Source organism: Ornithorhynchus anatinus, chromosome 21, assembly GCF_004115215.2.
Source record: "Ornithorhynchus anatinus isolate Pmale09 chromosome 21, mOrnAna1.pri.v4, whole genome shotgun sequence".
In the NCBI taxonomy this organism is placed as follows: Eukaryota; Metazoa; Chordata; class Mammalia; order Monotremata; family Ornithorhynchidae; genus Ornithorhynchus; species Ornithorhynchus anatinus.
Genome location: NC_041748.1, coordinates 21,363,472 through 21,504,179, shown reverse-complemented (window position 1 = coordinate 21,504,179; position 140,708 = coordinate 21,363,472). Strand labels below are relative to the sequence as shown.

At 52.6% G+C, this 140,708-nt stretch overlaps 4 protein-coding genes and 1 non-coding gene across 8 annotated transcripts in view; 3 read left to right on the top strand and 2 right to left on the bottom strand.

Moving 5' to 3' along the window:
• Positions 1-7,358: 7,358 nt before the first annotated feature.
• On the top strand, positions 7,359-22,301 carry FAM222A (family with sequence similarity 222 member A). The gene is made up of 2 exons (XM_029049112.2): positions 7,359-7,826; positions 19,369-22,301. The coding sequence occupies exons 1-2, from the start codon at positions 7,745-7,747 to the stop codon at positions 20,592-20,594; spliced, it is 1,308 nt and encodes a 435-aa protein (XP_028904945.1). The 5' UTR covers positions 7,359-7,744; the 3' UTR covers positions 20,595-22,301.
• Positions 22,302-32,641: 10,340 nt separating this feature from the next.
• TRPV4 (transient receptor potential cation channel subfamily V member 4) lies at positions 32,642-64,198 on the bottom strand. Of its 2 annotated transcripts, XM_029048643.2 has the most exons (16): positions 63,885-64,198; positions 52,535-52,957; positions 48,158-48,330; positions 47,651-47,803; positions 45,794-45,934; positions 45,214-45,512; positions 41,966-42,145; positions 41,590-41,748; positions 40,896-40,988; positions 40,636-40,709; positions 39,997-40,162; positions 38,836-38,902; positions 36,736-37,052; positions 35,878-36,005; positions 34,639-34,760; positions 32,642-33,261 (listed from the first exon to the last, which is right to left on the bottom strand). In XM_029048643.2, the coding sequence occupies exons 2-16, from the start codon at positions 52,909-52,911 to the stop codon at positions 33,101-33,103; spliced, it is 2,610 nt and encodes an 869-aa protein (XP_028904476.1). In that variant the 5' UTR covers positions 52,912-52,957; positions 63,885-64,198; the 3' UTR covers positions 32,642-33,100. The 2 variants fall into 2 exon arrangements, with proteins under 2 accessions (XP_028904476.1, XP_028904478.1); XM_029048645.2 differs by lacking the exon at positions 40,896-40,988.
• Positions 64,199-81,314: 17,116 nt separating this feature from the next.
• On the bottom strand, positions 81,315-106,911 carry LOC100093438 (glycolipid transfer protein). Its single transcript, XM_003430011.3, has 5 exons — positions 106,736-106,911; positions 90,477-90,535; positions 88,232-88,365; positions 86,651-86,801; positions 81,315-83,139 (listed from the first exon to the last, which is right to left on the bottom strand). Exons 1-5 carry the CDS (start codon positions 106,836-106,838, stop codon positions 82,957-82,959), a joined length of 630 nt encoding a protein of 209 aa, XP_003430059.1. The 5' UTR covers positions 106,839-106,911; the 3' UTR covers positions 81,315-82,956.
• Positions 105,955-106,028, top strand: TRNAN-GUU. The gene has a single exon. It is a non-coding gene; the product is annotated as a tRNA-Asn (tRNA).
• Positions 106,912-115,089: 8,178 nt separating the features above from the next.
• Positions 115,090-140,708, top strand: part of LOC100091860 (trichoplein keratin filament binding) — a 25,978-nt gene continuing 359 nt past the window's right edge. The window contains exons 1-12 of one of the 3 annotated variants that reach the window (XM_029049470.2): positions 115,090-115,290; positions 125,572-125,762; positions 126,313-126,523; positions 127,294-127,350; positions 131,561-131,629; positions 133,108-133,281; positions 133,837-133,949; positions 134,447-134,513; positions 135,575-135,747; positions 136,194-136,275; positions 138,712-138,897; positions 139,317-139,460. In XM_029049470.2, coding sequence (XP_028905303.1) covers positions 125,572-125,762; positions 126,313-126,523; positions 127,294-127,350; positions 131,561-131,629; positions 133,108-133,281; positions 133,837-133,949; positions 134,447-134,513; positions 135,575-135,747; positions 136,194-136,275; positions 138,712-138,897; positions 139,317-139,460 — 1,467 coding nt within the window. In that variant the 5' untranslated portion in view covers positions 115,090-115,290. Of the gene's footprint in view, positions 115,291-121,566; positions 121,649-125,571; positions 125,763-126,312; positions 126,524-127,293; positions 127,351-131,560; positions 131,630-133,107; positions 133,282-133,836; positions 133,950-134,446; positions 134,514-135,574; positions 135,748-136,193; positions 136,276-138,711; positions 138,898-139,316; positions 139,461-140,708 lie in introns of those variants that run through there. The other 2 variants (XM_029049471.2, XM_039915093.1) reach the window with 2 other exon arrangements.

Here is a 140,708-nt window from a genome sequence, read left to right as displayed (position 1 = left end):
TACTGAGGGCAGGGCACTGTATTAGGTACTTGAGAGAGCAAACATTCCCTGCCCTTGAGGAGCTCCCAGTAACAGAGGAGAGAGGTTCTGAGAAGGGAGAGAGAAGAAGCAGCGAGGTTTAGTGACTAGAGCACAGGCCTGGGAGTCAGAAGGACCTGGGTTCTAATCCCAGCTCTGCCACTTGTCAGCTGCGTGTCCTGGGGCAGGTCACTTTACTTCTCTGGGCCTCAGTTCCCTCATCTATAACATGGGGATGAAGACTGTGAGCCCCATGTGGGACAGGGCCTGTGTCCAACCTGATTAACTCGTATCTACCCCGGCGCTTAGAACAGTGCTTGGCACAAAGTAGGCACTTAACAAGTACTATTATGGTTATTATTATTATTCTGTGGAATGTAGCCCCAGGCTTAGTCCAGTGCCTGGCACGACTGTTATCTGTTTGTCGATTTGCCCGCTTCAGTCCTCTCTTCCTGAGCTGCCAGCAGCGGGTCCAGAGGTGAAGCAGGCCCGGGTCGGGGCGAGGAGCTCCTGGGCTGGATAAACCCCCTGGGGGACCCTATTGGTCTTGGGGACCCTTTGGCCCTTAGGTCATAATATTAATAATAAAAAGAAATAGTTAATTATAATTATGATTATTAATCCCTCAGGTCATAATATTGATAATAATAATAAAGATGGTATTCATTAAGCTCTTACTATGTGCCAGGCACTGTTCTAAGCACTGGGGAAGATCCAAGCTCCTCAGGTTGGACACAGTCCTTGTCCCACATGGTGGCTCAGTGGAAAGAGCATGAGCTTGGGAGTCAGAGGTCATGGGTTCTAATCTCGGCTCTGCCACTTGTCAGCTGTGTGACTTTGGGCAAGTCACTTAACTACTCTGGGCCTCAGGTACCTCATCTGTAAAATGGGGATTAAGACTGTGAGCCCCAAGTGGGACAACCTCATTAGCTTGTATCTACCCCAGCGCTTAGAACAGTGCTTGGCACATAGTAAGCGCTTAACAAATATCATCATTGTTATTATTATTCCTCCCCATTTTACAGATGAGGGGACTGAGGCCCAGAGAAGGGAAGTGACTTGCCGAAGGTCATACAGCAGGCAAGTAGCTGAGCTGGGATTAGAACCCAGGTCCTTGTGACTCCCAGGCCCGGCTCTATCCATCAGGCAATACTGCACAATAATAATGATAATTGTGGTATTTGTTGAGCACTTAATATGTGCCAAGCTGGGGTAGTTATGGGATCATTAGACTGTGAGCCCATCAGTGGGCAGGGATTGTCTCTATCTGTTGCCGAATTGTACATTCCAAGCGCTTAATACAGTGCTCTGCACATAGTAAGCGCTCAATAAATACTATTGAATGAATCATTAGGTCCCACGGGGCAGGGAGCTTTCAGTCGAAGTAAGAGAAAGAACCGGGATTGAACCCCCATTTTGCAGAAGAGGGAACTGAAACCCAAAGAAGAGAAGTGACTCGCCCAGGGTCACCCAGCAGACAGGCGGCAGAGTGGGGATTAGAACCCAGGCCTTCCAACTCAGGCCCGGGCTCTATCCACTAGACCACGCTGCTTCTCCTCTCTCCTGAAATTCACCTCCCTTCATTGGAGCCCACCCCCGCCCCCCTGCCGGTTTGGAGACCCCCAGGCCGGGTCCCCTCCCCTGACGGCCGACCCCAGGGCGGGTGGGAGGGGAAGCCCCTCGGCCTGGCCTCGTTAGCTCCATCCACGTGGGCGCTAATTCCAATCAGCCAGATCCGACTTAGCGCAAGCAGCTCAGCATCTTTCCCGGTGGGTGTTGGGGGCCCTGGGGGTGCTGCCGAACTCCGTCCCCGTCCCCCCCGGGCTTCCCCCTGTCCCCAACCCCCACGGTGACCCGGCCTCCCGTCAGCCCCCTCCGGCCGAGGGCCAAGGACGCCTTGGTGGCCACTGTCTTGCTGTTATATTGTTCTCTTGTCGTCTCCCAAGTGCTCAGTACAGTGCTCTGCACTCAGTAAGCATCCCATAAATGCGATTGATGGATTGATCGTTAGGGCCGGTGCTCCGGGTATGGGCCGGGCAAGGGGCGGAGGGGGTGGCAGATCTGGAGTGAGCGGGTGGTCCCAGTGTGCCCGAGAGCCTCGCCTTGCCCAGTTCAGAGGTCCCGAGCTAAATCCCGAGCAGAAAATCCAGTTGGATTCCGTTGCGTCGTCCTCTCCCTAGCGCTTAGTACAGTGCTCTGCATATAGTAAGTGCTCAGTAAATCCCCCTGATTAGTTGATTGACAACTGAGACTCCTGGGGGAGAGCAGGAGGGATCAGGTGATCGGGGGCTTGGCTCTCCTCACCCCCTGTAATAATAATAATGATGATAATATTTGTGGCTTTTGTTAAGCACTTACTACGTGCCAGGCACTGTACTAAGTGCAGGGGTAGATTCAAGCCCAAGGGTTGGGCACAATCTCTGCATCCTACGTGGGGTTCTCGGTCTTAATCCCCATTATTCAGATGAGGGACCAGAAGCCCAACCACGTGACTTACCCAAGGTCACACAGACAAATGGCGGAGCTAGGGTTAGAACCCAGCTCCTTCTGACTTTTTTTTTTTAATGGTATTTGGTAAGCACTTACTATGTAAGCACTGGGTCCCAGGCCTGTCCTCTGTTCAATCAGTCGTATTTATTGAGCGCTTACTATGTGCAGAGCCCTGGACTCAGCACTTGGGCAAGTTCGATCCGACAATAAACAGTGACATTCCCTGCCCACAATGAAGTCGCAGTCTAGTTTAGTCACACTGCTTCTCACGCATCCTTGGCTTCAAAGCCGTCCATCCCCTTGCCCCCTCCTACCTTACCTCCCTTCTCTCCTTCTCCCTCCCAGCCCGCACACTCCGCTCCTCTGCTGCCGCGAACCTCCCCACTGGGCCTCGATCTCGCCTGTCCCGCCGTCCGACCCCTGGCCCGCGTCCTCCCTCTGGCCTGGATCGCCCTCCCTCCTCAAATCCCACAGACAATAACTCTTCCCCGCTTCAAAGCCTTACTGAAGGCCCTTCTCCTCCAAGAGGCCTTCCCAGACTAAGCCCCGCTTTTCCTCATCTCCCACTCCCTTCTGCCTCACCCTGACTTGCTCCCTTTGCTCTTCCCCCATTTCCCCCTACAGCATTTAGATAGATATCCATCATTTTCTTTATTTGTATTGATGTCTGTGAGAGTATGAGCCCACTTTCTCTCTCTATTGCTGTATTGTACTTTCTAAACACTTAGTACAGTGCTCCACACACAGTAAGCGCTCAATAAATAGGATCGAATGACTGAAGGAATGAATGGGACCCCCTCCCGGCGTCCTGGTCACCCATGTGCGTGTGTGTCCCGTGTCCTCAGCACCTCCGGCCGCAGTGGTTCTGTCCCAGTGGTCCCCCGGGGCCCGGAACAGCCTCACGGGCGGCTGTTGGCTTCCGGCTCTGTGGGCCAGTGGTGGTCCTTGCTGTTGTTAAAAATAAGAATCAAATAATAATAACTGTGGTATTTGTTAAGCGCTTGCTACGTGCCAGCCACTGTTCTAAGCACTGGGGTGGATACGAGCAAGTCGGGTTGGACACGGTCCCTGTCCCAAGTGGGGCTCACGGTCTCCATCCCCATTTTCCAGATGAGGGAAGTGAGGTCCAGAGAAGTGAAGCGACTTGCTCAAAGTCACACAGCGGACAAGTGGCGGGGGCGGGATTAGAACTGATGACTCTGAGGCCCGGGCTTTATCCACTAGGCCATGCCCCTCGGAGGGTGGGTCAGCCCAGGGCATCGTGAGGGGCTTGGAGCCCCTCGCCGGGGTGGGGGCAGGGGGAGGACCGGTGGGCTCTCGGCCCCGACCGGCCGCCGCTGCTCAGAGATGGGGGGGGTCGGCGGCCTGAGCCCAAGCGGCTTTGGGAGGCCGGGCGGCGGGGTGGGCGGCCAGGTGGGAGGGGGATTAGCTGGCAGGGCCTGGGGGAGGGGAACGGGGGGCGGCGGGGCAGGAAGCCGCCGGATCCCTCCCACGGGGGCGTCGAGGGCGAGCGGCCAGGCCTGGACCGTCCGACCGTCCACAGCCAGACGAGCGAGAGAGGGTGAGGGGGGCCCGGATTCGCTTCCGGCCCGGCAGCGACCCACCGCCCCCCGCCCGGCCCGGGCCCACCCGGCCTGCCGCTCGCTGGCAAGAGTGTGGACGTGAGTGGGCATCGGATGGGTGGGGGTTGAGGGGTCCCTCTGGGAGAGGCCCCTGAGGCAGGCAGCCCACCCACTAGAAGTGTGTGTGTGTGTCTACCTGTGGGCGCCAGCGGGTGCCACGCTATTAATGTCCACGCGTATGTCGTTGTGTCTTCTGTTCACGTGGGCACCAGCGTGTGTTCTCTGGGCCCTGGGCCCTCTCTCAGCCGCATCCGGGTAGGTGGGTGTGTTTGTGTAGTTGTGTGGGCACCGGTGTGTGCTGTTCATGTCCTGGGCTCTCTCAGCTGCATCTGGGTGTGGGTGTGTGTTTGTATAGGTGTGTGCGCACCCGTGTGTGCTGTCCATGTCCTGATCCCTCAGCTGCAACTGGGGGGTTGTCTGTAGAGCTGCGTATACACGTTCGTGTGCTATCCGTGCCCCGGGCCCTCTATCAGCTCCACCTGCGTGTGTGTAACTTTGTATAGTTGCGTGGGTACCTGTGTGTACTGTCCGTGCCCTGAGCCCCCTCTCAGCTGTATCTGTGTGTGTGTGATTGTGAAGTTGTCTGGGTACCGGTATGTGCTATCCATACCCTGGGCCCTTTCTCAGCTGCATTTAGATGTGTGTGTGTCTCTGTGTAGTTGCGTGGACACCGGTGTTTGAAAAGAACAAGAAATCAGAGGTGGCATCACCTTTCATGGAAGACCTCATGAGCTGAGGAGGGGGATGGGATGGGATGGGAACCCCTTCCCCCTCTCTCCCCCCCACAACTCCCCTTTTTTATGGGGGGGCGCCACACACGCGGAAGATGGTAATAAGAGAAAATTGGTTTTGAAACTGAATAAAAAGTCCCTTTCAGAAGCGATAATTTGGTTCAGGTACGCAGCTGAAAGTAAAATGGTGACTAATGAAAGGTGGTTCCGTGATTGTCTTTCATGTAGGACAGATGGAAGTTTAAACCATCCCCCAGAAATACAAGAACGCCGTAATTGCGTGGTAACAAGGAGCTTGTTGTGAAATTAGTATCTTCAGAAAGTAGTGAAAAGCCTTTTACCCATGAATACTTCATTATTAGGGGAAAGCTGTACCGTTTAGGTCTCTAGACACCTGTTTAGTATTAAATAACTCCTCTTTCTTCCCCTTCCTATCCCTTCTCCTTCCGACAAAAAAAAAGAAAAAGCCCCACAAAACAAAACGTGGATCGTGTTTACAGAGCCTCTGGGGGCCTGATTAGCTCTGGGAGATGGATATCCAGTCAATCATTCATTCGGGAGTACTTATTGAGCGCTTACCGTGTGCAGAGCAGCAGACAAGAGATACGGATTTGGGTTTGCCTGTGAAACGGAGAGGAAACCGCTCTTTGGGGTCCAGGGGAGATGGGGTTGTGGGGGGACTGGCGCGGAGAGCTTGGGGACCTGGTTGTCAGGAGCCCCGGGTTCTCGTCCCTGCTCCGCCGCCGGCCTGCTGCGTGACCTTGGGCAAGTCATGCAACCTCTCTAGGCCTCAGTTTCCTCCTCCGTCGAAAGGGGGATGAGATTGTGAGGGACGGGGGCTGTGTCCGATCTGATTATCTTGTATTTACCTCCCTGCTTAGTACCTAATAAGCGCTTAATAACTGCCAAAATAAACCCAGGAAGGGCAAAGGGAGGGATTGGGGGGCCTGAGGATGGGAGGGTCCGGAGGTTACGGACAGTCCCGACCCCCTCCGGCCGCCCAGAGCTGGGGGTGGGTGGCGAGGAAGGAATGGACTTGGACAATTCCGAGTTTCCTCCTTCAGCTGCCTGGGGCTGGATGTGAGGGGCCTGCATTTGGCCTCAGGGAAAGAGCCTGGGCATGGGAGCCAGGGGACCGGGGTTCCCATCCCAGCTCTGCCACCTGCCTGCTGTGTGACTTGGGGCTAGTCATTTCATTCCTCTGGGCCTCAGTTTCCTCATCTGCAAAATGGGAATTCACTGCCTGTTGTCCCTCCTAATTAGCCTGTGAGCCCCATCTGGAATAGGGACCCGATTATCTCATGTCCAACCTGATTATCTCATATCCACCCTGGTGCTCAATTCAGTGCTTGGCACATAATAGGTGCTTAACAAATGCCACAATTATTATTTTTATGATTTTTTAAAAAATGATATTGTAAGCGCTTGCTATATGCCAGGTGCCGTACTAAGTGCTGGGGTAGGTACAAGCTAATCAGGTTGGACACAGTGCCTATTCCCCCATGGGGCTCACGGTCTTAATCCCCATTTTTACAAGATGAGGAAACTGAGGCCCGGAGGAATGAAGCGACTTGCCCCATGTCTCACAGCAGGTAAGTGGCAGATTTAGAACACAGATCCCATGACTCCCAGTCTCTTTCCCGGGCCAGGCCTCGGGTCCAGTTCTCCCCCGCCCCTCCCACATCCACCCCCGTACCCCATATCGGGGAGACAGAAGTGTTCAGAAAGTCAGTCGTGGCCTGAGGCGTCCTGGGACAGGAAGTCTAATTTATGCTTCCATTCCCGCTCCCAAAGGAAAGACAATTAACTGGATATGTGCGAATCAGAGCGTGCGTGCATGCGTGTGTGCTTCTGTCTGTGTGTGTGTGACTTTGGCCTGACCCTGGCATCTTTCCCAGAGGGACCGGGGGCAAGGCAAGGCCGGCTGGGAGAGAAGCCCGGAGCCCATTGCTACCAGTCAAATTTAATAATAATAATAAGGTTGGTATCTGTTAAGTGCTTACTGTGTGCCGAGCACTGTTCTAAGTGCTGGGGGAGATACAGGGTCATCAGGTTGTCCCACGTGAGGCTCACAGTTAATCCCCATTTTACAGATGAGGTCACTGAGGCCCAGAGAAGCGAAGTGACTCGCCCACAGTCACACAGCTGACAAGTGGCAGAGCAGGGAGTCGAACCCATGACCTCTGACTCCAAAGCCCAAGCTCTTTCCACTGAGCCACGCTGCTTCTAGAGTGACATCATTCTCGACCCCCCTACCCCCACCCCCCACTCCCTGCCCGGAGGGGTCTTCAAGCCCTGGGCTGAAAGGGAGGGAGTCTATGCTACTGTGATTGTGATATGTGCGACCTTGGGCCAGTCACTTCACTTTTCTGGGCCTCAGTTCCCTCATCTGTAAAGTGGGGATTGAGACCGTGAGCCCCACGTGGGACAGGGACTCGATTTGCTTGTATCCCCTCCAGCTCTTAGTACAGTAACTGGCACGTAGTAAGAAATAGCACAGTTATTCTTATTCTTATATTTGTCAGGTGATTCCTCTGTACCCAGCACTGCCCTAATTGCCCAGGTAGCTCTAGGGTAATCAGGGCAGACAAGGTCCCTGCCCCACAGGAGCCCCAAGGTCTGAAGGGGAGGGAGGACAGGTGTCGAATCCCCATTTTACAGAGGCGGAAGCTGAGGCCCAGAGAGGTCCAGCGAGTCGCCCGCAGCGGGTGGATGACCTAGGGGGATTCGAAACCAGGTCTCCTGAACCCCAGGCCCCACCGCCGGAAGCCCGGTCCTCGGGCCGCGGGAATCGGGAGCCACGCCGGGGCCGGTGACCCTCCGTCCGTCTTTGCCTTGCAGCGCGCCGGCCCGTACGGCCAAGGGATCACCGCCGCTCCGACCATGCTGGCCTGCCTGCAGCGGACCCAGAACCCTCCCGCCCAGCGCCTCGCCTGCCCCAGCAAGGCCCTGGAGCCCTGCAAGGGTAAGTGACCGGCGGCCAGGGGCTGACCGACGGGGCGTCTCTCGTGATGCTCCTCTCCGGGGCCACCCCGGGCCCTGCCGGTGGACGGCGGGCCAGGGCCGGGTTTGGGGGGGGGTGGGGGTGTTGAGACCCCTCCAGACAGTCCCCAGTAGAGATTCACTCGCCATTGATCAATCAGTAGTGTGTATCAGGTACCGACTGTAGTTAGATCACTGTACTTAGCGTTTGGGAGAGTCCAGTAGAGCCGGAAGACACGATCCCTGCCCTCAAGCAGCTTCCAGGGTAGCAGGGGAGATAGACATAAATTCATTTAGAGATAGAAGGGACAAGAGAAGGAAAAGTGAGAAGCAAACATTCCTTCGTTCATATTTATTGAGTGCTTACTGTGAGCAAATCACTGTACTAAGCACTTGGGCAAGGACTATATAACAATAAACAAACACATTCCCTGCCCACAATGAGCTGCAGTGTAGAGGCAGCAAGGCCTAGTAGATAGAGGCTGGGCTTGGAAGTCAGAAGGACCTGGGTTCTAATCCCTCCTCCGCCACTTGTTTGCTGTGTCACCTTGGGCAAGGCACTCTGCTTCTCTGGGCCTCGTTTCCCTCACCTGTAAAATGGGGATTAAGACTGTGAGCCCCATGTGGGACAGGAACTGTATCTAATTAGCTTGTATTTACCCCGGTGCTTAGACCAGTGCCTGGCACATAGTGCTTAACACATTATTATTATTATCATTATTATTATTATTCTAAACCTCCAGGGAATTGGTGCCCCTGGGGCCACAGGAAGCCAATCAGGTCTCAGTTCAGGGTTCAACTGGGGCTCACAAGACCCTAATATTTGGGGTGGTTTTTTTCTGGCATCCTCCTCCCCGCCCTCCTCTGGCCGGGGCCTCTCTGCTTGGAGAGTCAGGGAGAGTGAGGAGGATGATGATGATATTTAAACGCTTACTACGTGTCAAGCACCGTTCTAAGCGCTGGGGTAGATACAAGCTACCCAAGTTGGACACAGTCCCAGTCTCACAGTGTCAATCCCCATTTTATAGGGGAGGGAACTGAGGCCCAGAGAAGCAAAGCGTCGTCCCCGAGATCACACAGCAGATGTGGCGGAGCCAGGATTAAAATCCAGATCCTTCTGACTCCCAAACCCGGGCTCTATCCACTAGGCCAAGCTGAAGAGTTGTCCGTAAATGCCAAAGGGCCGAGAGTGGGGTGAATATGGAGTGGTCAGAGAGGACGGATCCAAGCGTGAGGAAAACGTCCTTTAGCTGGAGTCCCCGTCACACAAGCCTCCCCATCCCCCCGCCGCCACCGCCAGCTTACCGAGAAGACCCGGAGCCAAAGCTGGAAGTAATATAAAAAGCCTGAGGATTATTACTGCAGGCGGGGGCATTTTCCATTTACACTAATAAAATACGGAAGAAACAAAACAATTTAAAATTCCAATAAAATTCAAAACAAATCTCTGGCTGCAGAGCAGATTTAATTATTTAGCCGTTAGCGAGGCAGCCGGGGAGAAGGGAGCGGGTAGGCCCGAACGGCCCCTTCCCATTGGCCGACGGAGGTACCCGGTGACGGCCGAGACGGGCGGCCGGGGGCACCGGCGGGCGGGCGGGAGGGGGACGGCCACAGCGGAGGGGAGCGCGACGGGGACAGATGAGGGGAGAGGAGTGGCAAACGGGTCCCCGATGAAAGGGGCCGAAGGAGGAGCGGCTAGAAGAGGAGGGGGACGGGGTGGGGCGGGGAGGCGGAAAAGCAGGGATATGTTACCTCTGGCCCCCGTCCCGACCCCCAAGTTGGGGGCAGGACCCAGGCAATCTGCCCAGTCAGTCCTATTTATGGAATGCTTATAGTAATAATAATAATTCTGGTATTTAAGCGCTTACCATGTGCCGGGCTCGTTACTAAGCGCCGGAGAAGATACAAGCAAATTGAGTTGGACACAGTATAGTGTGCGGAGCATTGTACTGAACGCCTGGGACAGTCCAGTATAATAATCATGATGCTTGTTAAGCACTTACAATGTGCCAAGCAGTGTTCTAAGTGCTGGGGTAGGTTCAAGTTCATCAGGTTGGACACAGTCCCTATCCCACATGGGGCTCACAGTCTTATCCCCATTTTACAGATGAGGGAAGTGGAGTGAAGAGGAGGAGTGAAGCGACTTGCCCAAGGCGCTACAGCAGACACGTGGTGGATCTGGGATTAGAACCCAGATCCTTCTGACTCCCAGACCTGTGCTTTTTTCCACTAAGCCACGCTGCAGTATTACATATAACACACACATTCCCTGCCCAGAACAAGCTTACAGTCTAGGGCTTGGCCAGATTCTGGAGGGAGGAGCCCCCTCCCTAATAATAGTGTTAATATTAATATTGGTATTTTTTAAGCACTTACTATGTGCCAGCTCTGTTCTAAGTGCCAGGCATGTATAAGCAATTCAGGTCGGACCCATCCGTGTCCCACATGAGGCTCACAGTCTTCATCCCCGTTGCACAGCTGAGGGAATAGAGGCAAAGAAAAGTGAAGTGACTTGCTCAAGGTCCCGCAGCAGACATGTGGCGGAACTGGAATTTGAACCTAGGTCCTTCTGACTCCCAGACCCGGGCTCTAGCCCCTAGGCCACACTGCTTCCTGGCTGCTTTGGGTATGGGAGGAGGGGATCTTCTCCAGAGAAGGCCCCCACCCCCAACGGGGAAGACAGCTGGATCTCCAGCTCACCCCCCGACCCCCAACACAAATCACATTCGTTGACCAGAGCTCACAGTTTGGCCACAGGTTAGACGGAGCTCACAGGTTAGAAGCAGTGTGGCCTATTGGAGAGAGCCCAGGCGTGGGAATCAGAAAGACCTGGGTTCGAGTTCCGGCTCTGCCGCCTGTTTGCTGTGTAACCTTGGGCAAGTCACCTCACTTCTTTGGGCTCCAGTTACCTCATCTGTAAAATGGGGCTTCCAAGAGGTAAGGCCGGGCACCTCCCGGGGCAGAACCCCCGGCCTCCACATCCAATCCCCAAGCCTCCCCACCCCTGGCACCCCTCCTGCTCTGGCTTCCTGGGACCTGGGGGGCAGGGTTGGGATGGGGTCGGGGGGGCAGACCCTCTCCACGGGCCGGGGGCTGTGCCCCTCTTTCCCTCAGCCCCGGCCCGGCCCCTCCTTGCTTGCTGTCCCAGCAGCTTACTTCGTTAGGAATTCTGCCGGTGTCACTGGCTAATTAGTGTCACATTAATTGAGGACACAGGAGAGGAGGAGGAGGAGGGGAAGGCTAGGCCAAGGGCAGCGTTTTCTAGATGAAGGGGAATGCAGATGGGGAACCGTCCTTCTTTTCCAGGGCTCTGCCTGCCACCTCCCTTCTCTTCCTCCTCCTTTCCTTTCTCCACCTCCCCACTGACCCAGCTCCTCATCTCCTTCCACACACCAGGTCTCCTAAGGGCCTCCTGGAGCTGCCCTTGGGTGCCCGGAGCTCTGGGCAGGTGGGCCAGCCAGCCTCACCAGCAAAGGGGGCGGCCCCCCGGGCACCGGTGGGGACAGAGTGGCGGCGTCAGCGACAACAGTGCCCCCCAGGCCGGACGCCCAGCACTTTGATTTGTCAGAGTCCAGGCCCTGCAGCTCCCGCAGGACCCTCTGCTGCCTCAGCCCACCTCGGCTCCCCCTCAACCCACCCTTAGCCTGCCTCAGCCCACCTCAGCTCCCCCTCAGCCCACCTCGGCCCGCCTCAGCCCACCCTCAGCCCGCCTCAGCTCCACTTCAGTCCACTTCAGCCCGCCTCGGCCCACCTCAGTCTACCTCAGTCCAACTCTGCCTTTAGCCTACTTCAGCCCACCTCAATCCACTTCAGCCCACCTTAGCCTGCTTCAGGCTACTTCAGCCCGCCTCAGACCCCTCTCAGTCCACCTCAGGCTGGCCTCAGCCTGCCTCAGCCCACCTTGAGAACCTTTCCTTAGAAACAGTCAGCCTTCAAGTCTCCTTCTATGTCCACTACACTGGCCTTGTCACCTGGTGGACACCCCTAGGGATGAGGGCCAGGGAACTTTGGGTGCTTGGGAAGGGAAGGAACCTCTCGCTGCCTCTTGAGAAGCCTCAGTGTCTATTATTTAATACCGGTTCTCCCTTCTACTTAGCCCCATGTGGGCCAGAGACCGTGTCTGACCTAATTAACTGGTATCTACCCCAGTGTTTGTTTAAACAGTGTTCGACATACAGTAAGCGCTTAACAAATCCCATAAATCTGTTGTATTGTACTCTCCCAAGCGCTTAGTACAGTGCTCTGCACTGAGAAGTAGTGTGGAGGAGTGAATGGATCCTGGGCCCGGGAGTCAGAAGAACTTGCGTTCCAATCCCGGCTCCTCTACTTGTCTGCTCTGTGGGTTTGGCCAGGTCACTTCACTTCTCTGGGCCACAGTCACCTCATCTGAAAAATGGGGATTGAGACTGAGAGGTCCACGGGTGGCACGGACTGTGTCCAGCTTGATTAGCTTGGCTCTGCCCCGGTGTTTAGTACAGTGCCTGACACAGATTAAGATTTTAACAAATGCCATAGAAGAAAACAATGAATACCATCGATGATTTTGATGATGAAAAGAAAAAAATCTGAGGCGCCGCAGCTTGGTTCCTCCCCACATCCATCCTCCAAGTTGTTCGGGAGGCTCTGGGCCTCTCAACCTCAACAAGGCCAGTAGCCGTGCCCGGCGGGGCAGACTGGCGCTGAGGCGGAACGAGCCGGGCAGTCCCGGGGGCAGGGGCAACAGTGGAGTCCTCTCTCAGCTCCTCTGGGGCTCTCGGTCCCATCGCCCCAAGCCAGGGAAGAGACAGGGTGGCATAGTGGTGAGAACAAGCATGGGATTGGGTGTCCGGAGACCCAGGCTCTCATCGTAGTCGACTCCTGGCTTTCTGCGTGACCTTGGCCAAATCATTTCACCTCTCTGGGATGCCGCTGCCTCAGCTGTCACATGAAGATAAAATCTCCAACCTCCCCTGTGTGGAGTCGGGAACTGGGTCCCATCTGATTACCTTGTATCTACCCCTGTGCATAGCACAGAGGAATCACTTCATAAACCCCATTACTAATTTTTTTTTAATGGTATCCATTAAGCGCTTACTTCGCGTCAAGCACTGTTCTAAGCGCCGGGGTAGATATGACTAATTATCATATCTAATTTGCCCACAATGTCTCTCAGACAGGGGTCATGCCAGTTGAGATCTTATGAGAGTTGAGGATTGGTTTGGGGTGGGAGGAAGCCCCCCACCTGCCCAAATTCCAGGGGTCCCACCTTACCCAGGGTAATGGGGGTGGGCGGGGTCTCTCTCTCCAGACCCCAGAGACCTCAGCCCCTTCCCCAGCCCCTCGAGGCACAGCTGGGGAGTCGGACCCCAGATCCAAACTTGTTCTCACGTGTCACCCGGTGGCTTCCTTCAATCCCGCTCAGGGGGCGGCCTGGTTTTAATTGGCTTAATGTACTCGTTAATACCGATGTCCATTTGAGACACCTGTAACGAGCCCATAACATTAACTTAATGTGAAAAGTGTCTGCAGAACTCTTCCATCCTGCCTTGGAAATTATCGGCGCGGAACTTAATGGGAACGGGGCCAGGAAGAGAGAAGCGAGAAGCTTTGGGCCCATTCTGTGGGAGGGGATGGGTGGGGGTGGTATATGGCTTTTAGAGGGGGTGCTGGGTGTGTACATCACTGCACGTGTGGTCTTACAAGTGTGTACATGGGTGTATTCATCCGTGGACACGTGTCGGGCGGGCTAGCATTTGCCTGTCCCCATTGTGAATATGTTTTTGCTTTGGGGGTAATAATAATGATAATTGTTATATTTGTTAAGCACCTACTATGTGCCGAGCACTGGGGTAGACACAAGACAATCCGGTTGAACACAGGCCCCTGTTTTACCTGGCGCTCCCAGTCTCAGTCGCCATTTTACGGATGAGGTAACTGAGACGCAGAGAATGATAATAATAATAATTGTATTAGTTAAGCCCTTACCATGTGCCAAGCACTGTGCTAATGCTGAAGTGGATACAATCAAATCGGTTTGGACACAATCCCTGTCCCATGTGGGGCTCCCAGTCTCAATCCCCATTTTACAGATGAGGTGACTGAGGCACAGAGGAGTGACGTGACTTGCCCTAGGTCACGCAGCAGGCAAGTGGCGGAGCCAGGAATAGAAGCCATGACCTGACTCCCAGCCCTGGGCCTTTTCCCCTATACCATGGCTAGGTTGGGAAAGAAGTGACTTGCCAAAGGCCACACAGCAGACAAGTGTCAGATCCAGGATTAGAACTCATGACCTTCTGATTCCCAGGCCCAGATTCTATCCACTATGCCATTCTGGGGGTGTGGGTGGGAAGACACACAAATCACCTCACAGGGCCAGACCTGTCCCCGTTCCCGATCAGGGACAGAAGCAGCACCCAGCGGAAGGAGCCTGGGGACCTGGGTTCCAGTTCTGGCTCTGTCATTTGTCTTCGGTGTGACTTTGGCCAAGTCTGTGTCCTTCTCTGTCTCTCATTTTCCTCTGCTATAAAATGGGTTTAAAATATCCGTTGTCCCCATTAGGCTGTGATTTCCATGTGGGACAGGGATTGTATCCAACCTGATTATCTTGTATCTATCCCAGTACTTAAGACGGTACCTGGAACATAGTTAGTGCTTAACAGTTATCACGGTTATTATCACTATTATCGTCATCTTCCTTCCCTCCAGTTGTTGTATAATTTATTTATTTATATTAATGTCTCCTCCTCTAGACCGCAGACTCGTTTTGGGAAGGGAACATGTCTGTTTTATTGTTCTACTGTCCTCTCCCAAGCGCTTAGTGCAGTGCTCTGCACACAATAAGTGCTCAGTAAATACAATCGACTGACTCACTGACTGATAGAAGCCGCAGGAGGATAGGGGCAGACCGGACCCTCGCACTGGGTTGTTGGGGGAAGGGCATGGGTAGGTGGAGATAACGGGGAGGGGAGGGCAGGAGAATGGAAGGAAGTGGGGACAGTTTTCCGGAAAATCCTATGATCTCTCCAAGTAAGGGCAGCCTGCCCCAAAGTGGAAGAAGGCAGGACAGGGAGACGCCTCTCTGCCGTGTCTTTCCGTGCTACTGCTCCTCCCTAGACTGAGCCCATACGGTTGTGTTCATTCATTCAATTGGACTAGCTGAGCATTTACAGTGTGAAAAGCACTGTACTAAGGGCTTGGGAGAGAACGGTAGAATAATAAACTGACACATTCCCTGCCCAAAAAGAGATTACAGTATGAAGGTGGGGGGAAAGACATTAAGAGAAAGAAACAAATGACAGATATGGACAAAAGTGCCGTGGGGCTGGGAGGGGGGACGAATAAAGGGAGCAGGTTAGGGCGTCGCAGAAGGGACTAGGAGAGGAGGAAAAGGGGGGCGTAGGGAAGACCTCTTGGAGGAGGCGGGCTTTCATTAACGCCTTAAATGGGAGGAGAGTCATTGTCTGTCGGATACGAGGGAGAGGGCGTTCCAGGCCAGAGGTGGGATGGGGGCGAGAGGTAGGTGGCCAGATAGATGAGATGGCGGTCCAGCGAGAAGGTTGGCATTAGAGGAGCCAAGTGTGTGGGCTGGGTTGGAGTAGGAGGGGAGCGCGGTGAGGTAGGAGAAGATGAGGGGATTGGGCGCTTTAAAACCGACGGTGAGGAGTTTAGGAGGGAATTGGACCCCACCCCACAGAGCAGGGAAAGAGAACTAGGCTCCCCAGGGTCTTTGGGGGCCAGAGAGAGAGAACTGAATCTTGGATTAGGCAGAATTTTTTTAGTGGCATTTGTTAAGCGCTTACTAGGTGCCAGGCACTGTATTGAGCACTGGGGTAGATACAAGCTAATTAGATTGAACCCAGGCCAGGTCCCAGTGATGGTCCCTCATCACAATCTTAATCCCCATTAGACAGATGAGGGAACGGAGGCCCAGAGAAGCGAAGCGACTTACCCAAGGTCACCCGGCGGACAAGTGGCAGAGCCGGGATTAGAACTCAGGTCCTTCCCAGGCTCTAACCGTTAGGCCGCACTGCTACCCTAAGAGATGAAGACCCAAGTCAGACCACGGCAAACCTTGCCGGCGTTCACCTGGGACGCAAGATGGAGGCAGCACCGGCTCCCGGAGAGGAGACCCCCACCCCCAACCGGGCACCCCACGGAGAGGTCACCTAAGCGTCCAGGCCCCCGCACAGCTCTTCCCCGGGATCGGCAAGGTGAAGGTCCAGAGTCACCAGCCTCGACCCTGGCGGGTGGGCACGGAGCGGGCCCAAGGGGACACTTCCCCTGTCAGGCTCCGGAGCGGGTTCTGCGGCCTTGCGTTTTTTGGGGTTTTCTTCCTTCAGGTTTCAAACACCTAATTTATTCCATCTATTAGATAGATTTTGTAGATTTAATCATTTTCACAGTCGGTGGCTCATTGGATACTCAAGATAAACTCCAAATGAAAGTATAATGGGAACGAAAAATGAGTTTTCACACCAGAACGGCAGAAACTTGCTCGGGAGTTTGCGAGGAACGAAAATATATACAGATATGATTTTTTTTTCCCTCGCTTTCCCCGGCGGTAGCTTTTGCTGACTCTAGTAGGTTACCACAGTTAATTTCACCAGTTTTGTTCATCTGTAAAATTGCATAAAAGTGACATTTTTGTGCTCATTATAGCAACTGCTGATTTATAGCTAGTAAATGGAAATCTTTCCTCTCTTTTCTGGGCCCCTCGGTGCAGCGCTAAGCACCCATGAAATTGCTTGTATAATGTAGTTTAAATCCAATCTCAGAGAAGGATTCTCCCCATTGGCCAAAGTGACATTTCCATTCTCCACACCGAGTTTATCCGGGACCACTTAGAGGGGCTTTGTCCGGGAATGGGTCGGAGCAGTTCGGGTCGGTCACCTCTCGCCCCGGCCCCCCGGATGGCCGGAAGTAGGCTCGTGGAGGCCCGGGCTGGGCCTCTCCCCATCACCCCCACCCCTCGGGGAGTCCTGGAGAGGTGGAGGCGCGAATAATAATTGTTGCATTTGTGAAGTGTTTGTGCCGGGCTGTGTCCTAAGCGCTGGGGTGGATATAAGCCAGTCGGGTTGGACACGGTCCCTGTCCCACTTGGGGCTCGCGGTCTCAGTCCCCATTTTCCAGATGAGGGAACTGAGGCCCAGAGTTGTGAAGTGACTGGCGCAAGGTCACCCGGCAGAAAAGCGGCAGAGCCAGGATTAGAACCCATGACCTTCTGACTCCAGGCCCGGGCTCTGTCCCACTACACCATGCTCCTTCTCTGTATCAGTCCTTTGGGATTTCGTGCTGAGGGCTGACGCTGTGCTAAACGCCCTCCCCCTCTAGGCCGTAAGTTCCTCGTGGGCAGGGAGTGTGTCTATTATATTGTTATATCAAACTCTTAGTACACAGCTCTACACACAGTAACTGCTCAATAAATACAGTCTAATAATAATAATAATGTTGGTATTTGTTAAGCGCTTACTATGTGCAGAGCACTGTTCTAAGCGCTGGGGCAGATACAGGGTATCAGTTTGTCCCACGTGAGGCTCACAGATAATCCCCATTTTACAGATGAGGTAACTGAAGCACAGAGAAGTTAAGTGACTTACTGACAGACTGGGAGAGAACGTCCGGAGGGAGAGGTCCGGTCTGCGGCTTTCGGTCCGACGGGGCCGCGGGGATCATGGGGCTCTGTTCTCGCCTGGCCCCGCTGGCCACCTGCCCCGCCGATCCGGGGGGCGTTCCGACCACTGTCTGGTGGTTTCCTGGGCCCGGTCGGCGGAGGCAGAGCTGGGTACCCGCCTTCCTGACTTGGGTCCGGGCCTGCATGATTCGCTTGGCGTGACCAGGGCAGAGGCTGGAAAGGAAGAAGCAGCGTGGTCTAGTGGCTAGAGCCCGGGCCTGAGAGTCAGAAGGACCTGGGTTCTAATCCCGGCTCTGCCACTTGTCTGTTGGGTGACCTTGGGCAAGTCATATCACTTTTCTGGGCCTTAATTACCTCATCTGTAAAATGGGGAGTAAGACTGTGAGCTTCATGAGGGACAGGACCTGAGTCCATCTCAATTTGCTTCTATCCATCCCAGCGCTTAGCAGAGTGCCTGGCGTGTAGTAAGCCTTTAACAAATATCACTATTACCGTTATTATTATTAGCCTATGTGGCCATGTGTTCGGGCTCGCTCAGAACACAAGCCTAAGCTAGGGAGGCCGGGTTGAGGGGCAGGATGTGGGGTTGGTCGGCGAGGATGGGCCCACAGAGCAGACCAGGGGAAGTAGCGTGGTGTAGTGGACGGAGCCCGGGCCTGGGAGTCAGAAGGTCATGAGTTCTAATTCCGGCTCCTCCACTTGTCTGCTGCGTGCCTTTGGGCAAGTCACTTCACTTCTCTGGGCCTCAGTCACCTCATCTGTAAAATGGGGATTGAGACGGTGAGCCCCATGTGGGACAGGGGACTGTGCCCAAACGGATCTGTTTGTATCCACCCCAGCGCTTAGGGCAGTGCCTGGCACATCATAAGCGCTTAACAAATGCCATTATGATTAGTGGGTGACCGCCCCTCCGGGGCCTCCGCAGAAGCTCGCCGGCGGAGGCCAGGGCTGCAGGGATCACTGGGGGCCTCTGGGCCCGTTCCGTTCCAGTTTCACCCCCATGGCTGACGGGCGGTGACCTAGCACATGGTCGGGGCGGGCGGAGGGGCTGTGGGGAAGGGACTCCTTCCAGAACCTCACACGCTGCAGTGTGATCCTAACTGCTGGTTCGCTGGCTCCACCACCTGCCCGTTGTGTGACCTCGGGCGAGTCGCTTTAGCTTCTCAGCCTCAGTTTCCTCATCTGTAAAACAGTGATTCACTCCCTATTCTCCCTCCTGTTTTAGACTATGAGCCCCAAGTGGGACAGGGATTATCTAACCCGATTATCTCGTCTTTACCCCGTGGCTTAGCACAGTGCTTGGCACACAGTGAAAGCTGAACAAATACCACCATCATACTTTTGTTGTTATGAAGAACAGATTTCCGGGATTGGAGCCGGAAATAATGTTGTTATTAATAACACTGATAATGGCAATCGTAATTGTGACATTTGTTGTGCACTTACTGAATCTGTTGCCGACTTGTTCATCCCAAGCGCTTAGTACAGTGCTCTGCACATAGTAAGCGCTCAATAAATACTATTGAATGAATGAATCCCAAACACCGTACTAAGCGCTGGGATGGTTACAAGGTACTCAAGTCCCACATGGAGTTCACGTCTAAGTAGGAGGAAGAACAGAGACCGAATGTCCATTTTCCAGATCGGGGTCCTGAGGTCCAGAGAAGTGACTCGGTCACCCAGCAGACGAGTGGTGGAGCCGGGGGGAGAACCCAGGTCCTCTGACCCCCAGGTCCAGGCGCTTTCCATTAGGCTCCCTGGGGGAGATGGGCCCGGCTAAGGACTTCCGGGGGGAAAGGTCAACCGGCGGAGGGCTTCCTTTCGGGGGACGGGGTGGGTGGGAGGGCCGGGCCGAGGGACCCGGGGTCGCGGCGGGACGGAAGGGGGGATTCACGCCGGCGCGCGTCTCCCGCAGGCGAGCCGGCGGTGTCGGCGGCGTCCATGCCGTCCCCACGCTACCCGAGCCCGGCGGAGCTGGACGCCTACGCGCAGCGAGTGGCCCGCAGCCCGCTCAGCGTCAAGATCTTCCCCAGCCACATCCGCGTGCCGCAGCACAAGCACCTGAGCCGCACCGTCAACGGCTACGACACCGCCGGCCCCCGCTACAGCCCCTACCCGCCGCCCGCCGGGGCCTACCAGGGCCTGCTGGCCGTCGTGCAGGCCGCCACCGCCGCCTCCTCCTCCGCCGCCCCCGTGGGCAGCAAGGGCGCGGGCCCCAAGGGCCTGGTGAAGAGCGTGGAGGGCAGACGGACTAAGCTGTCGCCCGGCAGCCTGGCGGCGGGCACGGCCCCCTATCCCGCGGCCAGCACTTTAGGGCCGGCGCCCGGCCCGGCCGGCCCGGCGGCCGCCCGCGGGCTGGCCCTGCCCCCGGCGGGCCTGCCCTCCGTCCACAGCATCATCTACCAGCTGAACCGGCAGTTCCAGCCGCCCGCCGGCCCCCACCCCAGCCCGGCCCCGCGGGGCTCCGGGGCCTTCCCCGGGGCGGGGGGCTACGCCGGGGCGGCGGCCGTGCTGCCCGACTGCCGCCGGGGAGCCGAGCTGGGCGCGGGGGCCGGCCCGGTCCTGACGCTGGCGCCCAAGCCCGCCGCGGGCTACCCGGACGGCGGTGCCCCCGGGACCGGCCTGGACTATCTGCTCTGGCAGCAGCAGCAGCAGCTGCGGTTGTTCAGCGGGGGCAGCAGCGGGGGCGGGGCGGCCGGGAGCCGGTCGCCCGAGGCCTGCGCCGGGGGCGGCGGGCCCGGGGCGGCCCTGGGGCGGCCAGGGGCCCCCGGCGGGGCCGGCGAGCAGGTCAGCTGCTCGCCGCTGGACTGCGCGGGCGGGCCGGGCCCCTTCCCCGGGGCCCAGTTCTTCGGCCCGGCCTGGAACAGCATCTTGGTGACCCCCGACAGCGACTGCTACCCGCCGGGGCCGGAGCCGGGGCCCCCCGGCCCCCCGGCCCCCGGCCTGCCCAGCCTGCCCAGCCGGACGGGCTGCAACGCGTCGGCGTTGAGCAGCAGCCTGCAGTCCTTGGAGTACCTCATCAACGACATCCACCCGCCCTGCATCAAGGAGCAGATGCTGGGCAAGGGCTACGAGACCGTGGCCGTGCCCCGCCTCCTGGACCACCAGCACGCCCACATCCGCCTGCCCGTCTACAGATAGGGCCCCGCCGGGAACCCCCGCCCAGGGCGCCGAAGAGGCCGGGGGTGCCGGCTCCGGTCGCCGCCGCCCCCCCCACCCGTCCTTCTCCCGCCCGGCCCCTCCAGCTGGGGTCCGGGCACGGCGGCGGAGGGCACCCGGCGGGGTCGGACCGGATGCCCGAAATCCCCGTGGGGGGCCCGGGGCGGCGACGGGAGTGAGGGCGTGGGGAGGGCGGGGGGGTGTTTCCCCCAAGCTTGGAAACCCGTGTGTGTTGCTGAGAACCTCAGCAGGGAATTGTGACCAGTTGCTGCTATCTTGCAGGGGGGAGCGTGATCACGTGTGTGTGTGTGCGGGCGTGCCTGTGTGCGTGCGTGTGTATGTGTACGTAGGGGTGCTCAGGGGCCCAACGGAGCCGGGCGCGCGAACCCCTCCCCAAACCAGGGCCCCATCCCCGGCCCGTCGGATGCCAGAGGAAGAGCGATCCCTAGCCGCGGCCCAAAATCGCCCCCCGAAACAAGAGCCCACCTACTCCCCACGCATCTCCACCCCTCCCCGGGCCGACAGGCGGATGGACGGACGGACAGACGGACGGCGGCCCCGTCCTTAAGAGAACTGGTCCCCGGGAAAGAAGAGTGAGAGAGAGCGAGAGAGAGAATAAGTGAGAGAGTGGAGGAGAAAGAGGGAGAAATAGAAACCACTTGAAAACTTGAACAGAATTTTGGGGTTTTGTTTTTTTTGTTGTCGTTGTCGTTGTTGTTATTTCTTAGTTTTCTCTCCCATCTGTCTTTGTTTTGGCTGCTACAACAACCTTCTCAGCTCCCACAACCTGCCCAGGCTAGGATTTCTCTTCAGAGGAGAGTCCCAGATTGGATTGGTTGGAAGATTTTGGGAGGTTGGGCCGGGGAGGGGGCATTTACCCTTGCTGTAAACGGGGGCCGGGGTCCCCCTCCCCCCGGCCCCTTCGTCGTCGGCTTGCTCTCCGACCCCCGGCCCCCTCGGGGCAGAGAAGGCCGGAGGGACCCCGCGCCCCTCGCCCACCCAGCCTCCAATGTGGTGGCCTCCACGCCCACCCCCTCCTAGCCGCTCTGTCTATCCAGCGCCCCCTCCCCGAGTGAACCAACCCCGGGCCTCTCCACTGGACCACCCGCCCCTACCCGCCCCTACCCCCCAGCCAGCTCCATCCATCCCTCCCCCAGGCTGGGCGGAGCGTGTGACCAGCGTGATCTTTGTTCCGGCCCAGAAGCTGCCAGCTGGGCCTGGGGACACGGTGGCTCTTCTTCAGGTGAGGGTCCGTTGGGATTTTCGGGGTGGGGAGCCCTGCACCCCAGAGTTTGGTATTTATTTTGCAGTGGGGGGAAGCTCTTACTGGTTGTGTCCAGGAGACCCTCGCCCTTCCCTGATTTTGCATCAACACCCTAAACTCTCTCCCTCCACACACACACACAAACACACAGACGTGCGCGCACACACACACACACCCCGCCTCCCTCCCCCAATGAGCTCGGAAAGTGGTACTCTTATCTCCAAGGCCTGTCGAAGCACTAAGTGCATTTACAAATCTCTGAGAATGTTTTTTTTTATACTAAAATTGACCATTATATTCTACTGTGAGAAGTGCTGTCTGCACTATATTGTTTTAAAAACGAAGAGAAAAAGAAACGAAAATGCAGATGTGTCTTCTGATGTTTTCTTCCCCCACCCCCCCAAGTAAAACCAGGCTATCGTGCACGTGGGCTGTGCCTAGTGACTGATCACAGCGTCTTCCCCCCGAAACCTCCCCGAAATGACTCCCCAGGCCTTCCGGGGTGGAAGGGCTCTGGGGGGGGGGGGGGTGGCGGGAATTTGGGGGGAAGGACAGGCACTGAAAACAAATGAGGAGGCAGATTTGGGGGACCTGCACAGGTGGAAGTTCTAATCCCAGCTAATAATATTATGGTATTTGTTAAGCGCTTACTGTGTGCAAGGCGCCTTACTTAAGCGACGGGGTGGATCCAAGCAAGGCGGGTTGGACATGGTCCCTGTCCCACGTGGGGCTCGCAATTTCCATCCCCATTTTACAGATGAGGCCCAGAGGAGTGACTTGCCTAAAGTCACACAACAGACAAGTGGCAGAGACGGGAATAGAACTCATGACCTTCTGACTCCCAGGCCCATGCTCTATCCGTTATGCCATGTGGGGGTGTTTGGTAAACAAGTGTTGTGCGCTAAGCAGTGGAGTAGGTGCGAGGAACCTGTCGGGTCGACACGAATCTGTCAGTGGGAGAACACTCTGGAGAGGCCACTTGTGGGTGAACGAGGTGCGTTTTAAGAGTTTGGGGGTCCGGGGGAGCTCTGGGACCCCCAGAGAGGACCGGGAGAAGATGGAGGTGAGGAGAAAAGGGGGGTGTGGGGGCGGAGCGTTTAAGGGGGCGGAAGGGCCTCTGCTCTAACCAATGTTGCGGTCGGCCCGAGCTGCTGGCTCGTTGTGGCCACAGGCTCGGCGTGGAACGCCCCACCCGGGTCCGGAGCCCCCCTCATTCCGGGTCGACTCCCGGTCGTGGTCCGGGAAGCAACAGAAACTTTCCTCCACCGGGCCGACTTACCGACGGAGTCCCCGTTTCACAGGTGGGAAAACCGAGCCCCACAGGGATGCTCTGCCCTTTCGACCCCCGGGGGCCCGGGGAAGCCATAATGACGATGGCATTTGTTAAGCGCTATGTGTCAAGGACCGTTTTAAGAGTAGATCCAAGGTAATCGGGTTGGACCCAATCCCTGTCCCACGTGGGATTCACACTCTTAATCCCCATTTGACAGATGAGATGACTGAGGCCCAGTGAGGTGACTTGCCCCTGGTCACCCAGCAGACGAGCGGCGGAGGCGGGATCAGAACCCAGGTCCTTCTGACTCCCGGGCCGGGGCTAGGCCGTGACCCTGGGGAGAATGCCCTCCCTGTCACCGTACCCCTCGCCCCGTCTGCCCGGCCTGGCGACCCTACCCGCTTCCGCCCGACCAGAGAGGCTGGAAGGGCAGAGAGGGGTGGTGGCCGCTGTCCGGGTGAGGGGGTCCTCCGTGGCAGCCAGAGGGGAGAGGGCTGGTGACTCTCAGGAGCTGGGGAGGGCGAGCCCCCGGCGTGGAAAGCGGGCTGTGGGGAGGTGGGTGGGGGCTGGGCCTGGGGAGGGAATGTATGTGTGTGTTGGGGGTCGGGGTGCCGGGGGGGAGGTTGAACAGCACGACGTGCAGCTATAATAACAATGTCAGGCGAGAAAATGATAGCCAGGGACAGTCTGCAAATATCTTTCTATTAAAATAATAATAATAATTTTCCATGCGCGAACCCACGGAGAGGATATTGAAGTCGGGGGCTGCCTTCGGTGGGGGCCGGGGAGGGGGAGAGGCCCCCGGGGGAGAGGCGCTGGAGCCAATTGTGCTGCCGCCGCAGGAGGGACTGGGCTGGGGGCCGGGATCGGGGGGTGCGGGGGAGAGGCAGCCATCCCATCCCTCATTTTGATTGATATCGGGCTCACAAATGAAAATTTGAATTTATCTAAAAATAAACGTGGCTCCCTCCATCTCTGGGTGCAGTTCTGATGAAAGGCACCCTCCTCCTCCTCCTCCTCCTCCTCCTCCCTTTGTTGCTCACTGCCAGGATTGGCAGCTCCTTAGGGGGGCACGGAACTGCTGTTCGCTCCAGGCTGGGGGGCAGGGGGAGCTCCTGGGGGAGTGGGCCGCTCTTGAGGGGGTGAGGGGAGGAGGCCCGGGGAGATGCAGCTAGAGAGAGTGAACCGGGCGGCCCCTGAGGAGAAGTGGTCACTCGGACGACCACAGAGCCCCATGGAAGAGGCCTCTTCCCCCACCACGGGCCCACCTGTCCCCACACTCCGGCAGGAGGGTCCACCGTGCCTCAGTTTACTCCCCCCCCCCCCCAGGAGAAGAGAGCGGAATCTCGGGTCCGTGCTCTGTAACGGACCCCCATGGTGAGTAGCTCCACCCCGCTTTGCCCCCTCACAGACTCCCTTCCCCGCAAAGCTGGGGTGAGAAAATTATTGTTCTTGTGGCATTTAAAGCAGGTCCTCCGGCACCTGGCTCCGTGCTAAATGCTACGGGTGGTACAATAGTCAGATCTCTAGACGGGAAGCTCATTACGTCCATAGCTGTAATTTATTAATTTGCATTAATGCCTGTCTTCCCCTCTAGACTTTAAGCTTGATGTGGGCAGAGAATATGTCCGTTTATTGTTATATTGTCCTCTCCCAAGCGCTTAGCTCTGTGCTCTGCATACAGTAAGCGCTCAATAAATAGGATTGACTGACTGACTGACAGGGAATGTTTCTACTAATTCTGTTGGACTGTCCTCTCCCAAGCGCTTAGAACAGTGCTCTGCACAGGGAAAGCGTTCAGTAAAAAACATCGGTCGAGTAGATAAGACACAGTCACCGCCCCACACGGGGTTCCTGTGTGGAGAGAGAACAGGTATTTCATCCCCATTTGGCAGATGAGGAAACTGAAGCGTAGAAAAATGACTTGACCAAGGTCACCCTGCTAGCCAGGTGCAGAACAGGGATGAGAACCCAGGCTTTCTGACTCCCAGGTTCAGGACCACCCTCCCCCGGCCCCCCATCCCCAACTCCTGAGAGGCAGCCAGGAAACAGACTGAGAGCAGAATGGGCTCCAGGTTTTTAAGCGGGCCCAGGCCACTGCAGTGGTTTGTCAGAGTGTTTTGATTGAGTTATTTGTTAAGCGCTTACTTCGGGCCAAGCACTGTACTAAACTCTGGGGTAGATAGAAGATAATCCAGTCAGACGCAAGGCCTCCTCCCAATCGAGTCTCAATCTAAGGAGGGCGAACCTGTTTGACAGATGAGGAAAGGGAGGCCCAGAGAAGTGAAGTGACTTCCCCAAGGTCACACCCCGCAGAAAAGCGGTGGAGCCGGGATTAGACTTCCAGGCCTGGGCGCTGCCCACTAGACCACACTGCTTCTCTATTTGTTGTTGCATTGAACGCTTTTAGTGCCTGGCTTTGTATTCTCTTTTGCCTGCTGGCACCTGCTAAGAGGGTCAAGAACGGGTGATCCCGGCTCCGATTTCAGAAGGCCGGTTGGTGACGTGCCAGCTGCCGATCATGATAACTGGGTATCTGTTAAGCGCTTACTGTGTTCCCGGCACTGTATTAAGAGCTGGGGTAGAGATGAGGTCATCAGGTCAGACACGGTCCTCCCATCAATCAATCGATGGTATTTACTGAGTGCTCACCTTGTGCAGACTACTGTGCTAAGCATTTAGGAAAGTACAGTATGGTAGTTAATAGAGGTGATCCCAAGCCAACCAAGGTTCCCAGTATAAGTAGGAAGGAGAACAAGCATTGCAACCCCATTTCTCTACTCGACTATGCCCTTATCCCTAATCGATCAGTCAGAGTTATATACTGAGTGCTTACTATGTGCAGAGCACTGTACTAGGCGCTTGGGAGAGTCCAATATACCAAGAGTTGGTAGACACGATCCCTGCCCACAAGGAGCCCTATTTTAATGCCTGTCTCCCACCGTGTGATCTATAAGTCCCTTGGAGGAGGGGAACTTGTCTACCAACTCTGTTGTCTTGGATTTAGTACAGCGCTCTGCTTTCAGTAAGCGCTCGATAAATATCAATGACTGATTTTACAGATGAGGAAACCGAGGCCCAGAGAAGCAACTTGCTCGGTCATCTGGCAGGTAAGTGAGCGTGAAGGGGAGGGGGGTGGTCCCATGTCGCTTCAACCCCACGTGCCCTCAGCAGGGTCCTGGTCTTCCTGGGGTGCTGTGGGCCTCGCTCCCACAAGGACCCCCGGCCCCTCTGAGCCGGCTGGCCGACGCGGGGGCGGGGGGGTGGGGGGCATCTACCGAGTACGGGGTCCCCCCGGCTTTGTCCGAGTCGGCCCGAGTGGGGTTGACCCCCAGACCCCAGCAGAGTCGCTGTCGCTGTCCCCCTGTTCTGCCACACTCCTTCAAGCCTCCCCTTCCTGCCTTAATGCGCCTCTGTTCAGGATTGGAGGTTCTTAGCGGGTTCGCCCAGAAGACCCTGGGACTTTTTTGAAAAAAAAAGGTGTGAATAATAATTATGGTTCTTGTTAAGCGCTTACCATGTGCCAAGCGCTGTTCTAAACACTGGGGTAGATCCAAGTTAATCAGGTTGGACACTGGCCCTCATACTTTCAATCCCCATGGGGCTCACACTCTTAATCCCTATTTTACAGATTAAGTAACTGCCCAGCAGACAAGTGGCAGAGCCGGGATTAGAACCCAGGTCCTTCTGACTCCCAGGCCCGGGCTCTAGCCACTAAGCCACGCTGCTTCTCCAGCACTTACTATGTGCCAGGCACTGTACTAAGCACTGGGGTAGATTCAAGCCAGCAGGTTGGACACAGTCCCCATCCCACATGGGGCTCACACTGTTAATCATTTTATAGATGAGGGAATTGAGGCCCAGAGAAGTGAAGGGACTTCCCCAAGATCACACACAGCAGATGCACGGCAGAACCGGGATTAGAACCCAGGTCCTTCTGACTCCCAGGTCCAGGCTCTACCCACTAGGCCCCGCCACTTCATGTCTGCTCGGGTCTTTAAACGCCCAGATGTGCTTATTGCCCGATATTTGGGAGTCCAAAAAGTACCATTTGGAAGAAAAATGAAATGAAAGAAGGGTAGGAGGAGACGACTCTCAGGCTTTTAACCTGCAGAACAAAACAACTAAAAAATGATCAGAAAAACCCTCTTATTAACTGGGAAGCCTGTACGGAATGACTGAATACGGTAGAGTGCCTGTGGGGGAGGTGAGCACGGTGCGGCTTAAAATTGCTTTTGATCAAAATCACTCGCATTCATCTAAAACAATAATAACAGGTAATAATAACAGGAGGGGGAATAATGAACTATTCATAGACATAAGAGGTAATTGTTCAATTAAGATCAGAGAGTTTCTTAGCCTGTCTCTTCTGATGGGTTGCTTTTGTTTTTTGATTTTGGTAACGCTCATTATTTCCCACTTGGGCTTTCTACTTGGGAAAAAAAATCCCTCCTGTCAAATATGACACACAACTGCTTTATCATTATTAAATACACACAAAAAAAATCAAGATATGGGTGGGATCAGAATCCAACGGAGCCAGCAGTTCTGAATGCGAGCTGTCACTCTCCTCCCCCTCTCCCCTCCCCCTCTTCGGGTGTCAAGGTGAGATAGTTTCTCTGACACTTTGGGGTCTCACCCTCTGCCTCCTAAGCCAACTCAGACAAAGCCACTCAAAGCCCCCCATCCTCCCTCTCCCTCTCCTTCCCTTCAGTCACAGAAAAATAATAATAATGTTATTTGTTAAGCGCTCACTATGTGCCAGGCGCTGGGGTGGATACAAGCAAAGCGGGTTGGACACGGTCCCGGTCCCATGTGGGGCTCACCGTCTCCATCCCCATTTTACAGATGAGGCAACTGAGGCCCGGAGAAGCAAAGCGAAGACTCAGCGAGTTAAAAGCCACGCGACCCTAAGGAAGGATCGCCGAGCGTCCGAGGATCTGGGTTCTGGTTCTGTCACTTGCCTGCTCTGTGACCCTGTGCGAGTCACGTCATTTCTCGGGGTGTGTTTCCTCCTCTGAAAAGTGGGCAAAAAAGACTCGTTCTCCCTTCTACTTCGACTGTGAGCCCGTTGTCGGACAGGGAATGAGGCCGATCCGAGGATCTTGCCTCCACACTACTCTGATCCTGGCTCAGTTGTGTGACCTTGGGCAAGTCACTTCACTTCTCTGAGCCTCAGTTCCCTCCTCTGAAAAATAGGGATGAAGACTGTGAGCCCCATGTGGGATGGGGACTGACTGTCCAAACTGACTTGTATCTACCCCAGTGCTTAGAACACTGTTTGACACATAGTAAGCACTTCACAAGTACCATAATTACTATCATCATTATTACATGGTGCTCTGCACCTAGTAAGTGCTCAATAAATGCCATTGATTGATTTGGTGCTCCAATGCTTAGCGCAGTGCTCAGAGCATAGGAAGCGCTTAATAGATACCGTAATTGTTAGGTTGTGGGACCGTAATTGTTAGGTCCCACAACCCCGGGGGTTCTAAGAAGCAGGCAGCCAGGATATAATCGGGGCAAAAAGTGAGCTGATTGTCCCGCGGGTGGCTGAGTGACCCCGAACGACCGAAACCATCTTTGCGGTTGTGATAGACACAGTGGGTTCTGGTCCCTGCTCGCAGGTTCACCCCCGACCCAGTTTACCACTCTACAGCCCCCCTGGGTAACAGCTCAAGTATTGACACCCTCCCACACCCCGACTACCACCTCTCCCCGGCTCAGTACGAGTTCGGGTGGCTACACGGCAAGTCTGATGCCAGAACACCACCGACCGGGCAGATTTTCTGACTTTGACGGGTCAGCAGGCCGGAGTTACGGTCACAGTCGGATTAATAGTAATAACAGTAATGGGTGATACTTTTATTTTTATGGTATCTGTTAAGCGCTTATTACGTGCCAGGCACTGTCCCAAGCTAATCAGGTTGGACACAGTTCCCGTCCCACTTGGGGCTCAAAGTCTTCATCCCCATTTTACAGAGGAGGTAACTGAGGCCCAGGGAAGTGAAGTGACTTGCCCAAGGTCCTACTGCAGACAAGTGGTGGAGCTGGGATCGGAACCCAGGGCTTCTGACTCCCAGGCCCATGCTTTCCACTAGGCCACGCTGCTACTTGTTAAGCACTTACTACGTGCCGGGCACCGTACTAAGCGCTGGATAGGCCCCATCCCCAGATTGTGGCCCAGACTGCAGACACTCAACTTGCCATCCTGGGGAAACTGAGGTGGCGGGGACCGGTCTCGCTCTTCGGTCCCTGGTCCACCGCACTATTTTCTTATGGCATTTGTTAAGCGCTTACTAATAAGAATGATGGTATTTGCTAAGCGCTTACTCTGTGCGCTGACCTCACCCAGTGTCAGTTACAAACTAGGCCGCTTTTTCCCCAAGGACACAGCCCAGGTGGAGAGCACCCCATTTCCCCCGACTCCTGAGCCTTACCTAGAGAAACCCCCTTCTTAAGGAGAATTGAGAAGACTGTGACGGTTGCCACCAAGGTTACCCATGTTTGGAGTGACAGAGGAGCCCGAGGAGTATTTCCAGCAGTCTCCCAAGCGCCGAGTACAGCGCTCTGCGCTTTAGTAAGCGCTCAATGAATACCCCTGATTGGTTGATTGATCGATTTAAGATCCTGTAACTGCAAAGTACTGAGGACAGCTCGGAGGGATCCGCCTCTTCCTGCTGGACTGTGCCATTTTGAGGAAACTGGGGAGGGGCTGATCGGCCTAACTCATTGGCCCCTGGCCTGCCACGCTAACACTATTTTCTTACGGCATTTGTTAAGTGTATAATACTAATAATGATGATAATACTATTTGCAAAGCGCTTAGTCAGGCACTGTACTAAGCCCTGGGATAGATGCAAGCTAGTGGGGTTGGACGCAGCCCCTGTCCCACGTGGGGTTCACAGTCTTAAATCCCCATTTTACAAACGAGGGAACTGAGGCCCAGAGAAGTGATTGGAACCCGGATCTTTCCGACTCCCAGGCCTGGGCTCAATTCACGAGGCCCCGCTGCCCCTCTCTATCACCATCAATGGTATTTATTGAGCGCATACCCTGTGCAGAGCACTTGGGAGAGTCCATTACAACAGAGCTGGCAGACATGTTTCCTGCCAACAAGGAGCTTCCAGTACAGTGGAAGTTCTTGCTTCTATCTTCCTCCCGCTGTGGGTCACCTCTCTACAAGCCTCTCGGCCGCAGACTGACCAGGAGACCTGGCTTGGCCCCAGCTTTGACCATTAGGGCCTGGTGATGGAAAGGGAGTGTGTGTGTGGGATCCTCTGGGGCTTCAGGAACTTTACATGTATTTATGTGATGTATATATATACATATATGTATTTATGTGAGACGTCCTCATGGCCTCACCTATCCACGTGTCCGGAGAGAGAAGCAGCATGGCCTAATGGAAAGGGCCCGGGCCTGGGAGTCAGAGGACCTGGTTTCTAATCCTGGCTCTGCTGATTGCTCGCTGAGGGACTTCAGGCAAGTCGCTTCACTTCACTTATGGGAAGAAGCAGCGTGGCACAGTGGAAAGAGCCTGGGCTTCGGAGTCAGAGGTCATGAGTTCGACTCCCGGCTCTGCCACTCGTCAGCTGTGTGACTGTGGGCGAGTCACTTCACTTCTCTGTGCCTCAGTTACCTCCTCTGTAAAAACGGGGATTAACTGTGAGCCTCACGTGGGACGACCTGATGACCCTGTATCTCCCCCAGCGCTTAGAACAGTGCTCTGCACATAGTAAGCGCTTAACAAATACCAACATTATTCTTTGGGCCTCAGTTACCTCATCTGTAGTATGGGGGTTAAGATTGTGAGCCTCGTGTGGGACAGAGACTGTCCAACCTGATAACCTGATTAGCATGCATCTATCTCAGCATTCAATACAGTGCTTGGCACACAGCAAGCGCTTAACAAATACCATAATGAAACGAAAAGGGCCTGAAGGCCCCATGGGCCTTATACATATATATGGGATATAGGTGTATGTGAGTGTATGTAGGAGTGAGAGGTCTCCATGGCCTCACATACCCACACATATGGAGAGGGACACTATGAGCAGGTAACCGGTATTCCAACTCGGTTACTTTGTACCCTCGCGAGCATTTAGTCCAGTGCTCTGCACGCAGTAAGTGCTCAATAAATAGAGAGAGAGAGAGAGGTGTTTGGTGGTCAGATTGGCTGCAGTCCTCAAATCCAGCTCAAGGGGTGGGGGGGAAGAGAGGGTAGGTGGGGGTGGATTCGTGTGTGGGTGTGTATGTGTGAGTGTGTAGCAAGTGGGGGAGAACCAGGCTTCTTTTCAGAGCCCGTGGCCAAGGCTGTGCAACCGTGGAGGTCACTGTCTTGTCACCTTCGTTTCCCGCCCTCCCCATCCGCCCGACGCTTCCACTCGAAAGGAGCCTCCGCTGCAACTCAAGTCTGTCAGTGGGCACGCGGCCGGTGCCGGCTGGGGCCCAGGGCACTCTGCAGCTCGCTTCTCCTGAGGCCTCCTCGTGGCAGCCGGCCGGGGCCTTGTCACGTCCGTGACTCTCCTCCTCCCGAGCTCCGGGCAGGCCCTCGGTGCCCCCCCGCCGCACCGCACAGTGCCAACGTGCGTCTCTCTGGCCCGCGGGGCCGCAGGCCCCCGGGCTCCCGGTGATGGGATTTTCCCAGGCAGATGGCACTGGGGAATGCCGGCTCACCCCCAGCCCCGTCGCTGCCGTCGACATTTGGGATTCACTTGGTGCCGGGACGCGTGGGTGACACCGTCCCGGGTTCTCCGGGCTCGCTGAGAAAGAAGGCGCAGGGCGTTGATGAGACACGCGAGAAACCGAGGCACAAGGAAGACGTGGTCACCTGCCGCAGCCAGGTCAGTCAATAAATAACGGGAGAGGCCCCTCCCCCCAACTTTCAGGTTTCTGAGGGGAGGGTGTCTCTGGGGGGAGGGTCTCCCTGGGGGACGCGACGTGGCTGATCGGATGGCTGGGGGTCAGCTGACCCGGGGTCCAGTCTGCGAGAGCTTAGTCGAGTCATTTCACCTCTCTGGGGCTCAGTTATCTCATCCGGGAAATGGGGATAAGATGCTTGTTCTTCCACCCTCTTAAGGCTGGCGAGGGAGAGGGACGGGGTCTGGTCCGATTATCTCAATTGAGCCCAGCGCTCAGCATAGTGTGCTTGACCTATAGTCAGCACTACCAAATAATAATGAGGATTGGTTGATTGATGGTATATGTTAAGCGCTTACTCTGTGCCAAGCACCGTCCTAAGCACAGGTTCATCAGGTTAGACACAAGCCCTGTCCCGCACGAAGCTCAAGGTCTAAGTAAGAGTAGGGTTGAATCCCCACTTTATAGTTGTGGTAACTGAGGCCCGGAGAAGCAAAGTGACGTGCCCACGGTCACACGGCAGACACGTGGCAGAACCAGGATTAGAACCCAGGTCCTCTGGCTCCCAGGATCATGCTCTGTGATGGACCAGCAGGTCATGGGCTGGAGTCAGGGCCACAGTCTGGATAATAATAGTGATGTTGGTACTTTTTTATGGTATCTGTTAAGCGCTTACTATGTGCCGGGCATTGTCCTAAGCGCTGCCCCACCTCAGTGGGCAGAAAGGACCCAGTTCCATCTCGGTCCATTTGGAGAGCCAGGCTGGACTCCTTCCATTTCTGACCTTCGCTAGAAGTGAGCGGGCCTGAGGCGGACGCCTCCGGACGTCTCCGCCCGCCGGTCCTCCCGGATTACCCCCCACCGGCCACCGCCCCGCTCCCAGGCGGGCCCGGGGCGGGTCCCAGATGGGGGGCGGGAGCGCCGGGGTCGCCCCCTCTGAGGACCCGGGCACCGGCGGGGGGAGGAGGCCGGACCGGGGAGGTCCGTCCAGACGGCTTCTCCGAGCGCCAGGGGAGGCCGGACTTCGGGATGCCCCCCCGACCCCAGCAACTGCCGTTTGCCCCCCTCGTCCCCCCGACTCGTCAGCGGCCCCTAGAGAGGCGCGTCCTCTGTCCTCCAGGTGGCTGGGTAAGTGCTGCGACCCGGGGCGGGGGTGCCCGAGCCCCCCAGCTGGTCCAGGGGAACCACCACGTCATCCGGGTGCGAGTTCTTGTTCAGTTCCACGACTCGGGGGAGCACCGTGGACCAGCGATCTGCAGAGGGTGGAGACGCGACGATGGGTCTGGGGTCCCAGAGCGGGGACGACCCTCCCACCCTTTCCAAGGGGGTCGTGCGGGGGGGACCCCCTTCCTGTCAAGCAACCTCCGCCCCCAACCGTCTAGTACAGTACTCTGCGGAGGAGGCTCTCAATCTACACACCTAAATTATTATAACACTTGTGGTATTCGTTAAGCGTATCCTATGTGTCAAGATCTGTACTCCGTATGGGGGGAGATACAAAAGTAATAATTATAGTTTGATAAGCAGTACTAGGTGCTAAGCACTGTAGTAACCGCTGGGGTAGATACAAGGTAACTCAGTTGGACACAGTCCCTGAGACTTACGTGGGGCGGGGACGGGATCCAATTCGATCACCTTGTATCTACCCCAGCGTATAGTACCGTGCTTGGCACGTAGTCCCACATAAGGCTCAGTCTTCATCCCCATTTGACAGATGAGGGAACTGAGGTCCAGAGAAGCCAAGTGACTTGCCCAAGGTCACACAGCGGACTGGTGGCAGAGCTGGGATTAGAACCCAGGTCCTCTGACTCTGAAGTCTGTGTTTTAACCAGTAAGCCACACTGCTTGATCTCTCTGGGCCTCAGTTGCCTCATCTGTACAACGGGGCTGAGATGCCCGTTCTCTTTTAGACTTTGAGCTCTATGTGGGACAGGGAAGGGGGCCGAGCTGACCAGTTTTCAATATCCCAGCGCTTAGGAGCCCGTAAGCTCCTTGTGGGCAGGGAACGTCTCTACCGACGCCGTTATAGGTTACCCTCCAAGTGCTTAGTGGTGACCTGCACACAGTCAGCGCTGAAAAAAAGCCATTGATGAATCGATTAGCACGGTGCTTGAGTCCCTACTCTCCAAGTGCTTAGTAGAGTGCTGTGCACACAGTATGCGAAGCAGCATGGCATAGTGGCTAGAGTCCAGGCCTGGGAGTGAGTTCTAATGCCGACTCCACCACTTGTCTGCTGTGTGACCTTGGGCAAGTCATTTCACTTCTCTGGGCCTCAGTTCCCTCATCTGTAAAACGGGGACTGAGACTCTGAGACCCACATGGGACAGGGACTGTGTTCAACCCAATTTTCTTGCATCCACTCCAATGCTTGGTACAGTGCTTGGCCCATAGTAAAAGCTTAACAAATACCATTATCATTAATAACAATAAATACAATTCTTCATGGATTAGCACAGTGCTTGGGGCTCTGTCTCCCAGTGCTTGGTACAGTGCTCTGCACACAGTAAGTGCTCAATAAATACAATTGATTGATAGATTAGCTCCAGCGCTTAAGTGGCATTTAGTGAGCACTTAAGAAATAGCGTTCAAAAAAGGCTCTCAATAAATAGGACCGATGGATGGGCACCCACCTCTCCGTAGCCGGCCCACGGTGTGGGAAAAGCCATAATACTGGTAGGTCTCGTTCTTGCCCGGATCTTCATTGATGATGCCCAGGTTCTGGTTCCAGTGCGACCAGTTGACTTCGTCGACCCTGAGGCGGGAAGGGCACAGAGCGCTGCGTGACCCCCAGTCTCCTCCTCCCTGTCCACCAGGGCCAGCCCGGAAGCCCCCAGCAGGCAGGGGCAGAGAAGGTGAAAGAGCCGGGGCGATGCGAAGGCCTTCCGCCTCTTCGGTCTCTTAGGGCCGGCCCCCGCCTGGGTCGGAACCAGAGTAACCGGGTCCGGCCTATTCCGGGGACCCGGGGCCGGGAGTTCGGAGACCAGGTGGGCGGGTGGGCAAGCTGGTTGCCCGGCCTGGTTCCCCGGGCGTCGTGGGTTACTTTGTGAGACGGGCGGAGCGAGGTGGATGGGCAGTGTGACCCGTTGGACAGAGTGAGGGATTAGAGAAGCAGCGTGGCTCAGCGGAAAGAGCCCGGGTTTGGGAGTCAGAGTTCATGGGTTCTAATCCCGGCTCCGCCGCTTGCCAGGTGTGTGACTTTGGGCAAGTCACTTCACGTCTCCTGCCTCAGTTACCTCATCTGTAAAATGGGGATTAAAACTGTGAGCCCCACAGGGGACATCCTGATCAGTTTATATCCCCCCCAGCGCTTAGAACAGTGCTTAGCACATAGTAAACGCTTAACAAATACCACCATTATTGTTATTATTATTATTATTATTATTATTATTATTATTATTGGTCACAAGGCCCAGATTCTAGCTCCAACTCCACTGCTGGTCTGCTGGGTGACCTTGGTATTCATTTTCCAGTATTCCCAGGGGGCCTGGGCCAATTGCAGTGTTGATGGTACGGCTCCAGCAAGTGGAGTCGGGATTAGAACCCGGGATCCCCGACCCCCCGGGGCCAGATTTTTTCCCTTGGCCCCACAGGAGCGTGTGACACAAAGTAAATTTTCTAACTGTGGGGGAACACGTTCCCGTCAGATGCTCCAGGCCGCCGAGTGGGAGTGAGCTGGTGTGAGCAGGCGGGTGTGAACTGGAGGGTGTGAGTAGGTAGCCGTGGTCAGGCAGGTGAGAACAGTGGGTGCGAATGGGTGGGAATGAATTGGCAGATGTGGTGAGACAGGTGTGAATGGCTAGCTGTGGTCACACAGGTATAAGTGGGCAGGTGTGGGTGGGTGGGCGTGAGGGGGCCCGTGAGGGCATTACCTGAAGCACCAGCGGCGGTCCGGCGTGCCGTCCACGCCCTTGCCCACGGTGACCATCTCCCCGGAGCGGAAGGCCTTCCTCACAAACACGGGGAAGGAGCGCTCGATGTCCAGGATGGTGGTGGCCCACTGTCAAGAGAGGTCACCGGGGGTCAAGCCGGAAGCCCCGCCCGCCGCCCTCCCCGTCCCCCGGAGACCGGGGACAGCCGGGGCCCGGACAACCGCGAGCCACGGGCCCGTCTGCCTGAGAGGAGCCGCCGGGGGCGGAGGCAGTGGAGAGAACACGGGCCCGGGGAGTGAGGAGACTCCCCCCTCATTTTGGTCACCACCCCGCTGTGGGAGCCCGGGCAATCCACTGCATAATAATAGTAATGGTATCCGTTAAGCGCTTACTACGTGCCAGGCACTGTACTAAGCGCTGGGGTGGAGACAAGCAAATGGGGTTGGACACGGTCCCTGTCCCACGGGGGGCTCACAGTCTCCATTCCCATTTTACAGGTGAGGTCCCTGAAGCCCAGAGAAGTGAAGTGGCTTACCCAAGGCCACCCAGCAGACAAGTGGCGGAGCCGGGATTAGAACCCGTGACCTCCCGACTCCCAGGCCCGTGCTCTATCCACTACACCACGCTGCTCCTCATCGTAAACTTCCCACATAGTGAGCGCTTAACCAATACCCCAACTATTATTACAGCGAGCGCTCAGTAAACACCGCTGACAGGGAACGGTGACCGCCCATGATTACGGCAAGCGCTCGGCGAACACCGCGGACCGACAGCGGTGACCCGAGGGCACGGGGCTCGCGGTCCAGGCCCGGGCCCCGCCGCCCCGGGCCCCCCCACCCGCCGCCGTCCCAGCCCCACCTGCAGCTTCCAGATGTGCTTGCTCTGTTTGGACACCTGACCCACGGTCTCCCCCATGAGGGCGATAAGCATGTTGAGCAGGAGGACGAAGGTCAGGATGATGTAGGTGACCAGCAGGATGACGAAGACCACCGGGTATTTGGTGCTGCCCAACATCTCCAGGTCCCCCATGCCGATGGTCAGCTTGAACAGGTCCAGCAGGAAGACGCTGAAGGTCTCGCTGTCCCGGCAGGACGGGTAGGTGGGCACCGTGCAGTTGGATTGGCCCCTGGGACAGGCCTCTCTGCCCGGGCAGGGATTCAGGAGGGACACCAGGGCTGCCAGGGGGCAGAGGGGCGTGGAGAGGTGGGGTTGGACTTGGGTACCCCCCAAGGGCGCTCAGCCAACGCCACTGAGAAGCAGCGTGGCCAAGCGAAAAGAACCCAGGCCTGAGAGACAGAGGACCTGGGTTCTAATCCCGGCTCTGCCAGTTGCTTGCTGTGTGACCTTGGCCAAGTCACTTCACTTCTCTGTATTTCAGTTTCCTCAACTGTTCTCCCTCCTCTTCGAGACCCTGCCCCGTGTGGGACAGGGACCGTGTCTGACCTAATTAACTTGTACCTGCCCCAGTGCTTAGAACAGTGTTTGACACACAGTCAGTGCTTAATGAGTACCGTAAAACAAACACTGGTTGATTGATTGATTGATTGATTATTCGTCTATGACAGCAAGTAGTGGAGCATCTGAGGGTTTGGTTTGGTCACTTAACTCGTTATGGGCGGGGAACGTGGCTGCTAAGTCTTTGGCCTTATCCTCTCCCAGGCGCTTAGTACAGCACTCGGCCCATAGTAAGTACTCGATAAATGTCATTGATTGATTGAAACACAAATCCTTAGTGGGATTTTGCTCCTACTTAGCCTGGCAGCCCCAGGTGGAACAGCGACTGAGTCCGACACGATTATCTCGCATCCACCCCAGTGCTCAGAACAGTCCTTGGCACATAGTAAGCGCTTAACAGATACCGTTTAAAAAAATAGATAAATAAGCAGCATGCTCTAGTGGAAGGAGTTCAGGCCTGGGAGTAAGAGGACCTCAGTTCTAATCCCCCCTCCACCGCTTGTCCGCTGCACGACCTTGGGCAAGTCAATTCACTTCTCTGGGCCTCAGTAACCTCATCTGTAAAATGGGGATTCAGTGCCCGTTCTCCCTCCTACTTAGACTGGGAATCCCATGTGGGTCAGGGACTGTGTGCAACCTGATTAACCTGTATCGATCCCAGTGCTTAGAACAGTGCTTGACACAGAGTAAGCTCTTAACAAATATAATAATAATAAAGCGCTCGGTCCTGTACCGAGCAGTAGATCATAAGCCCCTGGAGGGCAGGGGTTTCGTCTACTAACTCTAATGTAGTCTCCCAGGTGCTCGGTACGGTGCTCTGCCCACGGTAGACTGTAAGCTCCCTGTGGGCAGGGATTTTGTCTACTAACTCTCCTAACCTCTCCCAAGTGCTCAGTACAGAGTTCTGTACACAGTAACCTCCCAGTAATTGCCGTCTATTGAGGCAGAGTTTGATGGGCAGGTGCCCGGGGAGCCCCTCCCCAGAACCCCAACATTCAACCACTCGATCAATGACATTTACAGAGTGGCATCAGACCGCTGGGCACCGCCCTGAGAAGCAATGTGGCTCAGTGGTTAGAGCACCGGTCTGGGAGTCAGAGGACTTGGGTTCTAATCCTGGCTCTGCCACATGTCTGCTTTGGGACCTTGGGCAAGTCACTTCAATTCTCTGGGCCTCAGTTCCCTCGTCTGTAAAATGGGGATGGAGACCGTGAGCCCCCCGTGGGACAGGGACTGTGTCCAACCCGATTTGCTTGTTATTCACCCCAGGGCATAGTACAGTGCTTGGCACGTACTAAGCGCTTAACAAATACTAAATCATTATTATTATCGTTATTGTATTGTAATAATGGTCATCATTATTATTACTGAGCACTTGAGAGAAGGTGAGCAAAGACCCTCTCTGGATGGAAGGAAGTGGAGAAAGAGCAAGTCTAAGGGTGAGGGTGTCGGTCTCCCCCTTAGCCTGCCGAGGACCTCCCCCGGGGAGAGGACTTCACTCACCTGAGGCGTAGCCGATCATGAATAGCAGGTAGACCAGCAGGAAACGGAAGAGGTCCTTGAACAGGATCTAGAAGTCCCCCGGAGTGAGGTCAGGAAGCGCACTTCTGCCTCCCCTCGTCCCCCTTCCCCAGCCCAGTTGCCCCTTCCTTCCCTCTTCTTCTTCTCCACAAGCCGACATCCCAACATGTTCCTTTCAGTCCCACGCTCGGCAGCCATAGAGGCAAGCTGAAATGGCCAACTCAGAGCTGGGCCGGTAGCAGCACGCACCAAGAGTGTGCAGTCCCCCCCAGGCCAAGAAGATACAGAGCAGTGTGGCTTAGGGGGTAGAGCCCGGGCCTGGGTGTCAGAAGGACGTGGGTTCTAGTCCCGGCTCCGCCACCTGTCCGCTGTGTGACCTGGGGTGAGGAGCTTCGCTTCTCTGGGCCTCAGTTCCCTCATCTGGAGAATGGGATAAAGACTGTGAGCCCCATGTGGGACAGGGACCGTGTCCAACCTGACTAGCTTATATCTACCCCAGCACTTAGACTAGTACTTGACCCATAGTAAGCGCTTAACAAATACCGTCATCATTATTATTTTTATTATTATTAGCCATACAGTGGAGCACAAATGGCCAACTCAGAGCTGTGTGTGTATCGCCACTAATCGAGAGCATACAGTTCCACGGGCCAATAATAGTAATAGTAATGGCATTTAAGTGCTTGACTATGTGCCAAGCACTATACAAAGCCTAAGGGTGGATTCAAGCAAATTGGGTTGGACACAGTCCCTGTCCCACCTTGGGTTCACAGTCTTAATCCTCATTTTTCAGATGAAGGAACTGAGGCCCAGAGAAGCGAAGTGACTTGCCCAAAGTCACACAGCGGGCAAATGCGGAGCCGGGATTAGAATCCCCGACCTTTTGACTCCCAGACCCGTACCCTGTCACTTCGTCATGCCGCTTCCATGAATGCGTAGGGCGTCCCATGCACGCGCACACCTCGAGAGCGCACGGACCCAGACCCGCGTAGTGCGGGCTCAGGCCACAGATGCATATACGAAAAGCCTGCGCGTCGGCAGCCGCGCCTGGGACCCCCGGGCCCGGGCGGCCACAGACAGCCAGAGGCCCGGCCCGACCCCGCCGCCCGCCTCCCGCCCTGGCCCGCGGTGTCCGGCGGGCACCTTCTGAATCATGATGCTGTAGGTTCCGGTCAGCTTGAGGCCGCGGGTGAAATAGAGGGCGTTCATCCAGCCCAGGACCAGCGCGAACACCATGACGGCCTCGTAGGCCTCCACCCCGCCCAGGTACAGCCCGGCCGACACCATCACCAGCACTGAGTAGATGAAGCTGCAGGTGGAGGGATGCGGGGGTCAGGCTCCCCGGAGGGGGTGGGAGGAGGGGTGGGTGGGCTGGGGTCACACTCCCTGGGGGGCAGGCCCAGAAATGGGGCGGGGGCGGGCTGGGGTCACTCCCTAGAGGACAGACCCAGGCAGGGGTGGGGAGAGGGATGTGTGGGGGGCCGCCAGCCATGTGCCCCAATGTCCACGGGGCCCGGAGGGGGTGTCCGGGGACTATTTGGCCCACTGCCCCCAACACTGAGCTCTCCAGCTCCACTGGGGTTCGGGGCCAGGCTCAGTCCTCAGTCTGCCCGCTCCCCAAAATGGAAACTGGTCGCCCCTGCTCCCCCAGCTCTCACCAGTTCTTCCGCCTACCCCGGGTTCCCCCGCCCCCACCCCCAGCTGCCCCTTCCCCAACACCGCACGGCCCAGTTCCCCACCTCCACCGGTCCACCCCGTCTCCCCCACCGCACGGACGCTTACTAGAGCAGCTGGAAAGAGCCGTCGATGAAGAGCGAGTTCACCCCAGGACATTTCTTCATGAACAGGTCCTTTATCTGCAGGGGAGGGGGGAGCAGAAGGCGTGGAGGGGAGGGAGGGAGAGAAGGAAGGATGGGGGTGAAGGAGCCACGTAGAGGGAGAGGCCAGAGCTGGGGCTGGGGTTGGGTGGGGGGAGAGCCGGGGCCGGGGAGGGGAGGAAAGGGGAAGGGAGGGGTGGGCCGGGTGGGCCCGCTCACACTCACGTTGGTGAAGAAAAAGAGGACGCCGGTGAAGACAGTCACCAGCTCTCCGGCCAGGCGCAGGTAGTCCATGGGGGTCTGATAAGGGTACGGGGGCTAGGGGCCCACAGGAGGGCTCAGGGAACCCGCTCTGGTCCCCTCGGCCGCCCCGTCCCCGACCGGGCGCTCCCCGCCCCCAGTCCGGCCGTCCCTTCGCACCCATCAGCCACCCGCGCCCTCCCGGCCCACCCCGACCCCTCCCCGCCATCCCCACGTCCCTCCCCGGGCCCAGCAGCGAGATCTTGGTGGCTTCGGCTCAGGAGGTAGGGACGATGGGCTTCAGCTCGGGATATCAAAACTTGTGTGAGGGCAGAAGAACTGGAGAAGAGGAGGACCGCCCCCCTACTCTCTGCCTCTGCCCCCCTCTCACTTTTCCCTGCCCCCTCCCGCTCTCCACCTCTACCCATCCTCGGAGGTCTCTGCCGTGTGGGGACGGGAAGAAGAACAGGAGGGAGAGGTGGACACTGGCCGGGGGCGGAAAAGACCGTCAGCTCATGCGAGGCGAGGGACCCGGTCTACGTCTACCAACTCTATGGTAGCGACTGTGCCGAGCACCTCGTGCGGTGCTCTGCCCCCAGTGAGCGCTCAGTAGGTAGGTAGGGGAAAGGCGGCCCCCTGAGAGAGGAGAAGGGCGGGGCTCTGGGGCAGCGGGACTGACCGGGCCCTGCAGGGGACGGTAGTAGGCGGTCAGGGTGAAGATGACCATGGCGCAGAGGTAGGAGACGACGCTGATGTAGAAGGACACGGCCCCGAACTTGCGCCATTTGTCTCTCAACAGCTCGTTGATGGGCTCCACGGCCAACATCTCGTGGCGGTTCTGGGGGTGGGCCGGGGGGTCGGGGGGTGGGACGGAGAGCAGGAGCAGGTCTTCAGGACCTTTTCCCCCTGCAGGACGTCCCGGCAGGAGGCCCTGCTCCTGTTATTGCCCCACCCCACCCCCTGCTGCCGACGCCGTCAGTAGGGGACGCTCCCCTCGTGCCCCTTGACCCCGGCCAGGACCACCGCCTCGTGCTCCTCGTGGCGCGGGCGCTCACCTCGATCTTGCTGTTGTACACGAGGATCTCGAGCACGGAGGCCTCCTCGCCGCAGGTGTCCAGGGAGGAGAGGTCGTACAGGGAGGAGTAGACGGGGCCATAGGCCCAGTCCTTGAACTTGCGGGACAGGTGTCGCACCTCCTCGTCCTTCACCTCCCGCCGGATGATGTGCTGGAACACCTGCGGGACACAAAGGGGCACGCTGACCGCTCGGCAGACACGGCGCGTTCGGAGAGAGGGGTAGCTGTCACCTTCGTGGGGGCCGAGGGCGGCGTGGCTTAGCGGAAAGAACACGAGCTTGGGAGACGGGGGGGTGGGGGGGTGGGGCCGTGTGCTGTAATCCCGGCTCCGCCACCTGTCTGCTTTGTGACCTTGGGAAAGCCACTTCCCTTCTCTGGGCCTCAGTTACCTCATCTGGAAAATGGGGATTAAGACTGTGAGCCCCACGTGGGACAACCTGATTACCTCATATCTATCCCAGCACTCAGAACAGAGTTTGGCACATAGGAAGTGCTTAACAAATACTATAATTAATAAATCAGAGCGGGGAGACAGACATCAGTACTTATTTTGTATCTACCCCAGCATTTAGTACCAAGCCCGGTAGAAAGTACATGCATAACAAATACCATTTAAAAAAAAGGTGTGGCAAAGCCAGGATTAGAACCCCAGTCTCATGGCTTAGTGAATGTGTATATGTCTGTGATTCTTTTTATCTTGATAGTATTGATGCCTGACTGTTTTGTTTTGTTGTCTCTCTCCCCCTTCTAGACTGTGAGCTTGTTGTTGGGCAAGGATTGTCTCTATCTGTTGCTGAATTGTCCATTCCAAGCGCTTAGTACAGTGCTCTGCCCATAGTAAGCGCTCAATAAATACGATTGAATGAATGAATTAATGAATGGAGCCGGGGCCTGGGAGCCAGAAGGTCATGGGTTCTAATCCCGGCTCCGCCACTTGTCTGCTGTGAACTTGGGTAAGTCACTTCCCTTCTCTGCGCCTCAGTTCCCTCCTCTGTAAAGCGGGGATTGAGACCGTGAGCCCCACGTGGGACGACCTGATGACCTTGTGTCTAACCCAGCGCTTAGACCAGGGCTTGGCACATAGTAGGCGCTTATCAAATACCGTCATTATTATTATGTTTTTGACCTCCAGGCCCGGTTGGAGTGGAAGTGGGCTTCTTGGAGTTTAGGCTGTTGTAAAGGCCCCCGGCCGCCACCGGGGGGCGACATTGCACTGGGTTTGGAGGCTGAAGGAGGGGCTCACCAGGCCTCCCTCCCCCAAAACACACACACCTCTAAAAAACACACACACACACACACAAAAGACCCCACACACACACACACACACATACCCACACACACACTCCACCCCCCCAGCCTCAGAGTCTTTCCCTCCCAACCCCAAGGGATTCTGGGGAATGACATCAGCTCTCCTTCCGTTGTGTCTATGCAAAACAGTCATGATGGTGGTGGCGTTTGTTAAGCACTTACTATGTGCCAAGCACTGTTTCAAGTGCTGGGGTAGATAGAAGGTCATCAGGGTGGCCCACATGGGGCTCACAGGCTTCATCCCCATTTTACAGGTGAGGGAACTGAGGCCCAGAGAAATGAAGTGACTCGCCCAAAGTCGTACGGCTGACAAGAACCCACCACCTCTGGCACCCAAGCCTCTTTCCGCTAAGCCACGCTAGCTTGGCCTGGTGACACGATCCCTTCCCTGGGGGCCTGAGGACCTGGGTTCTCATCCTGACTCCACCACTTGCCTGCTGTGTGACTCGGGGTAAGTGTCTTCACTTCTCTTTGCCTCAGTTCCCTCATCTGCAAAATGGGGATTCTATACCTGTTCTCCATCATATTTATACGGTGAGCCCCATGTGGGACCTGATCATCTTGTATCTGTCCCAGGGCTTAGTACAGGGCTTGGCACATAAGTGCTTAACAAATACTATTATTATTATTATCATTATTATTATTATTATTATTAATGTGCAATAGCCCCTGCAGACTGATGCATGATCAGTCCCCAATCTGTCGATCCATCACTGGTACGTACTGTACTCTGTACTCTCCCAAGTGTTTAGTACAGTGCTCTGCACACAGTAATCACTCAATAAATATGACTGAAGGAATGAAGGTGCCAAGGGCTGTACTGAGTGCTTGATGAGGATGATGGTATTTGTTAAGCACTTACTAAGTGCCAAGCACTGTTCTAAGCGCTGGGGTAGATACAAGGTAATCAGGTTGTTCCACATGGGGCTCACAGTCTCAATCCCCATTTTCCAGATGAGGTAACTGAGGCTCAGAGAAGTTAAGAGACTTGCCCAAGGTCATCCAGCGGACACGTGACGGATCCGGGATTAGAACCCACGACCTCTGACTCCCAAGCCCGGGCTCTTGCCACTAGGCCATGCTGCTTTCTGATAAGGAAAAGGACAGTACAATACAGTTGGTAGACATTATCCCTGCTCTCAAGGAGCTTACGATCTAGTCCCCAATGGCCCTCGACCCCCTAGGCAACCCCCAATTCTGAATCTGGGTTCTCATCCCAGTTCCAACACTTAATAATGATGGCATTTGTTAAGCGCTTACTATGTGCCAAGCACTGTTCTGAGTGCTGGGGTGGACACAAGCAAATCGAGTTGGACACAGTCCCTGCCCCGCCTGGGGCTCACAGTCTCGATCCCCATTTTACAGACGAGGTCACTGAGGCACGGAGAAGTGACGTAACTTACCCAAAGTCACACAGCTGGTAAGTGGCAGGGCCGGGATAAGAACCCTTGTCTTTCTGTCTGTCTGTCATCATTTTTCTGCTGTGTGACCTTGAGCAAGTTACCTCACTTTTCTGGGCCTCCGTTCTCTCATTCATTCATTCAATCGTATTTATTGAGAGCTTACTATGTGCAGAGCACTGTACTAAGCGCTTGGAAAGTACAATTCGGCAACAGAGGGAGACAATCCCTACCCAACAACGAGCTCAGTCTAGAAGGGGCTCCCCGTCTCATCTGTGGGAATCTACATGGGAGGCAGAACGGGGAATCGATCCCCATTTCACAGACGAGGGAGGCCCAGAGAAGAGAAGTGACTCAGCCCAGGTCACCCGGCAGATCGAGCGGCGGAGCGGGGACTCAAACCCGGGCCCTCCGACTCCCGGGCCCGTCCCTTTGCATTAAGCCGCACCGGGCGTGTCTGTGGGCCCCGGTGGAGCAGCCGGGTCCGGGTGGGTGAGGGCGGACGGGCGCCCCGACTCACCCCGATCTTCCCGGTCTTGGCGGCCATCATGAGCGGAGAGAGGCCGTCGTTGTTGAGCACGGTCTCCAGGTGGCTGTCGGGGAACAGCTTGGTGCACTGGACGAGGAGCAGGTCGTACATCTTGGTGACGAACTTGGTGTTGTCGCGGGTGTTGTCGGCGATGGCCACCAGCGCGTGCAGCACCGTGTTGCCGCGCGAGTCCTGCCGCCGCAGGTCGGCCTTCTTGTGCGGGTTCCCCGTCAGGTAGTTGACGATGTGCGGCTGGTTGGTGCAGGCCGCCAGGGACAGGGGCAGCTCGCCTGGCGGGGGGACGCGGCCGCGGGGCCGGGGGAGGGGGGCACGGAGGTCAGTCGGGGGGCTGGGGGAGCGGGGAGGTCCGTCGGGGGCCGAGGGGGTGGGGAGGTCAGCGGGGTGGTCAAGGGAGGGGGAGAATCAGCGGTCGGGCGAGAGGCCGGGGATGCGTAAATCGCCCCCACCACCCAAAGCCCCACCCCTATCACCCCGGGTCCCGTGCCACCCCTCGGTTTCTCCCCGGCCCTGTCCTCCCGCCAGACCCCTTGCCCAGCCCCCCCGGCCTTACCGAAGTAGAAGTAGCCCCCCTCGTCCTTGGGCTGGAAGAAGCGTCCGCGGGCCTGGGCGTGGACGTCGGCTCCCAGGGCCACCAGCAGCTCCACGTAATGTTTGCAGCGACGCTCGATCGCGATGTGCAGGGCCGTCTGGCCTGGGGACGCATAAAAATCCCGGCCACGGGGCAGGGGGACCGACTTACTGAGCGCTCACTGGGAGCGGAACGCTCTGCTGAGCACTTGGGAGAGGCAATTCAATAATAGTAATAATAATAATTGTGGTATCTGTTAGCTTACTCTGTGCTGGGCACTGTATTAAGCGCTGGGGTGGATGCAAGGTGATCAGGTTAGACACAGTCCCAGTCTCACATGTGGCTCACTGTCTCAATCCCCACTTTATAGACGAAGGAACTGAGGCCCAGAGAAGCGAAGTGACTTGCCAAAGTCACACAGCAGACAAGTGGCAGATCCGGGATTAGAATCCAGATCCTCTGACTCCCAGGCCCGGGCTCTTTCCACTAGACCACACTGCTTCTCAACTGTATTAAGGACTTGGGAGGATACAGGCGAATCGGGTTGGACCCAGCCGACGGGGAAATGGACATGAGTAAGTGATTCAGGAACGGAGTCTGTATCTCCAGAATCTGCCTAGTCCTCTCTATCCAAATTGCTATCACATTCATTGTTATATCTATTGAGCGCTTACTGTGTGCAGAGCACTGTACTAAACGCTTGGGAGAGGCCAACAGAACAATCAACAGACACATTCCCTGCCTACAACGAGCTGATAGTCTAGAGGGCTTGGTTGAGGAAGACCTCTCGGAGAGGGAATTTTTATAAGGCTTTGGAGGTGGGGAGAGTGGTGGTCTGTTGGATAAGGAAGGGGTGAGCTTTCCAGGCCTGAGGCAGGACGTGGGTGAGAGGTCGGCGGAGAGATAGAGGAGATGGAGATCCGGTGAGAAGGTTAGCGGAGCCAAGGATGTGGGCTGGGTTGCAGAAGGAGAGTAATGAGGTGAGTAGGAGGGGGGAGAGGTGATTGAGGGCTTTAAAGACGACGGTGAGGAGTTTCTGTTGGACGTGGAAGTGGATGGGCAGCCCCTGGAGGGTCTTGAGGAGCGGGGAAACGCGGACTGAACGTTTTTGTCGAACAATGGTCCGGGCAGCAGAGCTAAGTCTGGACTGGATTGGGGAGAGGTAGGAGGCAGGGAGGTCAGTGAGGAGAATGACACAGTCATCGAGGTGGGATAGAAGTGCTCGGATTAACGCGGTAACAGTTTGGATGGAGAGGGAAGGGCGGATTTTAGAGACGGTGGAAGGTGGAAGAGGCAGGATTTAGCGACAGATCAAGTAGGTGGGTTAAATGAGAAGAGTCGAGGATAATACCAAGGGCCCGCCGATGTCTCCCCGGCCCCCGCGACGCAAAATGGGCGAGGTCCAGGAGAGGGGGGAAAAAAGGGGGAACGCTTTGGGGACAGGGGGCCCAGCTGCCTCCATCAATCGGAACGGAAGCTTCTCGTGGGGAGGGACAGGGCCTCCTACTAGTTTCGACTCTCCCCAAACGCTCAGTACAGATCGCTGCACCCAGGAGATATCCAGTTCAGTACTCAGCGCACACTAGGCTTTCAAAACAGTGCTCTGCATGCAGTAGGCCTTCAGTCTAGTGCTCTGCAGGCAGTAGGCATTCAGAACGATGCCCTGCATACATTAGGGCGTCAGCACGGTGGTCTGCACGCAGTCGATGTTCAGTCCAGTGCTTTGTGCAGAGTGAGCACTTACTCCAGTGCTCTGAGCGCAGTGGGCGATCAGTAGAGTGATAGAGGGTTGTAAAGGGGCTGTAACCTCTCCTCCGCCCGGCCCCCGCCCCGGCCCACCTCTGTAGTAGACGTCGCGGAAGGGGGAGTTGATGAACTCGCGGGTGTTTCCGGTGCGCTCGGCGATGTCCAGCAGCAGGGGGATGGTGTCGTTGCGGCCGTTACACAGGTTCAGCAGCGCCTTGGGCAGGCAGGTCTTCCCCGTGGAGGGTTCTGGGAAGCCACGGTCAGGAGGGTGACCCCGACCCTCGACCCCTGACCACCCCCCCAGTCTCTTCCCCGTCCACTTCACGTTGCACCTCAGGCCCCACTCCGCTCTCTTCTCTCCCTCCCTGCTCCCTCTCCCCAGCTCACCCTCTGCTCCCTTGCCAGTGCTCTCCCCCAGCTTACTTCCATGCTCTCTCCCCATTGCTCTCTCCCAAGTTCACGCACAGGCTGGCCCTCTCCTCGGTGCTCATCCCCCAGGGCTCTTTCTCTACCCCTCAACCCTAAGCTCTCCTCCCCAGTACTTCTTTCTTAGTGCCCATCGCCATGCTCTCGCTCCCCCGTGCTCTCTCCCCGGCTCACCCCGAAACTCCTCGTCGGTCAGGCGTTTCTTGTGGGTCAGCAGGAAGGAGAGGAGGCCGTCCAGGTCGGCGGTGGAGCCCCGGGACACGATGTCGAAGAGGATGGGTCGGTTGAAGACTTTGAGGATGGGGGGCGGGTGGGGGGCCGGGGCCTTGACGCTGGGGGTCTCCTTCCTGGGTGGGGAGATGTGGGCGCCCTGAGCGGTGACCCCCTCTTCCCCACACCCTCTTCATCGGGGTCCCATGGACTAGCGGGGAGAGCCCGGGCCTGGGAGTCAGAAGGACCTGGGTTCTTATCCCGGATCTGCCCTTTCTCTGCTGCGCGACCTTGGGCAAGTCAGGTCCCTTCTCTGGGCTTCAGTTCCCTCATCTGTAAAATGGGGATTGAGACTATGACCCCCATGCGGGACGGGGACTGTGTCAGACCAGATTTGCTTGTATCCACCAGTGCTTAGTACAGTGACTGGCACATAATAAGCGCTTAACAAATACCACAATTATTTATTGTTATTAGCTCCTAGCGAGGGCAGACCTAGAGACCGACACCCCAAAACTCAGAGTCAGCAGCAGAGGCCTCGGGGCAGACGAGAGCATCATGACAGAGATGCAGTGGTCATGTCCGTCTCCCACTCTGAATTTTAATTTTGCTGTGGGCAGCGAATGTGTCTGTTTACTGTTCTGTTGTCCTCTCCTAGTACAGTGCCCAGCACAAAGTAAGTGCTCGATAAATGCTCTTGACTGCCTGACAATAGCCCGGGGCTGGGGGGCTGGAGACCTGGGCCCTGGCCCCAGCTCGCTGCAGGCCTGCTGAGTGACCTTGGGTAAGTCACTTAACCTTTCTGAGCCCGTCTCTTCATCTGGAAAATGGGGATAAGAGTTATATTCCCCCCGCCCGCCTTTTAGACTGCGAATCCCAAGTGGACAGGGACTGTATCCGATGGGACTATTCTGAATCTACCCCGGCGCTCAGCCTGGAGCTTTTTTTTTTAAGGTTGTTGTTACTTATGGTATTAGTTAAGCACTTACTACTAGATAGAAGCTAATCGGGTTGGACACGGTCCATGTCCCACGTGGAGCTCACGGTCTTAGTCCCCATTTTACAGCTGAAGTAACTGAGGCACAGAGGAAGTGAAGTGACTTACCCAAGGTCGCATAGCAGACAAATGGCAGAGCCAGGATTAACCCAAGTCCTTCTGACGCCCACGCAAGGGCTCTAACCACTCGGTCCAGTAAACCCATAATAAATAGCGTAATCAAAGTAGGGCTAAAGACATGGGGGGGGGGGAGAAGAGGAAGAGAGACATATAAAAGGCTAATAGCAAAGTGCTCTGTACCCATTAGGTGCTCAATAAATATTGCTGATTAATTGCTCTGCCACTAAGAGGGCTTGGGAGAGAGCAAGAAAATCGGTAGACTCGATCCCTGCCTGAGGAGATTACAAAGTTGCTAATTTACACTAACATCAATTAAAGGTAGGAGAAAATAATAGAGCATAAAGATGTGTACATAACATCTACAGGAGGTAATATAAATACCCAAAGGCTCAGGTGATAAAAAAACATTCTAATTGCAAGCGCCTTGGAGACAGGGATAATGTCTACCGATTGTATTGTCTTCTACTGAGCACTTAGTCAGTTAATCGTATTTATTGAGTGCTTACTGTGTGCAGGCCACTGTACGGAAGCACCCGGGAGAGGACAATGTAGCCATAAACGTACACATTCCCTTCCCACCACAAACTCAGTCACCCATCTGTTGTGTGACCTTGGACAAGCCATTTCACCTCTCCGTGCAGTGCTTTGCATACAGTAAGCGTTCAATAAGTACAACTGATAGAGTGATATAGAGTGGGGAGAGGAGTGGAAGGCTTGTTGTGAGCAGGGAATGTGACTGCTAATTCGGTTGTATTGTGCTCTCCCAAGCGCTTACTACAGTGTTCTGCATATAGTAAGCACTCGATAAATACAATCGATTGGTTGGAGTTCCAAGCCAGAGGGAAACATGTGAGCAAGGGGTTGGGGGTGAGAGAGACGAGATCGAGGTACAGGTAGGATGGTGTTAAGGGAGTGAGATCGGTGGGCTGAGTTGTAGTTGAGAAGCAAGGTGAGGTAGGAGGAGGGGTGAGGTGATTACGGGCCTTAAAGATGATGCTTAAGAGAAGCAGGGTGGCCTAATGGGTAGAGCATAGGCCTGGGAGTCAGAAGGACCTGGATTCAAATTCTTGCCCTGCCACTCGTCTGCTGTGTGAAAGTGGGCAAGTCACTTCACTTCTCTTTGCCTGATTTACCTCATCAGTAAAATGGCTTTGAAAACTGTGAGCCCCATGTGGGACAGGGACTGTGCCAATCTGATTAGTCTGTATCTAGCTCTGTGCTTAGTAGAGTGTGTGACACAGAGTAAGCACTATCATTAAAACAAAATGCTGAGGAGTTTCTGCTTGATACGGGAGGGGAATGAGGAATCACTGGAAGTTTGTATTTAACCCCCATTTTACAGATGAGGAAACCAAGGCACAGAGAAGTGAAGTGACTTGCCCAAGGTCACGCAGCAGGCACACGGTGGATCTGGGATTAGTACCCGGTTCCTCATGTCAGACAGATAATTTCTCTCCCCCACTTCAAAACCTTATTGAAGGCCCATCTCCTCCGAGAAGTCTTCCCTGACTAAACCCTCCTCTCCTCCCATTCCCTTCTGCACCGCTCTGACTTGTTCCTTCATTCAACCTCCCTCCCATCCTCACAGCACATGGGTATATGTCTGTATCTATCTGTCATTTAGTTATTTATCTATTTATTTATATTAATGTCCGCCTCCCCCTCTAGACAGTGAGTTTGTTGTGGGCAGGAAAGTGTCTGTTTATTGTTCTACTGTCCTCTCCCCAACGCTGAGTACAGTGCTTTGCACACAGTAAGCGCTCAACAAATACGACTGAGTGAATGAAGGAAGGAATGAATGACAGAGGGATGGTCTCGGCAGCGCTGCTCCTGGGGGAGGGGCTGGGGAAGCTGGAGGGTGGGGGGCACCTGATCCATCCACTCCAGTGCATCTCCCGCCCGGAGTGAGGGAGGGAGGGGTTGGGGGTGAAGTCCAGCCCGGAGCGGAGCCTGGAATTCTCTGCTCCTTGGCACCCGCCGTCCGACCACATCCTAGACCGGGCCGGGCTTTCCGCAGCTGGCACCGTATGCCCACCCCCGGCCCCCCGCCCCCCTCGAGGCCGGGTGCCTGCCCACGCCGGGTGCCCTGGTTGCGTCCTGGAGCCGGCTCCGGCCGACCCAGCTCCCGGCGCCCCGAGAATCCTCGAGGCCGGAGGGGGCGAGGGAGCCCGACAGGGCGGCTCCGGCCTCGCCCCCTGACCCGGGAGGTCGCTCGGGGGCCCGGTTCTGCGGCCGGAGGTCCGTGGGGGAGGTGGGGGCCCGGACCGTGTTTCGCCGTTCCTCACGAACCTTCAGGGGTTGCCCATCCAACCTTACATCCAACAGCCACTCGTCACCATCAGCTTTAAAGCCCTCAATCCCCTTGCCCCCTCGCTGCTCTCCTACTCCAACCCAGCCCGCGTGCTTCGCTCCTCTGATGCCAACTTTCTCACTGTGCCTCGATCTCCTCTATCTCGCCGCCAACCCCTTGCCCACATCCTGCCTCTGGCCTGGAACATTCTCACTCCTCATTTCTGACCACCACCCTCCGCCACTTCAAAGCCTTATTAAAGGTGTATCACCTCCAAGAGGCCTTCCCTGACTGCACCCTCCTTTCCTCTTCTCCCACTCCCTTCTACGTCACCCTGACTTGCTCCCTTCTTTCATTCCCCCTCCCGGCCCGATGCCACTTATGCCCATATCTATTATTTATTTATATTAATGTCTTTTTCCCCCTCTAGACTGTAAGCTCATTGTGGGAAGGGAATGTGTCTGTTATATTGTACTCTCCCAAGCGCTTGGCAAAAGAGAAGCAGCGTGGCTCGGTGGAAAGAGCACGGGCTTGGGAGTCAGAGGTCATGGGTTCTAATCCCCACTCCGCCCACTAGTCAGCTGTCTGACTTTGAGCAAGTCACTTTGCTTCTCTGTGCCTCAGTTACCTCATCTGTAAAATGGGGATTAAGACTGTGAGCCCCCGTGGGACGACCTGATTACCTTGTATCCCCCCAGCGCTTAGAATAGTGCTTGGCACATAGTAAGCGCTTAACAAATGCCATCATTTTGCACACAGTAAGTGCTCAATAAACACGACTGACTGACTGACCTCTGACTGGACCAGGATTTGGGAGCCGCCCCCAGGAGAGGACGGGAGCGCAAGCCCGGGATCGGATTCCCATTCTCCGTGGGGAGAATCCCGGCTGGCAGAGGGTCAGTGTTTGGGTGGTCCCGGGGTGAGGGGCACTCACTCCACCAGCTTCTTCCGCCGCCTCCGGTTGTCGCTGGGGTGGTGGCGGTAGGTGCCGTAGTCGAAGAGCGAGTCCATGGGCGCCTTCTTGGGGCAGGGCACCACGGAGGACTCGTAGATGGTGGCCTCCAGCAGGTCCATGGGGCTGGACACGCCCTTGCGGAAGGCCCCGTGGAGCTTCATGCGCAGGTTCTGCTTGGTGTCTCCCGGGGCGGGCGGGGGCGGCCCCGCTCCGGGCTGGACGGGGGTCCCGCCGTCCTCCCCCTCGAACAGGTTGGCCAGCGAGGACAGGGGGAAGGCCTCCCCCGGGGGGCTGGCCTCGTCCCCCAGGGGCTCGCCGGTGTCCCCCGTCCTGGGGGGTTCGTCGGGCTCCGCCATGCCTGTGCGCCGGACCCGCCGGACTCCCTGGGACCCCTGGAAGAGACTGGGAGGAAGGGGAGCGGTGACAGAGGGGGCCGAGGGGGAGGGGGGCGTGACGGCCACCTGCCCCAGAGCTCCCAGAGTGTAGGCCGGTCACCCCACCCCCACCCACCACCGGCCCCCTCCGGAGCATCCCGGGAGCCGGGAGGAGCCGGGCGGGCCGGCGGGCGAGGGGCGGACCGGGATCTCGCCTTCCAAAGAGCCGTTGTAATTAGGGAGGGGGCCCTGGGCCGGCGGGTGGGAGGGCGGGCGGCCGGCCTCTCCCAGATGTGGTCGGCCTGGGCAGGGTCCGCACAGAGCCCCGAACAGGCTCCTCTTTCATGGCCGTTTCCATTCGGAGCCGACCACAGGATCCCGGGCCGTGACCCAGCGCCTTCGACGGGGAAGTTGGAGGGCCCAGAACGTGGGGAGGGGCCGGGGGCCGGTAAAGGGCTCCGGGCCCGAGGACTCCTCCCCGACGCCTCCCCCGGACTCCCCGGTAGCCCCAGGCCCCGGCTTGGACTGCAAAGAGGAGGCAGTGAGGGGCTGACGGGGCTTCGGGCCTGTGTCCACTCAACCTGGTCTGTGGGTACTGGGAGGGGCCCTCTTTGGCACCTCCATGGCCTTGGCATAGCCCGGACCCGAGCAGGGCCGTGGCTGGGCAGGCAAAACGTTGCCCAGCCTGGGGCACGATTCAAGAACAGGGGGCCGGCTGTCTTTCCGCCCCCGCCCCGCCGAAGCCCCAACCTCTGCCAGGGTCAAGGGTCACTTTATGCCCCCCACATGTGAGATCAACAGAACCCATTAGTACTCCCTCCCTCAGCGGTGCCCAGACCAGCTGACCGCCTCTCAATTAACTAACGGTGAATCCCGGAATGGATTGTGCACGTACTCCGAGCCAAGCACTGGGCTAAGCCCTGGGGTAGGTAAAAGATAATCAGAGAAGCATCGTGGCGTAGCGGAAAGAACCTGGGCCTGGGAGTCAGAAGATCATGGGTTCTAATCTCGGCTCTACCACTTGTCTGCGGTGGGACCTTGGGCAAGTCACTTCACTTCTCTGGGCCTCAGTGACCTCATCTGGAAAATGGGGATGGAGACTGTGAGCCCCATGTGAGAAGGGGCCTCTGTCCAACCCCACTTAGTACGGTGCCTGGCACATAGTAAGCGCTTAACAAATACCATAATTACCAGATCCCAATCTTCACAGAGCTCACAGTCTCATAGGGAGAACGGGAATTTAATCCCCATTATATCGATGAGGTCTGGGTAAGGAACGCGTCTGTTCATTTTGCTGTATTATACTCTCCCTTTCTTCATCCCTCCCTTCGTCCCACAGCGCTAATGCCCAGAACCACCCTTGCTTTATATTAATGTCCACCTCCTCCTCTGGATTGTCAGCTCCTTGCGTGCAGGGGTCGTGTTTTATCGTACTCTCCCAAATGCTTAGTACAGTACCCTGTGCACGGTAAGCGCTCGATAAATTTGACAGACCGTGAGCCTCGTGTGGGACTGGGTTCAGCCTGATTATTTTGTATCTAGCACAGTGCTTGGCACATCGTGAGGACCTAAGGAAGGCCATTGCTGCTCTTGGAGCGGGATCCTTTGGCAGACAGAGGATGCTCTGGGGAAGGGTCACAAACCAGGAGGTCCTCTGGGGTGAAACTGAACTGCTGGAGATATTAGAAGGTAAGCGCTCTCAGGGCAGGGAATGGGCCTCTGCTTTCCCAGGGACCCAATACAGTGGTCCAGCTTCCTAAATGCTCAGCACATAGCACCGGCCAATTGCCAACCGGCTTGTCGACCGGCTAAATTCCAGAATGCAATGGGATCTCCTCGTTCTCGGTCCCGAAGGGAGGCCTCCCGGCGTCGACGAGCCGTCCCCGCCCCCATGGCCGTTCAGCCCCTTTCCATCTCCTGGGCTATCCCCTCCCCGCCCCGGGTGAGGGACCCCAGGGTCCCTGCCTCCCTGGAGTCTTCCGACAGCAGGCAGCAACCTGGTCCTGAAGGGTTAAAATGTCCCAAGCTCTGAGGCGGGGAACTGCCCTTCCCCCCAACCCATCTGCCTCTTTAGCCTCCCACCGAGAGACACAGACACACACACACACAACCACACCCTCTCTCCCAAAGCCCCAATTTGGTTGCCGCTCAGATGATAAAATGACACGTTCACGGGGCTGATGGGGACAAAGGGCCAGTTTGTCCCTCACCACAATGTCCAGGGTAATTGCCCGAAGGCCTGAAAAGCCACTGTTCTGACCCATCCATTGCAGCCCCGTCTGGCCCGAGGGGGCTGATTTTTGCCTGTGTGTCACGTGTGTGAAGAAGCGGCGGGGTGACCTAGTGGAAAGAGGAGTGCAGGCAGGGAGTCAGGGGACCTGGGTTCATAATAATAATAATAACTGGTATTTGTTAAGCTCTTACAATGTGCCAGGCACTGTACTAACCGCTGGGGTGGGTACAAGCGAAACAGTCCCACAGAAGGCTCACAGCCTTTATCCTCATTTTACAGATGAGGGATCTGAGGCCTAGAACAGTGAAGTCCAGGGTCACACCGCCACTCCCGAGATCAGGGGAACCCTGGGAGAGCCCCAGGAGAAGCTGGAGGGAAGCGAGCGAGTTGTTGATTTTCCATTTCTTCAACAGCGAGCCGGCGGAAGGAGAAGAGTGGTCAGCTCCTTGAAGGCAGGGCTTGTGTCTACTTCCTCTACTGTACTATCCCAAGTGCTTAGCATAGTGTTCTGCGTATGACAGACTGGCATCTCCTGGAGGGCAGGGATCGGGTCAACTGACCCTACTGTTCTCTGTCAAGTGCTTATGCCGTGCTCAGCACACAGAAGGGGCTCAACAAATCCTAGTGGTCGATGAGGGCTGGAAAGTGCGATGTAGTGCTGGGTAGTCTTTCAAGGTCAGTTGGTAATGCAGTAAGATGATTTTGATCATTTATGTAAAAGTTTAGAATGAGGAAAATTAAAAGGATAGCAATATCCGTAGTGCCCACCGGGAACACAATAGAGTTTGTGATTGTGTGTATTTGTGTTTATTTGGGTTTGTGTTTTAGTGAGTTTGTTGTCGGCTTTCTCGTTCTAAATCATGAGGCCCGTTTGGGACATGGACGGTGTCCGGTCCGATTACCTTGTATAATAATAACTGTGGTATTTGTCAAGTGCTTACTACGTGCCGGGCACTGTACTAAGCGTTGGAGTGGATAAAAGCAAATCAGACTGGACACGGTCCCTGTCCCGTGTGGGACTCACAGTCTCAATCCCCATTTTCCAGATGAGGGAACTGAGGCCCGGAGAACTGAAGTGACTCCCCCAAGGTCGCATGGCAGGCAAATGGCGGAGCTGGGATTAGAATCCACGACCTTAGAACCCAGGGGAGGTGGGGGAGGGGGCAGCTGGGATGCATATTTGCTCTCAAGACTCCAGGATGGAATAAAGCTCTTTAGCCCCAGCAGGGGACAAGGCCAGAGCAAGTTTCAACTCGCAGGCGGGGAGGGGGCCTCGGGAGCTACAGGCCAACTGACCTCTCCCTCCCTTCATTCCAGCCTTGCCCAGCGGACCCCTGCCCTGCAGGCCCCCCTTCGCACCCACTCACCCACCAACCATCTGACCCATCCACAGCACGATACGATACAGGGAAGCAGCATGGTAGAGTGGCTAGAGCCCGGGCTTGCGAGTCAGAAGGTCATGGGTTCTAATCCCCGCTCTACCACTTGGCGGCTGTGTGGTCTTGGGCAAGTCACTTCCTTCTCTGGGCCTCAGTTCCCTCATCTGGAAAATGGGGATGGAGACTGTGGGCCCCGCATGGGACAGGGACTGCATCCAACTCGATTTGCTTAGATCCACCCCGGCGCTCAGGATAGTCGTGGGCACATAGTAAGTGCTTAACAAATACCATAATTATTATTATTATGGTGTCTGCGGGAGGGGCGGTCTAGTGGAGGGAGAATGGGGTGATGGAAGCTTGGAGACTCCAATTCTAGTCCCAGTTCCTGTCACTTGCCTGCTGGGTGACCTTGGTCTAGTAGTTTAACCTGTCTGGGCCTCAGTTTCCTTATCTGAAAAATGGGGATAAGGCACCTCCTCTCCCCTATCCCCAACCAACCTGTGAGCCTCGGGTGGAAAGGAACAGTTTCTGATCTGATCACCCTGTATATGCCCCGGCGCTCAGCACTCAGCACAGGGTAAAAGAGGAATAAACATTACAGTGATCCCCTGAGAGATGGAGACCGGGGGGTTTGGGATCCCAGGGTTCTCTCCCCAAGTCCCTCATGCCACAGCAAAAGACTGTGAGCCCCATGCGGGACAGGGACTGTGTCCAACCTGATTTCCTTGTATCCACCCCAGCGCTTAGTACAGTGCCTGGCACACAGTAAGCGCTTAACAAATGCCACAATTATTATTTTTATTACCAGGGGACCTGCCAGGTGGACTTTGGAGGGAGTTGGGGCAGAGGCTATAGCAGGAGGAGGGAAGCAGAGAGAGAGGAGAGAGAGACAGATGCTGACCACACAGCTCCTCTGGTTCTATGTCAGCCTCAGGGGCGGAGAGGGGGCAGCAAATTTGCTAACAGTTCAAGGCCCCCGCCTAGGATGCCCTCACCCCCATCCTGGAAGGACCCTCCCCATCCTCCCATCTCCCCTCTCCCCACCCCCCTCCCCAGGCCTGGGGCTTTGGGTCCAAGGACACGGCCTCCAGCCCGGAGAACACAAATCTTGCAGGTCAGCTGCCCACAGGTCCCAAACCGCCACTCACAGGCCCAAGAAGGCCACCCCAGGCTAGTGGTCCCATCTGCCCCGGGCACCCCCACCCTTCAGGAGGCCACCAGACTGAAGGATAGCTGACCCCCCCGCCCCCAAATCCATGGCACTGATTCCCAGACTCTTCCCAGACAGAGGGAGACTCTCAGCAGAGACGGTGGGCTTGAGTTCCAATCCTACCTCCGCCACTTGCCTGCTGTGAGATCTTGAGCAAGTCACTTAACTTCTCCATACCTGATCTGTAAAATGGGGATTCAGTATACGTTCTCCCTCCTGCTCAGTGCCATCCTCTGCACACAATAAACGCTCAATAAATTCCATTGACAATGATGGTACTTAGATTGTGAGCTCCACGTGGGACAGGGACTGTGTCAGACAATTACTCTCCCCCTGTTTCAAAGCCTTGCCGAAGGTGCAACTCCTCCAAGAGGCCTTCCCTGACTAGGCCCTCCTTTCCTCTTCTCCCATTCCCTTTTTGCATCTTTACTCATTCCCCCGTCCCAGCCCCACAGCAACTTGTGTCCATATCTGTAACTTATTTATCTTAATATCTGCCTCTCCCTCTAGACCGTAAGCTCAGTGTGGGCAGGGAATGTGTCTGCTTATTATTCTATTGCACTCTCCCAAGTGCTTAATACAGTACTCTGCACACGATAAGCACTTAATAAAAACGATCGACTGATTTGTATCTATCCTAGCGCTTAGAATAGGACTTCATTCAATCGAATTTATTGGGTGCTTAATGTACGTAAAGCACTGTACTAAGCGCTTGGGAGAAGACAATTTAACAACCGACACATTCCTGCCCACAATGAGCTCACAGTCTAGAGGGGGAGACAGACATTAATATAAATAAGTAGATACATAAATAAATGACAGATACAGATATATACATATGTGCCGTGGGGATGGGAGGAAGGATGAAGGAATGAAGGAGCAAGTACGAAGCGGGTGGGAGAAGAGGTGAGGAGGGCTTAGTCAGGGCTCGTCACATAGAAAGCACTTAAATACCATAAGAATCATTTTAAAAAAGATAATGTCCAGAGATTTAGAGAGAGTGAGATGGAGAGGGCAGGCAGGAGCAGAAACGGGATGGGAGAGAGATCTCTAGGCGCAGTCTGGCCATCAGTGCATGAGGGGATCTGGGAGGTGGGGGAAGGAGAATAATAATAATCATAATGATGGTATTTGTTAAGCACTTACTATGTGCCAAGCACTGTTCTGTGCGCTGGGGTAGGAAGAAGGTAATCAGGCTGTCCCGTGCGGGGCTCAGGGTCTTCATCCCCATTTTACAGCCGAGATAACGGACAGGCAGAGAAATTAAGCGGCTTACCCAAAGTCACACAGCAGACAAGTGGCGGAGCCGGGATTAGAACCCACATCCTCTGACTCCCAAACCCGTGTTCTTTTCACTAAGCCACGTGCTCTTTTCACTAAGCCAAGCTGCAAGAAGCGGGGGGCTCCCTGACCTTTGCCCCCAGGGGCTCCAGACTGGCGGATGGGCGGATCCAAGCCCCTGAGCAGGCGACCCCCCCAGAGACCAGCTGGGCGCCCCTCCTTCAAACCTTATTTACCTAAAGAGTGTCAGGTTTTCTCCCCGCCCCACCCTGGCCGGCTTCCTGTTTGCTCTCACACAAGCCACTGCTTGTGCTCCCTCACCTCCTCCTGGCTCTGGACGGGGAAAAACCCACCCGCCTCCCGCCCGGCCTCCGCAACCCGGCCTCCACGCACAGAGCCTCCGTGTGTCCTGGCTGGCCCCCCGGGACCCGGTCCTCCCCCCACGGGCCGCCCGGCCCTCTCTGAGGCCAGCCCGCTATTCTGGGCCAATGCGTCAGCCACGGCGGCTATCCGGTCATTCATTCGACCGTGTTTATCCAGCGCTTAATGTGTGCAGAGCACTGTACTAAGCGCTCGGGAGAGGACAGTAGAACAATACAAAGACGGAAGCAGGTCAACCCCGGGGTTGGCCGAGCGGGAAGCAGGGTGGGATCTGCCCGGGCCTGGCCACGGGATAGAGTCTGTTCTCAACCAGGACCCCAGAGCAGGGGCTGGCGGGGGGGTAAAGCAAGGCGGCACTGGGAGATCGACAGCTCCGAGCCAAGGTCCCCTCCCCGGCGAGCCCTCATTTCACCAGACGGGGTTCAGGGGTTGTTCGTGGAGCAGCCGGGTGGCCTTACGGACTTGGTAGAGCTGGCCTGTTGTATAACGTTGACTTTGCTTCTCTGGGCCTCGGTTTCCTCCTCTGTTAAAAGGGGTCAAATACCTGTTCATTCATTCAGTCGTCTTTAATGAGCGCTTACTGTGTGCAGAGTACTGTATCAAGCCCTTGGGAGAGGACAATATGACAACAGACAGACACATTCCTGCCCACAGCGAGCTCGCAGTCTAGAGATGAGCTCACTGTCCTCTGTCCCCCTTAGACTGTGAGTCCCGGGGCTGGGGGGCGGTGGGGATCAGAGGCTCCGTTGGACCTGTCCATCTGGTACGCGCCCTAGGACTCAGCACATTGCTTGACACAGAGTAAGCACTTTACGTGGCCATTAACATCAGTCATTTACCCTCTCAGAGGGGCCGGCGCCCGCCAGGATATCAATCAGTCTGTCAAAATAGGGGCTCTCCAGGGGCCAGAGAAGAGGGGTCCTCAGAGGGGCTGGCGCCTGGATGTGAAAATCAGTCAGATGTGGAAGGGGCGGGAAGCCTGGGGGGTTAACCCTTCACAGCCCTTGCCCCGGCAGCCGGAGTCGGGGCAGCAGGACGGGTGCCCTGAGGAAGTTCTTCCCCTCTAACTTTCGGGATGCTCTCCCCGCTCTCTCCGCACCCAACCCCACCCCGGCTCTGCCTGCGGCCTCCTCAGACCGGGCAGGGGTGGGAAGCGGCCCCGCCATTCCTGACGGTGCCGTGCCCTGGCCTGAGGTGACCCAGGCTGCGGAGGACCGGGGGAGCCCCCAGACCTCCCGGCCCGGCCCCAGGCACCTTCCACGAGGCCACTTGGGGTCCCGGCACTGCCCAGGTGGCTGTCCTTCTCATCTGGGCTCCGGGGTGGACCAGAGTTCTAGTGACTTTGGGCCAGTCATTTCACTTCCCTGAATCTCAGTTTATTCATCTGTTCAGTGGGGATTCACTATCTGTTCTCTTTCCCCCAAGACCTCGAGTCCCATGTGGAACAGGGATGACGTCCAACTTATCTCCTGTTTACCCCACTGTTTAGCACAGTGCTTGGTGCATAGTAAACGTTTAACAAGTGTCACAATTATTATTATCATTGCTAATGTTATTAATTATTCCCCCCCGCCCGACACCTCTGCGGTTCATCAGACATCGACATCGAGAAGCGGCCGTGGCCTAGTGGATAGGCCCTGCGTTCTAATCCCAGCTCTGCCACTTCCCTGCTGTGTGATCTTGGGTAAGTCACTTTACTTCCTGATGCTTCAGTTCCCTCTTCTGTAAAATGGGAATTAAGACTGTGAGCCCCATGTGGGGCAGGGACTCGGTGTCTAACCTTGTATCTACCCCAGCACTTAGTACAGTGCCTGGGACATGGTAAGCGCTTAACAAATACCAGAAAAGTCTCCCTGGAGTCTAGACTGTAAACTCATTGTGGATGGGAAATGTGTCTGTTCATTGTTGTAATGACCCCTCCCAAGCGCTTAGTTCAGTGCTCTGCCCAACAGCGAAGCAGCACAGTGTAGTGGATAGAGCCCAGGCCTGAGAGTCAGATGGTCATGGGGTCTAACCCCGGCTCTGCCACTTGACTGGTGTGTGGCCTTGGGCACGTCATTTCACTTCTCTGGGCCTCATCCCTCATCTGTCAAATGGGGATGAAGACTGAGAGCCCCAAGTGGGACAGGGACTGTGTCCAACCTGATTACCTTGAATCTCCCCCATTGCTTAGAACATAGTGAGTGCTTAACAAATACCATCGGTATTTATCATTATTATTATTACTACAACTAATAATAATAATAATAACAGCAAGTGCTCAATAAATATGACCGAATGAATGAATGACACGGGGCGGCCTGTCCGGGAAGGAGGGATCGAGGTCGTGACTCAGCCCTGTTGGCCTCAAAGAACCAGACAGATGAGTAAAGGAGCGGGCCAGTGTCCAAGCTCCGCAAGAGGGAGGCTGACGGAACGGGAACTGACCCTCTGGCCCGCCCGGCCTGCCAACTCCATTCAAGCTGCTCCGACCTTGCCTGGACTGGGCACAGAACTCATTTCCTCTCAGGGAATCCTCCTGCCTGGCTTCCTGGCCCTGCCCTACAAATCACAGGGAAGCAGTGTGACTTAGTGGAGAGAGCCCGCATCTGGGAGTCAGAGGGACCTGGGTTCTAATCCCCCCTCTGCCACTTGTCTCCAGGGTGACTTGGGCAAATCACTTCACTTCCCTGGGCCTCGTCCGGAAAATGGGGATTAAAGGTGTGAGCCCCAGTGTGGGACAGGGACTACGTCCAACCAAGCTCCCCACGAATTCAGTTGTTGTTAGGAATGCCGTTTCTGGGATTTGCCATGGGGCGGCTGTCTGCCCTCACTTTGCCTGGCTAGAAACCCAGACAGCTCCTTGGTCCTTTCCCTTCCTCCTTCTTTCCTTCCCTCCCCCCCCACGACAGGGCCGGAGCAGGGAGGGCCCTCTCCCTCTGCCTTTCCCCCTCCCTCTCCCTCTCCTCTCCCTCTTTCTCTCCCTTTCTTTGCCTCTTTGTCTCCCTGTCCTTTTCCCTGCTTCTCCCTCTCCCTCTTTCTATCTCTGTCCCTCCCCAGTCCCCTCTTTCTCTGTCCCTCTCCCTTTCCACCACCCTTTCTCTCTGTCTTTTCCTCTCCCTCTGACTTTCCCTCTCCCTTTTCCTCTCCCTCTGCCTCTTCTTCTCCCTCTGCCTCTCCCTGTCCCTGTGCCTCTTCCACTCCCTTTTCCTCTTTCTCTCTCTCCTTCACCCTTTTCCCCACCCTTTCCCTCTTCCTCTCCCTCTGCCTCTTCCTCTGATGCTCTCTGACCCTCTCCCTCTCTCCCTTCCTCCATCTCTCCTTGACCCTTTCCCTCTTCCTCCCTCTCCCTGTCCCTCTTCTTCCTCTCCCTCTGCTTTTTCCTTTCCCTCTGCCTCTTCATCTCCCTCTCTCTTCCCCTCTCCATCTCCCTCTCCCCCCTCCTTCTCCCTCTCCCTTTCCCTCTGCCTCCGCCTCAGCCTCAGCGGGCAGGACAGGCCTAGGGCCTAGACAGATTTGTCCTGGAAAGGCAGGACGAGGGCAAAGTCTCCCTTCGAGAGCAGCCTGACTCTGTGGCTCGGCAAGCACGAGCCTGAGTCTGGCCCGGCCTCCTTCCCAAAGACCCAAATCTCTTCTCCACCCCCCAGCCTCCGACCAGCCCCAGGAACCCCGACCAGCCGAGATCCCGGAAGGCAACCCCTGGCCTGTTTTTACCCTCTGCCGAGGCCGGCCTCCACCGAGCCTCAGCCGGCCCCCACTGGCCCCGGTCGACCTCCACCAGCCTCCGCCTCAGTCCCGAACCCAGCCGGCCTCCACCGGGCCTCAGCCAGCCCCCCACCGGCCCCGGCAGACCTCCATCAGCCTCTGCCTCTGATCCTCCTGGTCCAGCAGCCAGGAGTCCCTCAGGGAGCACTGACTTCCGCCGGGCACCCCTGAGAACTGACTCCCCCTCCGGCTCTGTGTCTGTCCATTCATCCTCTTTCTCCTCCACTGTACCCCGTCTCTCCGCTTCCTCCCCACCCCACACCTCCAGTTCCCTGTCCCTGGAGCGGAAGGGACAAAGTGCTGAGGAGCTCTCAGAGTCCTTGGTTTGGATGATGTCTTTGGGGGGCTCCAGCGGGATCCCCCGGGAGGAGGATCCCAAAGACACGGTGAGCGGGACATGGGATGCTCCACTGCCCCCACCACCTCCCACTGACCCTAAAGTTAGAAAAACAATGTGACAGTGGCTAGAGCGCGGGCCTGGGAGTCAGAAGGACCTGGGTTCAAATCCCGGCTGTGCCACCTGTCTGCTGGGTGACCTTAGGTACGTCACTTCACTTCTCTGCATCTCAGTTCCCTCATGTGTAAATCGGAGAGTAAGACCGAGAGCCCCATGGGGGGCGGGGACTGTATGCAACCTGATTAGCCGGTACCCACCCCAACGCTCAGTACGGTGCCTGGCACGTAGTAAGCGCTTAACAAATACCATTAAAAAGAAAGAAAGGCTCACCTTGGCTGCAGAAAGCAGGGTGATCTTAAGATCTTTCTGGGCCCCGGGTTCCAGGAGGGGTGAGGAGCTGGAGGGGGAAGGAGCCAGGCTGGGGCAGAACGGAGAGCTGGCTGAGGAGCGGACTGTGACCAGCCCCCAGACTGACCCCCCGAGCGGTGCCCCTGGGCCGGCGGCGGCCGTGGCGGCTACCCCGACGTGCCCGGACGACGGTCCATTCTCCCGTTAATCCACCGGCAGCCGGAGGGCTGGGGGCGGGGCCCCGATACGGCTAATCCGGCTCCCTGGACCGGCGCCAACGGCCTGCACCCGGGGACCAGAGCCAGTGGTCCCCGCCGGGAACCCCCCGAGAGGCACCCCGGGCCCGGGACCTCATCCCAAATCCAATTAATTTTTAACGGGTCGGAAGACGGGAGTTGGCGGAGCGCAACATTCCAAGGTCATAACAGTATCAGGCCTCCTCCCGCCTCCCCCAACCCGATGATGAAGGCCTTCGATAAGCGCGTATTATGTGCCAAGCATTGTGCTAAGCGCTGGGGCGGGCACAAGTTAATCCAGAGGACACAGTCCTTAGGCTCGCAGCCTAAGAGGGAAGGTGGGTGCTTTAGTCCCATTTTTCTGAGGAGGAAACCGAGGCGCGGAGAAGCGAAGTGACTTGCCCAAGGTCACACGACAGGGAAGTGGCAGGGCTGGGACTAGAACCCAGGTCTCCTGACTCCCAGACCTGTATGAAAGCACCTCTCCGCCCACAGCCGGCCCTCCCAGTTTAACAACAGCCACGTGGGCGTGGAGCGGTGACCCAGGCGACATCAGCCTTCACAGCAGGTTACCTTTATCCATCGGTCAATCGATAGTATTTACTGAGCACTTACTATGTGCAGAACACTGCATTAAGCGCTTGAGAGAGCACATTACAATGGAATTAGCAGACCCATTCCCTACCGGTAACTCAATCAATAAATAATATGTCCTGAACACCTGTTTGCAGAGCACTGTACTGAGCACATGGGAGATGATGACAGCGTACACGATCCCGGCCCTCAAGGAGCTGACAGGCCAGAGGGGGAGACAGATGCTGAAATAAATTCCAGGTAGGGAGAAGAAAGAGAGCAATAATAATGATTGTGGTATTTGTTAAGCACTTACTATGTGCCATAAGGAGAAGAAAATAATAACAATAATAATTATGGTATTGGTTAAGCGCTTACTATGCCAGGTGGTGTATTAAACACTGGGATGGGTACAAGCAAATCGGGTTGGACACACCCAATGGGGAGGTGGACATGAGCTGGTGCTTCAGTAACGGAGGCGGAATTTCCAGAATCCGCCCTTTCCTCTCCATCACCACTTGACTTATTCTGTCTCTGCAACAGCCTCCTCGCTGACCTCCCTGCCTCCAAGCCTCTCCCCTCTCCAGTCCTTACTCGCTCGGCCGTCCGGATCATTTTCCTGAAAAAAGTTCATTCCACGTCTCCCCACTTCTCAAAACCCTCCAGTGGTGGCTCATCCCTCTCCACATCAAGCGGAAACTCCAGACCTCTGGCTTTATTCATTCATTTAATCATATTTATTGAGAGCATTCTGTGTGCAGGGCGCTCTACTAAGAGCTTGGAAAGTACAATACGGCAACAAATAGAAGCAATCTCTTGAAAGCTCGCAGTCGGCTCTCTGCCCACTACTTCTTCCTCTCTCACTAAACATCCACTGGCACACTAAACGCCTCTCAGGCCAAACTATTCACTGTCCCCCGCTCTCATTTCCAGCCGCTGGCCTCTTGCTTTTGCAGTTCTTCTAGACTGTAAGCTCACTGTGGATGGGGATTGTGCTCGATTGTTATATTGTACTCTCCCAAGCGCTTACTACAGTATTGTGCATACAATAAGCACACAATATATACAGCCGACTGACTCCCTCCCGTCTGGTATTCCCTCTCTCTTTGATTCAATCAGTATTATTTACTGAGTGCTTACTGTGTGCAGATCACTGTATTAAGTGCTTGGGAGAGTACAGTTCGATCGATTAATCAATCTGCGGTATTTATCCAGTGCTTGCCGTGTGCAAAGCACTGTACTAAATGCTTGAAAGAACACAAGGGAGTTGGTAGTCACATCCCCTGCCCACAGAGAGCTTCCGGGCTCGAGCCTAGAGTAATATTCAACATAGGGCCCCTCTCTCCATCTTCTAAGCTCTTCTGAAAGCCCACCTCCTCCAGGAAGTCTTCCCTTCTGAACCTTTCATTGTGCTTTTTGGGTGTGGGCATCAGAGAAAGAATAATAATAATAATTGACTATGTGTCAAGCACTGTTCTAAGCGCTGGGATAGATCTAAGCTAATCAGGTTGGACATATACTCCCTGTCCCCATTTTACTACATTTTACAGATCTTAGTCTCTGTTTTACGGAGGACGGTCTTGAGGCACCGAAAAGTGAAATGACTTGCCCAAGGTCACACAGGCCAACCCTCGAGACCTAGGGGGAGGATCATGGGACTGGAGATCTGAAGATCCAGGGATTAATCCCAGTTCTGACAGCTGCCTGCAGTGCGACTTTGGGCAAGTCATTTAACCTCTCTGGGCCTCGTTGTCCTCATCTGTAGAATGGGGATAATGCAGGCCACACTCAGCCCCATAGGGGTGTTGAGAGGACAAAAAGAAATAAATAATGGAAAAATGATGATTACTGTGGTATTTATTAAGTATTTACTATGTGTCATCACTGTTCTAAGGGCTGGGTAAGAATATAAATCACGCCCCATATGGGGCTCACAATCTGAGTAGGAGAGAGAACAAGTATTGACTCCCCATTTTACAGATGAGGAAACTGGGGCACAGAAAAGTAAAGTGACTTACCCAAGGATGCACACAGAGAAGAGGCAGAGCCAGGATTAGAACACAGCTCCTTCTGACTCCCAGGACCGTGCTCTATCCACTAGATCACGCTGCTTTGAAAAAGACCTCTATAGAAATTCAAGACATTGTGACCTCTGAGATCAATGGTGACCTTGGGCAAATCATGAAACCGTTCTGGGCCTCAGTTTCCTCAACTGCAAAATGGGCATAAAATACAGTTCTCTTTCTCTTAGGATTGTGAACCCTTTGTGGGACCTGGGACTCTATCCAATCTGCTCACCTCCTCTATTCCCCAGCGCTTGGACCATAGTATGCACTGAATCAATGACATTTAAAAACTCACCAAACTAAATATTAAATATTTTTAATGGTATTTGTTAAACACTTACTACGGAACTGGTGCTTTACTAAAGGCTAGGGTAGATACAAGCTAATCAGGTTGGACACAAACCCTGTCTCACATGGGGCTCACAATCTTAATCTCCATTTTGCACAGGCAATGTGTCTATTACACTGTTCTACTATACTCTCCCAAGCGTTTAGTACAGTGCTCTGCACACAGGAAGCTCTCAAAAGTAATAATAACAACAATAATTATTCTTGCTAAGTGCTTACAATGAGCCAAGCACTAATCTAAGCACTGGGGTAGATGCAAATTAATCAGGTTGGACACAGTCCCTGTCCGACATGGGGCTCACACTAGCAGCGTGGCTCAGTGGAAAGAGCACAGGCTTGGGAGTCCGAGGTCATGGGTTCGAATCTCGCCTCTGCCACTGGTCAGCTGTGTGACTGTGGGCAAGTCACTTAACTTCTCTGTGCCTCAGTTACCTCATCTGTAAAACGGGCATTTAGAGTGTGAGCCTCACGTGGGACAACCTGATGACCCTGTATCTACCCCAGCGCTTAGAACAGTGCTCTGTACATAATAAGCGCTTAACAAATACCAACATTGTTGTTGTTGTTAATCTCCATTTTACAGATGAGGGAACTAAGACCCAGAGAAGTTAAGAGACTTGCCCAAGCAGACAAGTAACAGAGGGGGCAGTAGAACCCAGGCCCTTCTGAATAAATGCGATTGATCGATTGATTTTACAGTACAGGCAACAGGCCCGGAGAAGTGAAGTGATTTGCCCAAGGCTACACAGCAGGCAAGTGGTGTAGCCGGGATTAGAATCCAGGCCCTCTGACTCCGGGATGTTTTCCCCTAGGCCGCAGCTTCTCAAGTGTCAATTTTCATGGGTCGATAACACTGCCCCTCAGGCTAACAAGGGCTTTCCCACGGCTCCTCTCCCTCTCCTTTCATGACCTCCCTGCCCCTTTTTCACTGCTATAGAGGAGCTGGGCCTGGGGAGACCTCTGGATAATAATAATAATAATAATGATGGCATTTCTTAAGTGCTTACTATGTGCAAAGCTCTGTTTTAAGCGCTGGGGAGGATACAAGGTGATCAGGGGTTCACAGTCTTCATCCCCATTTTACAGATGAGGTAACTGAGGCCCAGAGAAGTGAAGTGACTTACCCAAGATCACACAACAGACACATGGCGGAGCCGGGATTAGAACCCAGGTCCTTCTGACTCCCAGGCCCGGGCTCTAGCCACTGAGCCACGCTTTACCCCAGCACTTTTGACACAGAGTGAGTGTTTCTGCACCCAGTAAGCGCTTAATAAATACGACTGAGTGAAATACCATCATTATACTTTCCAAGCGCTTAGGACAGTGTTCCGCATACAGTAAGTGCTCAGTAAATAAGATTAAATGAATTCTAATTATTATCTCCAGCCGCAAGAGACATAGTCGTGTTCTCTTTCAGGAGAACGGCTCTGGGGGGTGTTGGGGGTGAGATGGGGGTGACCATCGTCCCCAGGAGTCCCAGGGTAAGGTGATGAACCAGTCTCGGGGCTTGGTGACCAAGGGGACCTCAGGAGAGGGTAGGCAGGCTGTGTTCTGCAGAAGGTCACTCCCACTGCGATTTTCTTCCCTCCCCCATTGGCCATTTCGTGGCACAGCCCGCTCTGAAGCGGGCCAAGCCCTGTTCTAAGTGCTGGAGTACCTGGCTGGACCCCACCCAGGTGGGCCCTGGTGACCCAGGGTGGCCAGGGCTGAGAAGGGGCACCCCAGCGCTGACAGAGAGAGAAGCAGCACGGTTTAGTAGATAGATCATGGCCCTGGGAGTCGGAAGGTCATGGGTTCTAATCCCGGATCCTACACGTGTCTGCTGGGTGACCTTAGGCAAGTCACTTTCATTCATTCATTCTTTCAATTGTATTTATTAAAAGCTTACTGTGTGCAGAGCACGGCACTGAGCACTTGGGAAAGTGCAATACAATAATAAAGGTCGAGAAGCAGTGTGGCTTAGTGGAAAGAGCCTGGGCTTGGGAGTCAGAGGATGTGGGTTCTAATCCCGGCTCCGCCGCCTGTCATCTGTTTGACTTTGGACAAGTCACTTAACCTCTCTGTGCCTCAGTTACCTTATCTGTAAAATGGAGATTAAGACTGTGAGCCCCACGTGGGACAACCTGATAACCTTGTATCCTCCCCAGTGCTTAGAATAGTGCTTGGCACATAGTAAGCGCTTAACAAATACCATTATTATTATTATTCTAAAACAGTGACATTCCCTGACAACAGTGAGCTCACAGTCTAGAGGGGGGAAGTCAGACATCAATACAAATAAAGAAAAAGACAGATATATACATAAGTCACTTCTCTGGGCCTCAGTTACCTCATCTGTAAACCGGAGATGAAGACTGTGAGCCCCACGTGGGACAGGGACTGCATCCAACTTATTTGAGTTGTATCCACCCCAGCGTTTAGTACAGTGCCCGGCACACAGTAAGCTCTTAACTAATACCATCATCATCATTATTACTATTTTTAGAGGGTTGTTCCAACCTTTTCCCCTGGCCTTCCCAGGAGATGCAGCGACAGGCGGCTGGATGGGTTGACCGCGGGGGTCCCTGCAGGCCTGGGGCAGGCCAGAGCAGAGCTCCTCCATTCTTGGGGGGACCAGGGAGGCAGTGATGGGGATGAGGGGCACAAGGGGGTCTCATCTCAGGCACCCCCACCCCCGGGGGGTGGATGGAGGGACAAAGAGGAGGAAGGCTCCTTATGGGCAGACAGTGTGCTTGCTAATTCTGTTAAATTGGACACTCCCAAGCGCCTAGTACAGTGCTTTGCAAGCAGTAAGTGCCCAATAAATATCATGGATTGGTTGAGAAGGGGGGAAGAGGAGGGGAGGGCTTGGTTGTGGGTGGGGAGGAGGAGGAGGAGGAGGAGGAGGAAGGGCTCCAGGCACCGCTATACCACACTTAAAGAATAATTGTGGGGATGGTATTTAAGTGCTTACTATGTGCCAAACACTGCACTAAGAGCTGCACTAAGAGTTGGACCCAGTCCCTGTCCCGCACGGGGCTTCCAGCTCCAATCCTCATTTTCCAGGTGAGATAACTGAGGCCCCAGAGAAGTGCGGTGAGTTGCCCGAGGTCACCCAGCCGCAGCCATGTGGCGGAGCTGGTGGGGCGGGGGTGGCGGGCGCCAGGGCAAACTTTGGGGCCCGGTCCGGCCTGACCCCTGACCCCCCGCACTCCCCCTGGTCTGGGCCAGACCCAAGAGTCCGGACGCCCTGATCTCTCCTCCGAGACTCACCGGCCAGGGGCGCCGCCGCCTCCTCCTCCTCTTCTTCTTCCTCTTCCTCCTCCTCTCTCTGTCTCTCTCCTCTGTGTGTGTGTGTCTCTGTCTCTCCTCTCCCTCTCTCTGTGTCTCTGTCTCTCCTCCCTCTGTGTCTCTCTGTGCCTCCTCTGTGTGTCTTTCTCCTCTCTCTCTGTTTCTCTCCCCCTCTGCGTCTCTCTGTGTCTCTCCCCTCTCTCTATGTCTCTCTCTGTGTTTCTCTCTCCTCTTTCTCTGTGTCGCTCTGTCTCCTCTCTGTCTCTCCTCTCCCTCTCTCTGTGTGTCTCTCTGTCTCTCTCCTCCCTCTGCCTCTGTGTCTGTCCCTCTCCTCTCTTTCTGTGTGTCTCCTCTCTGTATGTGTGTCTCTCCCCTCTGTCTCTTCTCTCTGTCTCTGTGTATCTCTCCTCTCTCTCTTTAACTCTGTGTCTCTTTCCTCTGTGTGTGTCTCTTTCTGTCTGTCTCTCCTCTCTCTGTCTGCCTCTCTTTCTGTTTCCCCAATGCCCCCGGCTCCTCTTTCCCTGCTCCTTCCTTCCTCCCTCCTCTCTCCTCCTCCCTCCAAACCCGCTTCCCGCCCCGCCCCTCCCGCCCAGCCCTCGGGATGGGGATGGGAATGGGGGTGGGGATGGAGAAGGGGCCAAGAGTTGGGGAGTTCGGCCTCTCCCCCTCCCCCATTCCCTCCATCCCCTCCATCCCCCCCTAACATTTCCCTGGCAGGCCGCCAGAGAAAGCCCGGCTCCCAAAAGTCAGGCGACCTCGTCCGATTCAGCCCCCAACGAAGACTGTGTACTGAGCGCCTCCCGGGAAGCCTGCCGCTGGACTGAACAGTCGGTAAGCCTTCGATGGAAGTACTCATCCCCATTTTAGGCTGGCAGCCCCCCGAGGGACGGGGACTGTGTTCACCCTGATGATCTTGCCCCATCCGGTGCTTCGCACATAGTTGTGGCATTCCTTAAGTGCTTACTATGTGCCGCTGGGGGAAATAAATAAATATTCATGGTATTTCATTCATCCACTCATGTGGATTTATTGAGTGCTTACTTTGTGCAGAAGCGCTTGGGAAAGTACAGTACAGCAATAAAGAGTGACATTCCCTGCCCTCAACAAGCGCACAGTCTAGAAGGGGTGAGACAGATATCAATACAAATAAATCAAATGACAGCTATGGACCTGTGTGGTGTGGGAAAGGATAGGGGGATGAATAAAGGGAGCGAGTCAGGGGGATGCAGAGGGGAGTGGGAGATGAGGAAAAGAGGGGCTTAGTCTGGGAAGGCCTCTTGGAGGAGATGGGCCTTCAGTAAGGCTTTGAAGGTGGGGGGAGTAATTGGTGGATTTGTTAAGCGCTTACTACATACCAGGCACTGTACTGAGCCCTGGGGTGGATACAACCAAATTGGATTGGACACAGTCGCCGCCCCACTTGGGGCTCACAGTTTCAATCCCCATTTTACAGATGAGGGAACTGAGGCTGGGAGAAGTGAAGTGACTTGCGCAAGGTCGCGTACAAGACGAATGGAAGAGCCAGGATTAGAACTCAGGACTTTCTGACTCCCAGGCCCGGGCTCTATCGACTATGCCATGCGGCTTCTCTAGGTAGAAGAACAACAGGTCTGGCCTTCCACCTGCCCCCTTCCCCCCCGCAACCCCCGCATCCCCCATGGGCTCCAGGTCTAGGGGGAAGGGACAGTTTCTATTTTAATCCCCATTTTACAAATGAGGAAATTGTCGAAGAATTTAACGGACTTGCCCAGGGGCATACAGCAGGCAAGTGGCCAAACCGGATTAGAACCCAGGGTCCCTGACTGCCAAACCCATTCTCTTTAAGTTGCTTCCCCCCTAGTTAGAGCTGAATAAATACCACAAGTATGATTTTGATTATTAGATGCAAAAAACATTCTCTGCCCCAAAGGAGTTTACCCTTTGACAAGGGAGGTGTTTAGTAATCAAACCATCAATAGCATTTATTAATAATTCTAATAATAAGTATGGTATTATGCATTTACTATGTGCCAAGCACAGTTCTAAACACTAGTACAGGTACAAGTTAGGTTGGACACAGTCCCTGTCCCACATGGGGCTCACACTCTTAATCCCCATTTTAGAGATGAGGGAACCGAGTCCAGAGAAGCTAACTGACTTGCCCAAGGTTGCACAGCAGATCTGTGCGTTTGTGATTTTGGGGTACTGGGGAGCAATTGGAGAGTTTTGAGAAGAATGACATTTGATTTTAAGATATTTCTCTGCTAGAGAAGCAGGCTGGTATAGCGGCTGACGTGGGCTTGGGAGTCAGAAGGTCATGGGTTCTAATCCCAGTTCTGCCACTTGTCTGCTGTGTGACTTTGGGCAAGTCACTTCACTTCTCTGGGTCTCAGTGACCTCAACTGTAAAATGGGGATTGACTGAGCCCCACGTGGGACAGGGCCTATATCCAACTGGATTTGTTTATATCCACCCCAGCATTTAATGCAGTGCCTGGCACACAGTAAGTGCTTAACAAATACCTTTATTATTATTATTACTATTCTCTGGCCCTCAGTAACCTCATCCATAACATGGAGATTGAGACTGTAAGATCCTTGTGGGACAGAGACTGTGTCCAACCAGATTTGCTTGTATCCACCCCAGTGCTTAGCACAGTTCCTGGCACACCATAAGTGCTTAACAAATACCATAATTATTTTAGTATTATTATTATTATTATTACGTGGCTTAGCCGGGAATAGAGCCCAGGTCCTTCTGACTCCCAAGACCGTGTCCTATCTACTAAGCCCCACTGCCTTTATTTATTGAACTCTTACTCAGTGAACTGTACTAAACACTGGGGTGAAAGACTGTAGCGTAAATAGTCAGGATCCCTGCCCTCTGGGAGCATACAGTTTGGGCTGCTTGCTTTTATGAAAGTTTTCAAGGGTTGTTTCAGGAAAATGATCCATGTAGCAGCATGAAATCTAGCCTGGAGCGGGGAGAAACTGGGAGACCAGCAAGCGGGCTGATGCAATAGTCTAGCTCGGGCAAGACCAGAGCTTGTGCCAGAGGGTTAGCAAAAAAATATTTACAAATTGTAAATAGACACTGGGAGGTCCCCCCACTCTTTCAGCAGCGCTCCTGGATGAAATCATTGGATTTCTCTAAACGTATGGAGACAGACCAAGTCTTAACGCTTGGTACAGTTCAGAGGAAGGGCTCAGTAAATACCACTGATTGTTAGGGATTGTGGGTTGAGCCAGAGAAGGGAGTCAAGGAATATGCCAAGGTGAGACAGGAAGGATGGTGGTGCTGTCTACAGTGATGGAAAGTCAGGGGAAGGACAGGGTTTGGGTGGGAGGATAACGACTTGAGTTTTGGACATGTTAAGTTTGTGGTGAGGGGAAGACATCCAAGTAGAGATGTCTTGAAGACAGGAGGAAATGCAGACTGCAGAGAAGGAGAGAGCTCGGGCCTGGAGAAGGAGATTTGGAAGTCAATTTTGTTCTAGCCCCGGCTCTGCCACTTGTCTGCTGCGTGACCTCCACAAGTCACTTCACTTCTTTGTGCCTTAGTTTCCTCATCTGTAAAATGGGAATTTTGACATCTTGGTCTCCTTCCTACTTAGACTGTGAGCCCCACGTGAGACAGGGTCTGTGTCCAACATATCTTATATTTACCCCAGTGCTTAGTACAGTGGCTGGCACATAGTATGCGCTTAACAAATGCCATTAAAAAAACCAAAACCTCCTCGTGAGCAGATAACATGCCCTCCGACTGTTATATTGTTCTCTCCCAGGTACTCAGTACAGTGCTCACATACAGTATGCGCTCAAAAAATGATGATAATTGTGGTATTTGTGAAGCACTTACTATGTGCCAGGCAGTGTACTATACCCTGTGACGGATAAAGCAAATCGGGTTGAACACGGTCCCTGTCCCACCTGGGCTTCCCAGTTTCAATCTCCATTTTCCAGAGGAGATAACTGAGGCCCAGAGAAGTGAAGTGACTTGTCCAAGGTCACACAGCAGACAAGTGGCAGGACACTGGACTAAGCACTGGGGAGAATATGGGAGTAGCAAGAAGCACACCCCCGCCCTCCTGGAGTTTGTGATCTAATCTTTCATCCCACGAAGCATTCCAGGCCAGAAGTTAATGTTCCGGGTTGTTCCGCCAGCCAATTCTTTGGGTTAGTCATTAAGTCAATATCAACCCAACAGTCTCCTTAGCTGTCAAGATGGAACAGCAGCCGGGTTGTGTGACCCAATGGGAAGCGCACGAGACTAGGAGTAAAAGGAGACCTGTGTTCTAATCCTGGCTCCGTCACCTCCCTCTTATGTGACATTGGGCAAGTCGCTTAACTTCTCTAGGCCCCAGTTTCCTCCACTGTAAAATGGGGGTTAAATCAATCAATCAATCAATCAACCGTATTTATTGAGCACTTACCATGTGCAGGGCACTGTACTAAGCGCTTGGGAGAGAACAACACAGACAGATTTTTCTGCCTACAGCAAAGTGCGTGGATTAGCATGGTAGCAGTTTGGATGGAGAGGAAAGGACAGATTTTAGAGATGTTGTGAGGGTTTATTTATATATGAATTATATTATACCTACAACTCATTAGCTCCTTGTTTAGTTATTTAGTTATTTAATAATACCATTAGCAGCTTACTATCTCTTGGATTAACGTGGTAGCAGTTTGGATGGAGAGGAAAGGACAGATTTTAGAGAGGTTGCGAGGGTTGAAAGGGCAGGATTTAGTGATAGAATGAATATGTGGGTTGAATGAGAGAGAGGAGTCAAGAATAATGCCAAGATGACAGATTTCTGAGACAGGAAGGATGGTGTCTACAGTAATGGGAAAGTCAGGAGGAGGACAGGGTTTGGGTGGGAAGATATGGAGTTCTGTTTTAGACATGTTAAACTAGAGGTGACGGGAGGACATCCAAGCAGAGATGTCTTGAAACCAAGAGGAAAGGCGAGAATGCAGAGAGGAAGAGAGATCGGAGCTGGAGATGTAGATTTGGGAATCATCTGCCTAGAGGTGGTAGTTGAAGCCATGGGAGTGAATTGAGTTCTCAGAGGGAGGGAGTGTAGATGGAGAATAAATGGGGATCTGACACTGAACCTTGGGGGACCCCCACAAGTTAGGGGATGGGAAGCAGAGGAGGAGCCCGCGAGAGAGACTGAGAAAGAAAGGCGAGAGAGGTAAGAGGAGAACCAGGAGAGGACAGTAGCAGTGAAGTGGAGGTTGGGTAATGTTTCCAGGAGAAGGGGGTGGGCCACGGTGTCGAAGGCAGCTGAGAGGTCGAGGAGGATTAGGATGGAGGGGTGGCCGTTGGATTTGGTAAGAAACAGATCCCTGGTCACCTTTGAGAGGGCCGTTTCAGTCGGAGTGAAGGGGACAGAAGCCAGATTGCAGATTGGAGAAGAGGAACTTGAGTCAGCGGGTGTAGACAATTCACTCAAGAAGTTTGGAGAGGAAGGATAAGAGGGAGATGGGGCGATAACTGGAGGGGACTGTGGGGTCAAGGGAAGGGTTTTTTTTAAGATAGGGGAGACATGGGCTTGTTTGAAAGTAGTGGAGAAGCCACTGGAGAGCGAATGGTTGAAGATGTCAGGGAGGGAAGGATGGAGAGGGCAAGTGTTTTGATAAGGTGCAGGTGGAAGGGGTGGATTTTGAGCGAAGGCAGGAAGGAGATCTCCTCTCGAGATACTGCTGGGAAGGGTTGAAGAAGGGGTGGGAGAGGGGAAGGACTGCAGAGGAACAGGAGAGATTTTAGGGAGATCACGCCTGAGGGTTTCCATTTTTTCAATAGATAGCCAGGTCGTTAAGGGCAAAGGGTGAAAGAACTATTCTCCTTTCCTGTTAGACTTTGAGCCCTTGTGGATCAGGCAGCGGTTATATCCATTATATATTGAATTATATTGTATATGAATTATGTATGTTAAGAAGTTAAGAAGTCGCTTAACTTCTCTAGGCCACAGTTTCCTCCACTGGAAAATGGGGGTTAAATCAATCAATCAATCAACCCCATTTATTGAGCACTTACCTTGTGCAGGGCACTGTACTAAGCACTTGGGAGAGAACAACACAGACAGATTTTTCTGCCCACAGCAAAGTGCGTGGATTAACGTGGTAGCAGTTTGGATGGAGAGGAAAGGACAGATTTTAGAGATGATGTGAGGGTTCATTTATATATGAATTATATTATACCTACAACTCATTAGCTCCTTGTTTAGTTATTTAGTTATTTAATAATACCATTAGCAGTTTACTCTCTCTTCCTCTAACCTGAAAACTCCCTTGTGGGCAGGGGTCACAACTATCAACTCTATTGTCTTGGACTCTCCCAAGTGCTTAGTACAGTGTTCTGCACCCAGTCAGCGCTCAAAAATGCCATCAACTGATCTTCTTGGGTGTGAAGGCAGCCAGGGATTAAGTTCAAACTCTATATCATGCAGGTGATCAAGTCCACTTTAGCCCTGGGGGGGAAGTAGAGAGAATCCTGTTTGCAGGTCGGTGGTGTTACTCAACATATTTTTCCTAGCAGCTTCTCCATTCCTCTTCTGCCCTCCGCCTGCCCTCCCAGTGAGACCCTTCCCAGATAATAATAATAATATAATAATAATAATAACAGCAACATATTGAAAGCAGCTTGGCCTAATGGAAAGAGAGTCAAAAGAGCCTGGGAGTCAAAAGGCCTAGTTCTAATTCCAGCTCAGCCACTTGTCTGCTGCGTGACCTTGGGCAAGTCACTTAACTTCCTTGGGCCTCATTTACCTCACCTGTAAAATGTGGATTACAACTGGGAGCCCCATGTGGGACAGGGACTGTGTATGACCTGATCACCTTGTATCTACCCAAATGTTTAGAACAGTGCTTGGCACATAGTAAATACTTAACATATACTATTATTATTATTGTTATACTTAACCCAGCACTTAGTACAGTCCCTGGTAAGTGCTGAACCAAAACCACAATTATTAAGCTATGTGCCAAGCAGTTGTGGTAAGCACTGGGGAAGATAGAAGATAATTTGGCATGGCTTAGTAGATAGAGCACGGGCCTGGGAGTCAGAAGGTCATGGGTTTTAATCCCATCTCTCCCACTTGTCTTCTGGGTGACCTTGGGTAAATCACTTCACTTCTCTGGGCCTTAGTTACCTCATCTGTAAAATGGGGAGTAATACTGCAAGCCACACTTGGGACAGGGACTATGTCCAACCCAATTTGCTTGTATCCAGCCCAGCACTTACTACAGTGCCTGGCACATAGTTAGCGCTTAACAAGTACCACAATTATTATTAGTATTAGATACAGTCCCTGTCCCCCATGAGGCTCATTCTTTAATTTGGAAGGAGAACAGATATTGAATAACCATTTTACAGATGAGGAAATTGAGGCATGGAGAATGAAGGCCTGGGGTTGGGCTCCTGGGGTATTTTTGTGTGGGGGCTCTTTTTCCTTCTTCTTTTTTTAATGGTATTCTTGTTCAGAGGGGTGGGAAGAGCAGTTTCCCTCAGTCAACTGGAAATTCTCATCCAACCGAAACCTTAGCTCTTGCCCTGCCCTGCCCTGCCCTGCACTTTGCGAAGAGTCTGTATCCAGGGAAACCATTGCTCCTGGGGCTCTGATAAGGTTTCCTTGTTTGACCTGGAATCTGGAGCTGATGAGGCTGGTGGCAGAGTTAGTTCCTAGCTTGCGGGGCAAGAAGAGCTAGCTTAAGGCTGAGGGCTTTGTGCTTTAGCTCGACGGGGGTTGGTTTGATTGAAAAATTTCACTTTTCAAACCAGAGAGAGGCCCATTTTCTGATGAAATGTGGTATTTTTTAAGCACTTACTGTGTGCCAGGTACTGTTTTAAGCACTGGAGTAGATACAAAGTCACCAGGGTGGACACAGTCCTTGTCCCGTGTGGGGCTCACGGTCTTAATGCCCATTTTACAGATGAGGGAACTGTGGCTCAGAGAAGGTAAGTGACCAAGCTCATGCAGCAGACAAGTGGCAGAGCAGGGATAAGAACCCACATCCTTCCGACTCCCAGGTCTGGTGCTCTGTTAGCCACTCAGTCTTGAGTCCTTACTGCAGGCGAGACACTGAGCTAAACATGTGGGCGAGGACAAGAGAGGTCAAAGACCTGATCCCTGTCATCAAGGAGCTTATAGTCCAGCAGGGGAGAGGGGAAGACAAAATTGATATCAAGGAGAAAGAAGGGTTCCAGGAATAGAGTAAAACGAAGCAGCCTGGCCTAGTGGCGAGAGCTGGGCCTGGGAGTCAGAAGGACCTGGGTTCTAATCCTTTCTCCTCTACTTGTCTGCTGTCTGGCCTTGGGCAGGTCATTTGACTTTTCTGGGCCTCTGTTACCTCGTCTATAAAATACCATTATTATTATTATTATTTCCCAAATCATAATGGGCAGCAGCAAATGCAAAAGCAGTCAGCCAGCTGGGAGTAAATAGATGCTATGATTTCTCACTTTGGTTTTTTTTTAAAGTAATCAACCTGAGCTGTAAGTGTAAGGTTCTTGCGTCTGAAGCAGATCCTAACCTGAAAACCATCAGGGGTTGGTTTCTTTTTCCCTTGCTGGATTCAAATTGGTCCAGAGCTGCTGGTGAGGTCAGCCTTCTTTTCTTCTAAATGGCATTTGTTAAGTGTTTACTCTGTGTCAGACACCGTACTAAATGCTGGGGTAGGTACAACATATAGAAGGTAATCAGGTGGGACACAGTCCATTCCCACTAGACCGTAAACTCACTTTGGGAAGGGATTGTGTCTGTTTATTCTTGTATTGTTCTCTCCCAAGTGCTTAGTACAGTCCTCTGCACACAGTAAGTGCTCAATAAATGAAATGAATGCCACATGGGGCTCACAGTCTTAATCCCCATTTTACAGATGAGAAAACTGAGGCCCAGAGAAGTGAAGTGACTTGCCCGAGGCCCCACAGCAAACAAGTGGCAGAACCAGGATTAGAACCCAACATGAGAAGTAGCTAGTGGAGAGAGCCCAGGCCCAGAGTCAGAAGGACTTTGATTCCAGTCCCCGCTGCCCGGCTTTTACTGCTCTGTGACCACAGGCAAATCACTTCATTTTGCCTCAGTTCCCTCATCTATAAAACGGGAATTAAGACTGTGAGCCCCATGTGGGACAGGGACTGCGTCCAATCTGGTTGCCTTGTATCTACCCCAGTACTTAGCACAGTGCCTGGCACAGAGTAAGTACTTAACAAATACTAATTAAAAAAAAAATTCCATAGAAAGCCCTGATGTGAAGGAGACGGTGGCCGTCTCTGTGGTCCATCTTCACTTCACCACAGGCCGGAATCCAGCTGGCAGAGACTGGATGGTCAACGGCAGAGGGCGTCAGTCAGTCTGTCGTATTTATTGAGCGCTCACTCTGTGCAGAGCACTGGGGAGAGAACAACAGAACAATAAATGGACATATTCCCTGCCCACCACGAGCAGCGAGCAGAGCAGCCTGAGGTCATAACCGTACAAATGGGAGGCAGTGTAGCTTGGTGGTGAAGGCAGAGGAGCGGGAGTCAGGAGGCCGACTAATCTGTAAACTCTTTGAGAGCAGGGATCGTGCCGACTTGATTGCACCCTCCCAAGTGTTTAGTACAGTGCTCTGCACACAGTAGATTGTAAGATCCTTAAGTGCAGGAACCGTGTCTATTAACCCTGTTGAATTCTCTGAAGTGCTTAGTACAGTGCTCTGCACAGAGTAGATTTTATTCTCCTTGAGGGCAGGCGTCGTGTCTACTAACTTTATTGGACTGTGTCTAGGGTTTAGTACAGGGCTCAGCACGTGGTTGGTAATCCAAACATACTATCAACTGGGACCTAAATTCTAATCCCAGCTCTGCCACTGGATTGCTGTAAGATCTCAGATGAGGAGCTTAACTTCTCTGTACCTCAGCTTCCCCATCTGTAAAATGGGGATAAAATACCTGCTCTCCCTCCCGCTTGGACAGTGGGCCTATGGGGGACAGGGACTAGATCCAACCTATCTTGTCTCTTTCCCAACACTCGGCTCATTACTAAGCATAGTAAATACTTAAAAAATACGGTATTTTTTACTTACATGCTACCGTGTCAGTCTATCAAGGATAATACTACTAATTGTGGCACTTGTAGAGCACTTACTATGTGCCCAGCTCCGTACTAAGTGCTGGGGTAGGCACAGGGTAATCAGGTTAGGACACAGGGTCTATCCCACCTAGGGCTCACAGCCTTAATCTCCATTTTACAGATGAGGTACCTGAAGCACGGGAAATAAAGTGATTGCCCAGAGTCACACAGCAGACAAGTGGTGGAGCTGGGATTAGGTCCTTCTGATGCCCAAGCTGATGTTCTATCCACTAGGCCACACTGCTTCTCTTACTGAGTGCCCGGCTCTGTACTCAGCGCTTGGGAGAATACAATATGTTGGAGTCAGGAGACACGTTCCCTGCCCACAACAAGCCTCCAGTCTAGAGTGAGAATGAGATCCATCAGTCAATTGTATTTATTGAGCACTTGCTGTATGCAGAGCACTGTACTGAGCTCTTGGGGGAGGTCAATAAAGCAATGAGCAGATACATTCCCTGCCCACAATGTACTTTCAGTCTAGAGTCGAGGGGACAGATATTAATATAAATTGCAAATATGTTTCTAGTGGTGTGGGGCTGGGAGGGGGGGATGAATAAAGGGAGCAAGTCAGGGTGATTCAGAAGGGAGTGGGAGAAGAGGAAAGGGGGAGTTTAAAGCCTCAGGAAAAGACCATTTTCTCTGGCTCCAACTGCAGGTCCAGGGACCACAGTGAATAAGTGAACTAACTGAAAAGAGAAAAGGAAAACGAGAGATCTTTGGGCTCCAATCAGGGTTCTAACTAGGGATAAGGAATGACCCCACCCAGTCAATAAAATATTCCTTTTCCATTTCCCCATACGCCGAAATAAACAGAAAAGAGGACAGGTAGGATTCGAAAATAGAGTTTTAATGAGTTCTTTTTGCATTAAAAAATCACCAATCCATTTTCCTCACTGAGTTTAACACTTAGCAATTCATCTGAGGTTGTTTTTTCCAACAATTTGCCAGTCGGGCACCGCTAGCCAAGGTTAAGGTGGGGAAGAGAAATTCTAGGGACAGGAACTGATTCTATTCTGTCAATTAAAGATCCGTTTTCCATTCCCCATATGCGGAAAGGAACGGAATGGAGGACAGGTAGGATTCCAAAACAGAGTTTTAATAGGTTCTTTTGGAGTTAAGAAAAAAAATCACCAAACCATTTTCCTTATTGAGTTTAACACTTAGCAATTCATCTGAGCTTGTTTTTTCCGACAGTTTCCAAGCCGGGTGTCGATAGCCAATGTAAAGGTGGAGGAGAGAAATTCTAGGAACGACCCCATTCAATCAGTACAAGATTCCTTTTCCATTTCCCCATATCCCAAAATAAATAGAATAGAGGACAGGTAGGATTCCAAAATAGAGTTTTAATAAGTTCTTTTTGCATTTAAAAAAATCACCAATCCATTTTCCTTATTGATTTTAACACTTAGCAATTCATCTGAGGTTGTTTTTTCCAACAACTTCCAAATCGGGCACCGTTAGCCTATGTTAAGGCGGGGGAGAGAAATTCTAGGGATAGGGACTGATTCCATTCAGTCAATAAAAGATCCATTTTCCATTTCCCCATATGCGGAAAGAAACAGAACAGAGGATAGATAGGATTCCAAAATAGAGTTATAATAAGTTCTCTGTGCATTAAGAAAAAATCACCAATCCATTTTCCTTATTAACACTTAGCAATTCATCCGAGGCTGTTTTTTCCAGCAATTCCCAAGCCGTGCGTCGTTAGCCAACACATACGGTGGAGTAGAGAAATCCCGGGTCTTGGAGTTTTGCTTCAAACAGAGGGCGATTGACTGATTCTGGAAAAGCTGACCGTGAAGAAGCGTGATCATGCAGAAGGCAGAAATCCAGTCCCCCTCAGCTCACCGCTCTGAACCTTCGAGCGTGTGAGCGTCCTCCAGGAATCCAAGATGCGATCGTACTCAGCTAGTGCCCAAGATACCCCGGGATAGCCGGAGCCGTGTCCTGCTAATCCCACCAAGGAACACGCATCGCTCTTCCTTCTCCACGCTCCACGCGATCCTCGGTTTCGACCCCAGATCTCGCTTCCCCGACGTCCCTCGTCCTTCCAACCTAAAAAAAACACAGCTTCCCCGCGACGTGTGCCCGTTTCAAAATGGAGGTGAAGGCCTTTTTTTTTCCATCTCTATTAGTACACGGTTACTCAGTCACGTGAGGCAGAGAGACCTTTAGGACTTGATTTAGTAGAAAACGCTAATCCCGGTTTTATCACACTCAAACGCAGATTCAAGACAGTGTCGACTGTGAGGGTCTAAGGCAATACAATCACGACCCATTATTGCTCCTTTGGAGTGGAAAAAAAAAAATAATCATAACGGTTTAAAAAGCAGGCCGTTCCCTGGAAATCCAAGCCCAGAATGGAGGAGGCCCCCGGTGCCTCTGCACTTATTCACAGTGATCGAGGAATTTTTTTTTTCTTTTTTCTTTAAGAGGACAGTTGTGTGCTTCAGCCCGTCCGCCAGACGTCAGACGGTGTAATTCAGCTCGGCGTTCATCTTGGTGTACATCTCGTAGATGATATCGATGGTGGCCGTGTAGTTGACCAGGAAGAGGCGGATCTTCTCCAGACACTGCTCTTCGGTCACGTTCTGGCCCTTGGAGAGGGCCTTGAGGAAGTCGGATTTGTAGGGAGCTGCGTACAGTGCTCCCTGAGCAAGGTAAAGAACATCTGTCATTAGGGAGACGTTCTGGATGGATCCATGTTCCTCTTACCTCAGATGAGTTAACTGAGGCCCAGAGAGGTTAAGTGACTGGAAGTGAGGTTTTGCACAGGGGCCCAGGTGCGGTGTTTACGAAATAGACGGAGAGATGAACAGAGTGGGGGGGAATCTGGGTTTTAATCCCGGCTCTGACAATTGCTTGCTGTGTGATCTTGGGCAAGTCACTTCACTTCTCTGGGCCTCAGTTTCCTCAACTGTAAAATGGGGGTTCAATACCTGGTCTCCCTCCTTCTTAGAAGCAGCGTGGCTTAGTGGAAAGAACATGGGCCTGGGAGTCAGAGGACGTGGGTTCTATTCCCGGCTCCACCGCTCATATGCTGGGTGACCTTGGGCAAGCCACTTCACTTCTCTGTGCATTAAAACTGTGAGCCCCACGTGGGACAACTTGACTCACAAGAAAAGTGCTTGGCACACAGAAAGCGCTTAACAAATACCATAATAATAATGATAACAACTGAGAATGTGAGCCGCATGTGGGACCTGATTATCCTGTATGGACCCCAATACTTATTACTTGGCACATAGTATGTGCTTCACAGTGCTTGGCACATAGTAAGCGCTTAACAAATACCATTATCATTATTATTATCATTAATAAATACCATTATTATTAACAAATAGCGCACTTATTAGTTGGTGCTATGACTTGATCTTTCCTCATGAGGGCGATATTTCACTACATTTAATCACTCAAAATAGACATATTGAGCACTCGTTCCCAGCTGAGCACTGTACTAAGCACTTAAATAAATGTTGGTATTTGTTAAGCGCTTACTATGTGCAGAGCACTGTTCTAAACGCTGGGGTAGATACAGGGTCATCTGGTTGTCCCACGTGAGACTCACAGGCTTCATCCCCATTTTACAGATGAGGTAACTGAGGCCCGGAGAAGTGAAGTGACTCGCCCACAGTCACACAACTCACAAGTGGCGGAGCCAGGATTCGAACCCATGACCTCTGACTCCCAAGCCCGGCCTCTTTCCACTGAGCCACCGCAGCTTCTCCAATACAGTTAACAGACATGATCCCTGCCCTCGAGGAATTTATCATCTAGCAGGGAGGAATTTATCTAGCAGGAAGAAAGCTTCGACTTGAGAGAAACATTTATCTCCTCAATCAGTAGGATTTCCGGATTGCCTCCTGTGTAAAGAGCACAGACTACGGGCATGCAGGAGAGGACTATAAAGATAAAAGTCCTCCTACATTCATGCTGATTATGAGCTAATGGGGGAGAGATGCTAAAACAAATGGCAGGATGGAGGAAGAAGGAACGTTGGATGTGAATTAGAGCTTAAGTCATAAATGTGGAAGGTAGGTAAGTATTTTTTTGAATGACTAACTTTGTGTCTTTATTATTTGGGAAGCAGAGTGGCCTAATGGGAAGAGACCGGGCCTAGGATTTAGAAGATCTGGGATTCCACCGCTGATGTGTGCTGTGACCTTGGGCAAGTCATTTAACTTCTCTGTGCCTCAGTTACCTCATCTGTAAAAACATGGGGGTTAAGACTGTTGAGCTCCATGTGGGACAGGAACTGGCTTCAACCTGATTACCTTGTATCTAGGTCCAGCGCTTAGAACAATGCTGGGGTCATGGTAAGCGCTTAACAAATCCCATTAAAAAAAGTGAGTGGGACTAGTTGGTTAATGACAGCATGCTTACGTCAGTCAGGCAGTTGTATTTACTGAGTGCTTACTGTGTGCAGAGAACTGCGTGAACAGTAAGTACTCTAATGCTAACCTTCTCACGGTGCCTTGGTCTCGTCTATATCTTGCTGCCAACCCCCACCCATGTCCTGCCTTCCCTCCTCAAATCTGGCCAACAATTCTTCTCCCCTCCTTCAAAGTCCCCCTTTCCTCTTCTCCCGCTCTCTTCTGCGTCGCCCTGACTTGCTCACTTTGTTCTTCCCCCCTCCCAACCCCACAGCACTTATGTCCATATCTGTCATTTATTTATTTCTGTTAATGTCTGTCTCTCCCACTCTGGACTGCAGGCTCACTGTGGGGGGAGGAACAAAGGGAGCAACATAGAAAGGGAGTGGGAGAAGAGGAAAGGGAGGGCTTAGGAAAGGCCTCTTGGAGGAGATGGGCCATCAATAAGGTTTTGAAGGGGGGGGAGAGTCATCATCTGAGGGATTTGAGGAGGGAGGGGGCTCCAGATCAGAGGTAGGATGTGGACGGGGGGTCGGAGGCGAGATCAAGGCACAGCGAGAAGGTTGGAGTTAGAGGAGCGAAGTTTGTGGGCCGGGCTGTAACAGGACAGTAGTCAGGTGCGGAAGGAGAGGGCAAGGGGATGGACCGCTTTAAAGCCAACCGTGAGGAGATTTTGTTTGATGCAGAGGTGGTTGGGCAACCAATGGAATTTTTTGGAGGACTGGGGTGACGTGTCTTGAACGTTTTTACAGACAAATGAACCGGGCAGCAGAGTGAAGTAGGGACTGGACTGGGGAGATACAGGAGGCTGGGAGGGCAGCAAGGAGGCTGACGCGGGCGGGAGAGGATGAGGGCGTGCGGGAATGTGGTAGCAGTTTGGATGGAGGGGAAAGGGCGGATTTTAGCGATGTTGTGAAGGTGGGACCGACAGGATTTGGTGATGGATTTAATATGCGCGTTGCATGAGGCAGAAAAGTCAAAGATGATGCCAAGGTCACACTCAAGGTAACAGATGAGGTAACTGAGGTCCCAAGTTCAAACAGCAGATAAGTGGCGGAGCGGGGATTAGAACCCAGGTCCTTCTAACTCGTAGGTCCAGGCTCTCTCCAGTAGGACCCCCTTCCCGGCAAAACCCTTCGCTTTGGAGTTCCACCCCCTTTTTTCTCCTTCTGTGTCCGGTCTCCTCTAAAGGAAACTGTTCCAGTGCCTCCGTACCCACTCAGGAGACGGAGGGTGGGGTGCGAGGAGGAGGAGGGAAAGGAAGAGGAGATGGAAAGAGAGGGAAGGGAGAAGAAAGGGACAGCTGCCCTTAGTCCAGCCCACCTTTTGGGGACAATCTGCCCATCTTGAATCCTGGGGCAGAGTTCGAGTTCATTCTGTCTTTTTTGTCTTCACGGTATCTAAGCGCTTACTATGTGTCAAACACTGGACTAAGCGCTGGAGCGGACACAGTTAATTAGGTTGGACTCAGTCCCAGCCCCACATGGGGCTCACAGTCTAAATACAAGGGAGAACAGGAGAACTGAGGCCCAGGGCAAGATCACACAGTGAGCAATATGGCGGAGCCGGGATTAGAACCCGGGACCTCCGACTCCCAGGCTCTAGTCACTAGACCACGCTGCTTCTCCGCCCTCTCCTCAGTTAGACCGCTGTCGTGTCCACTCTGTCTCCCACAGGCCTATCTCGAAGGGCTGCGGGTCACCCTACTTCACCTAACCCTGTCACATCGGGGCGACTCTCGACGGAGCAAAAATACCACCACCCTGGGGTGGGGGGCTGAGAGACTGACCTGAAAGATCTTTTGCACGAACCAGCCGTGATATTTCTTCAGGGCCATCTCGTAAGCTTTGGTGGCGTTGACGCGGATGAGGTTGGGGTGGTTCTCGTCTCGTTCGCCGTCACAGATGCTCTGCAGGAGCACCTGGATGAACCGCAGGCCTCTGGGAGGACAAGGCCAGACGTGTTACCCGGGAACGCAAAGAACATTGGGTTAAAATCCCAGGGGAATCGTGAGGGCTGGGGGGGATTAGGGACCCCGCCCCAGGGCAGCTGGTCACCCTCTACTTTCCATTCCTTCTAGAGAAGCAGGGCGGCCTAGTGGATAGAGCCCGGGCCTGGGAGTCAGAAGGAGCTGAGTTCTAATCCTGCTCTGCCACTTGTCTCCATTGTAACCCTGGGCAAATCGCTTCACTTCTCTGGGCCTCAGTGCCCTCATCTGTAAAATGGGGATTGACTGTGAACCCCATGGGGGACGGGGACTCTGTCTAACCTGACTTGCTTGTATCCACCCCAGCACTTAGTACAGTGCCAGACACATAGTAAGTGCTTCACAGAAACAATTTTTTTTTAAAGAAAAAGAAGCAAGAAAGCTCCGGGAAGCCAACTTGTAGTGAATAGTCTGAGGTGGGGAGGAAGGTTTGGGTGGGAAGGGTACAACCTACCCCCAAAACCGATAGTGGGGATATTTATCTAAAACCCACAGGTGTAATGCTCTACTCTAAGAGATTGAGAAAGATCACGGAAACCCCTTATTCATCTCACCCTCCCGGTCCCACAGCACTTATATCTCTCATTTATTTATTTCTATTAATGTCTGCCTCCCCCGCTAGACCGTAAGCTCGCTGCGGGCAGGGAATGTGTCTGTTATATTGTACTCTCCCAAGCGCTTAGGGGGAAAAGGGCTTAAGTATTAATACTGATGGTAATGGTGGTATTTTTTAAGCATTTGCTATGTACTAAAGGCTGTACTAAACATCGAGATAGGTACAAGTTAATCTGATTGGACACAGTCTCTAAATAATGACAATAATAATGTTATTTCTTAAGAACTTAGTATGTGCTAAGCCTTGTAGTAAGCGCTGGGGTTGATACAAGCTAAAAGATTGGACTCAATCCCTGTCCCACATGGGGCTCATAGTCAGGTTGGAGGAGAAAGGACACCATTTTTTTGTTTGTTTGTTTTTTAAAAAGGTATTTGTTTAGCTCTCACTGTGTGCTAGAAACTGTACTAAGCGCTGGGGTGGATACAGGATCAGGTGGGACACAGTCCCTGTCCCACTTGGGGCTCACAGTCTTACCTCCATTTTAATTTTTTTTCTTAAATACAGATGAGGGAACTGAGGCCCAGAGAAGTAAGTTATTTGCCCAGGGTCACCCAGCAGGCAAGTGGCAGCACCGGGATTAGAACCCTGGTCCTTCTGATTCCCAAGCCCAGGCTTTACCCACTGGGCCCCACTGCCTCCCTGACATCCCGGCGGCCGCTTGACCTTGGTCTGGAATGGGAAAGGGTGGGATGAAGGGCATGTAGAAGACATTTCTGGGGGTGGTCCCGGCCCGCCCCCGCTGAGACTCAAGATGGGCTGGATCTCACCTTTTTAACCACATCAGTGCCAGGGTGGCTCCCACCTTGGGCCACTCTGTTCCATGCATCTCCTTCTCCACCTCCAGGATGTTCTGCAGCGTTTTGAACTTTGCGGGATTGGTGTCGTACACGGCCCGGATTTTCTGAAACCAACCAGAAAACGGATTCCTACTTGAAACGGTTTCCCCGGCCCGGCAGTTAAGGAAGCTCACACCTGCTGAAGTCGTGACTTATCTGGATTGTAAACTTGTTGTGGGCAGGGAATGTGTCTGTTTATTGTTTTATTGTGTTCTCCTAAGTGTTTAGTACAGTGCTCTGCACACAGAAAGCGCTCAGTAAATATGGCTGAATGAATGAAGTTGCCCCCTGTGAGCCCCCCAGCCCAGTGGCAAAATTTTCCGGGCCTCTCACTGCAAGTCCCTTCCAGCGAAAAAGCAACCGTCATGTTGGCTAATAATAATAATTAATAATAATTATGGTACTTTCATTTAATCATATTTATTGAGTATTTACTGTGTGCAGGGCACTGTACTAAGAGCTTGGGAGAGTAGGATACAACAATAAACAGACACATCCCCTCCCCACAATAAGATTACAGTCTAGAGGCCGAGCTTACTTTTGAAGTGCTTACTATATACCAAGCACTGTTCTAAACACTGGGGTAGATACAAGCCCCTCAGGTTGGACATAGTCCCCGTCCCACGTGGGGCTCACAGTCTTCATCCCCATTTTACAGATGAGGGAACCGAGGCCCAAGAAGTGAAGTGACTCACCCAAGGTTACAAATCAGACACACGGCAGAGCCGGGATTAAAATCCAGGTCCTTCTGACTTTGGGGCCCGGGCTCTATCCACTAAGCCACACGGGCTTCACTACAAAACCCTGATGTCTGTGGAGACGTGCAATCCAGTCTGGAGATAAAAGTCTTTGTAATCTCTAGACTGTAAATCCGCTGGGGGCAGGGAACGTGTCTGCCGACTTTTTTGGACTGTCCTCTGTGGGAAACCCACAACTAGCTGCCTTATCAGGGACCGTTTGTGATCCTGCGAACATCAACGGGGAAGAGGCTGGCCAAAGCACTGATGAATTCTACCTGAGACAGGTGATTGCTGGCCTGCGGGGGAGGGCAGGTGAGGGGGACGTGGAGGGAGGTGGGGCCTTCTCTCCCTGTTCTACCCACCAGTGGGCCTAGGCCAATCAATAACTTTTACGTAGAGCCCCAGCTGCGACTCTTGAAGCAGCTGAAAGGCGTTGGCTTTGAAGCACGAGGAAGCACTGCGTAGGAACAGAGAGGAAGCATGCAGGAGAGCAGTGTGCAGGAGGCTGCAGCACGTGGAAGCAGAAAGAAGCGATGGCAGAATGGCTCCCTTGACCAGCAGACAGGACCCTTGGAGGGGTGAGCGAATGAAGGTGTTTATATGTCACTGCCTTGCACGTTGGTGAAACTGAGTAAAAAATTTCCACGATAACCTTGCTGATCAGAGGTATGGTTTGACTCTTCTCCGGTCCAGGAAGGGCCTGCTTGGTACGAACTGGGGACTTGTGACATCGTCGCCCAAGGGCTTAGTACTGTGCTCTGCATATAGTAGACACTCAATATCATTTGACTAAAAACCAGCCACTTAATGGTCTTTATCGAGCCCTCTACTAAGCACTTGGGAGGGGACAGTTAAGTTGGTAGGCACCATCCCTGTCCTCAAGAAGCTTCTAGTCTACTAAGCTCATTGTGGGCAGGGAACGTGTCTACCCACTCTGCTATATCGTATTCTCCCAAGTGCTTAGTACAGTGCTCTGCGCACAGCAAGCACTCAATAAATATGATTGGTTGATTGATAGTGCGGAGTTTGCAATCTTTAGGGAAGAGAAGGATAGTCAAAAAGGCATGACAATCTGGGGGCTTTGAGGGGGAGAATTGAGGGGTTTTGTTTCTTTGTTTTTTGTACTGGTATTTGTTAAGCATTTGCTATGCGCTAGGCACTGTACCAAGCGGTGGGGTGGATACAAGTGGCAGAGACAGGATTAGAGCCCAGCCTAATCCTCTAGATTGCTTCTCATGTCTCATCAGGGGGCAATTTGGTTTCCCTCATCCTCTTCCCGTTATGGTTTCTCTTTATGATCTTCTTCCTCTCATCACGGAGCAAGGCCTGAATTACCACGACTATCGCCCGAGTTTCCTCTAGTAATTACGGTGAGGTTTAAGGAAAGAGACATCTGTCAGACTCCAACACTGCGGCGGGAGATCGTTGAGACATACCGTGATATTCCCACTGATGTCCGCTTTGATTGGGGTGAACACAGGCGATCCGAGGCAGTCTAGGAACAGAAAGAAGGGCAGATGCTTATATCCTGCTGAGAACGAAATATTCCACTCTCTGGCAATTGGAAATTAATGGTGTTTTTTTGTGGGATTTAAGTGCTTATTATGTGCCAGACACTGTACTGAGCGCTGGAATAGATACAAGTTAATCAGATTGAACACAGTCCCTGTCCCATATGGGGATCACAGTCAATCCCTATTTTACAGATGAGGGAACTGAGGTACAGAAAAGTGTATTGACTTGTCCAAGGTCACACAGCAGATAAGTGGTGGAGCCGGGATGACAACTCAAGTCCTTCTGAATCCTAGGCCCAGGCTGTAGCCACTAGGCCACACAGCTTCTCATGGTATTGATTGTGGACCTAGTGTAAACTAGAGGAGAGGCAGTGGACATTTGCTATTTGCCGCAACCCACAGCCTTTATGAACGTTTCTTTAAATTATGTATTATAAATGATGCATTCATTGATATTAATGTCTGTTTCCCCCTCTAGACTGGAAGCTCGTTAGTCTGACATCAATCATTTAATGGCATTTAGCTTACTTTATGCAGAACACTGTACTAAGAACTTAGGAGAATGCAATAAAACAGAATTGGAAGACATGTTCTCTGCCCACATCAAGGCTACAGTCTGGAAGGGGAGACAGACATTAATGTAAATAAATTAGGGATGTGTCTGTAAGTGCCGAGGGGCTGAAGATGGGGCGAATATCAAATGAACACCAAAGAAGCAATGTGGCCTAGTGGGAAAATTACAGGCCTGGGAGTTAGCTCCTCCACTTGTCTGCTGGGTGACTTTGGGCAGGTCACTTCACTTCTCTATGCCTCAGTGTCCTCATTTGTAAAAAGGGGATTAAGACTGTGAGCCCTATGTGGGACTGGGATTGCGTCCAAGCCGATTACCTACCTCCACGGCACTTAATATAGTGCTTGGCACATACTAACTGCTTAACAAACACCACAATTATTATTATTACATTATTACAAGGAATCACAATCCCCATATTATAGATACGGTAGCCAAGGCACAGAGAAGTTAAGTGACTTGCCCAAGGTCACAGGAGCAGACAAGTGGCAGAACCGGGATTAGCACCCAGGTCCTCCTGACTTGACCGTTCTGGAACTTAGTACAGTACTCTGCGCACGGTATGTGATTGATAAATACCACTGATGACAAGGAAGATAGGCGCTCATAGATACCGGCGACTGAACGATCAAGATAACAAATAACAAAAGACAGAGACAAACGCTAAGTCAGATGGCAGACAAAGCCTTTTCATAAAGGCCACATGCACATGTGTAATGAGGAAAATAAAAATGGTCAACCACTAGAGTTTGCTCCAACCTTCAGTAGAATATTTCAATGTCTGGTTTGCCTGCTTGGGGGTTTCTAGGAACAGACCAGCTACTTGTAGAATTTTACAGAGAACAGACACTACAGTGCTCTGCACATAGTAAGGGCTCAATAAATTGGACCGATTGGTTATGTTATTGGCCTATTGTCTGGGCAGCAGGAAAGGGCTAAAGCCAGCCTTCGATAGTAAAGCCCAGGAATGCCCTCAAGGATGTGTTAGGGTAGTATTCATTCAATGGTATTTATTGAACGCTTCCTATGGACGGAGCACTGTACTAAGTGCTTGGGGAGGTGCAATAAAACAATAAACAGTCACGTTCCCTGCCTGCAACGTTCCCTGCCTGCAATGAGCTTACAGTCTAGAGAAAGAGACAGACATTAATAGAAATAATGACAGATAGGTACACAAGTGCTGTGGCGCTGGGAGGAGGGAGCGAGCCAGGGCGATGCAAAAGGGAATGGGAGAAGAGGAAAGGAGGGTTTAGTCGGGGAAGGCCACTTGGAGATGTGCCTTCAGTAAAGACTTTAGAAGGCAGGGAGCGTAATTGTCTCAGGATCTGAGGTGGGAGGGCATTCCAGGACAGAGGCAGGATGTGGGCGAGAGATCGGCAGTGAGATAGATGAGATCAAGGTACAGCGAGTAGGTTGACATTAGGGAGCAGTGTGTGGGCCGAGTTGAAGTAGGAGAGTAGCGAGGTGAGGTAGGAGGGGGGAGGTGTGTGAGTCCTTTTAAAGCCATTGGTGAGGAGTTTCTGTTTGATGCGGAGGTGGATTGGCAACAGCCGGAGGTTCTTGAGGAGTGGGGAAACATGAATGGGGACATTCGATTGATGGATGAATTGCTGTCAGTCACGCAGGGAGGGCCTGCCCAATCCAAGCCCCACCCAGCAGCGAAAGCCAAGCAATCTCACAGCTTTCGTCACCTGCGTTACGTGGCGGCCATCACGTGCGGTCCCTTTCCAATCCCTGCCCCCTCACAGGGCGCCTCTCTCTCCCTGTGCCAGACTCGGCCGTCCCCCTGGCGAATGCGACGGTCACTCGGGCCGCACGACTGACCTCTGCCCCCTCCCGGGCCGTCCCCAGGTGGCCCGACTCCCCCGGCCCTTCAGAGGATGGGCCCCAGCGGAGAACCTGAGGTAGCGATAATAGTATTTATGGTATTTAAGTGCTTACTGTGCAGAAGGCGCTGGGGTGGATACGAGCACATTGCATCGGACACAGTCCCTGCCCGCATGGAACTCACGGTCTTAATCCCCCTTTTCACAGATGAGGTCACTGAGGCCCAGAGAAAAGCGAAGTGACTTGTCCAAGGTCACTGAGCAGATGGACGGCGGAGCCGGGATCAGAACCCACGACCCCCTAACTCCCACAGCCCATGCTCCGGTAGCAGGGGAGGTTGAATTTAGTAAGCATTTATTGGGCACAGAGTGCTGTGCAAAGCGTTGGGAAAGAGAACATGGTGGAAAAATAGATCCGGCTCTGGGAATGAATGAAGGGGGCAAGTCAGGGAGTGACTAGGCTGTGAGCCCGTCGTGGGGAGGAATGGGTCTGTCTGTTACGTTGTCCTCTCCCCAGCGCTAGTACAGTGCTTTGCACATTGTCTGTACTCAATAAATACGATTGAATGAATGTTGGGGGGACACCGAAGGGAATGGGAGAAGATAGGAGGGAAGGCCTGGGAGGATTAGCCTGTAATTAGTGCTGTAACAACCGTGTCACTCCCTCTAATCTCACCCACGCCATCTTCGATCTTATCCGGCGACGCTCTTTACACAATCTGGTCAGATGGGGCTGTTTGGGTTATTTCCCAAGGAGGTAACTGTGTCCCCTGAGGGTTTTGTGTTTGGTTTTTAAACTTAACACCCGACATGGGTGAGCTGGGATTTCCTCACCTGTTTCCCCAACCCTCCTCTCTTGGCCTGGATTTAATAATAATTGTGGTATTTGTTCAGTGCTTACTATGGGCCAAGCTCTGTACTAAGCGCTGGGATGGATACAAGCAAATGGGGTTGGACACGGTCCCTGCCCCACATGGAGCAGCTCGCAGTCTTAATCCCCATTTCATAGATGTGGTAACAGTCATTCGATCATATTTAATGAGCGCTTACTGTGTGCCGAGCACTGTATTAAGGGCTTGGGAGAGGACAAAACAATAAAGAGAAACATCCCCTGCCCACAACGAGCTGAGGTTCAGAGAATTAAAGTGACTTTCCCGAGGTCACACAGCAGACAGGTGGTAGAGCAGGGATTAGATCCCACCTCCTCTGACTCCCAGGCCCGGGCTCTATCCCTTAGCTGTTGTGTTCACCTGAGCACTTCGTACAATGCTCTGCACACAGAAAGCACTCAAATACCATCGATTTGATAGGATGCAACATCCTTGGAATGGCGTCCGGGTGCACAAAGTAGAAGTAGTAAGAGGATATTTATTGGACTCTCTCGGACATCAAGCTCGTTGTGGGCAAGGAAAGTGTCTATTTGTTGTACTGTATTCTCCCAAGCTCTTAATACAGCGGCCTGCACACGGTAAGTGTTCAGTAAATACCACTGATTGATGTGTGGGTGCATCTATATACATATGTGCACACACATATGCATATAGATCAAATAAATGTCTAGTCCCAAGTGCTGACAATAAGCCAAAATAAATTCAAAAGTGAGAGGTGGCTGGAGATTGGATAAGCCTTTATTATCGATAATATTATTATCGATAATGATGGAATTTGTTAAGCGCTTACTGTGTGCCAGGCTTTATTAGTACCTCCAGCCGAGTCACACCCCCTAAACAAGCAGCAGCTCCTCTCAGCAACGCCAGGCTCGCCCCTTTTTGCCGAACCCCTCGAAGCCTCCCCTTTGGGAGTCCCCGGGCATCAAGTAACCCCCTGGTCCGAAGCGACTCGACCAACCCCGTCAACGTGTCGGGGGAAACGGACCCCAGAAATCAGCTGGCCTCCAAGTGACGCCCAGCTGCACCGGCTTGTCGGTGCCTTTCTGTTTCTAGCACGCGTGTGGGCTTCGCTTCCGGGTGAGCTGCTCGGGACGGAGTGGGAGGTGTGTGCCTGGGGGAGGGGGGGGTTGTGTGTGCTGGGGGTTGGGGGTTGTGCTGGGAGGTGTGGGGGTGTGTGTGTTTGTGTGAGAGGCTGGGTGGTTGTGTGTGTGTGTAATGCTGGGGGCATGTGGTGTGTGTGTGTGATGCCAAGGGACGTGTGTGTGTGTGTGTGTAATTCTGGGAGGGTGGGGGGGGGGGGGGGGTGTGAGAGTAAAGCCGCCCTGCCCCAAGCCACTATTCCTGTTTTCCCGGTTTCTGTTCCCCATCCTATTTCCCCCTGCCCTGTATCTCCCCAGAATCTCATCCACCACTCACCTACCCACCTCGTTCCAGAACTGGAGATTCAATTAATCGAAGCTATTTATTGAGCACTGACAATGTGCAGAGCACTGGACTAAGCGCGTGGGAGAGGGCAATCCACCAGAATGAGCAGACATGTCCCCTGCCATAATGAACTCCCAGCCTAGAGGAGCTTACATCCCTGGATTCCCAGGAACTGGCAAATGACCCGCAGAGATCACGTAGTCCATCCCCTTGCCTTCGGGCCCCTCCACCCAAAGCAGGCCATCGAGAAAAGCGAGAAGCACTGTGACCTAGTGGAAAGAGCCTGAGCCTGGGAGTCCGAGGACCTGGGTTCTAATCCCAGCTCCGCCACTTGTGTGCTGGGAGACCTGGGGCAAGATGCTTCTCTGGACCTCGGTCACCTCATCTTTAGAAAGGGGAAAAAGACGGTGAACCCCATATGAGACATGGTCTGTGTCCAACTTGATTAGCTTGTATCTACCCCAGTGCTTAGTACAGTGCCTGACGCATAGTAAGAGCTTAACAGATAACATTGAAAAACCAAAAAAAATGAAAATGTATCCTATATATAAAGCTCCCCCAGACTGCCGTTACCCGTGGCCTCTTCCAGATGCTCCCAGGTTTCAAGGCTGGGAAATTCTTCCTTGATCCTAACTCAAATCCCACGTAAGGATAATACTACCAGCTGTGGTATCTGGAAAGAGCTTACTACACGCTAAGCACTGTACTAAGCGTTGGGGAAGATATAAGATCAATCATCAGATCAGATACGGCCCCTGTCTCACAAGGCACTCTGTCTAAGAGGGTGGGGGAGAACAGGTACTGAATCCCCATTTTTCAAATGAAGAAACCGAGGCCCAGTTGAGCGGCCAGCCCGAGATCACACGCCAGACAGGTGATGGAGGCGGAATTAGAACCCAGACCCTCCGACTCTCAGGCCTGGGCTTTTTCCGCCAGGCCATGCTGACCTAAGTGAGAGCCCGAGTTGAAACAGGGCAATAATCCGGGCTAATCAGCTCCCACGATATATAAACCACAGGAGCCTAGTGGACTCCTGTGCCCTGCCAAACGGCTAGGGAGCTTTTAGTGCTTAATACATAATAAATACAGGGTAATAAATTAGAGGTTCTCTTTGAATGCATATACTATCAGTTAAAAGTAATCTAGAAATACCATCATTATTAAATACAGCATCATTCACCCCATCTGCTCTCGAGAGACACAGAGGGATTTGGTTAAAAGTAATTTATTATTACGATATTTATTAAGCACATCAATCGTATTTATTGAGTGCTTACTGTGTGCAGGCCAGTGTACTGAGCGCTTGGGAGAATTCAACACAACAGTATAACAGACACATTCCCTCCCCACAACAAGCTCACAAACTAGAAGGGGAGACAGACTTTGATATAAATAAATTATGGATATGGATGGAAGTGCTTTGGGGTTGGGGGTAGGTGGGTGGTGAATAAAGGGAGCGAGTTAGGGCATCGGCAGAAGGGAGTGGGAAAAGAGGAAATGAGCACTTGGGGAAGGCCTCTTGGAGGAGATGGGCTTTCAATGAGGCTTTGAAGTGGGGGAGAGTCATCGTCTGGTGGATATGAGGTCCAGGCCAGAGGCAAGATGTGGGCGAGAGAGGTCGGAAGCGAGAAAGACGAGACTGAGGTACAGTGAGAAAGGTGACATTAGAGGAGCCAAGCCTAAGGTAGTAAGAGAATAACGAGGTGAGGTAGGAGATGGCAAGGTGATTGAGGGCTTTAAAGCCCACGGTAAGGGGTTTCTGTTGGATTCAGAGATGGATGAGCAGCCAATGGAGGTTTTTGAGGAGGGGAAAACACATGCTGAACGTTTTTTCTTTAAAAAAAAAAAAAAAAGATTTGGGCAGCGGAGTAAAGTATGGACTGGAGTAGGGAAAGACGGGAGGCAGGGAGGCCAGCAAGGAGGCTGATAGAGTCATCAAGGCAGGAGAGGATAGCAGCAGTTTGGATGGAGAGGAAAGGATGGATTTCAGCGATGTGAAAGTTGAACCGACAGGATATAGTGATGGATCGAGTATGTGGGTTGAATAATAATAATAATGGTATTTAAGCGCTTACTATGTGCAAAGCACCGTTCTAAGCGCTGGGGGGATACAAGGTGATCAGGTTGTCCCACGTGGGGCTCCCTGTTTTAATCCCCATTTTCCAGATGAGGTCACTGAGGCACAGAGAAGTTAAGTGATTGCCCAAAGTCACACGGCTGCCAAGTGGCGGAGCCGGAATTAGAACCCACGTCCTCTGATTCCCAAGCCCGGGTTCTTGCCACTGAGCCACGCTGCTTCTCATAACGAATGAGAGAGAGGGGTCAAGGATAGCGCCAAAGTTACAGGCTCGTGACACAAGAAGGATGGTGGTGCTGTCTACAGTGAGGGGAAAAGTCAGGGGGAGGACAGGGTTTGAGTGGGAAGATAAGCTCTGTTTTGGACATGTTAAGTTAGAACGCTTAAGCGTTCTAAGCACTAGGGTAGACGCAGGGTATTCAGATGGGACGCAGTCCCTGCCCCAAACGAAGCCCAATGTCTGAGAGGGAGACAATGGTATCTTATCCCCATTTTACCAAAGGGGAAACTGAGGCCTGAGAGGTCAAGTGACTGGCCCAGGGTCCCACAGCAGGCCAGAGGCAGATCAAGGATTAGAACCCAGAGCTCTCACTGTCTTTCCAACGAGCCCCACTTCCTACCTTCCGTATTTCTAAAAGATCAACGGGGGCAATCTGCGCTCTGTCAATCAACCAACCGGTCATATTTCTCGAGCGCTTTGAGCGCAGAGCACTGTATTAAGCGTTTGGGAGAGCTCATCCCCACCAGTCTCTACCAACCCGAAACTGGGATTTAGCCAAAGTTTCCGAACTAGAGGAAGGTGCCCGGGGGGTGGGTGGTGTACTTGGGAATTTTGCAGAGGAGTTATGACTCAAAGTCAGGATTTCCCATTTTAATATGGACTTGCGTGCCCCACAGACTGTAACCTTTCTTCAAACGAACAGCAAGCTCTGTCAGCATTTGCCTGTGTCCAATTACTAAGCCTCCGCCTTAATCAACAATCTCCTTATCTGGGCCCATCATTTCACAAGTCTTGGCCAACCTAGAAGAGAATCATCGAAGTAAAAACTAGGTGGCCCCAGATTTCTTCACCTGTTAAAAATCCGGGGCGTCTCGCATCCTCTCTCTTTTCTGTCCCTCCTGGATTTCGGAGGCACCACCCACAAACCCAAAGGGCAAAAGACATCATCCCTGTCCATGGGAAAACAAATTTTCCCTCCTCCACTTTGAGCTTCACGAGCTAGAGTCCTTCCCGCCTCCATTCACTCTCTTTTTGGCTGGAAGGGTAGGGCTGGGCTTGAGAATCTTGTAAGACCAAGATGGGTTTAATAAAAGTGACGATCCCCCCCCGATTAGACTGTAAGCCCGTCTACGGGCAGGGACTGTCTCTATCTGTTACCTATTTGTCCATTCCAAGCACTTAGTACAGTGCTCTGCACATAGTAAGCGCTCAATAAATACTATTGAATGAACGAACTTTTTTTTTTTAATTCATCCCCTCGTCCCAGCCCCACAGCACTTATGTCCAGATCTGTCATTTATTTACTTCTATTAATGCCTGTCTCCCCCTCTAGATTGTAAGCTCACTGTAGTCAGGGAATATGTCTGTTTATTGTTCTCTCGTCCTCTCCCAGGCGCTTACTACAGTGCTCTATACACGATAAACGCTCAATAAATGAATAATAATTATGGTTTTAAACTCTTCCTATGTGCCAGGCACTGTATTATGCATTGAGGTGGGTACAGGCCAATCGGGTCGGACACAGTCCCTGTCCCACGTGGGGCTCACAGTCTCGATCCCCATTTTACAGATGAGGGAACGGAGGCAGGGAGAAGTGAAGTGACTTGCCCAGGGTCACACAGCGGATAAATGGCGGAGCCGGGATGAAAGAATGATATTTAAGTGCTAACTGCCTGCCAATCCCTCTGCTGAGCACTGGGGTGCAAGCAAGATAATCAGCCTCAGGGGGAGGGAGAATGGGTCATTTCCCCGACTTGAGCCAACTGAGGCACAGAGAAGTTCAGGGATTTGGCTCAAGTCATCTGGCAGACAAGTGGCAGAGCTAGAATTAGAACCCAGGTCTCCTGACTCCCAGCCCTGCGCTCTTCCCCTAAGCGTTGCTGCTTCTCCGTGCTTTGCAGCCAGTAAGCGCTCGATAAATACGACTGAGTGAATTAAAACAGTACACACGTCCAGGAAGCGAACAGAAAGCATCTCTTCTACGTCTCTCTGAGGCTTGCTGCGGGCGGGGAATGCGTCCGTTATATTGTCCTTTCCCAAGCGCTTAGTACAGAGCTCTGCACACAATCATATTGACTGCTGAAAAAGTTCTAAGTATCTTCAGGAATCAGACTGCCAAATCTCAAGGGTTTTTTTTATTTGGGTCTGCGGGTTTAATCACAGTTTGGCTCTCAGCTAGCTGTTCTTTCCACTCGCTTTCCCTCGGAGTCGTGAACCGTCCGTTAATAGTATTTCTTGACCGCTCGGGAGAGGGCCGTCCTGAAAGCCCTGTCCTAAGTGTTTGGGAGAGGACAATTCAGAACCTGGGTTCTAATTCCAGCTCTGTCATTTGCTGTGTGGCCCTGGACAAGTCACTTCCCTTCTCTGCGCCTCGGTTACCCCATCGATAAAATGAGGGTAATGAGGGTGAGCCCATGTGGGACAGGGACTGTGTCCAACCTGACAGCTCGGTGTCTACTCCAGCGCTTAGTACAGTTTCAGGAACGTTTTCAGTGCTTAATAAATACCATTAAAAAAATGAAAATACACCAGAGCTGAGAGACACAATTCCCTGCCCTCAAATTGCTCAGTTTGGTGGCGGTGGGGGAAGGGGAGACAGATGCCCAAGTATATCACAGATAGGAGGAAGTAGGAGAATTAAACTGCTTTGGGGGATTGCATATGCACTTCCCCCTTGCAGTTTCTTTAAATCTGAAATGAGAAAATGGAAATTTTCTGGTTTCAGCCCTGAGCCAAAATGAGCAGAATCCCCACAGCTAATATAGCGAAGGAGCAGTGTAGCCTAGTGGATACAGCATGGACTAGGGAGTCAGAAGTACCCGGGTTCTAATCCTGACTCTGCCACGTGTCTGCGGTGGGTCCTTGGATAAGTCATTTAACTTCCCCGTACTTTAGTTCCCTCATCTGTAAAACGGGGATGGAGACTGGGAGCCCCTGTAGGGCAGGGACCGTGTCCAACCCGATTATCTGGTATCTCTCTCCATGCCTCAGTTTCTTCACCTGTAAAATGGGGAATGACACGGTGAGCCCCTGTGGGACAGGGACTTTGTCCAATCCAATTGGCTTGTATCCACCCCAGCCCTTAGTACAGTGCCCGGCACATAGTAAGCATTTAACAAATGCCTCGATTGTTATTACTGTTGTAGCAGGAACTCTGTGGGCAGTTATTTCCGTGGGCAGAAGTTGCCACTTTTGGGATGTCACCCCTCGTAATTATTATTAATAATAAATATTATTGTGGTATTTGCTAAGCGCTCACTATGTGCCAGGAACGCAATTCTGGTTCAGAGCTTTATCGAAGGCCCATCTCCTCCAAGAGGTCTTCCCTGACTGCGCCCTCCTTTCCTCTCCTCCCGCTCCCTTCGTTCATCTCCCCTCCCAACCCCGCCGTGCTTATGTCCGTATCCGAAATCTATTCATTTCTATTCATGTCCGTCTCCCTCCTCTAGCCTGGCAGCTCGTTATGGGCAGGGGATGTGTCCGTTATATTCTACCGTCCTCTCCCAAGTGCTCAGTCCAGTGCTCTGCACCCGGCAAGCGCTCAATAAATACGATCGACTGACTGTCTGAGCGCCTCCTGGGGAGGGAATGTGAGCAGAGCTGCCGCTCCCATGACCTGCGGTCTCCGAAGCTGGTCTCGGCCCAACGGCTCTGGAAACTCCCCTGTCTGGTTTGAAACACAAAGCCAGCAGAGAGGGGATAAGTTACAGGACTTTAGTAGTTAAAGAGGACAAATAAAAAAGAAAGATTCAGCTACAAGCATTCTGTACTCCTCATCAAACAGGTCACGGGCTACCTGGCAGAAAAGGTGGGGGGAAGGGAGGGGCTTTTTATGGCATTTAAGCGCTTACTATGTGCCAGGCACTGTACTAAGCGCTGAAATTAAAAAACTGAAATTGAAAGATCAGGCTGCACTCCACTCTGAAGGCAGGACGGTTTCCTATGCTGTCGGTCGCAGTCCAGCGCATTTATCGAGCGCTTACTGTGTGCGGAGCGCTGTGCTAAGCGCATGGGAGAGGACATTATAACAGACGTATTCCTTGCTCATAACAAGTTTTCCTCCTGAGAGGATGGAGAGCTAGATGAGCTCGTTACGGGCAGGGAGCGTGTCTAATTCTGTGGTATTGCTCTCTCCCAAGCGCTTAGTACAGTGTCCTGCACATAGTCCTGCTCAATAAATACCACTGATTGACCGGTTGTTTGGTTAAGCTACTGGATTTCTTCAGGGCCACAACCAGTGCTTCCAAATATTTAGAAATGAAGACCTGCGAAGCAGCACGGCCTAGTGGATAAAACCCCGACTGGAAGTCAGAAGGACCTGGGTTCTACTTTGTGACCTTGGGTGAGTCGCTTCGCTTCTCCTCGCCTCAGTCACCTCGTCTGTAAAATGGGGATGACGACGGTGAGCCCCACGTGGGGCAGGGACTGTGACCACCCTGATCATCTCGTGTCTACCCCAGCGCTTAAAACAGCTCTCGACCCAATGTAAGCGCTTCACCAATACTATCATTATTATTATTATATTAGCTGATCCACTTGGAGGCCTACTGCATCACTTTCCACCTCTGGAGAAATAAAACTGAAATGAGGCTGCCCCGGTGGAAGTCAGGAGACCCGGGCTCCGGTCCCGGCGACACCCCTGCCTGCTGTGTGACCTTGGGTGAGTCACGTAACTTCTCTGGACCTCAGTTCCCCGGCCTGCCAAATGGGATAAGATACCCGCCCTCCCTCTTAGAAAAGGAGCTCCATGTAGAACGGGGACCGTGTCCGATCCGATTACCTCTCCCAGAGCTTGGCATGTAGTAAATACTTAATAACACCCATAAATATTAACATCCCGGGCCACGTTAAGCAAGCTCATTTCCTGCAGCTACCGTTCATTTCCAAATGTCAAATGCTCACCCTCCAAGGAATGAATCTTATTAATTTTGTTGCGTGGCATTTGTTAAACGCTTATTACGTGCCTGGCACTGTACTAAGCGCCGGGGTAGATACAAGCCAATCAGGATGGAGTCAATCCCTGTCCCACCCGGGGCTCTCAGTCTTCAGCCCCATTTAACAGATGAGGGACCTGAGGCCCAGAGAAGTGAAACGACTTGCCCAAGGTCACCCAGCAGACGCGTGGCAGAGCCGGGATGAGAACCCAGGTCCGTCTGACTCCCGGGCCCGGCTTCTACCCCCTCGACCGTTCGGCTTCTAACGCTCCAGGAGGGTTTTTGAAACTGGGCATCTTTCTGTAAAACCCCCCTCGGGAATCTCGGTCTTGGAGTTAGCATCCGAACCAGGTTTTTGCAACTTCGCCAAGACGTTCTCTTTAGTCCCACCCCACCGGGAATTACGGCCTCGATTTCCAACCTCCGAAAGGTCACAGGTTCTAGAGAAGCAGCGTGGCTCAGTGGAAGGAGCCCGGGCTTGGGAGTCAGAGTTCGAATCCCGGCTCTGCCACTTGGCAGCTGTGTGACTGTGGGCAAGTGACAACTTCTCTGTGCCTCGGTTACCTCATCTGTAAAATGGGGATTAAGTGTGAGCCTCACGTGGGACCACCCTGTATCTCCCCCAGCGCTTAGAACAGTGCTCGGCACATAGTAAGCGCTTAACAAATACCGACATTATTATTATCATTAGTGGGCAGATAGGATGGACAATCGATAGGGTTTTTCATACGGCGATTAAGCCTCATTAAAACGGTGACATAAAGAGCTTCTGTTTTCAACACGATCACCCCACAGTACTCCAAACACGCAAAAAACACAAAAGAGCCTTGTGAAGAGAGAGTAACAGAGTTAATGTTCTCTTTTCAGCTGGGCTGTAAGCTCCCTGTGGGCAGGGAACGGGTCTACTAACTCCCGTTCGGTTGTCCTCCCCCGAGCGCTTAGTACATAGTCATTCAGTAAATACGCCTGCTTGTGACCCAGATAATCCCAGTGGACTAAGTCTTTAAAAGGAGGGGAAATCATGGAAACTAAGGGCTGAAAATCCACAATATGAAAAACAAAAATCAACAGCGTTAAGGGCTTTGCTGTGCTGTCTGTGACTGCAGAAAGACTGAGGTTCTCAATCTGGCTCCGCCACTTGTCTGCTGGGTGACCTTGGGCAAGTCACTTCATTCTCTGGGCCTCAGTTCCCTCATCTGGAAAATGGAGATTGAGAGTGTGAGCCCACTGTGGGACAGGGACCGTGTCCAACCTGCTTAGGTTGTATCCACCCCGGCGCTCAGTAGAGTGCCTGGCACATAGTAAATGCTTACAAATACCACAAAATAAAAGATCTAGGGACTCCCAGAGGGCTAAGTCTTTAAAGGGTATCGAAACTAAGACTGTTGAAAATCCAGTTGACTCCACAATATGGGGGAAAAAAAAAAAATCAAGGGGTCGTCTCGTGGGAGAGCTGTCTGAGTATTGAGGGTGACGAGGTGTTATATCTGGTTTGATACCAGGAATAAAAAATTGCAGAGGAAACAATTCTTCGCATCTGAAGTTTAGCCTTTCCAGACAGGAAAAGAAACTCAACAGACAATTCTAGATGCCGCAGAAGGAGGCCGCGCGGGAGCTGTAGGGTGGGCTACTTCTCAGACGGCTACTGTACTTTCCAGGGTAGAAATCAGAGCTGCTATTTTGCTCTCCCAAGCCCTCAGAACTGTGCTCCGCACACAGTAGGAGCCCCGTCGATGCCATGGATCGACCGCCCGATCGAGCTAGAGGAAAATCTCTCTGCCGGTCAGCGTTCCTGGGCAGAAGTGGTGCCTTTAGTTCCAAAGACCCAGAAACTTCTCGTTGGATTAAAAAAAAATGGTGAATGGCTTTAGTTCGACAATAGGGCACCTTATTTTTTTTTTTTAAAAAAAAGACCAAACAAAAACGTTTTGTTTGAGGATTTAAATCGATGGATCGACTGAACGCTTACTGTGTACACAGCAATATACTAAGTGCTTGGGAGAGTACGATTCAACAGAGTTGGTAGAGTCCGGGCCTGGGGGTCAGAAGGTCATGGGTTCTAATCCTGGCTCTGCTACTCGTCTGCTGGGCAAGTCGCTTCATTTCTCTGGGCCTCAGTTACCTCATCTGGAAAATGGGGATGGAGACTGAGTGTCCCATGTGGGACAGAGGGACTGCGTCCAACCTGATTTGCTTGTATCTACCCCATTGCTTAGAACAGTGCTGGGCACATAGTAAGCGCTTAACAAATACCATAATTATTATTAAGTACCTTTATGCCTTTGCACGCGTACATCTTTAAACTCTGCTGCTCCCATAACCTGTCACTTATTTTAGCAACGGTCTCCCTCACTAGTCTGTCAGCTTCTTGAGGGCAGGAATCGTGTCTCCCAACTATCTATACCCTCCCAAGCGCTCAGTACAGTGCTCTGCACAAAGCAGAGAGCAAACCTGAGGCAGGGATGGTGCCTACTACCTCAAACTCTCTCAAACACTCAGAACAGTGCTCTGCCCATGGTAGAGGGCAAGCTTCTTGGTGTGTATTTGTGGGGGGCGGGGGCCGGGGGTACCTCCCAGGTGCTCAGGACAGTCCTCGGCACACAGTAGAGCGTAAGCTTCTTGAGGGCAGGGATGGTACCTTCAACCTCTCCCAAGCACCCAGTACAGTAGAATGAAAGCTTCGCGAGCACAGCTACGAACTCTCTTGGACTCTCCGGGCTCTTAGCCCAGACTGGGCGCTCAGTACATAGTACTGATGGATCTTTTCTCTTCTCCCCTGGCCAGAGGAGGTCCGGATGGGATTGGGGGGGCTCGGCCAGGATCATGCAGGCCGCGCCCTCCAGGACCAAACCCTGCTGGCTCCAGGACCTCTAGGCTGGGAACCCGTTGTGGGCGGGGATTGCTTCTCTCTCTACTGCTGGATCGTACTTTCCCAAGCGCTTAGTCCAGTGCTCAGCACACGGTGGGCGGCCAATAAGTAGGCCTGAATGAATGAATGAATGATGGATCTTCCCGGATGGGCTGCAGGCTGGCTCCGGGAAGGACCTGTCCAGGACCCAACCGGGGCGGGGCCGGGAAGCTTTTGGGGACTTTTCCTGGACCCTCTGGGATCTTCCCGGGACCTTTCCGGATCCCCCGCGGGCTCCACCCGGGCCGCCTCTGGGACTCTTGAGAGGCAGCATCCACTGGGATACAGGCCTAGGACTCACGAGGTCCTGGGTTCTAATCCCCGCCCGGCCACTTGTCAGCTGTGTGACCTCGGGCGAGTCACTTCCCTTCTCTGGGCCTCGGTCCCCTCCTCGAATGGGGAAGGAGACTGCGAGCCCCCCGGGGGACGGGGCCGGGGTCCAACCTGATTGGCTTGGATCCACGCCGGCGCTTAATACAGTGCCGGGCACGTAGTAAGCGCTTACAGATACGATGATGATGACGCGGGAGTGGTCCGGGGCCTTCCCAGGTCTCTGCGGCGCAATCGGTCAGCACGTTCGGCTGTTAACCGAAAGGTTGGTGGTTCAAGCTCACCCAGGGACGTCCTTCTCTTGGAGAAGTGGCGTGGCTCAGTGGAAAGATCCCGGGCTTGGGAGTCAGAGGTCATGGGTTCGAATCCCAGCTCTGCCGCTTGTCAGCTGGGTGACCTTGGGTACGTCACGTGGGACAACCTGATCACCTTGTATCCCCCCAGTGCTTAGAACGGTGCTTTGCACAGAGTAAGCGCTGAACAGATGCCATCGTTATTACTTGGCTGCTCTGCCCCTCAGTTCCCTCATCTGTCAAATGGGGATGAAAACTGCGAGCCCCCCGTGGGTCGACCCTTTTACCTTGCATCTCCCCCAGCGCTTAGAACAGTGCTCGGCACATAGGCAGCGCTTAACGCCTACCAACACGATGATGATTATTAGAGCAGCAGCGCGGCTCGGCGGCAAGAGCCCGGGCTCGGGGGTCCGAGGTCGCGGGTGCGAATCCCGCCTCTGCCCCCTGTCAGCCGGGTGGCGGTGGGCGAGCCGCTGGGCCGGGCCTCAGTTCCCTCATCTGTCAGATGGGGATGAAGACCTCTCCACCGTGCATCTCCCCAGCGCTCGGCACAGAGTGAGCGCTTAACAACCGCCAACAGGACGATTATTGTTCCGGTCCCGGTTGGGCCACCGATGAGCCGGGTGAGGGCGAGGGAGGGGGGAGGGGGGTGGGCCGCAGCGCTTAGGACAGGGCAGACAGCGGGGCCGGGATGCGGGGCGGCTCACCGAAGAAGGGCGGCAGGTGGGCCACGGCGTCCAGGAAGGGGCCGGTCTCGATCTGCTTGTCGGCGGGCAGCGGGCGCAGCAGGTGCTCGGCCAGCAGCGCCATGGTCCGCCGCTCCTCCGCCTCCTCCTCCGGGCAGGCCTCCGGGGGCCCCGGGGCCGCCACCGTCCCCGCCGCCGGCCGCCGCCGCCGCCGCCGTCTCCCCCTCCGCCGCCCCTCCGGCCCTAACCCCGGCCCGGCCCCGCCCCCTCGACCCCTCCGCCAATGGGAGCGGCCCCCGCCGCCGCCCCCGCCAATCGCCGCCGCCGAGGCCCCAAGGCGGCGCCGGCATTGGCCGGCCCGGGCCCCGCCCCCGCCCAGCGCCATTGGAGGGCGGGAGGAGAGGACCCGCCCCCCCGCCGGGACCCGCCCCCTCGCTCCCCGCCGCCGCCGCCCCCGCCAATCGCCTCTCGAGGGCCCCGAGGCCCGCGCTGCCATTGGCCGGCGGGAGGGGGAGGGGGCCCGGCCCCGCCCTTGCCACGCCCCCTAGGGTCTCCACAGCCAATGGGAGCCGCCCCCCGCCGCCGCCCGCGCTGCCATTGGCTGGTGGCCCGGGCCGGCCCCGGGACCGCCTCCCACGCTGGACGCCGACCCCCCTCCCTTTGAATGATCTCTATCTGTTATTATTGATAATAAACGGGTATTACTTAATATTATGAATCAGAATAATTCAAAATGTGGCTATTTGGTAAGCGCCACAGAAATACAGATGGTCAATTCTTCAGCGTCTCCGGGGACGAGGTACGGATCCGAAAGCTGGACATGGACCATCGCTCTCCCCCCCAGGCCCTCACCTCCCAGGCCCTGCTGAAGGCACATAACAATAATAATAATAATAATTCTTAATCGCTTCCTATGTGCTATTATTGACAATTAATTAACATTACTTCATATTATTAATCATGATTCAAAATGTTGCTGTTTGGTAAGCGCCACAGAAATACAAATTGTCAATTCTTGAGTGTCTCCGGGGACAACGACCATCGCTCTCCCCCCAGGCCCCCACCTCCCAGGCCCTGCTGAAGGCACGTGATAATAACAATAATAATAATAGGATTTCTTAACCGCTTCCTATGTGCCGGGCACTGTTCTAACCGCCCGGGGAAGATACAACATCCCTGGGGCTCACAGTCTTAATGCCCATTTTCCAGATGAGGGAACTGAGGCCTAGCAAAGTGACTCGTCCAAGGTCACCCAGCAGATGAGTGACAGAGCCGGGATTAGAACCCGTGACCTTCTGACTCCCGGGCCAGTCTCTATCCGCCGTCTCCTCCAGGAGGCCTTCCCGGCCTAACCCCCAGTTTTCCTCCGCTCCCGCTCCCTTCCGCTTCACCCTGACTCGCTCCCTTTGCTCTTCCCCCTTCTCCGGGCCCCACACCGCTTAATGTCCATATCTGTCATTTTCTTTATACTGATGTCGGTTTACTTGTTTTGATCTCCGTCTCTCCCCCGGCCTACACTGTAAACTCCTAATGGGCTGGGATTATCTCTCTTTATTGTATTGTACTTTAAGCACTCGATAAATACTACCGAATGAAAGAATAGGATAGAAAGAGCGTAGATTCTTTGGAAATGTGGTGCTGGAGAGGCTTTGGCGAATACCGAGGACTGCCCCGAAAGCAAACAAATGGATTTTAGAGCAGAGTAAGCCAAAATGGTCTTTGGAAGTCCAGATGACTCGACTTATATTAGAATATTTTGGATACTTAATTAGGAGGATTAATTCCCTGGAGAAGACGCTAATGCTAGGAAGAGTCCAGGGAAAATGGGGAGGAGGTAGGCCGGCAGCTAGATGGAGAGAGATCGTAACAACGATTACGGAAGAACCGTCAGAGAGGTTAAGGATCACGGCGGAGGACGGGACATTCTGGAGAAAAAAGATCCGTAGAACTCGACGACTCGACGGCACTTGGGGAGGATAATAATGATAAACGTGCCGGGCACTGTCGTAAGCGCTGGCGAATATACAAGGTAATTGGAATGGACACAGTCCCTGTCCCATTTAAGGCTCACGGTCTTAATCCCCGATTTACAAATGAGGGAACTGAGGCCCAGAGAAGTGAAGTGACTTGCCCAAGGTCGCACAGCAAATCAAGCATCTACTTTGTGGCAGGTACTGAACTGAACGCTGGATTGTCAAGTTGGACACGGCCCTTGACGTCTAGACCATAGCTTCACTATGAGCAGGGGATGTTTCTGCTAATTCTGTTGGGTCGAACCCTCCCAAGTGCTTAGTACGGTGCTCTGCCCATAGTAAGGACTCAGTGATTGCCACTGATTGATTCACTGATGGGGTTCACGGCTTTAATCCCCATTTTCCGGGTGAGGAAACTGAGGCCCAGAGAAGTGAAATGACTTCCCCAAGGTCACATAGCAGACAGGGGGCAGAGCTGGGATTAGAACCCAGGTCCTTCTGACTCCAAGGCCCGGGCTCTAGCCTTTAGGCCACACCGCTTCTCTTATAATGAAGTCGGTATTTGTTAAGCGCTTACTATGTGCCGAGCGCTGTTCTAAGCGCTGGAGTAATCAGGTTGTCCCACGTGAGGCTCACCGGCTTAATCCCCATTTTACAGACGAGGGAACCGAGGCACCGAGAAGCGAAGCTGACAGGTGGCGGAGCCGGGATTAGAACCCATGCCCCTGACTCCTAAACCCGTGCTCTTTCCACTGAGCCACGCTGCTTCTCTTGTAGACCTAACCATACCTTCCTAACAGTAGTCATCCCTGGACTTTTTGTTAAGCGCTCACTACATGCCAAGCGCTGTACTGAGCACCGGGGGGGGGAGAGTCAAGATGGTCAGGTCAAGCACTTAATCCCCATTTTACAGATGAGGAAAATGAAGCCCAGAGAAATTAAATGACTTGCCCAAGGTCACACAGTAGGCAAGTGTTCTATCCAACAGGCCACTGGTGCTTCGCTTATCACAGTGCTCTGCACACAACAGCAGCTCAACCCGTCGGGAAGCAGAGTGGCCCACCCCGGCCTTGGAGTCGGCGGACCGGGGTTCTAATCCCGGTTCCGCCACTTGCCTGTTGCGTGACTTTGGATGAGACACTTTGCTGCTTTGTGCCTCAGTTTCCCCATCTGTCAGATGGGGATTCCCTTCCTGTTTTCTCTCCTACTTAGACCGTGAGCCCCATGTGGGACAGAGACTGTAGAGTGCTCTGAACACCGTCGACCGTAGTGAGTTCCTTGAGGGCAGGGATCATGACTACTCTATTGTACCCTCTCAAGTGCTCAGTACAGTGCTCGTCACACATCAGGGGCTCAGAAATACTGTCGATTGCCCTTTCGGGGGCAAGGATCATGTCTACTGACTCTGTTGTCAAACAATCGGTGATATTTATTGAGCTCTTACTGGGCGCAGAGCACTGAACTGAGCATTTGGAAGAGCCCCATGCAGCAGAATTCTCGCCCAAATGCTCAGTAGAGAGTTCTGCATAGAGTAAGCGCTCAATAAATAGCATTGATTGATGGATCGTGTTGCAAGGTGGCACGACCCGCCCAACATAACACTCATGATCAACCCACGGGCTATTTGTTGAGCGCTAACTCTGCAGGACACTGCCCTGAGCGCTTGGGAGAGGACACACCCCTCTCAATGGCTGACATTTTCAAATGCCATCAGGAACCCTCCCAGTTTTAGAGCCGGCATACAGCTTGCAGACGACTGCGTCCAAAGGAATCCAGGTTGAGGTCGGTGGATGAAAATTCACGGTTCATTTGGGTGGAATCAGGGCAGAAGGTAGAGAAGATGGGACATGAGGAGAGATGAAGAAAGCAGATTTAGAGCCAGGTGGTTTTGTTGTCCTCTCCCAAGTGCTCAGTACAGTGCTCGGTAAAACCCCCGATAGATCGACTGACTGACCGAGGTAGTTTTAGGCCGAAGAGGTGGATGAGGAGGAGTTTCAGGGTCACCGGGAGAGGTTTTCTTGGGAGGGGCGACCGTGCCTTCCGTCCCAGGCTCCGACTTGCCCGATCAAGTTAAATCTCCCCGGTGATAATGATCCGGTCTCCAAATTACCCTGTCACTCCCACCCCACCTCAACGCCCCAAGTAAAATCCAATCACCACCACCACCCACTTTCCAAACTCTGGATTTCCATCATTCCACAGCGCGGAGGCAAGATGCTGCCCACGCATCGAATCTCACCGTCAGTTGCACGAAGCGCGTTGCCCGGTCAGTCGTATTTATTGAGCGCTTACCGGGTGCAGAGCGCTGGACTAAGCACTTGGCAGAGTACAACGGAACAGTGCAACAGACACATTCCCTGCCCACAACGAGCTGACAGTCTAGAGCGGGAGACGGACGTGAATAGAAATAAAGAAATGAGAGGGGGGGACATAAGCGCCGTGGGGCTGGGGGGGCGGGGATGAATAAAGGGAACCAGTCGGGCGACGCAGAAGGGAGTGGGAGAAGAGGATTTAGTCGGGAAGGCCTCTTGGAGGAGATGTCCCTTCGATAAGGCTTTGAAGGGGGGGAGAGTCATCGTCTGTGGGATAGGAGGAGGGAGGGCGTTCGAGGCCAGAGGCGGGACGTGGGCGAGAGGTCGGAGGCGAGATAGACTTTGGCACTGACCTGGCAAGTCAGGGTTTTATTTATGATTCATTCATTCATTCAGTGTAATCCATTGAGCGCTTACCGTGTGCAGAGCTCTGCACTAAGCTTGGAAAGTGCAATTCGGCAACAGATGGACAATCCAGAGGTAAGCGGAAAGACCGCCCGCCCTGTCTTTACCCGGGGACGGTCAGCCACACGCAATTGTATCCAGGCAGTTCCTAGGTAACCCCGCAAGTAACTGGAAACCTTACTGACGTTGGGCCGCGGAGGAGTGAGTCGGACGCACGCAACAGCCAGAGTCTGGCAACTTTTGGAGAACCTGGTGTATTTAGAGAAGCAGCGAGGCCTCGTGGGTAGACTGCAGCCCCGAGAGGCGAGGGACCTGGGTTCTAATCCCAGCTCTGCCGCTCGCCTGCCGTCTGTCCTTTCACTTCTCTGGGCCTCGGTGTCCTCATCTGCAAAATGGGGATGAAATACCTGTTCTCCCTTCCCCTTAGAGCGGGAGTCCATATTCAAGATAATCACGTCGGACACAGTCCCTGTCCCGCGTAAATCCCCATTTTACAGAGGAGGGAGCCGAGGCCCAGAAGTGAAGCGATTTGCCCAAGGTCACACAGCAGACAAGCGGCAGAGCCGGAATTAGAACCCAGGTCCTTCTGATTCCCAGGTCTGTGTTCTTCCACTAGGACACACTGCTTTTCTGGCCAGCTTCATAAATCAAAGTATAAGTCCCTCCCCCGCCCCACAGCCAGTGCCCGTCAGTAAAGCTAACTGGATGGGACGTATCCCTCTTCTGTGGCCGCGAGCCAGAACCTTCCCTTAGCATTACCTAGTTGTCCTTAAATATTTAATATTGCTGAATTTTTTATATGGCCCAGATGGCTCCACCTGGTACTTGTCTTGGCCTCCCGGTCGCTGTGCTTTAAAATTGTTAAACAGCAAACCTTTCAAAAGGAAAGGACAGGAATTATTATTAATAATAATAATCGTGGTACTTGTTAAGCACTTCCTATGTGCCAGGCAGTGTACTAAGTGCTGGGGTGGATACAAGATAATTGGTTTGGACGCAGTTCCTGCCCCACAGAGAACTCACAGACTTAGTCCCCATTTTACAGATGAGGGAACCGAGGCACAGAAAGGTGAAGTGACTGGTCCAAGGTCATACAGCAGCGAAATGGCGGAGCCGGGATTAGAACCCAAGCAATCAATCCTATTAATTAAGCACTTACTGTGGGCAGAGTACTGTACTAAGCCTTTGAGGGAGGGCAGTGCAGCAGGGTTGGTAGATCTGGGCCCTGCACACAATGAGCTTAAACTCTAGAGGGGGAGACAGGTGTGAATAGAAATAAATTATAGATATGGACATAAGTGCTGTGGGGCTGAGGGAGGGGTGAAGAGAGGATGCACCTCCTCCAAGAGGCCTTCTTCCCAGACTGAGCTTCCCCTTTTCCCTCCGCTCCCTCTGCTCTCCCTTCACCTCCCCTCAGCTAAGCCTCCCTTTCCCCCCCTTTCCCTCTGCTCCTCCCCCCTCCCTTCCCCTCCCCTCAGCACTGTGCTCGTCCGCTCATCTGTATATATTTTTATTGCCCTATTTATTTTGTTAAAGAGATGTACATCCCCTTGATTCTATTTATTGCTACTGTTCTTGTCTGTCTCCCCCGATTAGACTGTAAGCCCGTCAATGGGCAGGGACTGTCTCTATCTGTTGCCGATTTGTCCATTCCAAGCGCTTAGTACAGTGCTCTGCACATAGTAAGCGCTCAATAAATACTATTGAATGAATGATGCAAAAGAGAGTCGGGGGGGGAGGAAATGAGAGACTATTTTGGGAATGAGAGCCCCTCTAAACTGAAAGCTCATTGTGGACAGGAAATGTGTCTGTTTATTGTTATACTGTTACTCTCCTTAGGTCTTAGTACAGCGCTTTGCGCACAGAAAGCGCCCAGTAAATATGAATGAATGAATAAAGGAGGTGTGCCTTCAATAGTTTCAGCATTCCTTCTCATCTTGCTATGTTGCGGAATGCTCCCCAGCCCCTTTTTTAATAGTTCTTGTTAAGCGCATGCTATATGTTAAGCACTGTACTAAACACTGTGGTAGATACAAGATTATTAGGATGGACACAGTCCCTTGTCCCACATAGGCCCATAGTCTAAATTGGAGGGACAAGGATTTAATCCTCATTTCACAGAAGAGGAAACAGAGGCCCAGAGACGCTAAGTGGCTTGTCCAAGGTCACAGAGCAGGCAGGGGGCAGAGCCGCGATTAGAACCCTGGCCCTCGGACTTCCAGGTCGGGGCTCTTTCCACGAGGCCACACTGTTCTCCTCAGATCAGAAAACTTTCCCACTGATCACACAGGCCGAGCACGAAGACCCGATTTTAGAACTCAGGTCTCCTGACTCCTAGAATCGGCCCTTTATTCTGGTCCCACCTCTGTTGTACTCTCCCAAGAGCTTAGCACAGTGCTCTGCACATAGTAAGTACTTAATAAACATCACCGATTGACTCATGACAAGGCTGGAGAATAGAATACTGAATAATCATCATAATTGTATTTGCTAAGCGCCTCCTCCCCGTCAAATACAGGGGTAGACAGACGTTAATCAAATTGGACACAGTCTCTGGCCACCAAGGAAGAGGGAGAACAGGGATTGAATCCCCATTTTACGGATGAGGAAACCAAGGCACGGAGAAGTTGAGTGTTATTCAATCACCCAAGCATTTCAGTAGCAAATCAGCATTCCAGGATTTATCTAAATCTGACTTCATCCATCCTTCTTTTATTCAATTGTATTTATTGAGCGCTTACTGTGTGCAGAGCACTGCACTGAGTGTTTGGGAGGGGACAGTAGAACAATAAGCCGACACATTCCCTGCCCACAACTAGCTTACAGCCTACTCGGCAGCTGTGTGACCGTGGGCAAGTCACTTAACTTCTCTGTGCCTCAGTTACCTCATCTGTAAAATGGGAATTAACTGTGAGCCTCACGTGGGACAACCTGATGACCCTGTATCTCCCCCAGCGCTTAGAACAGTGCTCTGCACATATACCAACATTATTATTATTATTGTTAGAAGGGGAGACAGACATGAATAGAAATAGACAAATGACAGATCTGGACATAAGCGGTGCGGGGCTTGGAGGGGGGATGAATGAAGGGAGAAAGTCAGGGCGACACTAACTGTCGCCCTGTCCCTGACAGTGGGCAGGAAATATGTCTGTTATACTGTTATATTGTCCTCTCCCAAGCGCTTAGTCCAGTGCTCTGCACACAGTAATCGCTCAATAAATATGATTAACTGCTTGACCCACAGTAAATGTTTTACAGACACCAGTATTATTATAAGGGTCAGGTAGAGAGGTCAGAGAGGGACACAAGAATATTCATTCAATAGTATTTATTGAGCACTTACTATGTGCAGAGCATTGTACTAAGCGCTTGGACAGTTCGGCAACAGATACAGACCATCCCTGCCCAGTAGCGGGCTCACGGTCGAAACGGGGGAGACAGCAGAGCGAAACAAAACAACGTCGTCAAGATGAATAGAATCGTGGAGATATACACCTCATTAACAAAATAAATAGGGTAATAAATAATAGAGACAACTAAGCATAGCCAACTGTTGTGTCCAACTCCAACCTGGGCCTCACACAGTACGTGAGGGCCCAGACCCCGAAGAAATTAGACTTCAACAGATGGAGATTGTTAGGTCACAGAGGGACACGAGAAGAGCTCATTTTTGTGTCCGCCTCTGCCTTCACCAGACGCCTCACGCAGTCTGTGGGGGCCCGGACCCTGAAGAAACCGGATTTCAACGGCCGGAGGAATGGTCGAACGGCTGCAGATTGTTAGGTCATAGAGGGACGCGAGGGTAGCTAATTTTTGTGTCCGCCACGCGCGGTTTGGGAGGGCCCAGACCCTGAAGGAATCAGACTTCACTCGAGAGAAGAAGGTGAGATCCCCCAGGGGTAGAGTGTGGGAGGACTGACAAGGGAAGGAAAGGAGAAATGGTTAAAAATAATTTAATTAAATAATTAAATGATAAATTGAAATAATTACATTAAAAAGAAAGTGGAAAGGGACGGAGTGACTCCGCCACCCTTAGCTTCAAAGATCCTGGGGGGCGGGAGGGTTTAGTCTGTCCCGTCCACTGCTCTCGGGGTCACTCAAGAGTCTGGTTAAAGGCTCTGAACCCCAAGAACTGCCTTCGACCTTTAAATTAGGAATTAATCACCTCCCCTAGAAACCCTTCCAAGCCTCTAGTAGAGGGACTTCAATGATTAATTAATCTATCAGTGGTATTTATGTACATTCCCTAACCCTTAGTACAGTGCTCTGCACACAGTAAGCACTCAATATATACGACTGAATGAATGAATTGAATGCTTACCTTTTTTTTAAATGGCATTAAGCGCTTACTATGTGCCAGGCACTGTACTAAGCACTGGGGTAGATGTAAGATAATCAGGTGGGACACAGTCCCTGTCCCATATGGGGCTCACAGTCACAGAAAAGGGAAATGACTTGCCCAAGGTTACACAGCAGATGTAATAATAATGTTGGTATTTGTTAAGCGCTTACTTTGTGTCGAGCACTGTTCTAAGCGCTGGGGTAGATACAAGATAATCAGGTTGTCCCACGTGAGGGTCACAGTTTAATCCCCATTTTACAGATGAGGTAACTGAGGCACAGAAAAGTGAAGTGACTTGCCCAACGTCACACAGCTGACAAGTGGCGGGGCCGGAATTAGAACCCATGACTTCTGACTCCCACTCTTTCCACTAAGCCACGCTGCTTACTGGGTGCAGAGCACTGTACCGAGCACTTCATTCAATTGCATTTATTAAGCACTTACTGGGTGAAGAGCAGTGTACTAAGCACTTGGGGAAAGTCCAATACAACAAGAAACACTTGGGAAATTATAATGCGATATCACTATTATTATAATGCTATTTGTTAAGTACTTACTATGTGCCAAGCATTCTGCTAAGTGCTGGGGTAGATCGTCAGCAGCAGCAATGGTATTTATTGAGCGCTTACTGTGTTCAGGGCACTGTACTAAGTACAACATCCCCTTGATTCTATTTATTGCTATTATTCTTGTCTGTCCGTCTCCCCCGATTAGCCTGTAAACCCGTCAAAGGGCAGGGACTGTATCTGTTACCGGTTTGTCCATTCCAAGCGCTTAGTACAGTGCTCTGCACATAGTAAGCGCTCAATAAATAATACTGAATGAATTGAAAAGAGTTAGAAATACCACCGATTGATCCATCGAACTGGAGCAAACGAAATCAGCTTCCAAGGGAATGAAATAGCTCTTGGATTCGATTCCTTACCTCCTTCCTCCAGCTTGGCTTCTAATCCCAGCTCCTCCAGCGGTCTGACGCGTGACCTTGGACAAGTCACTTGACTTCCTCTGGGCCTCAGTTACCTCAGCTGTAAAATGGAGTTGAGACTCGGAATTGGTGCGTGACTTTACACGGTCAGTGAGAGGCATACATGATTCAGACTCTCAATTTAATAAATTCACACATCACACCTCGGGAGGTGATTAGCGGAAGACCCCCCCGACACTTTTTCGGTACAATAGGCGCCTCCCGCCCTCATGTTGGCATTTCAGTCACTCACATAGGCATCCTGATTCTCAGGTAAGGTCATCTTAGGCGCCAGAGCTTGTTGTTCGCAGAGGTCAGCAGGAAAATTTAGCAGTTACCCAGGATTTTCTAACCCAGAAGGTACTTTTCACAATGGCGTTTTGAAAGTTCTTTTCCTTGCTCCTCAAAACGGCAGTTAACGTCTGCTAAGCCTATGATTCCCCAGAGTGGTGGAGCCTCAGCTCAATTATTGCAAGCTTGGCTTAGTGGAAAGAGCCCGGGCTTGGGAGTCAGAGGTCATGGGTTCGAATCCAGGCTCTGCCACTTGGCAGCTGTGTGACTTTGGGCAAGTCACTTCACTTCGCGGTGCCTCAGTTACCTCATCTGTAAAATGGGGATTAACTGTGAGTCTCACGTGGGACAATATGATTACCCTGTATCTCCCCCAGCGCTTAGAACAGTGTTCTGCACATAGTAAGCGCTTAAATATCAACATTATTATTATACACATAATCAATTCAGACCCTGTCCGTGTCCTGCATGGGGCTCCTCTAATAATCAATCAATGTTTTCTTATCGAGAGATTACTATGTGCAGAGCACTGTCCGAAGCGCTTTGGGAGAGTACAGTATAATAAAATTAGCAGACACGTTCCCCGCCCAAAACTAGGTTACCGTCTATGGGAACGGGAGACAGTCGTTAATATGAATAATTCATTTATAATATATAATTTAAAGATATGTACATAAGTGCCTTGGGGCTGGGGCGAATATCAAATGTCCAAAGGTCACGGATCCGCGCGCAGAGACGACGCAGAAGGGAGACCCTGCAGGGGGAAAGAGGGCCTAATCAGCGGAAGGAAATTTGGGAAATAAGGAAAAAAATGAGAATCTGTATTATACCCAGGGCAGAGAATGGAAAAGGAGAATTGTTTCAGTGAACTTTATGCTTTCTGTAGCCCTCGGCTGGTCTGAGTTTATTTCCTTTATATTGGCTTAGCTGAGATCCTCTCTTGGCAGAATTTGTCTTTGTCTTCTATTCATCTCTTTGTTTGCTGCTACTTAATTAGGTGGGTCAAAAGTTCATGCAATTAGTAGCCCTGGACTCATTAGTATTTTTGCTGCTGATTAATTTCAAGTCTTTGTTTTAGAATCTGTTGGCTGGAAAAGACTACGGATCTGATGTGTAAAAAGCCAGATCATTTCGAGCCAATCTATTCCTCTGGGCTAACAATAATAACCATAATAATAATGGTATTTGGTGAGTGCTTACTATGCGACAGGCACTGTACTAAGCGCTGGGGTAGACACGGGATAATTGGGTCGGGCACAGTCCCTGTCCCACATGGGGCTCCCGGTCTCAATCCCCATTTTACAGATGAGGTAACCGAGGTTCGGAGGAGTGAAGAAACTTGCTCGAGGTCACACGGTGGACACGTGGCAGAGCGGGGATTAGAACCCATGACCTTCTGATTCCCAGGCCCAGACTCTAGCCACGAGGCCATGCTTCACTTTTGATTAGGGCTGAGGAGGTGTTAAAAAACACAAAAACTAAAACCGGGATCATAAAGCCAAGATGTTTATCCTGGAGTTTGAGGTCAGGTGTATCGTGAGCTGGCAAAATTTTTATGATAAATATTCCAGTGAAGATGAGACAGAGGACCTGGGTTCTAATCCCTGCTCCACTGCCTATCTGCCCTGTGACCTTGGACAAGTCACTTCATTTCTCTGATGCCTCAGTTACCTCATCTGTAAAGTGGGAATTAAAGCTCTGAGCCCCATGTGGGACCTGGACTGTTTCCAACCTGTATTTAGTACAGTGCTTAGCGTGTACCATCAAAAAAAGAGAATATACAAGGGCAGTAATGGATTCAGAACTGTTTCTTCGGGGCCTATGGAGGAACTGTGAAGTGGCCTCCAAGCAAAGATTGGCTTGCAAAGTTCAGGTTCATTCATTCATTTTTCATATTTATTAAGCACTTACTGGGGGCAGAGCACTGTACTAAGCACTTGGAAAAATACAATATAACAATATTCAAGTGCTGAAACCTGGCCACTCCATATGCACTGTCAATTTCCTAGACTAGTGGATTGAGGGCAGGAATTGTGTCTACCCACTCCACTGTACTGCAATCTCCAGGAGTTTAGAACAGGACATAGCGTTCAGTAAGTATCATTGATTGACTGGGCACCACGTTGGGAAATTTCAAGAGTTAGCGATCCCCTTGAGGGCCAGGGACTGTGTCTAATTCTTCTCAAATTTCCATTACAGTGCTCTGCACGCAGTTAAGCGCTCAATAAGTACCATAGATGGACTGACTGATTCGTTTTCCAAGGTTTAGTTCTGTGCTGTGCATACTTTAGGTGCTCACTAAATACTATTATCAGTAAAATCTAAGCTGGTTGTGGGCAGGGAATGTGTCTGTTTATTGTTATATTGTCCTCTCCCAGGCGCTTGGTACAGCGTTCTGCACACAGTAAGCGCTCAATAAATAGGACTGAAAGACAGTTTTCCCGCCAAACCCTACGCTGGTTTAGAAGCTGCCCCCTGGTGACAAAGGAGAAAGTGCAAGATCCATGGCTCCTTGCTCCACCCAGGCTACCAGTGCTTAATAATAATAATAATAATATTTGTTAAACTTCAATAGTATTTATTGAGCGCTTACTATATGCAGAGCACTGTACTAAGCGCTTGGAATGTACAATTCGGCAACAGATAGCGACAATCCCTGCCCAGGGATGGGCTTACAGTCTAAATAATAATAATAATGTTGATATTTGTTAAGCACTTACTATGCGCAGAGCACTGTTCTAAGCGCTGGGGTAGATGCAGGGTCATCAGGTTGTCCCACGTGAGGCTCACAGTCTTCATCCCCATTTTACCGATGAGGGAACTGAGGCCCAGAGAAGTGAAGTGACTTGCCCATAATCACACAGCTGACAAGCGGCAGAGCAGGGATTCGAACCCATGATCTCTGACTCCCAAGCCTGGGCTCTTTCCACTGAGCCATGCTGCTTCTCGAAACACTTACTATGTGCCAAGTAGTCTTACTTGTTCCAAGTAGTCTTGGAAATTGATGGATCCTGGATCTGGTCCTGAGGGATACAAGTCTTTCAATCAATCACTCACTCAATAATAATAATAATAATAATATTGGTATTTGTTAAGCACTTACTATGTGCAGAGCACTGTTCTAAGCGCTGGGGGAGATACAGGGTAATCAGGTTGTTCCTCGTGAGGCTCACAGTCTTCATCCCCATTTTACAGATGAGGGAACTGAGGCACAGAGAAGTGAAGTGACTTGCCCACAGTCACACGGCTGCCAAGTGGCAGAGTCTGGATTCGAACCCATGAATTCTGCCTCCCGAGCCCATGCTCTTTCCATTGAGCTATGCTGCTTCTCTAATAATAATAGTAACAGTACTTGTTAAGGGCTTTTACTATGTGTCAAACATTGTTCTAAGCGCTGGGGTAGATAATGAAAATAACAATAATAATGATGGTATTGTGATGGTATCGGTATTATTTTATTTCTGAGCACTGGGGTCGATAGTAAAAATACCAATAATAATGCCGGTATTGTGATGTATTGGTATTATTTTATTTCTAAACACTGGGATAGCCGGGTTCAGTCCCTGACCCACGTGGGCTTCACAGTTGTAACCTTCATTTTACAGAGGCCCAGAGAAGTGAAGTGACTTGCCTAAGGTCACACAGCAGACAAGTGGAGGAACTGGGATTCGAACCCATGACCTCTGACTCCCAAGCCGATGCTCTATCCACTATGTCACGCTGCTTCCTAATAAGTACAATTAAATCAATGAATGATTCAGTGAATTCTCTAGGCCTCAGGGAATTAAATAACTCTTCTCCCTCCCTCACTGACTGTAAAACCCCTGTGGAACTCTCACCATAATAATAATTATGGTATTTGTTATAAGTGGCGGAATTTTTTAAGTTTCTCATCCTGGCTCCGCCACTACATGAGAAGCAGCGTGGCTCAGTGGAAAGAACCTGGGCTTGGGAGTCAGAGGTCATGGGTTCGAATCCTGGCTCTGCCACTCGTCAGTTGTGTGACTGTGGGCAAGTCACTTCACTTCTCTGGGCCTCAGTGACCTCATCTGTAAAATGGGGATTAACTGTGAGCCTCACATGGGACAACCTGATTACCCTGTATCTACCCAGCGCTTAGAACAGTGCTTTGCACATAGTAAGCGCTTAACAAAATACCAACATTATTATTATTATGAAATACGAATTATTATTAAATATGAATTTAAATTATTAAATGCATGAATGCATGAATGACACTGTGGCACCCCACGAGGGACAGGGCCTGTGTCCAATCCTATTTACTTGTGCCCACCCCAGCGCTTAGTACAGTGTCTGGCACATAGTACGCGCTTAACAAATGCCATTATTATTATTATTTTTAAAAAGGAAGCGAAAAATGGGATCCCACGGAGGCCCAAGGCCTCTCTCCTCAGGAAAATGGGGCGGGGGGGGAAGAGAGGGAGAGCGCGACGCACGTGACGTAATAGCGTCTGAGCTTACGTACCCCCCGCCCCCTTACGTCACGTAAAAAAAATCGCTTCTGTGAGCGATATGTCCCTCCCGGGGGTCCGTAGCGTCCTGGCCCCGCCCCTCCGTTTCTATGGTTACGGGCCTGGCGCGGGAGGCTTCAGAAGGAGGAAGGCGGAGGGGCCGTTCGATGCGGTGAGTCTCCCGCATCCACCTCCATCCTCCTCTCTGGGCTGCTTTTTCTCCTCAGTTTTCAGCGCCCTTCCCTCATCGGCCTCCCCGCTTTCCTTCCATCCCCTCATTTTACTTTTTACCCGCTTTAATTCCCCCCATTTCATTCATCCATCGGGGGCTATTTATTGAGCGCTTACTGTGGGCAGAACACTGCGCAGAGCGCTTGGAAGGGACAATTGGGCAACAGAGAGAGACCATCCCCGCCCAAAGACGGGATCATAATCTAAAAGGGGGAGGCAGACAGCAAAACAAAGCAAGGAGTCAGGTATCAAGATAAATAAAATCATAGTTTTAGACACATCATTAATAAAATAGAGAAATAATATCTACAAATATACACAAGTCTCAGGAGACCAGTAGCAGCTCCCTTTATTTTTTTTTAGGGTATATAGGAGGGTACTATGTGCCAGGCACTATCCTGAGCCCTGAGATAATATTAATAATGATGGGATTTGTTAAGCGCCTAGTATGTGCCAGGCACTATAATAATAATAATAATAATAATAATGGTATTTGTCAAGTGCTTACTATGTGCCAAGCATTGTAATAAAAATAATGATGGTGTTTGTCAAGCGCTTACTATGTGCCAAGCACTGTAATTATAATAATAATGATGGTATTTGTTAGCGCCTAGTATGTGCCAGACACTAATTATAATGATGGTATTTGTCAAGCGCTTACTATGTGCCAGGCACTGTAATAATATAATAATAATGGTATTTGTTAAGCGCCTAGTATTATCAGACACTGTAATAATAATAATAATACTGATGGTGGTAGTTGTCAGGCGCTTACCATGTGCAAAGCATTGTGATAATAATAATAATGATGGTATTTGTTAAGCACTTACTATGTGCCAAGCACTGTAGTAATAATAGTAATGATGGTATTTGTCAAGCACTTACTATGTGCCAAGCGCTGTAATAATAATAATGATGAGGGTATTTGTCAAGCGCTTACTATAGGCCAGACACTGTAATAATAATAATAATGATGATGAGGGTATTTGTCAAGCGCTTACTATAGGTCAGACACTGTAATAATAATAATAATGATGATGAGGGTATTTGTCAAGCGCTTACTATAGGCCAGACACTGTAATAATAATAATAATGATAATGATGAGGGTATTTGTCAGGCGCTTGCTATAGGCCAGACACTGTAATAATAATAATAATGATAATGATGAGGGTATTTGTCAAGCGCTTACTATATGCCAGACACTGTAATAATAATAATAATGATGAGGGTATATGTCAAGCGCTTACTATGTGCCAAGCACTGTTTCAAGCCCTGGGGGAGATAGAAAGTGATCAGGTTGTCGCAGGTGGGGCTCACAATCTTAATCCCCATTTTCCAGATGAGGTAACTGAGGCACAGAGAAGCGAAGTGACTTGCCCAAAGTCACCCAGCTGACAAGCAGCAGAGCTGGGATTAGAACCCACGACCTCTGATTCCCAAGCCCGGGCTCTTTCCACTGGGCCACCCCGCTTCTCTAAGCCATGCTTCTGTACTAAGCGCTGGGGAGGATACCAGCAATGGGGTAATATTCATTCACTCAGTTGTATTTATTGAGGGTTTACTGTGTGCGGAACACTGTACTAAGCGCTTGGAAAGTACAATTTGGCAACAGAGACAATTCCTATTGTCACCTCCTCTAGGAGGCTTCCCAGACTGAGCCCCCTCTTCCCTCTGCTCCCCCTCCTTTCCTCCACCCTCTGCTCTTCCCCCTTCCCCTCAGCACTGTGCTCATTTGTGTATATTATTTATTGCCCTATTAATTTTGTTAATGAGGGGTACATCTCCTTGATTCTATTTATCTTGATGATGTGGTCTTGTTTTTGTTTTGTTCTGTTTTGCTCTGCCGTCTGTCTCCCCCGTTTAGACTGTGAGCCCCTCATTGGGCAGGGATGGGCTCTATCTATTGCCGAATTGTCCATTCCAAGTGCTTAGTACAGTGCTCTGCACATAGTAAGCGCTCAATAAATACTATTGAATGAATTCCTATTCATTTCATTCATTCCTACGCAACAATGAGCTCACAGTCTAGAAGCAGCGTGGCTCAGTGGAAAGAGCACGGGCTTGGGAGTCAGAGGTCATGGGTTTGAATCCCGGCTCTGCCACTTGGCAGCTGTGTGACTGTGGGCAAATCACTTAACTGCTCTTTGCCTCAGTTTCCTCATCTGTAAAATGGGGATTAACTGTGAGCCTCACGTGGGACAACCTGATTACCCTGTATCTACCCCAGCGCTTAGAACAGTGCTCTGCACATAGTAAGCGCTTAACAAATACCAACATTATTAGAATGGGGGAGACAGACAACGAAACAAGTAGACAAGCAACAATATAAATAAATAGAATTAGAGATATATACACATCATTAATAAAATAAGATATTATGTACACATACACAATAATGTATATTGTAATATAATAATAATGGTGTTTGTTAAGCATTTACTATGTGTCAGACGTACTAAGCACTGGGGTGCGTAAAATCAATAGGACAGCCCCTTGTCCCATGAGCTCACAGTCTCAATCCCCATTTTACAGATGAGGGAACTGAGACCCAGAGAAGGGAAGTGACTTGCTCGATGTCGCACAGCAGACAGGTGGCAGAGGTGGGATTAGAACCCTTGACCTTCTGACTCCCAGGTCCGGGCTCTAGCCACTACGCAGAACTGCTTCCCCAAGATGGATAAGGTAGATCCAAGCTAATCGGGGGGACACAGCCGTGCCCCATATGGGACTCCCAGTTTTAGTCCCCATTTTCCTGATTCAATCAGCGTATTTATTGAGCGCTTACTGTGTGCAGAGCACTGTACTAAGTGCTTAGAAAGTACAGTTCAACAACAGAGACAGTCCCTACCCAACAGCGGGCTCACAGTCTGATGAGGGCACTGAGGCCCAGAGAAGTGAAGCGTTAAGGTCCCACAGCAGACAGGGCGGCTTAGCGGCTAGAGCCCGGTCTGGGAGTCAGAGGACCTGGGTTCTAATCCTGGCTCCACCGCATGTCTGCTGTGTGAAGTTAGGCAAGTTACTTCACTTCTCTGTACCTCAGTTACCTGTAAAATGGGGAAGAAGTGTGTGATCCCCATGTGGGACAGGGACTGTGTCCAATCTGATGAATTTATGTCTACCCCAGTGCTTAGAACAGTGCCTGACACACATTAAGAACTTAAATACTGTTATTATTATAATTAATAATAATGTTGGTATTTGTTAAGCACTTACTCTGTGCAGAGCACTGTTCTATGCGCTGGGGTAGATACAGGGTCATCAGGTTGTCCCTCGTGAGGCTCACAGTTAATCCCCATTTTACAGCTGAGGTAATTGAGGCACAGAGAAGTGAAGTGACTCGCCCACAGTCACACAGCCGACAAGTGGCAGACCCGCGATTCGAACCCATGACCTCTGACTCCTAAGCCAGGCTCCTTCCACTGAGCCATGCTACTTCTCAATTAACTAGTCTACCCTGGTGCTTAGAACAGTGTCTGGCACACCTTAAGCATTTAACAAATACCACAACTATGACTATCATTATTATCGTAATTACTTGTATCTATCCCAGTTGTAATTACTTGTATCTACCCCGTGCTTAGAACAGTTCCTGGCACACAGTAAGCACTTAACAAATAACACTATTATTAGTAGCAATAATATTAACTCATGCCTACCCCAGTGCTTAGAGCAGTGCTGGGCATATAGTAAGCGCTTAACAGGTCCCGTTATTATCATTATTATTACTATTAAGTGGCCCAAGAATCGGGGCCCTCGGGCTCTCCCCGCTAGGCCACGCCGCTTCTTGGCAGACTTCCCCGGTTAAGGTTTTGCGACGTGGGCGAATCATTCCATTTTTCCTGTCGGTCTTCGTCGCGGCCCAGATGGCCCTGCCTACGCTCCCGTTCTGCTGGGAAAACCACGGCCGGGCGCTCCAGCGCCAGATCCTGCGCCGCCGTGATCAGGAGGCCTGCTTTCGGCGCCAGTGGGATGCCAACAGTCGCTACTTCAGAGTCTCCGACATCTTCAGCACGAAGCAGGCCCAGTGGAGCTCTCGGCGCTCTTATCAGCAGAGGTAACCACCCGGGGGGCGGGGGCAGCGGCCGGGTAGACGACAACACGTGGCTGTCGCCCTCGGCTACGCGATGAGCGCCTCGAGGACGGGGATTGTGTCTGCTGATTGTGTCGCACTCTCTAGACTGTAAGCTTGTTGTCAGTAGGGGAATGTGTCCACCAACTCTGATGTATAGGCTCCCCTCTCGGTGGGACCTCCATTTTCTTATGAGATGTGGCGTGGCTTAGTTGCTAGAGTATGGGCTTGAGAGTCAGAAGGACCTGGGTTCTAATCCCGGCTCCGCCACGCATCTGCTGTGTGACCTTGGTCAAGTCACTTCACTTCTCTCGGCCTCAGCGACCTCATCTGCAAAATGGGGATTAAAAGTGTGAACCCCGTGTGGGACTGTGTCCAACCTGACGATAGCTTATCGACCCCAGCGCTTTGTGCAGTTTTTGGTGCATACTAAGTGCTTTACAAATCCCACGATTCTTCTTCGTATTGTTAGTGTTAAAGAATGATGCCTCTGATCTTTGGTAACCTGTTTTTTATTTTTTTGTCTGCTGGGTAGCATGGATGCATATCATCGTCAGAAGCTGAAGGCGGAAGAGATGAAAAACTTGGAAGACCGAAGGGAGCGTCTTCATAAACTTTTGCTTCAGGAACAGGAACTCTTAACAGAAGAAATGAAAGAGCTGAGGTTAAATCTTGAATCACGCGAACACCAAATCAGGGAGAGAAGTGAGAATTTGAAATCCGCAAGGGAAGAACGGAGGAAGATGGTATCTAATTGTAGATTTTTATTTTCCCTTTTGTGGAATAGCTAGCCTAGGCGGTCGGGGGGAGCTGTCCTTTAGGTCTGAGCTTGACGGAGTCCCGGGGTCCTAGGCCTGATTGACAACTGCCGGCATCCCAAGAGTCTCTACTGCCCCGGTGACACTCCCTGTTTGCCCCATTTAAGTCTGTTCCCAGGGCAGTGAGACTGCTCTGTTATGTTGAGTAGCGATCTCTTTTTTTCTCTCCCTCTCTCTCTTCCTCCTCCTCTTCCTTCTCTTCTTCTTCTCCTCCTCCTCCTCCCCTCTCCTTCTCCTCCTCCATTTTTCTCCTCCTCTCTCCTCCTCCTCCTTTTCCTCTTCTCCTCTTCCTCCTCTCTTCTCCTCTTCATCCTCCTCCTCTCTTCTCCTTTTTATCCTCATCCTCCAACTGGATTCATCTTCCAAGAACCTCGACCGGCCTTCCGGAAGAAAGCCAACTGTTCATTCAGAGCACCGCTCTCTCCCCATCTCCCAAGCAGGCGGTTTCCCCCACGGTGCCGAGAGTCGCAGGCAGATTCCCTGGGGGAGTTTTTTGGACGGCGACGGCAGCAGAAGGGCGGGGGCCCTAATTTAGACCATTGAAGGGATCGGCAGAGCGGGAAATGGTCGAGGCCGGAGGCCACCCCTCCGGTCCCACCCGGCCACCTTTCGGTCCCGATGGCCGCCTCTGGCTCGGCCGAGCCGCGGGTGACCCCCGGAGTCTGCGGCGTGCTTCACTCTTTTTGTTTTGTCGCCAGGTGGCCGACCAGCTTTTGTATGAACACTGGAAAAAGAACAACCCCAAACTGCGAGAGGTGAAAGCGGACAGGCTTGAATGTTGTCTTTCCTGAGTCGGCCTCCCGCGTTCGTTCTTATCTACCTTGAGCTGACGGCAGTCAACCGATCGATCGTATTTATCGAGCGCTTACACGCGTTCGTTCGTGCCTCCTCTTGAGCCGACGGCAATCGATCGATCGTATTTATTGAGCCCTTACGCTGTGCGGGCCGCTGCACTGAGCGCTTTCTGGAGCTGGCTTAGATCGTAGAACTGAGGGGAAATTAGAGTTGTAGCTAGGTGGATTTAAGGCCCTGGTTCCAGGTTGATGAATATTGTCTGGGCAAGTTGTTCTCATAGTGTGTTTGCCGAAGAGTAGCCTCCTTTTAGGCATTACTTTGCGTACTAGAATGCCAGGCGTGTTCTCTCGTGCAGGCCTTGAATCAATTTGACTTGCCTTTGTTTCTGCCTGTTTCCCTATTTAGGTGGTTCCTACCGAGGACATTAAAACCCAGCTAAGCCTATTCCAAGATTTAGAGTCCCAGTTGGTTGCCACGTTGTCGAGCTGGAGGTCAAGTTTCAAGTGGTTGTTACCCAGTTCTTAGAACGAGAACGCTTTGGACCAAGTGTTAATTGTGATTCGTAGCCATGAGATTCTTAGGGTTCTGAGCCCAGGTCTAGGAGTCAGGAAACCTGCTTTCTAATCCCAGTTCTGCCACTTGGCTGCCGTGTGACCTTGGCCAAGTCACTTACTTCCTCTGAGCCTCACTTTCCTCCTCTGTAAAATACCTGTTTGGTCTTCCCCTTTAGTTCTGTAGCCCCTTGTAGGACAGTATAATCAGATAAGACACAGTCTCGCTTAGTACAGTGTTCTGCACACAGTAAGCGCTCAATAAATATGATTAATAATGAATGAATTAAGCACACAGTAAGTACTTAATACCACTATTATTATTATTAACATCTAAGTCGGTGAAATTGCTTCCATCTCCTGGGTTGGAAATATCCCACAGGCGGAAGGAAATGTGAGACTGCAGAGAAGAGAGGAAGATTTGGGAATCCTCCGCATAGAAGGGGTAGTTGAAGCTGTGGGAGCGAATGAATTCTCCCAAGGAATGGGGAGTAGATGGAAAATAGAAGGGGATCCAGAACTGAGCCTTGAGGGACCCCCATAGTTAGAGGGCGGTTGGGAGAGGAGAAGCGTTTGGAGAGATTGAGTCAGCAGAGGACAGGGGCGGTGAAGTCAAGTTTAGATAATATTTCCAGGAGAAGCGGGTGGTCGACAGTGCTGAAGGCAGCTGAGAGGTCGAGAAGGATTAGGATGGAATAGAGGCCGTCGGAATCACCAATAAAGAGATCATTGGTGACCTCGGAGAGGGCAGTTTCTGTAGAATGAAGGGAACGGAAGCCAGATTGGAGCGGATCAAGGAGAGGAACTTGAGAGAGCGGTCGTAGGCAACTGGCTCAAGGAATTTGGAGGGGAATGGTGGAGGGAGACGGGGTGATACCTGGAGGGAGTCTTGGGGGTCAAGCGAGAGGTTTTGTTTTTAGAATAGGGGAGACATGAGCATGTTTGAAAATAGTGGGGAAGGAGCTCCTGGAAAGCGAGTGGTTGAAGATGGCGGTCCGTGAGCGGGCACTGTTTTGGTATGGTGTGAAGATTTGGAGTGCAGGTTTTGAGAGGAGGTGGGCTTCTCTTCAGATTCTGCCGGGAAGGATGGGAGAGTCAAAGAGGGGATTGGAGGAGCGAAGGATTGGAGAAGAGCTGGGGAGATTTTAGGAAGATAATAATAATTATGTATTTGTTAAGCGCTTACTTTGTGCCAGGCACTGTTCTAAGCTCTGGGGTAGATAAAAGGGAATCGGGGTGGACACAGTTCCTCCCACACTAGGCTCACAGTCTCAATCCCCATTTTATAGATAGGGTAACTGAGGCCTGGAGGAGTGAAATGATTTGCCCAAGGTCACACAGCAGAGCTGGGATTAAAACCCATGACCTTCTGAGTCCCAGGCCCGGGCTCTGACCACTACGCCATGCTGCTTCCTATCGTACTCGCTGGTTTTAATTTTATCGACGAAGTACGGGGCCAGGTCATTGGGGGCAGAAAGTGGAGGGTTGAGGGACAGGCGGTTTGAGGAGGGAGTTAAAAATCTGAAGCAGTTGGTGTTGGCAGTGAGGCAAGGGAGTCAATAAGGGTGGAGAAGTATTGTTGCCGGGCAGAGTTAAAGCAGGTAGCATGAGTTTGAGATGAAGATCAGCCAAGGGTCTGGATTTTTGCCAGCTGTACTCCGCATCTTGCGTCCAGGAGCGAAAGGAAGAGTACTGTCCAGATGATCCGAGGTTGAGGGTTGGTGGTGTGAAGTCAGCAGAGGGACAGGGGAAATGAGAGAGTTGAGTTCAGCGGAGAGGGTGATTTTGAGCGTGTGGATTTGTATGTCAAGAGAGGTGGGTTGAAAATGGAGATTAAACGGGGCCCGATGACTTGAGAAAATTGCCCGGCGGGAGTGGTTCAGAAGGATCGGAGGTTTCTGTCGGAAAACAGGACCGACTTGCAGGAAAGCGCTGTGTGGGAGAAGAGGCAGTCCAGGAGGTTGAGGAATCTCAGAGTTGGTGTCGTTAGAGACGGCAGAGTGGCTAGAGATGGCGAGAGGGCTCGGTGGGTGGGGAAGGGTGGAGCAGGAGGTCAGAGAATAGAAGGCGAGAGGGAAACGGTCAGCGGAAAGTCGTCGGGAACATCCACGGGGATACTGAAGCCCTTGAGCATCAGCGAAGGGACGGAAAAGGCAGAGATCGGGGTATCGAGAGCTATCTGCCAAGCCCTGGACTAAGTGCTGGGGTAGAGCGAAGGTCATCGGGTTCGACAGAGTCCCTGTCCCACCCGAGCCTCTCTAGACGAATCTCCTTGTGAGCAGGGAATGTGTCCACCGACTCAGTTCTATTGTCCTCTCACAAGCGCTTAGTGCAATGCTCCGCCCCCAGTAAGCGCTCAATAAAAAATCCGATTGATTGATGGGGCTCCTTGCGGCGCAGGGAACGAGGAAACGTGCAGCGTCAGGTTTGACGAGAATTGGGATCTTATTTCTCGGCAAGCCTGCTCAAGAGGGGTGCGCGGGAGAGAAGAGCGGGGACCCTCCCATGATTCGATGTGGAACTGGGGGAAGGTTGGCCAGATGCCTTGGGACCCAAGGAGTATTGAACCGACGGCCCTCCGGGGTGTCCACGCTGCGGAGGTAGTCGCCCTTACTGCCATGTGATTACTAGTAGAGCTCCACCGCTGTGTGACCTTGGCCAAGTCACTTGACTTCTCTGGGCCTCAGCGAACTCATAAAAGTCATAAAACGCAGGTGAAGACGGTGAGCCCCAGACGAGACAAGGACTGTGTCCAACCTGATTGCGTTGTATCTACCCCGGGGTTCTGTACAGTGCCTGATGTGTAGAAAGTGCTTAACAAATGCCACAATTAGTAGTAGTAGTAATAGTATTTATTGAGCGCTTCCTGAGTTCAGAACCCCAGACTAATTGCTTGGGAGAGGACACTACAACAGAGTTCAGTCAGTCGGTAGTATTCATCGAGTCCTTCCCTTGTGCAGAGTACTGTACTAAGCGCTTGGGAGGGGGCACCGCAATAAAGCTGGCACATACGTTCCCTGCCCACAGTGAGCCCGTCTTCAATCATAGGCTGATGGATTTGGTATGCCCAATGGCCCTGAGACCTGTCAATCAATTGGAGACCTGCCAATCATTCTTACCGAGAGTCTGAGTAACAGGTCTGCATTATCGGTCCGGAGGCGATGGGGCTTATGCTGCTTCTTATCAAAGCCTAACCCTCTCCATGGAGAATGATGCAGACGGAAAAGTCTTTTCAGTGGTTGATTCAGGGGTACGGAAGGATCAGGGGTCTCGGGCTGGAAACAGGACCGATTGGCAGGAAAGTGGTGGGTGGGAGAGGAGGAAGGCCAAGAGGTTGCGATCGCACAGCAGAATTTTAGACCCGGTGAGGGTAGGGATGGCAGAGTGACCGGAGATGATGAGCTAAGGAAACCATTGGTGTTGCCGGACGGTTTCACTTCAATGGAACATCTTTGAGAAGTAGATTGGAAGGGATTCGATCTCAGCCTCTCGGCCCTTCTCCTTCCTCTCTGCTTTCCTCCTGATGCGCTCCGTCCGGCCTACCTTTCGTCCCAAAGCGGGAGGGTCTGGCTTCCAACACTCCCTCTTTCTGACGACTTCCTGTTTCCCTCCCTGACAGATTGAAGCAGACCTCCACAAGAAACATATAATCAGTTCCTGGGGCGATCAGGTGGAAGGAAAAAAGCAGGTAAGCCATTGATCCGTCGGTTTCTAGGCGATCTCCTGAGAAGTTGGTGGCCTAGCGGGAAGGGCACGGGTCTGGGAGTCAGCAGGACCTGGGCTCTAATCCTGACTCTTCCATTTGTCTTCTGGGTGACCTTGGGCAAGTCACTTCACTTCTCTGGGCCTCAGTTCCTTCATCTGTAAAATGTAAAACGTACAGTGCCTGGCACCCTGTAAAAATTTAACAAATACCATTTTTCTTTTCCCAAAAAACCTCAACCAGTGCAGGGCAGATTTCGCTTTGCCATCAAACTCGTAGTAGAACAGTCAATCAATCATACTTGAGTGCTAACTGTATGCACAACACTACTAAGCGCTTGGGAGAGGACAGTAGAACAATATAACAGATACATGCTCTGTCCACAGTGTGTTTACAGTCTAGAAGGGGAGGCAGACATGAATTGAAATAAATAAGTGACAGATATGGACATGAGTGCTGTGGGGCTGGGGGAGGGCGATGAATAAAGGGAGCAAGTCAGGGAGATGCAGAAGGGAGTGGGAGAAGAGAAAAGGGGGGCTTAGGGAAGGCCTCTTGGAGGAGATGGGCCTTCAATAAGGCTTCCAACAGGGTGGGAGTCATTCTCAGATATGAAGAGGGAGGGCTTCCAGGCCAGAGCACGTCATGGGCAGGGAATGTGTCTGTTCTCCTGCTCTGTTGTCCTTTCACAAGTGCTTAGTACAGTGCTCTGCACACCGTAAGCGCTCAATAAATATGAGTGACGTGGTGAAGGGTCGGCAGTGAGATAGACGAGATGGAGGTCCAGTGAGAAGGTTGGCATTAGAGCAGCAAAGTGTGCGGGCTGGGTTGGAGTAGGAGTCGAGCGGAGTGAGGTAGGAGGGGGAAAGGACAAGCAATTGCCAATCTCTGTCCCACATGGGGCTCTCAGTCCAAGTAGTAGGAAGGAGATCAGGTATCCTATTGCATTCAGTTGTATTTATTGAGCACTTACTTTGTTCAGAGCACTTGGGAGAGGACAATACAACAATAAATGAGCACATTCCCTGCCCACAACAAGCGCACAGTCTAGAAGGGGAGACAGACATTAGTATACATAAGTGAATAAGTAAGTCAGTTATCCTATGATCCTTAAGCGCTCAGTCCAGTGCTTGGGATACAGAAAGCGCTCAGTAAGTAGCATTGAGTGATTGGGGGACACAGTGCTCCAGGTGGCCAGGGTAGAAATGTCAAAGCCCCCAGGGGGTCTCCTCTGTTGGATGTTGGGGGAGAAGGGAGCAGGGGACGGTCGGAGTGTGCCACTTCAGGTTGCCCTCATTTCTAAGAATCGACCCTTTCCGTCAAGACCGTGAGCCCCAGGGGGGACGTGGACCATTTCCAACCTCTCGTGTGTACCCCGGGGCTCAGTCACAGCGCCCGGCGCGTAGTAAGCGGGTAACAAAAACCACAAAAAAAAGGCTGATCCCATCGGTTTGGGTTTGATTTAGCAAGAAGCTTCCGAGAAGGAAGAGAACAGGCGTTTTGAGAACGAGTACGAAGCGTCCCGAGCGGAAGCGTTAAAACGGATGAAGGCGGAAGAAGCCCAGAGGCGCGCAGAGGACCAGCTGCTGGCCGAGGCTCTGCGGGACCAAATGGAAGAACTGAAACTCAGGGAGATGGAGGTAGAAGCCCTGTTCTCTCGACACGATCCCCCTGCCCACACGGTCGCCTGGAAGGGGTGGGCTGGGCGGCTGAAGACCCCTCTGGGTCTACGGGAGACGATGAAGATAAGCGGGACTGGGAGATTGGAATTCCCACCTGGCATTTTTATTATCGTGATTCATTCAAAGTGATATCTATGGTGCACAGTACGAAGCACTTGGGAGAGTCCAAAAGAAGAATAAATAGACACATTCCCAGCCCACAACGAGCCTACAGTTGACTCAATCATCCGGTCGTATTTATTGAGCACTTACCGTGTGCAGAGCACTGCGTGGAGCGCTTGGGAGAGTCCAATAGAATCATAAACAGACCCGTCCCCTGCCCTCAACGAGCTCACAGTCTAGAGGAGAAGACAGACATTGATATACCCTCATAAAAAAAAAATATATTACAGGTGTATACTTAAGTGCCGAGAGCACTTACAGACTAGAGAGATGATTCCAAATACTTATAGTATCATTATGGATACAATATTGTACATGTATCATTATTAATACTCTCCACTGTTACCTCAGGCGATGAAACTGAAGAAGGAACAGGAGAATCTTTTGAGCCAGCAGTGGGAACTGGAATCCCTCGAGGAAAACAGGAGACAGATGGAGGAATACAGGAAGAACGTTGAGCACGGGTAATGTCGGGAGCTCGGTTCCGGGCTGGGTGTTTGGAGCCCCCGCCGAGCGGTGGAAATCTGGACCCCCAAGATTCCAAGGGGATAATAATAGTAATAATAGCTGTGGTATTTTTTAAGCGCTTACTACGTGCCAGGCTCTGTACTAAGCACTGGGGTGGATACAAGCGAATCGGGTTGGACACAGTCCCTGTCCTAGGATGCGTCTCTGTCTTTTTCTGCAGCCAGGCCTAGTGGCAAGAGCACAGGCTTGGGAGTCGGAAGATGTGGGTTCCAGTCCCGGCTCCCCCGCTCACCCCCCATGTCTCCTTTGTGACCTTGGACAACTGACTTCACGTCTCTGGGCCTCAGTGACCTCATCTATAAAATGGGGGTGAAAACTCCGAGCCCCATGTGGGACAGGGACTGTGCTTGGATCTACTCCGGTGCTTAGAACAGTGCCCCGGCACGTAGTAAGCGCTTAACAGCTACCATAATTATCATCATTCTGTTCTCAGGCGCTATTTGAGACGTCAGTTCAGCGCTCAGCTCAGCAGACACAGCCAGCAGATCCAAGACGAACTGGTAAGAGGAGGCTCGAGAACCCCCGCGCAGACCATTTGCCAGGGGAAGCTGTTCCCGGTGCATTTAGGGGACGACATTTGCTGGGCTTGGGTTCATCCATCACACTGTCTGTGGAATTTGAGCACCTTTTGGGTGCAGAGCGTTTAGCAGAGAAGGATAGAGTTAGTAGTCGTTATCTGTGCCTTCACGGAGCTTCCAGTCTTCGGGGTGCAGAACGCTGTACTGAGTTCCCTCAGCCCTAAAGCGAGGATCAAGACTGTGAACCCCATGTTTGACAGAGACTGTGTCCAGCCTGGTTATCTTGTATCTGCCCAGCACTTACTACAGTGCTTTGCACATAGTAAGCCCTTAATAAATACTATTTGAAAATGGTTCTATTTACTAATAGTACTATTACGGTATTAGAGTATGCTGGTATTATAGTATGCTAATACAATGAGTATTATTTAAAAATAATACTATTTAATGCTTAAAGCGATCTCAGAGATGGGGCCCACGCCTAGTTCATCCCCTTGATTATGGTATTTGTTAAGCGCTTACTATGTGCCAAGCACCGTTCTAAGCCCTGGGGTAGACACAAGGTAATCAGGTTGTCCCACGTGGGGCTCACAGCCTTAATCCCCATTTTAATAATAATAATAATAATAATAAGGTTGGTATTTGTTAAGCGCTTACTATGTGCCGAGCACTGTTCTAAGCATTGGGGTAGACACAAGGGAATTTTACAGATGAGGTGACCGAGGCACAAAGTCACACGGCTAAGTGACGGACACAGCTTGATGTCATCTGGGTCAGTGTGCGTCATGGTGCGGGGGAAAGAATCTGAGTTCTTTCAAGTCAACCTGAAATGATATCGAGCGCTTACTATGCGCAGAGCACAGTACTAAGTGCTCGAGAAAGGACAACAGAGCAATAAACAGACCCATTCTCTGCCCACAACAAGCTTCAAGTCTAGAGGACAAAGACCCCTTAAAGAGGGCTCCTTTTCTCGCGGGCCAGCGGGGGCTTGGAAGTCCGGCGGGGGTGAATAAGAGGGAGGGTTTTGGAATGCCTCCCTGCAGGAGACGGACAAGCGGATCCTCCAGGCCCTCCTGGACAAGGAAGACGAAGAGCAACGCCTCCTGTCCGCCAGGCGGGAGCGGGCCGCCGCCGACGTGGCCTGGATGAAGCAGGTGGTCGAGGAGCAGCTGCAGCTGGAGAGGGAACGCGAAGCGGAGCTGCAGACCCTCTACCTGTGAGGACCGCCGGGCTCCCTCATTCACCTCTCTCGGCCTCGGTTCCCTCATCTGTAAAACGGGGATTGAGACCGGCATTGAGATGTGGGACAGGGACCGTGGCCAACCCGATTTGCTGGTGTCCAGTGCTTGGCGCATACTAAGCGCTTAACAGATGCCATTATTATCACTATTACTTGCACAAGGCAGACACGGCCGAGCCAGGCTCAAAACCGGGGGGGCCCTTGAGGCTCAGTCCCCTCCTGCCCCTCGGAGGCTGGAGCCCACCATCTTTCATTCATTCGCTCGTATTTATTGAGCGCTCACTGTGTGCAGAGCACTGGACTAAGCGCTTGGGCGAGTACGACACAACAGTAGACACGTTCCCTGCCCACGGCGAGCTTACAGTCTAGAGGGGGGTTACCCCGGGCCCACCGTCACCTCGACTGCCTTTCCGTCTCCCCAGGGAAGACTCCAAGCAGATGTGGCAGAAGAGAGAAGAGGAGTGGGCTCAAGAAAGACAAGCCCGAGACAAGCTGATGAACGAGGTGATTTCTCCCAGACACAGCCCAGAGTTCTGCATATCAGTCAGGCATATTTACGGAGCGCTTATTGCGTGCGGAGCGCCGGGGAGAGGACTCGATAACAGACGCGTTCCCTGCCCGTAATGACCTTACAGTCTAGAAGGGGAGACGGTGAACTTGCTGGGAGGACGAAGTGCAACCGATCAGACTGTATCCTGAAGGAGATCTCTTTCCCGGGCCTGGTTCTCGCGTTTCTCTTCAGACCGAGTTCTCCCCCTAGAGAAGCAGTGTGGCCTAGTGGAGAGAGCTCGGGCCTGGGATCCGGAGCACCCGGGTTCTAATCGTGGCTTCTCGTCTGCTGGGTGACCTTGGGCCGGTCACTTCCCGGTGCCTCAGTGACCCCGTCTCCCAAATGGAGATTCAGTATTTGCTCTCCCTCGTCAGCTGTATTTGGGACAGGCTGAGTCCAACTGGGTTACCTTGTATCATACTAACGGTGGTATTTGTTAAGTGCCTACTACGTGCCAGTCACTGTACTAAGCGCCGGGGTGGAGACAGGCAAATCACGTTGGACACAGTCCAGGTCCGACTTGGGGCTCACAGATTTAATCCCCATTTTATAGATGAGGTAACTGAGGCCTAGTGAAGTGACTTGCCCAGGGTCACAGGGTCACACAGCAGATAGGCGGCGGAGCCGGGATGAAAACCCAGGGCCTTCTGACTCCCAGGCCCAGGCTCTAGCCACTGGGCCACCCTGCTCCTCTCTTCCCTAGAGCTTAGTACATATTAAGAGCTTAACAAATACTATTATCATTATTATTATTAGTGGTAGTATTATTATTAGTAGTAGTATTCTATTTCTATTTATTGCTATTGTTCTCTTCTGTCCGTCTCCCTCGATCAGACTGTAGGCCCGTCAGAGGGCAGGGACTGTCCCTCTTTGTTACCGATTTGTCCATTCCAAGCGCTTAGTACAGTGCTCTGCACAGAGTAAGCGCTCAATAAATACTATTGAATGAATGAATGAATAGTATTATTATTATTCCCATCGAATAGCAAGCTAGGTACCGTGGCAGTGCTGCAGGCTTTTTGATCTCATTTTGAGCGGTAAGCCAGATGGTATTGCTCAGATTGAGTTTCCCTTGGGTTGTCCTCTCCCAAGCGCTTAGAACGGTGTACGGTTCTGCATACTGTAAGCGCTCAATAAATCCCATTGGCTGATTCGTGTCAATTCAGAACAAATTGCAGTGAAATCTGTGAATCTCTCTCATACCTGTAAATTTCCTATATGTAAATTATTTCTTATGCCTGTAAACGATTTATCTTAATATCTCTCTCTCCCTCTAGACTGTAAGCTCTTTGTGGGCAGGGATTGTGCCTGCCAACTGTTTAATTGTCTTCTCCCGATCACTTGGTGTACTGCGCTCCTCACTCTTGGCTTCAGAGCTCTCCTTCCCCTTGCCCCCTCTTACCTCACCTCCCTTCTCTCCTTCTCCATCCCAGCCCGCACGCTCCGCTCCTCCGCCGCCGCTCACCTCCTCACCGGGTCTCGTTCTCGCCTGTCCCGCCGTCGACCCCCCGGCCCACATCCCAGCTCTGCCACTTAGCTGTGTGACTGTGGGCAAGTCACAACTTCTCTGTGCCTCAGTTACCTCATCTGTAAAATGGGGATTAAGACTGAGCCCCACGTGGGACAACCTGATTACCCTGTATCTACCCCAGCGCTTAGAACAGTGCTCCGCATATAGTAAGCGCTTAACAAATACCAACATTATTATAATTATTATTATTATTATTATCCCACCTCTGGCGAGGAACGCCCTCCCTCCTCAAATTCGCCAGACGATCACACTTCCCCCTTTCAAAGCCCTACTGAAGGCTCATCTCCAAGAGGCCTTCCCAGGCTAAACCCCATTTTTTTCTCAACTCCTCCTCCCCTCCCCGTCTCCCCGACTCGCTTCTTTTGCTCTACCCCCCTCCCCACCCCACAGCACTTGCGTATATATGTACATATCTATAATCCTGTTTGTTTTTGTTGATGCGTGTTTACTTGTTTTCCTGACTTTCTCCCCCCTTCTAGAGTGTAAGCTCAGTGTGGGCAGGGATTGTCTCTATTGCCAAAGATTTATTTAGTAAGATTGATTACTTTCCAAGCGCTTAGTAAAGTGCTCTGCACTCAATAAATAGGATTGAATGAATGAATGAATGCTCTGCATACAGTAAGCGCTCAATCAATCTATGGAATTTATCGAGCGCTTACTATGTGCAGAGCACCGTACTAGGCTCTTGGGAGAGGACGGTGCAACAGAATTAGCAGACACGTTCCCCGCCCACAGCGAGCTTCCGGCCGATAAATAACATCGATGGCTGGCACTCGTAATGACTTGGAGCAAGGCTCGGCCTCTAGCGTCTCCGATCCGTCCTCCTAAAACGTCGTCTTCCTCTTCCCACCGGGGACAGGTCCTGGCGGGGAGGCAGCTTCAGATCCAGGAGAAGTTGGAGAAAAATCGTCGTGCCCAGGAAGAATCCCTAAAATGTCGGGAACAGCTCCTCCGGGACCTGGAAGAGGCCAAAGAGCTGACTTGGAGGGAAAAGGAGGAGGCGGCGGAACTCAAGACCGCGCGCAAACAGGAGCTCGAGGCCCAGGTACCCCAAGTGTGAGAGAGAGAGTGTGTGCGTGTCCTCTAGAATGTGCCTCCGTTGTTGCCTGTTGAGGTGTGTGCTTCGGGTCTCTGTGTCCCCCTCTTCTAGCAGGTGCCCTGTTCGCAGCCCCGACTGTGTGTGTGGGTCGTCTAGAACGTGCACCGTTGAGAGCCGGTGTGTGTGTGTGTGTCTGTTTCCACTAGAGCATGCACTGTTGTTATCCAGTTCTGCTGTGTTTTGTGTGTGTGTGTGTGTTTTCGTCCCTAGAACGTGCCCCATTTTCAGCCGGTTCTGGTCAGGGCCCCTTCCGAGAGCCGCCCCGGCCCCCGTCTCCCCCCCGGGGGTCTGTGCCCAGGGGACTCCCCTTCCCCCTCCCTCGGGGGTCTGTGCCCACCGGCCCGTTTTTTCCCGGCGGGGTCCAGGTGGCGGAGCGGAATCGTCAGAAGCAGGAGGCCTCCCTCCAGCAGCAGCACCAGGAGGAGCAGGCCAGGCTGGCCCAGCACCAGGAGGACGAGGTCCTCCAGCAGGAAGCCAAGGCCTTGAGCGACCGCGGCTACCAGCCCAAGGTACCCCCGCCGCCCGGCCGGCGCCCCGCGTCCTGACGCAGAAGGGCCCCTCGGGATCTCCTCCTACCCTGGGGCCCCGCTCACCTTCCCTCGGACCCCTCTCGCCCTCCTCCTGCCCCCCCTGCCCACCCCTCCACGGACTACCCACCTGTGTCAGTCATCCCAGGGCCGGCGGGTAGCTTTGCTCCCGGAATTGTCAAGGCCACAGGCCCGACCCCGGGCACGTGGAGAGCATGGCGTCGCTCTGCCACCCGGGCAGGAGGCCGGAGAACGGATTTCCCAGACGGGCAGCCGCTGGGTGGCAGAACAGTGCCAACCTCTGTGCGGGCCCGGGTTGGACCTGCAGTCTGGGAACCACCGGGAGCGGAGATCCTCATGGGCTAAGCTCAAGAGGGTGGGTGCCGATGCCAACCCAGGGGCAGCGTCGGGAATCTTAGAACAAATGGGCGACAATCCGTGCTATTTATTGAGCGCTTACGGTGTGCAGAGCACTCTACTAAGCGCTTGGGAGAGGACGCCCTACTCCTCTAGCACCGGCTCACTTGCTGTGCCTCGATCTCATCTATCTCGCCGCCGACCCCTCTCCCACGTCCTCCTCCTAGCCGGGAGACGGTGAGGTCATTGTGGTCAGGGAATGTGTCTGTTTATCGTTAGGTTGTACTCTCCCGAGCACTTTGTACAGTGCTTTGCACACAGTAAGCGCTCAAGAAATAAGATTGAACTCCCTCCCCTCCAAATGCATCGGACCACCCCTTTCCCCATCTTCAGTGGATTATTACGGTCACATCTCCAAGAGGCCTTCCCTGATGAAGCTGTCTTTTCCCTTCCTCGCTCTCCCTTCTGCGTCGTCTCTGCACATAGAGAAGCAGCGTGGCTCAGTGGAAAGAGCCCGGGCTTGGGAGTAAGAGGTCATGGGTTCGAATTCCGGCTCTGCCGCTTGGCAGCTGTGTGACTGTGGGCAAGTCACTTCACTTCTCTGTGCCTCAGTTGCCTCATCTGTAAAATGGGGATTAACTGTGAGCCTCACGTGGGACCTGATCACCCTGTATCTACCTCAGCGCTTAGAACAGTGCTCTGCACATAGTAAGCGCTTAACAAATACCAACATTATTATAGATCTTTGCATTTGATATTTTCCCCACTCCTGACCCCACAGTACTTATGTACCTATCTTTAAATTCTGGAGTATAAATTATTTATTCATGTTAATATCTGCCTCCCCTCTAGACTGTAAACCCGTTCCCAGCA

Bases quoted from the DNA above. Each gene is read 5' to 3' on its own strand.
- LOC100093438 (XM_003430011.3), bottom strand. From the start codon at position 106,838: ATGGCGCTGCTGGCCGAGCACCTGCTGCGCCCGCTGCCCGCCGACAAG. The intron at 90,536-106,735 runs GTGAGCCGCCCC...TTCTGTTCCTAG, and splicing joins CCACCTGCCGCCCTTCTTCG to ACTGCCTCGGATCGCCTGTG. The intron at 86,802-88,231 runs GTGAGATCCAGC...TTGTCCTCCCAG, and splicing joins GCACTGATGTGGTTAAAAAG to AGGCCTGCGGTTCATCCAGG.
- TRPV4 (XM_029048643.2), bottom strand. From the start codon at position 52,911: ATGGCGGAGCCCGACGAACCCCCCAGGACGGGGGACACCGGCGAGCCC. The intron at 37,053-38,835 runs GTGAGTGAAGTC...GCCCCCTGGCAG, and splicing joins CATGATCGGCTACGCCTCAG to CCCTGGTGTCCCTCCTGAAT. The intron at 34,761-35,877 runs GTAATGCCCTCA...TTCCCGCCTCAG, and splicing joins GACCGCCGCTGGTGCTTCAG to GGTCGACGAAGTCAACTGGT.
- FAM222A (XM_029049112.2), top strand. From the start codon at position 7,745: ATGCTGGCCTGCCTGCAGCGGACCCAGAACCCTCCCGCCCAGCGCCTC. The intron at 7,827-19,368 runs GTAAGTGACCGG...CGTCTCCCGCAG, and splicing joins GGCCCTGGAGCCCTGCAAGG to GCGAGCCGGCGGTGTCGGCG.